The 115,110-nt window shown below is 41.4% G+C and overlaps 1 protein-coding gene across 8 annotated transcripts; it reads right to left on the bottom strand.

The window, feature by feature from the left end:
• Positions 1 to 1,366: 1,366 nt before the first annotated feature.
• Positions 1,367 to 114,831, bottom strand: CCDC60 (coiled-coil domain containing 60). Of its 8 annotated transcripts, none has more exons than XM_073312892.1 (16): positions 114,102 to 114,831; positions 65,955 to 66,047; positions 64,101 to 64,192; positions 36,196 to 36,375; positions 28,351 to 28,473; positions 26,152 to 26,256; positions 23,907 to 23,997; positions 21,438 to 21,693; positions 15,658 to 15,745; positions 13,542 to 13,628; positions 9,736 to 9,828; positions 9,240 to 9,329; positions 8,278 to 8,400; positions 6,350 to 6,481; positions 3,568 to 3,804; positions 1,367 to 2,011 (listed from the first exon to the last, which is right to left on the bottom strand). In XM_073312892.1, exons 1-16 carry the CDS (start codon positions 114,405 to 114,407, stop codon positions 1,933 to 1,935), a joined length of 2,175 nt encoding a protein of 724 aa, XP_073168993.1. In that variant the 5' UTR covers positions 114,408 to 114,831; the 3' UTR covers positions 1,367 to 1,932. The 8 variants fall into 8 exon arrangements, 7 of the variants coding, with proteins under 7 accessions (XP_073168993.1, XP_073168995.1, XP_073168996.1 ...); XM_073312894.1 differs by having other exon boundaries at positions 3,615 to 3,804; XM_073312895.1 differs by having other exon boundaries at positions 3,675 to 3,804.
• Between the last annotated feature and the right edge of the window lie 279 nt (positions 114,832 to 115,110).

Here is a 115,110-nt window from a genome sequence, read left to right as displayed (position 1 = left end):
CACGGACTTCTGTGAATTTTTCTTTATTGCCCATGACCTGTCTGTGACTTTTGCTAAAAATATCCGCGATAAAATGGGAAGGAACTGGGCAGCTGTTGGGTGGCTGGGAGCTCTGGGGCCCCATGACCATTGGGGACACAGAGCTCCAATGTCCCCCTGCCCCATGGCGGGGAGCAGCTGGGGTCCCCCTCCCCCGTGGGGGTGGCAGCCAGGGTCCCCCTGCCACCGTGGCTGGTGGGGAACTGCAGGGATCCCCCAGTCCCTCAGAGAGGCTGGGAGCTGCAGGGTACCCCCGTCTGTGGCGACTGGGAGCTGTGGGGTACCCCCACTGCCCATGGCAGCGGGGAGCTTGGGGCCCGCTGCCTGAGGTGGTGGGGGTACCTCACAGCTCCTTGGTGCTGCGGGAGGTGTCAGGAGGGACCCTGCAGCTCCCAGCCACCAGGGCTGAAGTCCTAGAGGTCTTTGGAAGTCACAGGGTTGCCTGCAACAGCAGAGGCCTAGACTTGATAACCCAGAAGTTCCCCTCCAGTCCTACATTTGGTTGAGGTTGAATGTAATATCTCCGATCACCACACGATGTCACAACAAGCCAAGTAATGACGTATGACTTGCATACAAACAGAAGTGATACCACAGTGTAACACAAGCAATAGTTACAGATTCTAAGGAGAGTAAAATAGCAAGGCCATTCTATCACATGTTCACTAACAAAGCATTACTGACATTTCAATGATCATTGTACTGACCTGGATCCTGATTTCAGTCTTGTTTTCCTTTCTTTTGTGGCTGGAAGATGAACTGAACTCCAGGGTTCTGCATAACCAGATGTTCTGCGGAAGCCTTGACAAGGCCTGGAAATCCCAAGCCCAGTGGCTTTTTCTTATTTCAGGCTTCATCACCAAAACGCCAGATTTACTATTAATGGGAAGAACTGTAGTGTCTAGGAATTACTTGTGCTGTCATTGCACTTCTGCTCCCAGGGATGGCACTGATGAGTCAAACTGGAGGTGGGGTGGGGGGTGAAATGATACATTTCCCTGGAGGGGTAATTCAGTAATATTCTCTTTAGTCCCCACTCCTGCTGAGGAGGAGTCATTCTACCCTCTTAGAGAACAGCAGACTGATGATAACTGATCGCTCAGAAGAGCAGGTGAAAAGACATCTGTTTGTTTTTGGAAACCACAACTGGAAAATGAGCAATTACAGAAAAGTACCCCAGAATACAGAACACTTGAATAGTGATTTTAATAAAGTAAAACCAATGCAACATGGATATTCCTAAAATAATTGTATAGAACAAACTCAAACATTTTAACTAAGATACAAAAAATAACACAGAGAAGATTTGGCTTAAAGCTTAAAATATTCCAGTGCTGGGGATTCTTTTTTTTTTTTTTTTTTAAAGCAAAGGGCAAGATAGCAAAACTGGAGCGCAGAACAGACTGTAACAACTAAGATCAGTTTTCTCTATCTAAAAATCTAAAGCAGAAGGTTCTATAATGGAAAAGGGTGAGCAATGAAAAGGTGTTGGTGATTCTCAGTTCTCCATTGCTATTTGAGGAGTGTTTCTGAAACACTTGTATGATATTGTGATTTACAACTTGTCTTAATTCTAAATGAAAACCTGAGAGTGAGCTCTTGCTGCAGGCCCATAAGGCCACCTGGAAAGGAACAGCAGTATTTGGTTTCTCTTTTTTGGTGGTCACTGGGTAAATATGGGCTGGTGTTAAGATGAGCATTGTGGAATTACACATTTGAATAGCTACCAAGCATACACAATCGGAGTGGTTTCCAAAGTTTATTTCCCCAGCCCTCATTCAGGCAGATCTCACCAGGAACTAGATCTCTGTTTGAAGCATCAAGACTTCCCTCTTGTGGCCAGGAAACCAGTTCCTCTGACCTTTCAGCACAAGGGTGGAGCACTATGAGCTCTTATGGGGATTCTGACTCGAGTCTGAAGCCACGCTTTGTAATCCTCTTCTGGCATCTGAACGATATTTTCACGCACAAACTGAAAAATAAAGGGGCATTTTCCTTAGCACTTTATATTATATATAAGAGATGCTGATACCATCTGACTGTGGGACAACCACCATAGAGCCTGCAAACAGTTAGCATGTTAACCTCCTTTAGATTGGTGTGATAAAAATGAAAAGGGAAGTAAGTCTTTTAATGTAAGTTTCTATAATAGTGCATGTTAATTAAAATGAATTTAAAAATGGAAGCCCCTATGATCTTCAGTATTATTTAAACCGTAAAACCTGCAGAGCTAAGCTTGTATAAAGTGTAAAGCTTTGCTTTTACCCAGCGTTGTGTTACGTTAAATTGGCTTAAAGATGAATCAAAGTGTTAGTCTGGAGCAGCGTCAGGCAGCTGACAGTGAATGGGGTTTTTCCTGTTCCTGAAATACTCCCACTGCCGTTATCAGATGTGCCAGAAGGAGTACCAGAGCCCTCCTCTGTGGATGCTCATGGAGAAGGTAGAAGAGGCTGGAAACGGAACTCAGCAGCATCAGTACCTTGTCGTTTTAGGTGCCATTCCTAACACTAGTGTGAAGGAAGAGCATGCAAAGGGCATGGAGTGGAAGCCACAGTCAAAGATAAAGAGATACAGAATAACTGGCAGGCAACAGAGAATTCTAGGCTTCATACACTGTGCATAATGGCAACGGGGAGCCTCTCTGGCTAACGAATGCTCCACTCCGGGAGTTCCTGGTGTGATTACACGAGGCAGGGCTCCGGGGACAATGGTTACCTTTTTGTAAGTCACCAAGAAGTGCAGTTAAACTATCCCCAAGCTTTCTGGGTGTTGGAAGAACTTGGCCTTTTAATCGCATGACACAACCTAATGTGTATAGTTTATCTGATGTAGCTGAGCAGCTTGTGTGTGTTATTATTTAACATGTTTCCGCTGAGGGTTTTCAGCTGACACTGTAACCAGGAGAGGAAAGGGCTGTGATAACAACTGAAACCACAAGGTGGCATCATTGCCTTGTTTACAGTAAGTTACTTATTTAGCCTCCACAATCTATATTTAACATAACCTCTCCTTTTTCCCTTCCATCTTTCCTTCTCTCCCTCTTTCTTCTTTCCCTTGTGCAAATTATTTCTAGAGCCCTTTACTTGAGGCACTTGAGTAGTTCTTTACACATAACCGGAGCAGCTTTTATTCACATGTTGCTGAAGCCTCTTCAAATAAATCTGTAGATTTCACAGTTCACTAGTGTGCTTCTTATTCTCTAGTGCTTGGCACACATCACATCTATGAAAGACAAGCCTTTTCTGGGCACAGCAACAATGGAATGTCCCTCTCTATGTATTTCAACTACTTATACTAACCTGCTGTCACTTTCACTCTGGTAGCAAATAAAATCAGTGATGAAATACCAACAAAACAATAATCATTAATAATACTTCTCAGTTACGTTGCACCTTTCACCCGAAGAGTTTAAAGGGCTTTACAGAGGTGTAAATTACAATCCCCGTTTTGCAGGGACGTGGCCCCATTGTCCCAAATCATATATCTTTGTGACCTTCCATTGGGTAAATCACACTGCAAGATGCCTACCCTGCCCACCTGCCCTGGATTAGAACCCTAACAGATGGACTCGTCACCTCCACGGCTGCACAGATGTCTGGAGAACACAACTCCCATACACGTAGCTCACTCAGCACCTTCAGAAAGGTGTTGGGACGGATTCTCACGTCTGGGTTCCTGCCAAACTTTTCCAGTTTCTTTAAGATTCTCTGTGTGTGACTGTCATTCTTCACAGCGTCCGGGATTCTGGACAGCAAACTGGAAAACCTGTAATAGCAGAGCAGAGCTGAAATAAAGGCCCTTGAAACTGATGTTTACACTGCTGGGCACCTCAGACTTACCTGATTTGTTTGCCTCTCCTTTCCCCCCTCACAGAATGTGAGAAAAAATGGCTTTGTGGGAAGCTTCACTGAATATTAAATGCCAGGGAATGATGCAAAGAAGCTTTATTTCTATTGTTAACAGGACCGTGCACCCAACTTCCTTTGTGTGGCATTAAAAAGAGACCCCCTGATTAGTCATTTACATTCTGGGTGACAAACCTTTGGTGTGAAAGCAAACAATAAAATACTGACAAATGTTTCCATTTTACTTCTGATTTGCCCTGTTCATCTCTTCTCTCTCTTCTTTAGCCTCTATAGATTTTCTGAAGCAATCACACCCTGATCTGACATATTTTCTGATTTTCTTTACTGTCCCTTTTCCCCTTGCTGTCATCATATTTTCCCCCCAGTATGTGCTGAGATAAATCTTCCTGATGTGAGAATGTGCTTGTAACATTCAATCTTTGCCATTTCACTTGGCATATGAAGACTCAAGAGGAGAATTACACATTACAATAACAATAAAGCTCTTGTGAACAGATGCATTTTTTAAAAATGTCCTGTGTACATTTTTTTAGTGCTGCTTTGACAGCCCTGGAGACTGATGTCTCCAATCGCTGGATGTGTCTGTGGAAGTGTGGTGGCTTTTCCCTTGTTCCTGGCAGGTCTTGAATTTGCCAGCACATCAACTAGTCTTTAGCAGCAAGTGCTGTCTCCCTCTGGCTGAAGATACGTATCAGTATTTCAGCAGCAAGAGGAGGTTCTTCCCAGAACCAGTAAGGGGAGACAGTTTAGGCCTTGTCTATTCAGTGGTTCTCAAACTTTAGCAACCCGAGGACCCCCATTTTAATTTAAAAATTTTCAGAATCCCCCAAATCCCTTGCTCAGCCCCAGGCCCCGCCCCCACTCCAATCCTTCCCCCAAGGTCCCACCCCGCTCCACCTCTTCCCGCCCCGCTCCACCCCTGCACCTCCTCTTCTCCACTTCCCCAGTTTGAGAAACGCTGCACTAGAAAGTTATCCCATTTTAACCATGTTGGTATAATTAAAGTAGTACAACTTCCCTAGGCCTTGTCTACACTAGGAGGGTTTTGTCAATATAGTTATAGCAGTAAAGTGAAATTGGCAAAAACCCTTGAGTGTGGACACAGTTATGTTTGTATAGAAGTGCTTATAATTGGTACAGCTTATGCTAGCAAAATTAGGGCTAATCTACCCTACCGAGCCTGGGCATGTGTAGCTAGACCAGCGGAGCCCCATAGACGAGATGCAACATAAGCCAGCAGAAGGAGTTCTGCCTGCATAGTGACACCACCTCTCTGAATGACATTGGCTAAGCTGGCAGGAGCACCCTTCTCTCAGCTTCTCTCAGCTTAGCTGGCCTGGTGTGGATGCAGTTATATTAGTAAAAAGGTGCTTTACACCAGGACGGATATTCTTGTATGGGAATAATGATACTGTTAGAAGGCTCCTTTGTACTTGTATAAGTACATCCACCCTAAGCTTGCACAGATACAATTAAAGCAATAAAATAAAATCACACCCCTACTTGACAATTATAATGGTGCAGCTTCCAAACTTAGACCAGGCCTTCGATTTGGGAGGCAGGTGGGGCAAGTATGAGCTACAATTCAAAATGCAGCTTTTCTAAATAGACCAACATTTGCTTCTACATTCTCAACATTTGCATTCTCAGTTAAGGTCAGTTGAGAAAAAGCATCTGGAACATAGACTCTCAACACAAAATATGCCGCCATTTTACTTCACTTGATTTACTAAGGGAAGACTGACACTGCAGCCCTATTTCCTGTGCTGTGCGATATAGCTAATCTAATTCCCATCATCAAAGGCTGGAGCTCTGCAGGAGTGCTTTATTGAGAGGTGCCTACTTATCTCATGGTGATGATGCCTTTTGCCCCGGGGAAGGATGAAGTCAATATCTGGCAGCAGTTTATAAACACCAGCGGTGAAACGTTCTTCAAATGTGCCTGACGGATAGACAGCTGGAGGCAACGTCTTCTCCATCATCAACATTTGCTAATAGGAACACAAGTTTTCATTTCCAACACCACATTATGTATGGATCAACATACGCTTATCGAGTGCCTGTCATTCTAAGGATCCCAAAACGTTTTGCAAACTTATGCCTCCTATAAGGCCATACGCTGGAGATGCAGAGTTGCCTGGAGGCACCAGACCTTTTTAAAATGGAAACAGGCTACTTACACCCTCTCTCCTCCCATCTTTACCAAGCAGATTTACAACACAAGTTGAAATCTGGTCCTGGATATCATTGTTGCATCTTCACTTATACAGTGTTTATAAGGGTGCTAAAATCAAGCCCTGAGCGATGGTATTTAAGAGGGTTTACTGGCTTCTAAGAAGACTTTCTTTTGGTTTTACAGAAGAAAAAAAAGATCTGAAAATAAAGAAGAGCTTTTGGTTCTAGAGGAAATGTTCTGGGGGTGTGTTCAGCTTTTCCTTCCTTACCAGTTGCATTCATCTTCATCATGTTCTCTTTCTGTTCTCAGGCCACACTGTCTCATTCTTTCTAGGTCCCTCTCAAAATACGTGATGTTTTTTAAAGATTGGTATTTCTGAGAACTCTTCTCCTCCCGCCTCCTACAAATAAACTTCCAAAAATTAAAATCGTATATTTTAAAAATGAACATTCTGATTGACCGTTAACTGGGAAGATACTTAGGATGGTGGAAGGCAATGAGATGAGAAGAATAGAGCATGTTCAGGCCACAGAGACTAGTAATATTTTGCACTTTGATAGCACTTTATAAATTAAGTCTCTCAGAATGATTTACTAACAATTAATTAAAGCCTCCATCAATTTAGTAAGCTAGGTAAAGTATATACTTAAGGATCAAATCATCTGACACTGAAATGCAGTCACCTCTGAGTTGTAAAGTATCTGTTGTTTAAGAGCATACCGCAATACTACATAACTCAGGGCAGGAAGGAAGAATACTATTTTAAATATCTGAAACCCTATGGAGAATAGGCAGAATTTAATTACCTGAGTTGGTATTTTGTCCAGGATACCACACTAATATGCCGTATCCTACAGAAAGCCCCATCCAGTTATAATGACCACAAGTAGTCAGGATCCCTACTTCTCTTCCCATCCAATAGCAGCTTCTCCAGCAGCAAAGTCCCCAACACCATCACAATGGGACATTGGTTCAGGGTGAACTCAGCCAATAGAGTGCCACCTACGAATTGCGATCACTAGTTCCTGTCACATCTAGGTGGTCCTCAGAGTCCTCTCATCCAAATACTAATCTACCCTGCTACTCTTGTGAGATTTTATGAGTTTATAGCAAAGGTGGAATGGTTTCAGGTAATTAGATAGAGTCTGATTTATTCTTTTATCCTGAAAGATCCAGGAATCAGTCAATTCTTCACACAGTCACAATGGGTGCTTATGAGAGATGACAGAGAAAACTCTTTGGGATTCTGGAGAGGACTTAACATACCAGTAGAGGCGTGAATGTAAGAGTGGGGCGGTGGAAGGAGAAACTGGGGATACTGCCCTTTAAAATAACTATGTGAAGAGAGATCTCAGGTCTCTTATTTTCTACGCTATAGAGCTCAGATGAGTCATAGGTGAAACATTTCAGTCTTTCTAGAGGAAAGGATGACCGATGCTGGCCGATCAATGGACCAGAATTGAAGCTGGCCTGGAAGAAGGCTGCTCACTTGTCCTCCGCATGAGACAGAAGGCTGCAACTGTAGCCACTAGAATTGTTCAGTAATATGAAAGGACAGTGATCTACATAGCGATGGTGGATGACCCAAAGATCATGTGTGGATTGGCTGTAATTTGGGGTGACTGAATAGCTGCTCTTTGGGAGAATAAGGATTAGCTTCAAAAGTAAGTAAATCCAACATTGTTTAACAGAGCCGCACTCCAAATGTGCTGTGCTAGAGGGAATGGGATTCTTGGACCAAGGGTTAGGGAATTTGAAACCTTAGCAGCAGTTTAAGAGGGTTGTGTGACAAACTAGGAAGGCTGCCGTCAGCCTGGAAAACGTTAATTAAAGATATACCGTTGAACGTCACTGAGTCCACTGAATCAACTGGCTAGAATGTAAAGAAGACAATGGACTCTGAAGTTTGGGGGAACTTTTTCCCAGTGCCTGTAAATTACACATGTAAAGGTATATATTCTGTGCAATGTCCTTAGGAATCATGCAGACAAATCTCTGCACAATGGCTTGAATATTTGGCTCAGAGTGTACATCCTTGCATGGGTACTCAGAAAATCAGCTGGGCCTATACTCCACATGCCATTAGTCTGGTGCCACTCCACTGTAGTCAGCAGACCCCTCTCTAAAAGGGTTGAGGGTTACAGAGGTGCGGCATGCAGTGCTTTGACAGCGTACAGCAAGCGTTCAAGTACTTACCGTTCAAGGATCTCCAGGTTGTCATGCAAACAAAAAGCTGCTTCTTCAGCTACCGCAGAGAACTTCTGCCTCATCTCAGCACACAAGTTATATTTACTTTGAATGAAATAGCTGGCATGGGAGCTGCAGGTGAGAGCACGCAAACACCACGGGTTACTCATTTCTGTGAAACAGTGCTGGGCAGCTCCGAACACAGAGCTCTGTAAAGTGATGTGAAATGAAAGCCTCAGCTCTCAGATGATTAACAGTTCAGACATTCCTGGCCATAAACATGCAAATGAAGGAGTATAGAGCTGGGTTTAGAACTGAACAAGTACTAGAAAGAATGGTCTGCAAATATTCACCGGAATTCAAAACCAAATCTTTTCATCACATCCACAACCTCCTAGTTCTGGCGGTGACAACTGGAGTGCTTGAGATTAACTAGCAGGGATATTCGCAAACCACAAATTGCTAGCTTGAATTCTGAAATATTCGTGGACAGCAAATTTCTAGTTGCAGATTCATTTGAAAAATTCATAATTTGCACTGTGCTGGTTAGTTACAGAAATCGTCCAAAACAGGGAACAGAAACAAAACTATATGAAATATAAATAAAGAACAGTCTGCAAATTGCAAATAATACCAGACACCGTGAAGAGGACAGGCAGCCTCTTTGCTAATAAGTGGTTATGATCTCACACCCTTTCATCTAATCTGCATCTTGTAAGGTTTAACTAGGCTTTTTGCCCAGTAGTTGAATTAAACACAGACAGGTAAGTAGTTAAGGCAAAATCTATAGAATTGGCTTCACAACTCACATTAATGTACGTGGGAATCATATGACAAAATCCACATGGTACTGCATGGAAACTGAGCGGTCTGTGTGTCAGATAGTACACATACTCTAGCAGAGTTTTGCTTACAGTTTTGCTTTCCACATGAATGCCCCTCATAAGCATTGCATGCAACATGCTACCTACCTTTTAGGCCTCTTTATGTGCTTTGTGCTCTCCTCCTCCTTAAAGGTTGCTGTGGTTGTTTTGTCCTCTCTCACAGTCACAGATAGTGAACTGCAAGAAAAAACAAATCCCTTGAAATAGTACAGTATGCCTTACAAACCCAGACACTGTCACTGGGGTAGACAGTTTCTGAGATGATAAACAGCTGTGATGTCAACCAGATTTATCTGGCTTGAAAATGGAAAATTCATTTTTAAGGTCAACATTGAAATTTAGGTGCACAACTCTCAGTGATGTTAGTAGGAAATCCAAGGCAAATCCCCATGCACTGTATTGAAAACAGAAGATAGAAAACAGCAAATCAGTAACTGTCAGAAAGCAGGATTTCATCAACTCACCATACTCTTAGAACAATAAGATGCTATCTGTCATGTGCATGCCATATGCTTTCCACATGTGAAGCTGTAGCATGGAGCATACTACATGCAACATGCTTAGATTCTGTAATTACGCCTACCTTTTAGGCCTCTGGTCCAGTGATATTAAGCTCTCTTGGTACTTAAAGGATGTTGGGTTTACTCTGTCATCCTTCAGAGTCACTGGTAGTGAACTACAAGACAAGACAAGGTCCTTAAAAATGTACATGAAGGAGTATGCCTTCTCCAGCATATGAAACATCCTGCTGGCACTGATGAATTACTCCCAATATGACAGACTTATTCAGAGCCATCCAGAGATAAGATTTATACTTGATGTTTCTCTCTCCTTTAACTCAGCCCAAGGGAAAAGAATATTGCAGTAAATGTCAGATTATAACATGTGTCTTGTGTTCTTTGAGTCTGTAGTGTGGAACCCACCACAGAACTGGGGGCTGGCTACAGAAACTGGGGCAAACCGAGTCATGGAATTAGATTCAGTGGAGGGCTGGGACATCACAGGCCTTCATCTTTCCTGGTTTAGTGGCAGCAGTAGATCTAGCCAGAGGCTCAGTGGTGGTATGATACCTCTTGCTTTGGCAGCGACAGTGGCTCCTGAAAGGTGAGGAGGGGAAGAACATGGCAGCTTGATCTCCTTTCTTCCCTGTTAGTCAATCCAAAGGGAGAGACTTGGGAGACTTATGGCATCTTGTTCCTCCCATCACTGACAAATTCACATTACACGTCACAGATTCTATCAGAACCTAACTCAAAAATGAGCTTGGAGACGCTGCATAGATACACACGTCCTGTCTGTAACAGAATTATGGCCTAATAAGAGTTAGTGAATTAATAGCTAATTAAGCCAATAGTTTAGCTTGGGTTTGAATAAGTCTCCAATAGAAGCCCCCATCTATTTCTTATATGAGACACAGCGTAGTGACATAAGCAGTCGAACAGGGCTGGCAGACCGCTACTGAAACACCCTCTGCAGTAGGAAATTCCTCCCCTTTTTACCATCAGACAATTTCACACCATTTCTGGTCTTAAAAGAGACCCTTAAGTGAGCACTTTGCCAGTGCAATTATAATGGATAGGCCCAAATTGCCTCTCGTTCAGGCCACCACCTTCCAGTTTCAGAGGTAAATTCAACACAATAATTATCAGGTGTTAAGTGTGAGAAATAATTCACACCACCACACACTGGCCTAGTGGTTTGGGGCAGGGGAAGCAGTAGATCTGATATATCTTGATTTCAGTAAAGCTTCTGACACAGTCCCACATGACATTCTCATAAGAAAACTGGAGCAATGTGATCTAGATTAAATTACTATCAGGTGGATGTACAACTTGTTGAAAAACCATACTCAAGGAGTAATTATTAGCAGTTCACTGTCTGACTGGGAGAGCACTTCTAGTGGGATCCCACAGGGATCAGTCCTGGTTCTGGTAATAGTCAATATTTTCATTAATAACTTGCATAATAGAGAGCAGAGTATGCTTATACAATCTTAAAATGACACCAAGCTGGGAGGGGTTGCAAGCAGTGATGAGCTGCCAAAATCTTAACAACCGGTTCCCTCCTCACCCCATGAAGGGGTTGTGGCCCACCCCCGCCCCCCGGGGACCATCCAACCCCCCGCATTCCTTGACCCCCCCCAGACCTTTGCCCCATCCACCCCCCTCCCCTGTCCCCTGACTGCCCCCAGAACTGGGCAGGAGGGTCTCGTGGGCCACCGTAGTGGGTGCCCACCCCGCCCCTAAGAGCCAGCGGGACCTGCCAGGGGGTGAGGTGGGGACTCCTGGCGGTGCTTACCTGGGGCAGCTCCCAGGAAGCATCCGGCTCTCTGGCTCCTAGGGGCGGGGGAGAGTAGCTGGGGGGGAGCACGGGGAGCGGCTGCTCCCCCCACTGATCACATCGAAAGTGGCGCCTTAGGTGCCAACTCTGTGGGTGCTCTGGGGCTGGAGCACCCACGGGGAAAATTTGGTGGGTGCAGAGCACCCACCGGCAGCTCCCCATCCTGTGCCCGGCCCCAGCTCACTTCACCTCCACTCCGCCTCCTCTCCTGAACACGCTGCCCCGCTCTGCTTCTCTGCCCCCTCCCCTGACTTCCCACGAATCAGCTGTTCACACTGGAAGCCAGGGAGGGCTGAGAAGCAGGCTGCAGCTTCGTGCTCAGGGAAGGCGGAGGCGAGCTGGGGTGGGGAGCGGTTCCCCTGCGTGCCCCCCCGGGTTACCTGCTGCGGCGTGGGCAGCCCTCTTCGTGTCCCCCCACCCCAGCTCACCTCCGCTCCGCCTCCGCCTCCCTGGGCTTGAGTGCGAAGCCGCCACTTGCTTCTCAGCCCCCCGGCTTCCTGTGCGAACAGCTGATTCATGGGAAGCCGGGGGGGCAGAGAAGCAGAGCGGGGCGGCGCGTTCAGGGGAGGAGGCGGAGGCGGAGCGGAGGTGAGCTGGGGCCAGGCGCGGTGCTGCCATTGGGTGCTCTGCACCCATCAAATTTCCCCGGGGGTGCTCCAGCCCTGGAGCACCCATGAAGTCGGCGCCTAAGGCAACCGGTTCTAAAAGGGCTTCTAAATTTAACAACCGGTTCTAGCAAACCGGTGCGAACCGGCTCTAGCTCACCACTGGTTGCAAGCACTTTGGAGGACAAGGTTAGAATTCAAAAGGACCTTGACAAGTTGGAGAATTGGACAAGATGAAATTTAATAAGAGAAAAGCACTACACTTTAGGAAGAGAAAATCAGATGCACAACTACAAAATGGGCAATAACTAGCTAGGCTGTAGTACTTCTGAAAAGGATCTGCGGGTTATCACAAATTGAATACAAGTCAACAATGTGATACAGTTGCAAAAAAGGCTAGCATCATTTTGGGTTGTATTAACTGGAGTGTCATATATAAGACACGAGAGGTAAATGTCCTGATCTACTTGGTACTGGTGAGGCCTCAGCTGGAGTACTTTCTCCAATTCTGAGTGCCGCACTTTTGGAAAGATGTGGAAAAATTGGAGATACTCCAGAGAAGAGCAACAAAAATGATTAAAGATTTAGAAAACCTGATCTATGGAGGAAAGGTTAAAAAAAACTGGGCAGGTTTAGGTTTGAGAAAAGACGAGTGAGGGGACCTGATAACAGTCTTCAAATATGTTGAGGGCTACTAGAAAGAGGATGGTGATCAATTGTTCTGCATGCCCACGGATGGTAGGAGAAAAAGTAATGGGCTTAATCTGCAGGAAGGATGATTTAGGTTAGATATTAAGAAAAAACCTCTCTAACTACAGGGGTAGTTAAGTTCTGAAATAGGATTCCAAGGGAGGTTGTGAAATACCTGTAGTTGGAGGTTTTAAAGAACAGGTTGGACAAACACCTGTCAGGATCGTCTAGTTTTACTTGATGACATCTGAAGGTCCCTACACTTCAATAATTCTATATACTAGAATAATTGAGAGCAGATCAGTGCTGTTCCATGTACCATTCTTTCTCCATAAGGTCTCAATGTCACGTTCCCAATACTGGCAAATTGTGGGAGACATCCTCTGACAATAAATGGGTCTTAGTCCACACAGGTTTAGCTGGCCTGAAAGTGGAGAGGTTAAACCATGCTTTGTCTTGTTTATCAGCGAATGTAAATGCACAAAGGTACATTTTTAGCCACAGCTGCATGACTCCTCTTAATGTTAGTGTGAGCCATAAAGCAAAATTTCAAAGCAATTCCAAAATTCCAGTTTTGAAAATGCACAACTCTAGTAATTGGGGATGCATAATACAGTTTCTCCAATCCCATCTCTTACAGCAGACCAAGCTGGGTGTAATTCATGCATGTGACTTTATGAGCTGTTTTCCACTTGTGAAGGTGATTGCATATCTCATACTACATCACACATTTATTCTTTTTTAACGTTCCTACCTTTTAGGTCTCTGTCCCAGTATGCTCTCCTGGTCCTTCAAGGCTGTTAGGCTCGTTCTCTCATTCCTTTGATATACTGCTGGGGAACTGCAAGGCAAGACAACATCAGTCAGAATATACCTTCTCCAGCGCCTGAGCATTGGTGCTGGAGATGATTGTCAACCTTGAGAGAAGAGACATGGCTTCTTGCAGAGCTTAGGGGTTTTATAACCCAAAGATGTATGGGTCAGATCCTCAGATGGTTTGATTTGATGTAGCTCTGCTGACTTCAATAGAGCTATCTCAAGTTACACCACCTGAGGATCTGGCCCATATGTATTTACAAACAGCACTAAACAGAAAAATACTTGAAAATTAATTAGGAGACATAATGCATACACCCACAACAGCCAGGAAATTCACAGATTCCAGTTCTGAGTTGCAGAAATCACAGCACCTGTAACACAGCCTTGTCAAGACTAAGTCCTTCTCATTGAGTCTCACAACTATTACGGGTAGCATTAGGACAGAGTTTAAATGTGCTTTATATTGTTGTATAAGTAACTCTCTTTACTTGTTTGTCTTTTGCAGACCAAGGATCTGCCAGTGACTTCAGTGACATTGCATGCCTATAAGTGACAGGAATATTAGGCTCTACTTTTTGGAAAATGTTCAGTTTGAGGTTCTTTGAAGTGGCCCTAAGCCTTCAGTACCATGATGACAATGTATAAAATTGATCTGCACTAACTATTTACTCTCGTGAAAATTTCTAAAACCCAGGGATAATTGCAGAGTGCATTTGATAAAAGTTCCATTGAAAATTTTATGGGCAGTGTGTGGAAAATGCAATGGTAGCAACATAAACAATTCTACAGACATCGAGAAGAAAAAGGCCTCTTTCTCTATAGAAAGAAAAGGAGTACTTGTGGCACCTTAGAGACTAACCAATTTATTTTAGCATAAGCTTTCGTGAGCTACAGCTCACTTCATCGGATGCATACTGTGGAAAATACAGAAGATGTTTGTTTTTATACACAAAAATCATGAAAAAATGGGTGTTTATCACTACAAAAGGTTTTCTCTCCCCCCATCCCACTCTCCTGCTGGTAATAGCTTATGTAAAGTGATCACTCTCCTTACAATGTGTATGATAATCAAGGTGGGCCATTTTCAGCACAAATCCAGGTTTTCTCCCCCCCCCAAACAAACCCACTCTCCTGTTGGTAATGGCTTATCTAAAGTGATCACTTTCCTTACATCTGCATCTGAGGAAGTGAGCTGTAGCTCACGAAAGATTATGCTCTAATAAATTGGTTAGTCTCTAAGGTGCCACAAGTCCTCCTTTTCTTTTTGCGAATACAGACTAACACGGCTGTTACTCTGAAACCTTTCCTTACAATGTGTATGATAATCAAGGTGGGCCATTTCCAGCGCAAATCCAGGTTTTCTCCCCTTCCCCCCCCACCACACACACACACAGCTTATCACTTTAGATAAGCTATTACCAACAGGAGAGTGGGTTTGTTTGGGGGGGAGAAAACCTGGATTTGTGCTGGAAATGGCCCACCTTGATTATCATACACATTGTAAGGAGAGTGATCACTTTAGATAAGCTATTACCAGCAGGAGAGTGGGGTGGGGGGAGAGAAAACCTTTTGTAGTGATAAACACCCATTTTTTTCATGATTTGTGTGTATAAAAACAAACATCTTCTGTATTTTCCACAGCATGCATCTGATGAAGTGAGCTGTAGCTCACGAAAGCTCACGCTCAAATAAATTGGTTAGTCTCTAAGGTGCCACAAGTACTCCTTTTCTTTTTGCGAATACAGACTAACACGGCTGTTACTCTGAAACCTTTCTCTATAGAGTTGCTGTAGATGATTTATACAGGCATTGCATGAAATGTTTTCTTGTAAGAGAAGGATTCACTGAGTGTCCACCTGGAAAATAAACATGTATTGTGCACAGTCAAATGGGCCATTCTGTCACCTATACAGAGAAATGTCAATGTCCTCTAAAATTCACTGACTATTGAATTTAATCAGTAACTAAACTGAAAAAAAAATAGCGCAGTGTAAGCGCTATTACAGTGAACTGCCCGTCTTAGGTTTGTAGAATCCAATCATGTAGCATACCTGTGCAGTCTGGTCTTCTTAACAATATCTTCTGAACTGAAATTCTTTGCCACATCTTCGTATATGGTCTGGAGTAACTTCTGTAGGTCTGATAAAAAAACAACACCTTTATAAAAATGTGCCCACTGGACCTTGCGCTGCTCCTTCTCTTTACAAGGGAATGGTGCATACACTGGCCTCATGTTTTGATTCTGATTCGTGATTTTGGTTGCCCAACTTAAGACACCTTTAGAAGGACCTGACTTTCAGAGGAAGGGGGTTCAGCACTTCCTTTCAGATGTCTCAAGTTGGGCACTCAGAAATTGAAATATACCAAACCACTATTCACGGCTGGAAATGTGGGTCCCTGTTCTTTGGCTCTGAAATAAATAACAAATGAGAAGTTAGCAAACTTCTTTAACGTTTATCCAAAATTATTGTGCAGGAATTAGAAAAGTAGGCAACTTTTCACAAACTGTACCCAAGATCAACTTCAAATTCCAATGCTCATGCTATCAGCATTCTAAGGGCATATTTGTAAACATCACAACTTAATCTATTGCGTCACTCCGTCCTTCTTTAAAATGAACTATGGAATGTAACATCTGATGAGAGATATATCCTTACCATGATGCATTTAAAGCTGATAGTTTATCCTCAACAAGCCCTTGCTTGGGCATACCTGCCTGTCCAACTATCACGCCATCTTTTTTCTTTCTTTCAGCCGATCTCTACTTTCACTGTGTTATCACCTTTATCACCTTCTCTCCATTGTGACTGTGTGCTCTCATGCTTTCCCATACCTTGAATAGCCCTTTTCCCCCTGAGTGCCAGATGAATTCACTGTTCTTCAAATTCCTCCTCAAAACTCACTTCTTTTGAGGACCTTTCCACCACTAATCCACTTCTGCTTTGGTGCCCAACTACTAAATAAAACAAAAAACCCATCACAAGAAATACAATAAAATAATCAATACAGTGTTCTGCCCAGAGCCCTATTCCCTCTCTCTAGACACCATCCACCATGGTCTGTTGTTATTAGTCGTTGTATGATCTAATTTTCAGCTGATCCTGCAAGGTACTAAACATATCCTAGGAGGTGCTAAGTGAGCTCCACTGGGAAATGAGGGGTTTAGCTCCTTGTAGGTTAAAGTCAATTAACTGTATGTTCCTCAAGGTAGGGACCTTTTCTTAAACCCCAGTAAAGCACTGTGCACAAACAAGCAGGGTGGTGATATAAACAACAACTGCTACTAAATAATAAATACCTATTCAAATATTGCAGAGGAGGTTACAGAACACACACAGACTTAATCTGTTGTTAAACAAACCCTGACTGACCAAGACTTTAAGAAACTGGTTCCTGTAGTTAGGGTGTTATGTCCATATTTAAGCATCTAAACATGGACTCTCACTATGACCTTGCACAAATCTTAAGGTACGTGTATATGGCAAAAAAACCAAAACAACCCAAAAAGCTTTGTGGCAGCAAGTCTCAGAGCCCAGGTCTACAGACTCAGGCTTGTGGTACGACTCTAAAAATAGCTGTGTAGGGATTTGGGCTCAAGATGGAGCTCAGGTTGTGAAACCCACCTCTTCTCTGGCTTCAGAGCCTGAGCTCCAGCCTGAGCCCTTGCAGTATTCCACACTGCTACCAGGGGAGGGAGGGAGGGAGATAATAGCACATCCAATGTAGCTTTAATCTAGCCTAGCCCGAGGATCAATAGCAGTGAAGCCATGACAACAAGGACTTCAGTACAAGCTGTACAAGCCTGACCAGGTCTCTGGGTACATACTCATGTTCCTGGCCTGCACCGAAGCCCCTGCGCTCTGGCCTCACTGCTATTGGTACCTGAGCCTAGCTAGATCGAAGCTAGCTCAGGTATGTGGAAACGTGCTGCAATCAGCCCTCTGACTATAGCGTAGACATACCCTTGGATCTGATCCTGGAGAGCTGAGCACCGTCACGCCTATTCAAGTCAATGGGAATGGAGGGCAAGGCACATCTGCTAGGACGTGCTCACCATTTTGTGGGATTGGACCCTCAGTTCCTCTGCCTCAGTTCCTCCATCTGAAGAATAGGGATAATAATACCTGTACGTGGCTTGTATAACTTCAAAGCGCTTTATAAATATTAATGCTCACAGCACTGCTGTGAATTAGCTAAGCATTAACTAGAAAAGAGACAGGTGCGAAGAGGGCTGGTCTTGTGATTGGGATGCTGGCTTGTGACTCAGGAGATGTGGGTCGAGACCCCCGCTCTGCCACCGACTCGGTGTCTGAGCCTGGAAAAGCTGCTGAAATGCTGTGCCTCCACTGCCCATCTGTGAAATGGAGTCAACGACACTCACGTACTTCACAGGGTCCTAATGAGGATAAATCCGTCTATGTATGTGAGAGGCTCAGCTACTACAGTGATGGACACCATAGGAAAGCCTGCCATTAAAGTGCAAGCTTTATAATGAAGATCCCTTGTGCAAATAGGTATGACTTTTCTTTGGAATTTATGTCTTTCTAAGACTGGGAACTGCACCACTAAATTGTTGGTTAAAGAAGCAAAAGCAATCCTGTTGGCATTTAATTTCTCAGATACAGTCCTACATATTTTTTTCATCCATATGAAGTAAACGTCTGTCATTCGAAATGATTTGCACAAATAATGCATTATGCAGTAACCGTGAAAAATTAGGATTACATTTAGTGCTGTGTTATTCAAAATAGGGATGATACGGTTGGTATACATTAAAAGAAGTTTTTAGATGTGGCAAAGAAAGCAAGCTTGAAATGCTAATCTACTTTGTAAAACCTTTGACAAATCAGAGGGAGACTGAATGATAAATTAGACAACCTCAGAACTGACCTGCCTGTTATACCACAGCTGTGAGGATGACAGCTTCCACATCTGACTTGTCAACATGATGTGACTTACAGAACCTTTGGACAAGTGTAGTTCCTCACCCAGTCGGTGATGCTGGAAATCAAACTTGTGGAAGCAGGTTCGATACAGTAGCAGTCACAAAACAATACAAACTAAATTATAGCCAGGTAAATGGCTCCATATTAAATTACAGACTCAATCCTGAAGCAAAATAAAAACCCTCTGTAAGAATCATGTTCAAATTTATCTGCAGATTAGTTGCCCAATGCAATATATTTCTCACATGTTTTCCAATAAACATGTGTCATCTCAATGGTACTTCTGTGTGAATTATAGGGAGCTTCATGAGCTGTTTGAGCAATAGGCTACAGGGGCAGCCGAGCTGTTCTAATCCAGTTCCTGTTCTGGCTCTGAGGCGTCCTTGTGTTTAATATGATTCTGTGGCTACAGAATTTACCTCAGAATCCATCCACTGCTGTAGTGTTGTCCTTCAGAAAGTGAGTTTTTATTTAAAAAAAAAATTCTAGCTGTTATAGATGTGAAGAATACCTTCGGTTCACACTTTGGAAGTGACCCGAAAGTTGTCATTTTGAGCTTGCAAACAGACCACCTGAAACAATAACTTGGGGCTGTCAACCATTCCCATTCTTCTCAGTGGAAAGTTAACTCGGAAGCCTAACGACGACAGTGTAAATATCAGTTTGCGTGATAATTTTAGCAGAAAAATGAAGCTACTTTCAGCAGTAGATATTGGAGCAGAGATCATTTGAGTGTCTGGGTGCTGTTGAGGGTTACTAAACTAGGAGATTAAAGTCCCCAGAATCTTCCTATCATTTCCACTGTTGGTCATAAGAGAGAGGGAAAGTGAAGATGCAGCTCTTCCTCATCGTCAAAAGCCTCAATTGCGTCCGGAGTGTGAAAAACCAACGCTCTCTCTCATACCTTCCTTGGGTAAAAAGTCTATGTCCTGCCCCCAGGAGCATAAAGTAAACTGAATGCAATGTCAGAATCATTAACACCAAGAACAGTAAGGATTGCATTATTCATCTGCAGAGCTCATTTGGTAAAAAACTAACTCATTTAAAAAATGTCTTAAAGCAGATGCAGAATTTCCTTTTTGCCTCTGAACACAATACCTGAGAGCTGCAGAGATAAGCATTATTTTGATCCAGAGTACACCAGGTGTTGCCTATAATTCACAAAACAGTGTGTTCAATTTATTTTGCTTCCTCTAAGAAGCAGTGTAGTCCAGTGGGCAGAGTTCTGGCCTTGGAGTCAGGATACCTGGGTTCTATTTTCATTTCTGCCACTGATCTGTTGGGAAAGTCACTTCATCTCTCAGTGCCCGTGTTTCCCCACCCAGCCTTTGTCTGCCTTATCCTGTGGGGTATGGATTGTCTCATATTATGGGTTTGTACAGCACCAACCATAAAGGGGCCCAGTCTTGTTTTGGGCCTCTAGATGCCACAGTAATACAAATAAATAATATTAATACACGAGTAACATGTACATTAGTAAACAGTCCCAAATTAAATAAATATCTATGTAGTTCCACTGCCCCATATGGAATTACAGTGGATCAGCTGGTTGTTACAGAAGTTGTTCTACTTTTGTGAGACATCTTCTGTTGAAAACTGCAGAGTTGTGGATTGTATGCCATCTTAATAACTTGATTGGCTGAACAATGAGAAATCCATAGCAATTTGTTCATAATGGTTTCAAATTGTTTCATCACAGTAAGGGCTACTGAAAAGAAATCGTACCACGATCTTCTGAGCCACACTCTGCTCTCCTGATCACTTTGGACAAAGTACTTTTTTCCTTATAACACAACTGGGAGGTTTCAGAGTAACAGCTGTAGCTCACGAAAGCTCATGCTCAAATAAATTGGTTAGTCTCTAAGGTGCCACAAGTACTCCTTTTCTTTTTACAACTGGGAGGATTCAACTTTTGATGCTGTGAATCAGGTTTTCTTGATGTATTAGAACTTAGTAATGGGATGTCCAAACCTACTGGTACATAATGTTGACCTCAACTGAGAACTGGGCATGGTGATCTAGCAAATCAAACCCAATTCCTCCAATAATATTAATCTTCAAAAATGAAGCGGCAGGAGGAATATGTAGATTAATAAAACAAACTGAATTACTGGTAAATAGTTTTCTCCTATAGTATATCAGCACACAAAAAAGCAACTGGATAGACAGTGCATACGGCACATCAATGGATGTAAACAGGAGTTAGGCTTACCGTATAATGCAGCTCACAGCATGCTGTGGCTGAAGGCTGAACTGATACAGACAAATACAATGTGTATTATCATATGAAACTGCAAAGTAGTTTTGATGATTTTCAAGGAAGATGCCTCAGTCCTCTCTGCCCATCAGGCAACATTGCTCGAGTGAAATGACACCTTACTGACCCACCTGCTGGAACATGAAGCTAATGCAGTCCTTTATCCATAAAGGTTTTTTAGAATAGATTACCTCTGTCTTTAAAGCAGACAGGAAAGATGAAAAGGACATTCCACTTTGTGAAGCCCTTTGCACAAGCCAAATAAAATGTGAGGATTTGCTTCATGTCCAGTGATTGTAGTTTTCACTGCAAATAAGAAACCTAGTAATGGGAAAAGCAGTATGTGCTGGTCGATATAATAATACTATGCACTTTTGTAGTGCCATCTGTCTGAGGATGCCAAAACACTTTACAAACATTGATTAAATAAGCCTCTTAATACTTGCCTGTGATTGTGCTTTATTGGCCCCATTTTGCAGATAGAGAAAAGGAAGAATGGAGAGGTTAAGTGACCTGCTCAAAGTCATACAACCTACTACAGCCAGAAGTATCTTTAAGATAAAGATCTTCTTGGCAACTCAGGGAGCAAATACATTTGTTACTATGCAGTCAAGTAAAGGCAACTTACAGTGGGAAACAGGCTCTTCATCCTCTCTGGTTTGTCTGCTCTGTACTGACTCACAGTCTTCATATTCCTTGGTAACATCAATGGGAGCTGTACTCACATTGGTATTGTCTTCCGAGCTGGGGACTAGGGAACTTATGCTGCCCAGAGGAGTTCGACTATAGGGAGATGACAGACCACTAAATCGAGAGCCGCTTATAGATGTTTTCTTGTTTGTCTTCCTGCTAAGTTGACTACGTGGTGCTTTCTGGCAGGATTTCTTACCCAGAAGGAAAATAAAGGAGGGGAATTTTTATAACAACGTTTAACAGGGATGGTGCACTGTATTTCCATATCTAATGCCAATACTGTATTCCTCTGGGCTTTTTTGTGCTCTGCAGATTTTCTGCAGCGAATTCAACAGGTTGGCCAAACTGCTAAATTGGGAGTCTTTTTCATTTTGGGTTCTTCCCTACATCTTTCTCTGGCTCTGGCGTTAGTGCCAAGTGGACCAGTATACTTTGCAAACAAGTTGCATTGCAGCTTCATAGAGGTTTGCTAATAAAGAAATCCTCAACTTTTTCACCTCCAGGGAGAAAAAGGTCAAAGCTGCAGTGATAAACGTTCAAGCCTCCACCTCTCCCACACCCTAGAAATCAATTTCCTGTGTCAGAAATATGAAACCTCAGCAGACTGAAGTCTGCACGCTTGATAATCAAAACAGAATGTATCACATTGCAAATACCCTGGAGGAATCCATATCTCAATAAAAGATTTCATATCAAATATGAAAACATACATTTAAATAATATTAACGTAAATGACAACAGAGAAACTTCTGTCTAATTTAGGCTGCAAGAAAAAAAAAGCCACAGCAACATGAGGACAGAAAGGAATGTCAACATCAGCAGTCACGTTGGATTCCTTGATTCTTGTTGATTTGGGCCCTAACCTAATCCCACATGGGAATCTGGAAAACATCCTATTTAGAAACAGTTCTGTGAATATTGTACGATTTGCTGATTCCCCTCTCTCCTCTCTTTTTTATTATTACAAAGGATATTTGCCGGAGGATGTTGTGAAGCCCAAAAATATAGCAGGGTTCATAAAAGCACTAGATCAGTTCATTGAGGACCCCACACTTTGAGTGCCCCTACTCTATGATTGCCAGAAGCTGGGAGTGGACGACAGAGGATGGATCACTTGATGATTGTCTGTTCTTTTCATTCACTGTGAAGCATCTGGCATTGGCCACCGTTGGAAGATAGGATACTGGGCTAGAAGGACCATTGGTCTGGCCCAGAATGGCTGTTTTTATGATGAAACATGATCTTTGTCTTTTTAGGAGTTCAGCAACTCTTGCTACTGATTCCTCAAGCAAAGTCATAATCCTATTATATCTCCTGGTCTAATCCCTGGGCACTATGCTGCCTTTGTTTTCCCGCAAATGACTTTAGTAGCAGTAGGTAGGGTAGTAATAGTAAAGAAATAATAAAGAGGGGGAGAGAACACCTGTCACTTCTTCAGAAACATGGACTTCAGAAACATGTCACTTCTTCAGAAACATGCAGAAGAGCATCGAAGTTCTCCACAACATTTTCTGTAGTACACCTTCAATAATGTCACTTCTCCTCAGTTAAAGATTTAAATTTTCAATAGTTTAAAAAGCCTTTCATCTGAATGGCCTTATTTTCTCCTCCCCTTTCCTTTTCTCTAGATGCCATACATGATTTCTGTTTCTTGTACTGCCCTCAGCACTTGGGCTTTGTTTTCTGATTTAAATTTTTACCTTTTAATTAAGTAAAAAAACCCCAAACTAACTGTTGGAGTTTGTCAGGATGGGGCACTTACAAGCTAGCAAGTAAACTGGAACTGGATCCTGCTAAATTGCAGGTTAGAGTAGCAGCAGTGTTAGTCTGTATTCACAAAAAGAACAGGAGGACTTGTGGCACCTTAGAGACTAACCAATTTATTTGAGCATAAGCTTTCATGAGCTACAGCTCACTCAAAAGCTTATGCTCAAATAAATTTGTTAGTCTCTAAGGTGCCACAAGTCCTCCTTTTCTTTTGCTAAATTGCGTAATTCTTACTCACATGGCTTACAGTAGCCTACTTGTGTGAGTAAGGTCTACTCATTTGAATATGGGTAAGTAGGATTGCGTCTCTAATTAACAAACAAAGGGGCAAAATGCCAATATTTTCAGGGACTCTCATATTTTTAGTAGTACATTTCCCTCCAGCAACATCACTAGTTACTATTCAGCCAAAGCCACAGCTACACTCCTATACCTGGCTAACTATTGCTCTTTCTGTAATCCATCATCAAACATTATTTTTTATCAAAATCCAGAGAATTTTGGAACGTGTGTCATGCAGTCACAGGTTTCAAGCACAAAGATCAAATCAGGGAGTTACATGAGGGAACAAAACAGAGAAAATAAATATTTGGAAAGTTGGACTAGCTCGTAAAGTAGAAATTAGCAATGAAGTTACCTTTGTATCCATGATAAAGTGCTCCCATCTATACCTTGCTGCCTTGTCCTTATTGATTTTTTTAAATGTACTTTTATTGCCACCAGGGTCCCTAAGTGAAAAACAATTTAATGAGTTTTCCATTTCAAGAATCTTGCTTTTATTACAAGTTCTTTTTAGAAATGCAATAAATAGAGAATAAATGATGGCCAATCTCTGCTATGACATTTATCTTCACTTGTAAGGAGGAGAGGGATAACTCACTAGTGTTATAGTGGCGAGTGAATTATAGTCACAGGTGAAGAGAAATGTTCAGAAAGCTTAGCTATTATGTATTACAAACATACCATACATGCATTAGGCCAAATTCTGCTCTCAGTTATTTCTATGCATTCCCATTTCCAGAGAGTGTAAGGCACTGAAGAATTTGGTCTGGGTCGTGTAGCTGCATGGATGTAACTGCAGATTTGGCCTATTACAGATGGAGCTGGGAGTGCTGATTATACTTGAAAATGCCTGATCTTTTCATGATAAGGATCTTGTTTTCAGTTGCTTATAAGTTCTATCCATTTGGCCTGAGCTTTGCCATGCCAAGTGCCTGCCTCAGACTGAATTTTGTTTTTAAAGTTTCATTTAAAATACTTCAGCCATTTCCAAGAACAAGATTAGGGAAAATGCATTGTTTTGACCATGTTAAAAAATTCTTCCAGCTGTTTAATTGAGAAGTTTTATCTCCATTCTTTGGAGCAAGGTATTGAAATTTGGCAGGGGGAGGTGCCCTGGAGCCAGGGATGTGCCTTTTGCTATCTGCATGACAATTCTCCCAAATTTGGTCAAGTTAAAAGACTTTGAAAAAGATCTCAGTTCCCATGTCATTAGTAGAGACTCATTAGAGTGGCAGCTAAATATGCTGAAAAATCTGTCTGCACTGAGACTGGGGCTGTAATGGCTGAGCAGGACTTTTCCTGTAATTGCTCTGCTAGGGGCTGCTGTGGTATGGGGAACCAGAACGGAAAGCACAGGGCCCGTTTCTCCTGTGCTCTCAATGCTCCCTGTACTGGCACCCAGGCTGCAAGGAAGAGATAGAGGAAGTCGTCTGACTTGACTGCAGAGGGGAGAGGGAAGAGGCAGAGGATGGGGATGAAGGGCTAGGGTAGGAGCAGAGGGGAACTGGGGCAGGAGCAGTTGAGGAGTGTATAGGAGCAGAAGGAGAGAGGCTTGAGGTGGGGTTGAGAGACTGGGGTCAGAAGACTGCAAAAATCACTAGAGCACATTCCCCTGATGAGCCTGGAATTGAACCCAGAAGTCCTGAGTCTAAATTTTTCTGCTATGAGAAAATATTTGTGAAACCCACTGGCACAGTGTGTGTCTCATCCCTCTCTAGTGCCTGGTGCACATATGTAGAGGGGGGCAAACATTTCACACACAATACACACTGGACTAAGTTTTCATCTCCAGTCCACCTGGTGAATTCTCTCTAAGACTATTCTGCTCTCTCTGTTGTATATAGGCAAAGCTTCTATTTGTGTCAATTGGATTTTTGGGCATATAGGGAGAGAAACCAGAACAGCCTTGAAGAGCTCTGCCCTGAGGATCAGAGAAAATAATTTCATCCATTGCTTTATGGTTCCATCTGATATCTGGATATACAATTAAGAAAACTTCCTGAATACTTTAAATATTTTATTTTCAATATTACTATATCTATTGGCTGAAAATGTTGAAAAATTTAAAACAGTATTTACTACTAATTACACAAGTGAAACAGCAAAGATACAAAATATTCTGAAGTAACTTATCTTTTAAAGCAGCCCAGAGCCATATCTAAGTGATGAAATAAAAATAGCTAGCAAATATCACTTGATACAGGCTCTGAACTGCAATCACACTGGAGAGAAAATTCCAGTTGATTTCACTGGGACAGCCATGCAAGGCAGGCTGCAGAATCAGGATCTTAGTAAATACATTTAACTTGCATAATTTTTTTTAAACCAAATTTGGATTCAAAAACTCAAGATCCTTTCTGCTAATGCTACAGCATATCCTAACAGAGGGCCATGCTATGCTGCTGATTTGTCCACAGAACTTACTGATTCCAAAGGGGAGTTCTGTGCAAAATTTGATAACACAATAAGGCCCAGAATTAGTGATCACATGTTATTCAAATAATTTTTACTTAAAAGCAAAGGGAGAGGAAAACGAATGTTTGCAAGAGAAAAAAACAAAACCTCATCCCATCAAAGAATATTATGCAGCGTGCATGTACTTTGGATTCCAGCAGGTTAACACGGGTTTTAAGGAACAGTTGGGTTCCAGAGTCAAAGCCTCCAAGAGCCAGTGTAGAGCACAAAGCTGTCGAAAGAGGGGTTCACTGTGAAAATGAAGAAAAAAAAACCAAGTGCTGTACTGCAAAGGTGACAGAAGGAACAGTTAGATCATTACATGCAGGGGATACCCTGGCAAACAGTCAGGAACTAAATGACTGACAACAATAATCTTGGGGATAAACACAGAATAGGTTAACAACATATCTTGGATCATGCCTTCCGTAAACAACTTCATGTCAGTTAGCCAGTATACCCTGGGTGATTCTTCCACATCTGTTGGTGGGAAAGGGTAAATTATACAGTTGTGTTTTGTGAAGGCAGTATCTTACACAGAGCCACATTCCTATGTTTTTGTGCCTTTCTATTCACTCACTCAGGAATCCTTACTCAGAGTTTCCAGACACCGTTTGCACTTGCTTGAGTGAGAGCAATGCGTAATTCTAGAGTGCACGTAAATATTGTGACTGACTACCACAAACTATGCGGTGTACTTGTAGCTGTGTCAGTCCCAGGATATTAGAGAGACAAGATGGGTGGAGTAATATCTTTTATTGGACCACCTTGCATTTAGCTGTGATGTTGAGAGTACCTTTCCCAGACCTGAAGAAGAGCTCAGTGTAACTCGGAAGCTTGTCTCTCTCACCATCAGAGGTTTGTCCAATAAAAGATATTACCTCACCCACCTTGTCTCTCTAACAACATCAAACTGTCAGTTCCTTATGACTGAGCCCCCAAAGGAGAAACCCAGCTAACAAAGTGGAGGAAGGTAAGTGTGAGTGTGGATCTATGATGGCCATTATTATTAGTGGTGGTCAAATCTCATAGAGTTTGAAGGTTTTCTGGGCATATACATGCACAAGTTCAGGATAGTACCCAAACTTTATTGAAATCTTCAATCTTATGTGCCTACTCCATGCTCCCACGCTATCACAATTTCCTCCATATACCCATGAAGCGGGATGCAACATCTGATATGGTTTGATTTTGTTCCAGTGTGGAACAAAAACAAACGTAAAACCTTGAAAGTTGTTGCAGACCTGTATTGTTCTCCAGCCACCTCTAGTTCTATCCCTTTCCCCAGTGCTCTGTCTTGTCTATTCAGTAAGTAAACTCTTTGGGGCAGGGACTGTCTTTTGTATGGTTGTTGTACAGCACCCAGTATAATGGGCCCTGTTCTCGGCGGGCCGCTAGGCACCATCATCGTAAACATGATTAATAATAAGTGAGTTGGTGGTATGGGAAAAGGTTTGGCAGCAGAAAGTGTCAGGGATTGGATGTTGTTCTGATGAGAGCTATATGGTGGACAGCAATTAACCTGGAGGTATTTAACAGGTATTACAAAAATCTGATTGCTAGCTAGTGAAAAAAAAAATCTCCTATGTATGCACAGCTCCCATAGAAGTCAATGGGACGTGAGTTTCAGTATCTGAAGGCAAAAGGTCCTCACGTGTGGGTACAAAACAATTGTGGCATATCAAATTTCTCAATGTCTCCTTTGCATTCTAGACTACTCTGAACTTCTGTAAAAGATTGATGTACAACCCTGATTCCTAAACGCACCATGGTTTCTGGGTATGAAACCTTTGTATGAGGCTGATCCTGTGAAGTGCTTAGTGTTTTCAGTTTCTATTGATTTTAATGGCAGTTGTGGGCATTCAACACCCAACAACATGTGAGTATGCTTTCTCAGATTGTGAATTCAAAGAAGCATAGACATACACACTTAGTACATACCCATGCTCTCTCTTACATGAAACAATTTTTAGTTAGGCAATCTAAACTTTTGAATTCGAAAAGAGTTTTTAAAAAATTAACCTAATCTTGAAATCTTCACCACACCAAACAGTAGGGGTTTGTGGGATTAGGGCCTGTGAGACAAATACTGCTTTTGATGTGTATGCAGGACTTTCATTAAAAGTCAATGGGAGTCTCATGAATTCATCTGTGGATAGAATTTGGCCCTGTTGTAGTTAAAAATTTTGTCTATTTTATGAGCCACATATTTCCAAAATTCTAGGGTTTACGGACCATCAGGCAGACAGTGGCTTGAGGCATTAGCACTTTGGGTCTCATTTTACTTTGCATCCTTCTTATATACTGGCAAGATGGGTGCATCTTAGATTTGCCTTAGAACATACGCATGTGATGCAGGTGGCTGTGGAACCAAAAGACTGTTGTAGACAGGGATGAAAGGCTGTATGATAGCCTTCTTTTTCTTCTTTGCTTTCTTCCTCAGCAGGGGACCTTCTGTTAAAAAGAAACTAAGGGAGGGGACAAGGATAAACATTAGAAGTGGAAGATACGATGTATAGGGAACAATTGTGACTGCCCAGCCTTATTTACATTACCCATGCCCATCCTTCCTCTTCCCTTTTTTTTAAAGTAGCATTGTCTGTTCTGATCTGCCAGAACTTTGATTGCTACTACTGAATTCTAAATTAGGCATTTACAGTGAATTAATATTCTGTGGGCCATCTGGGATTATAAGAATTTTCTTGACCATATTGTAGAGAAAAGAATTTGTGAAACTGATTCTACCTTCCAGTATGCTAGTTTTAGGCAGGTGTAACTCCATTGACTTCAGTGGAATTTGCACAGATATAAAAGCAGCGTAATGGAGTAGAGAATCAGACCCCTTACTAGCATGTTGGCTTCTGATAAGGTTCTCTCAGTGAAACTAAGGGCTAATGTTTCAAAAGTTGCTTATAAATTCTGCACACAATTTTTCATGTCAAATTTACTGTGTGGCTAAAACCACTAGCGATCAAACTGGCACTCATTTGAAAATTTGGCTCTTGTGTAGATGGATGTAACAAAAAAAGTGAGTGGTATCCATTTATAATTGTGCAAAGTGGGTACAAAATACTACTAAACCAGAATAATAGCATTTTACACCCATTTTGCACAAGTGTAAATAAATAGCTACACAAGGAGCTAGATGGTGGAGAAACAGCCCCAGTAAAACTGGTGGATGTTGCAGGCTCGGCTCACATGTCAACAGTATGCATATGGTACATATATCTATCTATCCCTTACAACATACAAAGTTACTGTTAGCCATCTCACCCAGTGCTTGAGCAATACCAGCTCACAGCTGAAGAGAAGTCTTTGGAATCTGAATCCTAGCAAAATGGAGGTTTTGTTGGTTAGCAGAAAAAAACACTGAGGAGTTTGCAGTTATGGTACAGTCTCCACTGACTGAAGATGCATACCCACACAAGTTAAGTTTGAAATTCCTCCTGGACTCCTCCCTGAGACTGAACTTGCACAGAGCAGCATCCACCAGAAACTCCTTTTACCATCTCTAGTTGGATAGGATTCTTTGTCATGTCTTTGTTAACCATGGCCCAGTTTGGTCTTCATTGCCTTCTGGCTAGACTATAACAATGTATACAATGTAACAACGTAATCTGGGTATGAAAGCTTGAGACCTAAAGAAACACTCTCGTTACAGTGTGTATGGTAACACCCATTGTTTCATGTTCTCTGTGTATATAAATCTCCCCACTGTATTTTCCACTGAATGCATCCGATGAAGTGAGCTGTAGCTCACGAAAGCTTATGCTCAAATACATTGGTTAGTCTCTAAGGTGCCACAAGTCCTCCTTTTCTTTTTTCTAAAGAAACTAATTAGTACAGAATGTGGCAAGCATAACTGCAGTGATATGGGTTTCTGCAAGCACATCAAAACCTTCCTCTACTCACTACATTGACTCCCCATACAACAGCATGACAAATTCAAGTTCCAAATCCTCATCTTCAGGGGTCGTAATGATCTGATCTCAGAATACTTAAAAGATTGCTTCTCATTCTGGGATCAAGACTGCTATCATCATCTCTGCTTCCATGGCAAAGTAGAATGATCTATTATAAAGTTCATTAATGCAGGAAACAGAATTTTGTCCAGGGTCAGTCCAAGATTGCAGAATTCACTCCCACAGGAACTAAGGGCATGTCTACATGAACATTTAGTTTGTGGCAAGCTGGGGTGTCAATCTCCCCATCACTAGCTTGCTGCGGACTAACTGTCCACACAGACCCTGTTGATGCACACCAACTACTTGTTAATATACTTTGATCCAGTCCCATTTCAAAGAAGACTAGATCAAAGCACATTAACAAACTGTTACGTGCATCACCAGGATCCACACAGACAGTTAGACGATGGCAAGCTAGTGCGGGGTGGGGGGTGGGGGTGTCACACAGTAGCTTGCCATGAACAGTTTGTGTAGACAAACAGTAAGAATCACCTCAAATTATGCCACTCTCCATTCCAAGTGCAGTTCTTCAGCTGTACCTTCACAAATAAAAGCACATAGCACTTCATACCAACAACAAAATCCACACACAAGTTTTTTCCCAGGAAGTGGAGAGGAATGGAGAAGGAATCCTAGGTGACAAATGTCAATCACATAGCTTAGTATGTCACTGGAAGGCCTCATACATAAGGTAATAAGCACAGTATGTGAAGCTGAGTGAAACCTTTGGTTTATGCACTGTCACTTGTTAGGAAGTTGGAGTTGCCATAAGAAATTTTATTTTCACAATTTACTCTGTAGGGCTTCTGTATCAGGGCATGACGCTGCTGGCTGGCTCTGAATTGCGAGCTGGTGGATTTGACTATATCTGCATACCTGGTGTAATTTCTAGCACAAAAATGGGGTTTCCAAAGATAGCGAGGCAATGGACTTAGCTGAAATAGGAGGTAGTTCCCCCGGATAAAAATTTCTTGGGTAGATTATCATCATCCTGGGACAAGACGACACAACGTCTTGTATAGTGTTCCATGATACACCATGAAAAATAAAACAAAAACCTCTGTATCCCACATGAATTGTCAAAGCTTGTCTGCCTTGTTAGACTGGGGGCAGGTGAAGCAAGCTTTTAAAACTGACAGTTAATAAGACTGTGTGAAGAAGCGTGTGTGCAGCAGAGGAAGAGTTATGAAGACATGAATAAATGTCGGGGGGAGGGATAGCTCAGTGGTTTGAGCATTGGCCTGCTAAACCCAGGGTTGTGAGTTCAATCCTTGAGGGGGCCATTTGGGATCTGGGGCAAAAATTGGGGATTGGTCCTGCTTTGAGCAGAGGGTTGGACTAGATGACCTCCTGAGGTCCCTTCCAACCCTGATATTCTATGAAATGAGGCAGGTTTTCCGGCATTCATCACTGCATTAAATAACTGAGTGATAGTGGAACAGGACAAAAAGTGAAGAGCAGGAGGAGGGAAAAATATCAAGTGCATAAGGCTGTGATATCAGTTTGCTTTTTCATGGATGCTACTTAGCAGAACACTCCAAGGACACGGCTATGCAAAAACTTATAGTGGGTCTACAATGAACAGACAACAGTGTATTCTGTAACCAGTAATATGATAAATTGATGTAAATCTGAAATGATACTGCCCACATCAGAATAGCTGGCAGGTAAGGTCAGAGTCAGAATTCTTAAAAGTATATGCAGAATTTGGAGAACAGAGTCCTCTTAGATGACTGAATACCCTTCTGGAAAAAGGTTCTCTTTATGAATATGGAACAGAACTTTAGAGTGAGCCCCCTGCTGCTAATTATAAGATGTGTGTAGCCGGAATCAAAAGAAAAAAGATGTGCTCCTGGCATTCCACTGCTACAATTTTTCTAAAGCAAAGCAAATGTGATAGCAGATACAACATTAGCATGGCAACATTCATCTCAACATTGAGTTAAGTGACTCATATACTGCCTAGGCACCCACTGTTACACTAAATGAACTATCAGATATCTCAGTGTTCTTTAGCTAATTCAGAAATGAAGAAATGTGTGGCTATTCAGCTCTGCCTAATATGTTTGATACTACAGAAGGGATCAAGGCTGCAGTCTAATGGGATTTACCTCGGACTGTCACAACTGAAGAGTCTTGCAGTCACATTTATAGGTACAGTCTGTCTGACATCACATCTTTGGAAGCAGACTCTTTTTCACCCAAAGCAGTCAAAGTTACATTCTACATTAGACATTTACGCTGACCCAAAGTGAACATGGTTGTGTAACTCAGAGGTTCCATTGTGCAAAACAGCACATTTTCATGCTTCCCCAAATCAGACTTTCTTTCTTCTTCTCTATGAGCCCTAAAGAAAGTCCGACTGCCAGCATTGAAACTGTTACAACCTTCCACATTTCGGAGTTACTCATAAGTCCTGCACGCCGAACCAATAAGAGGAAGGGTGTTTCTCCTCTCTCTACTGATTTCTGGGATGGCATTGGCGGCAGGTTTCTAATTATTCATGTTACCTTACCCAGGGAAAAGGGACCTATTTAACCTGGGACTAATATATCTGCCTTCTATTACTGTTCTGTAGCCATCTGGCCCGACCCTGTCACAACATATATAAACAAATAGTTTATCAGAACTAAGCTTTTATGTCAAGTACATATTTTAGGGTTCCAAAAATCTGAACTATTTCTCAAACCACACAATAATGTAACTATATTTACCATATATATGATTTCAACTAAACTACCCCCAAGTGGTAGCTTAAGCATTACACTGGAGAAATATATGAAACATTCCTGCATTGACAGGGAAATTAGGTGCTCTATTAGATCCTTGCTGATGTGACTTTATGACTGAACTTCTTGGGAGCTGAGAATTCCAGCAATTAAATATCTACTATTTCCTATTTACTAACATATCTCTGGTCATTCCTAAATTGGATAGTGACCGTTAATTTGTCTTATATGCAGATCCCCCTATATACAGGTACTGTAGGAATCAGGTTAATTTGAATCTTACTTACAGCTTTCCAGATCTTTGTTACCACAGGACACTCAGATAAATACTGCTACAAAGTGATGAGTCTGTCACCATTTAAGACACTTGAAAAGAACATCTTTATTAGCCTCTACTGGCAAAGGTGCACAATCTGTGTAAAATAAACCACTGTAGTGGATTGTATTTATTATAGTAAGAAGCCTCACAAAATTAAATGTAAAAGCATCAGTCCATTGTCAACAGTCAGAGAGATGCTGAAAGAATGGTTTTGGCTGCTCATCTATAACCCATTTAAGCCGATACAAACACGCCCAGTCCTATGAGAAGAGGGACTATACAAAAGGTGCCTTCTTAACTCAGTGGCTGTGATTCTACAGTTCTTACACTGTTTTTATACTGGTGCATCTCCATTTATACTCTGGCATAAAATTGAGGTAATGAAGTGGAGAATTAGGCCTAAAATATCTGCCCCTGTTTGTCTTCGAGTCTTACTTGAGGGAAAAAGATTTATTTACTCCTCTTTGAACTATAAAATCAAGATAACTATGCAAGAGTGCTAGATACTGCTCTTCTTTGCATACCAGTCATAAAACTGTCCAATAAATTCTGATTGCAGAACATTCATTTCTGATTAGGTCAGAGGCAGAAAGAACACAACTTAGATTTTCCTACCACTGGCAGAGTTCATCATGCCCACAGCTAGCAAAATCATCTTTTGATTTGTTAATGAAAAGAATCAAGGAGGTAAAGTAAATAAGAAAAATTTTGGAACTTCATGATGGCTTTTTATAGACCTTTTTTGTTGTTATACCTTAAAAGCTTCTGTTTTAAGGTTTGCTTGAGCAATAGTGTGTTTCTCCAAAGTGCAAGATAATCAAGTCATGAAAAAATGCAAAACATTCAATAGCTTCAGCTGAGATTTTCATTATCCTCAGTAGAAGCTATAGTAAAATGCTGTATTTTAAGTTGTATATAAAAATCCTTATGAAGAAGGCTGACGCTAGATTTTATCTGTTGAAAAGAACCTAAGAGATCCCCTCCAAAGCAGTCTTTAAACTGCTTTACACCCTTCTTATCTCCCCTGAGTTCCCAGTTTTTAAATTCAGCACTGCTACAGCCAGGAGTGAAATAACAGATAACAATCCCTATTTTCCCCACATAGACTGAAAACAGCTTTTTAACTGCCTGCCACAGCATCAAGCAAACATGAATAACATGACAAGGATGAAACTAACACCTGCTAGCAGGGATCCTGCCTCTGCATAAATTACATTGGACAGTTTGCATATATAAACAAAGGCCTGCCAACAGAGTGCATTTCTTTCATTAGTTTCAGTGTGCATTCTTATCCCATCCCACACATACTAGAAGAGGGCAGCTCAGTAACCAAATTTCCAGTTAGGAGAATCAGGGACCTCAACCCTAATTCTGCATTTGGTCCACCCAAGTCTAAAGATTTGCTTTTTTAGAGATTAGATGCCAGAATTTAAAAGATCTTTTTAAAATCAGTTGGAGGGAACGATAAGTAAAACGCTGAGCAACTAAGTAGTCATTGATACCAACCTTACTCCCTTGGCCAGATCTACATGAGGGGTGTGATTTTTGTGTGTGCAACAGTTCTATAAGGGCAAAAGCCCTCGTCTAGATGCAGTTGGTAACAGCAAAAAGGAGCTATTGCCAGTATAGCTTTTACTGGTTCAGAGATCAAAATAAGCTACACTGACAAAAATATTTTTAAAAGATGTTAACAAATCTGGCCCTAAATGACTTGCCCAAGGTCACACAGGGAGTCTGCGGTGAAGCAAGCACTTTCACCCAGGTCTCCAACGTCCTAAGCCCCACTGAGATTTGCTGCTGCTTCCAGCTAGCTCCCTTCCATTCACCCTTCCTGCATGACCCATCTCCACTAGGAGACTGCGGTCTCCAGCATCTTTTGAGGTTTTGTAATTCTTAGGCCCAAAGAGAAGCAGGAATATATACACAGTATCTGACAACACAAAACTTCAGAGTAGCCTATCTAGTTAGAGAATATTGAAGTCCAGACCAAACAGAACCTACACAGAGAGAGTGGGAGTGGGTGGAAAAGAGAGCATGGCAGAAAAGTAAAAATCAAATTGTTTGGATGCAGGCTTAAAATTCAACACTTCATCTGTTCAACTCCTGCATAGCTAGAAATGATTATTAAAAACAAATAGAGAATTACTGAATAAACAAAACAGATTCTGAGAGGAAGAATAGTCCAGTGGTTAGCAAATCTCAGTGGAGGAAGCATAATTATTACTAACGATAATCTCAGCTACCAGCAGCAATGTAATGGGAAGTTTGGGATTGCATGAAACTAAACAGAGTGGGGAGTGCGAGAAGGAGAGAAAGACAGTACCAAATGAACACAAATAGGCCACTCTGTTTTGTGTGCCATCCCAAAGTGTTCTTAATGCTTTAGGGCCAGAGTGTTATAGATATTTAGCCCCCAAAGATGGAGATAGGAACCCAGTGGGATTTTCACAAGTGCCTGGTACCTCATTCCTATGGATTTCAACCTAGGTACTACTGAAAATTCCACTAAGCACCTACATGCATCTTTAGAGGTCTAAATACCTGTACAAATCTGGCCCTAAGCCCCATGTTCCTCTTTTGTGGCATGGCAGGAACAACTCTTAGGTGGGTCAATTTAGAGAGCTAAGCACTGTAGACCTCCTGTGCACCAATGTCTTCTCCTCACACAGCCAGCTCTCCTCAGCTGGCTCTGAAGATTTCCCTCCACCCACCAGCCCTCCTCCCGTCCAGGCCTCTTCCTCTTTTTGTACTGTTTCTCAAGCATTTTTGCTCCACATTCATGAATCAAGTTTCCACTCTATTAACTGAATTTTAAAGCACGTCAAGTTTTTGTTTCATATGAGAGGGACTATTCCACCTCAGGCATCTGTGTTAAGGCTCCAAGTTCCATATCTTGGTGTTGAAGTTAGCATGTAGGTGGCTGATTACTCACTTAAGGCACAACAGTGCCAATCAGAGGGTTCAAATGCAGAATTTGTTGCCCTAATGTAAGTGTGTAAGTTGAAAATTTGGGGTCTGCATATGACTCAAGAAAGGCCTTATATGAGGAGGGATTAATCTTCCAACAGTGAATCAAATGTCCAGCTTTGACGGCAGTGACAATGAGTTTAATTCTGAAACTGCCTCTTTCAAAACCTTTGATTCTCAAGTCCCCAAAAATACCAAAAACCCACTTACTCAGTTAGCTCTTCATCTGAGTCTTCCTCATCTGATGAGTCTCTGGGTGGCTGCCATTCAGTTCGCCATTTTTCCTTTTGTTTTTGCTGTGCTAATTTCAGTGCATTCTTCCTCTCCAATGTTTCTTTCTGAAGAGTGTGGAAATACCCCCGACCCTGCTTCACTGAACTGATCAAATGCCTGCCAATAAATCACGGGATTGCAGAATTTAAAAGAAAATCAAAACCCATAAACTGTATAGATGAAGCCAGGCAAACCCAGTGATGTTTTTAGGTCTTCTCTCTGAAGGGCATTTCCCTTCCTTTAATCATTGTTAGGAGTTACATGTTGGCATTGAGGAGGGTCTAGACACTTGTGTATTTGACTGGTCAAATGGGAAGGTTCGAAAAATGATCCCATAAATTAGAAATAAATACACCAGAGAGGCGCATAGATACTCTCATATCTCAGTAGTAGCAAATTTTGTGAGAACTGTTAAAATTTTTTTTACCAAACTCTGAGATGGCCCAAAATGTCAGTTGAAATGAATGATATTTTTTTAATGCAGTGAAAGTTCAAATATGGCCTTTTCCAACTCCCTAAAATCTTGCATCTCAGTGGTAACCCGAGGGAACCAGGCAACATTTTTTCAGCAGATCACGAATGAAAGCATCGCCAAACATGCGTGCGTAAGGTGGGGAAGGAGGCCAAAGAGGAAAATCAAGCTGGTCTTACTGTATGTCAGCAGGACGAGAAGATGTAAAATCTAGGAAGTAGGTCTGTCAAGCGATTAAATAAATTAATCATGATTAATCGCACTGTTAAACCATAATAGAATACCATTTATTTAAATATTTTTGGATGTTTTCTACATTTTCAAATATATTGATTTCATTTATAACACAGCATGCAAAGTTTACAGTGCTCACTTTACATTTATTTTTGATTACAAATATTTACACTGTAAAAAACAAAAGAAATAGCATTTTTCAATTCACCTAATACAAGTCCTGTAGTGTAATCTCTTTATCATGAAAATTGAATTTACAAATGTAGAATTATGTACAAACCCCCCCCCGCATTCAAAAATAAAACAATGTAAAACTTTAGAGTCTAGAAGCCCACTCAGTCCTATTTCTTGTTCAGCCAATCGCTCAGACAAACAAGTTTGTTTACATTTGCAGGAGATAATGCAGCCCATTTCTTGTTCACTGTAATGGGGCGCAGACTCACCCAGCAGCGCCTCCTGCTGGTTGTCTGGGAATTAGCTCTTTTTACCTCCCTCCCGGACCTCGGTGCCCTTTTACCTGGGGTGCCGCCCCTCCAGGCAATACCCCACAGGTCTGGGTCTCCCCTCCCCGAGGAACCCCCATCCTCTATCCCCACCTTGCCTCAGCCTATGGGCTACTGCCAGTCATCATCCAGCCCCCTTTCACTGGGGCTGACTGCAGTCTGTATAAGCCAGTCATCATAGGCAAGGGGGGTTTGGACCTGCTGCCTCCGCCTACCCGTGGGCTGCCTTGTTGCAACCCCAGTACCCTGTCTTAGACAGTATGCCAGGCCTGCAGCCTGGGGCTTTTCCAGTCTGGAGCCTCCCAGCTCCTCTGACCTTCCCCAGCTCCGCTTCACCTCAGGTACCCTGGTACACTCCCCAGCAGCTAGAAGAGACTCTCGCTCTGGCTTCTGGCCCCAGCCCTCTTATAAGGGCCATCTGGGCCCTCATTAAGCCAGCCGTAGCCGGATTGGGGCATGGCTCCCAGCTGAGGCTGCTTCCCCCAATCAGTCCTGCTTTTCCTTCCCTGCCACAGCCCTCTTCCTGAGCTGTTTTAAGCCTTTTAAGGCAGGAGTGGGTGACCACCTGACACCTGACAGTGAGAACAGGTGTTTTCATGGCACTATTGTAGCCAGTGTTGCAAGATATTTATGTGCCAAATGCATAAAGATTTGTATGTCCCTTCATGCTTCAACCACCATTCCAGACGACATGCATCCATGCTGATGACGGGTTCTGCTTGATAACAATTCAAAGCAGTGCGGACCAATGCATGTTCATTTTCATCATCTGAGTCAGATGCCACCAGCAGAAGGTTGATTTTTTTTTTTTGGTGGTCTGGGTTCTGTAGTTTCTGCAGTGGAGTATTGTTCTTTTAAGACTTCAGAAAGCAAGCTCCACACCTCATCCCGCTCAGATTTTGGAAGGCACTTCAGATTCTTAAATCTTCGGTTGAGTGCTGTAGCTATCTTTAGAAATTTCACATTAGTACCTTCTTAATGTTTTGTCAAATCTGCAGCGAAAGTGTTCTTAAAATGAACAACATGTGCTGAGTCATCATCCGAGACTGCTATAATATGAAATATATGGCAGAATGCAGGTAAAATAGAGCCGGAGAGGTACAATTCTCCCCCTTGGAGTTCAGTCACAAATTTAATTAACACATTATTTTTTTAACGAGCGTCATCAGCATGGAAGCACATCGTCTGGAATGGTGGCCGAAGCATGAAGGGGCATACAAATGTTTAGCATATCTGGCATGTAAATACCTTGCAACGCCGGCTACAAAAGTCCCATGCAAATGCCTGTTCTCACTTTCTGGTGACATTTTAAATAAGAAGTGGGCAGCATTATCTTCTGTAAATGTAAACAAACTTGTTTGTCTTAAGGATTGGCTGAAGGAGAAGCAACCCTGAGTGGACTTGTAGGCTCTAAAGTTTTGCATTGTTTTGGTTTTGAGTGCAGTTATGTAACAAAAAACCCTACATTTGTAAGTTGAAGTTTCACAATGAAGAGATTGCACTACAGTATTTGTATGAGGCAAATTGAAAAATACTGTTTCTTTTGTTTATCATGTTTACAGTGCAAATATTTGTAATAAAAATAATATAAAGTGAGCAGTGTACACTTTGTATTCTGTGTTGTAACTGAAATCAATATATTTGGAAATGTAGAAAAACATCCACAAATATTTAATAAATTTCAATTGGTATTCTATAGTTTAACAGTGTTATTAAAAATGTGATGAATCGCAATTCATTTTTTTTAGTTAATCGTGTGAGTTAACTGCAATTAATTGACAGCCCTACTAGAAAGTAAAGGACATTTCAGAGAGACTGCAGAAACTGTAGAAAGAAAGATAATAATAATTAGCTTGACAGACCTATTGCAACAAGTTCCCTGGAAACAGCTACTCAAAACTCATAAAGTAAGCTTTAGAGACTCTATCTAACTTTATACTTCCAGGTGAGAAATGTGAGTTTATAAACCACAACCTGAAAATAGCAAATATCCTTTTGTTGTTGTTGTCAAGCCCCAGAGCTAGCCAGGATACAATGTAGAATATACCCACACTGTAGGAGAGAGTAAAGGCCATGAATCACATGGTACAACATAGACAGAGACCTCTTCAAACATCAGCACCCAGAGGCTCTAGTAATATAAACAACAGAGAGTTGAAGAATTCTCTCTCCTTCATTTCATAGGAACATAGGAATTGTCTTACTGGATCAGATACATGGTCAATCTAGTCCCGTATATGGGCTCTGACAGCGGCCAGTCCTATGTGCTTCACTGCAAGGAACCCTGTAGTACACAGTTATGGGATAACCTGCACATTGGGGAAGTCTCCTCCCCAATAGAGACTGGTTTAAGCTCTGAAGGATGAGGTTTTATATCCTTTCCAAAACTTTTTTTTTATTATTTACTATTATTATTTTGTATATTCTTGTTATCCATACACATGTCCAATCTCTGAATCTTGCTAAGTTTTTGACCTCAATGATACCTTGTGGCAATGAGTTCCACAGCTTACTAATATGTTTTTTTCAGCTCCCACCAAAAGCATAATCCATTTTCCTCAAGTACACCGGTAACATGAACTGGAGAGGGCAGCTGGTTTGGAAGTCTTCTTCTTTGATGTCCCAGCTTACACTGAACTTTCTGAGCCTGATTTTCCACTGAGTGTGATTTTCTTTGAAGTCAATAGAATTACACTGGCATAAAGAGAGTGGGCAATCAGATGCTTTAGGTGCATACAGTGGCAATCTGGTTTAAGAAATAGTGGAGGAACTAATAACTCTCAAAATAGGGATCTGTTCTAAAACAGGAGCTTCTCCGCAAAACTGGATGTGTTGGTCAGTATACTTTGAATGCAGGTGAGATGCTACAGTTTGATGCTGATGATTGGCTTAGCTATAGTTCAAGGACATAAGTGTCAACAGAAGGTTGCATATTCCATATACTCTAATTACACAGGGTAATCGAAATGTACTGAGTATCAGCAAATTTAAATATTTTCTTCTGCACCATGATGATGAAGAAATATCACTAAGCATAAAGAATGGAAAGATTCTTCAGTCCCATTAGGTCATTCCTGGTATCTCACAGTCTGTACAACATTAGTTAAATATGTTGAGCTCATCCTGGTTTTGTTCTCTCCTCTGGTTAAATAACCTCTTGGTTAACTATAGTTTATAGTATCTTTTTGGCCACCATGCCACTTTCTACCTTAGCTTGATTGTCACAAGCTGACAGGTATTGCCCTGAAGCCACCTGTTAGCTGCTAAATTCCACCTGCTGCCACTGAGCTTCATTGTCAGCTACAGGAAAGCTGTCAGTGAAGTCTGTCAGTGACTTGGAGACAACAGGGAAGGGCATTACAGTAAGGAGAAAAAAGAAGAATCCATAATGCATTCCCTGTAGGATGATAGCAGGTACCGAAAACAGAAAGCGCACCATGGCAGTGAAACGGATATGGCATAGCATAATAGGTTACTCTGCAGCCTTTAGAACGTAGCAGCTGATCCAAGTCAGACATGATGGTTCATACCCTGGCACAGAACATATCCATCTAAATTAATGTGTTTCTGAGTTTTGGACTAAGTGTTGTCAGGCGGTACCTAATCTTTTAACACAGATCTATATTGAAGCTGGGCCTGGTTCATTTTACTGAGAAGGAACCAAACCCTTTTTTTTTTTTTTATTAGAGATGCCTTAAAGTTCCCAAAGATTATATAAAGAAAAGGAGTACTTGTGGCACCTTAGAGACTAACCAATTTATTTGAGCATGAGCTTTCGTGAGCTACAGCTCACTTCATCGGATGAAGTGAGCTGTAGCTCACGAAAGCTCATGCTCAAATAAATTGGTTAGTCTCTAAAGTGCCACAAGTACTCCTTTTCTTTTTGCGAATACTGACTAACACGGCTGTTACTCTGAAAAAAGATTATATAGGTAGCAAACAGCAAGTATTTAGTTCACTAGTTCTCAAGGTGAGTAGCTCCCTCCCTCCCTGCCTGTCTGCCTGCGTTTATGACAAATTACTTGTGGAGGGTAACCATTTGCCATTCTTTGAGCCCAGCAATTGCAAACGCCAGTCACTCCACCTCTCTTGTTCTGACAGAAGGTAATCTCTCTGCTAGACCTTTCTGTACTGGCTCAGGAACAAAGTAAAAGCACTGCTTTCAGAAAGTCATGGCCTTATTGAGAGATGCCGTGTGCTTTATAAGTTCACAAGGATTCTGGAATAAAGTCAGGCTAGCTAATTGTTCTTCAAGGTTTTCACATAGGAGATCTCTCTTGACACATTTCATTTCTTTTTTAACAACATAGCAAACTCTTGCTTCATTCTCATTTGATTTTTCCTGATCATTATTAATGATTATCAAGATAAAAAAGATGTTTTTCCTTCTTTCATACTGCAGCTTCCACTTATAGAAGCATTGATTACGATGCCATAAACACTAAAGAGTAAGATTGTAAAATGAATCAAAGCTAATGAGTGAAAAAAAAAGAAAATGATAAAACAGAAAATGTCTTTTACACACAAACTGCTTCAATAATCAGCAATATTGGGGAAAGAAATATAGAAGTAGTATGGGTTAAGTACAATTTTGTAAGATTTAACTGACTTAAAGGGCTTTTTAAATTTTGTATGCTAAAATCAGTCATCTACTTGGCAAGCCTACAGGAACATGTGGCTACAACCAACAGTGAACAAACACTTAGAATCATAGAATATCAGGGTTGGAAGGGACCTCAGGAGGTCATCTAGTCCAACCCCCTGCTCAGAGCAGGACCGATCCCCAACTAAATCATCCCAGTCAGGGCTTTGTCAAGCCTGACCTTAAAAACTTCTAAGGAAGGAGATTCCACCACTTCCCTAGATAACGCATTCCAGTGCTTCACCACCCTCCTAGTGAAAAAGTTTTTCCTAATATCCAACCTAAACCTCCCCCACTGCAACTTGAGACCATTACTCCTCTGTCAAGGTTCCTCCCCCACTCTGAACTCTAGGGTACAGATGTGGGGACCTGCATGAAAAACCTCCTAAGCTTATCTTTACCAGCTTAGGTCAAAACTTCCCCAAGGTACAAAATATTCCCCCCGTTGTCCTTGGACTGGCCGCTACCACCACCAAACTAATACTGGTTACTGGGGAAGAGCTGTTTGGACGCGTCTTCCCCCCCAAAATACTTCCCAAAACCCTGCACCCCACTTCCTGGACAAGGTTTGGTAAAAAGCCTCACCAATTTGCCTAGGTGACTACAGACCCAGACCCTTGGATCTTAAGAACAATGAACAATCCTCCCAACACTTGCACCCCCCCTTTCCTGGGAAATGTTGGATAAAAAGCCTCACCAATTTGCATAGGTGACCACAGACCCAAACCCTTGGATCTGAGAACAATGAAAAAGCATTCAGTTTTTTACAAGAAGACTTTTAATAAAAAATAGAAGTAAATAGAAATAAAGAAATCCCCCCTGTAAAATCAGGATGGTAGATATCTTACAGGGTAATTAGATTCAAAAACATAGAGAACCCCTCTAGGCAAAACCTTAAGTTACAAAAAAGATACACAGACAGAAATAGTTATTCTATTCAGCACAATTCTTTTCTCAGCCATTTAAAGAATTCATAATCTAACACATACCTAGCTAGATTACTTACTAAAAGTTCTAAGACTCCATTCCTGGTCTATCCCCGGCCAAGATGACTACAGACAGACACAGACCCCCTTTGTTTCTCTCCCTCCTCCCAGCTTTTGAAAGTATCTTGTCTCCTCATTGGTCATTTTGGTCAGGTGCCAGCGAGGTTACCTTTAGCTTCTTAACCCTTTACAGGTGAGAGGAGCTTTCCCCTGGCCAGGAGGGATTTCAAAGGGGTTTACCCTTCCCTTTATATTTATGACATCCTCTTTCTGTCATCTGCTACCACTGAGAACAGTCTAGATCCATCCTCTTTGGAACTCCCTTTCAGGTAGTTGAAAGCAGCTATCAAATCCCCCCTCATTCTTCTCTTCCGCAGACTAAACATCCCCAGTTCCCTCAGCCTCTCCTCATAAGTCATGTGTTCCAGTCCCCTCATCATTTTTGCTGGACGCTTTCCAATTTTTCCACATCCTTTTTGTAGTGTGGGGCCCAAAACTGGACACAGTTCTCCAGATGAGGCCTTCCCAATGTCGAATAGAGGGGAACAATCACGTCCCTTCATCTGCTGGCAGTGCCCCTACTTATACATCCCAAAATGCCATTGGCCTTTTTGGCAACAAGGGCACACTGTTGACTCATATCCAGCTTCTTGTCCACTGTCACCCCTAGGTCCTTTTCTGCAGAACTGCTGCCAAGCCACTCGGTCCCTAGTCTGTAGCGGTACATGGGATTCTTCCGTCCTAAGTGCAGGACTCTGCACTTGTCCTTGTTGAACCTCATCAGATTTCTTTTGGCCCAATCCTCCAATTTGTCTAGGTCCCTCTGTATCCTATCCCTACCCTCCAGCGTATCCACCTCTCCTCCCAATTTAGTGTCATCTGCAAACTTGCTGAGGGTGCAATCCACACCATCCTCCAGATCATTAATGAAGATATTGAACAAAACTGGCCTGAGGACCGACCCTTGGGGCACTCCACTTGATACCAGCTGCCAATTAGACATGGAGCCATTGATCACTACCCATTGAGCCTGACAATCTACTCAGCTTTCTATCCACCTTATCGTCCATTCATCCAGCCCATACTTCTTTAACTTACTGGCAAGAATACTGTGGGAGACCGTGTCAAAAGCTTTGCTAAAGTCAAGGAACAACATGTCCACTGCTTTTCCCTCATCCACAGAGCCAGTTATCTCGTCATAGAAGGCAATTAGATTAGTCAGGCATGACTTGCCCTTGGTGAATAGTCTGACTGTTCCTGATCACTTTCCTCTCCTCTAAGTGCTTCAGAATTGTATGTGACTTTCAAAATGGAGTTCTCTACAAACAACTACTCCACTTAATTAATTTTATCCAGTTTCCAAGTAGTAACAAAGAAATAAATCAGGTTAGTGAAAAAACACAGCAAAGGTATGTATAAGCTATAATGTGCCAGATTTAAACAACAAATTCACAATTCCAGAGAAGGTCAAGAAAGACCTTAGAAGTCTATGGACTTTTGGTGTGGAGAAAAAATGAAATACATCCTAACTTGGAATATACAGGTAATTGACATATATTCATATAATGCAGATTTACAGTATATTTCAGCAATGGCACAGCAAATATCTCTGCATTTAAATGCTAGCATCAGAATGCTCTGTTTATACAACTTAATAAATTTAGCCTGGCTGCCAAATTGATAAGTAGGTGAGAATCATTCATTAAAATGCAATTGCAATTGAGATGAAATTTGGAATACATTTATTACAGTAATTGAGCTTCAGTCAACTGTAGTCATAACACAGATTTTCAACTGTCTTTCAGACAAAAGGATGTATATTATTTTTGGTAAGTTAATACCTTTGTCAGCATGAAAATTAAAAGAGTTTCTTGAGTGCTAATGATTTGCAATAGTATTCTTCACTTTTCTTGAAAGGCATAAATTATTATAGATAAAGGTCCACCACATGCACAAAAGAATGACCTAGTAGCATACTGTGTATACAGCAAATTGATTGCAAGCATATTTTCAGTACTTAGTACTACTCCACGCTTATTAAATTACTCTTTAAATCCTTTATGGTCTCTGGGTCATCAGTTAATTGTAACGCAGCACCATAAAAGCATTGCTGAGTCAAGCTTCTGCCTCCAGGATTAAAGATACCTGATGCATTTCTTTGCACAGGAATGGCTCAAACAAAACTGAAGGAATCCATTAATTTGTTTCTCTTGATCATAAATCCAGCGTTAGGATGACATTAAGAAGCTAACACAATGATGTTAAAAACTTCAGCAACATCGAACCAAACCATATTTACATTTTATTTAAATACACTGGGCCAATTTAAGTAACTTGAGTGGTGTTACGCCAGGGATGTATTTGACCCTGTATATAAAATTTTACCAAATTCACTACCATCCTCACATCTACAGTATGTAAACAGGAATCATTATAAGTAATCTAGACAAGAAACAAGGGACACCAACTGTGCAGAAGTGGTGAGACCCTCACTCAGCTGGTGTAAATGGGTGTAGCTCTCTTGACTGTCACTGAACTAGGCCTATTTACACCAGCTGAGGCTCTGTCGCCCGAGGTCAAATGTTACCTCAGAGTCCTGATGACTACAGATTATGAGCCAAGAGAAATGCATGTATTTGTTTGTATGTGTGTTATTTTGGCTACCAACAAATCTAGCCAGGTATATATAAGTTATTTATTTGGTCATGGGAGTTGTTAGCCTTCACGCCACAGGATGGCTCATTTACACAGGCTTTCTTGGTTTAGTGGTATATAGGCTCCTATGTGATTAGAGCTAATGGTAGAGTACATCCCTGTCCCTAGGCACTATAAAGAAAGAATTTAGCTCCATGCAGCAGCTTATAGCCAATTTTATAAACAAATAAAATATAGGTGGCATTGATTTGAAAGCTGTTCACAGCACAGGCTTTCTAAATGCAGTTTCATACATTCCACTAAAGCACCTCAACCCTTATCTGCAGCAACTCCCTACTAATCCAGTGAAGGGCCTTCTGCCAATTCCCAAATTGTGCAGGAGGTATTGTGATGTAAATGTTTCCTAGGGACTGTCAAACTCATTGCACTAATGGCAAAGTGACTACAAACCCAAGTCGTCTGAGGTGAAAAGCAAGTGCCATGACCTGTGTTGCCTCTTAGCTTCCTTTTGACCAGGATTCTTTGTAACAGGAAAATTCATGGAACAATGCCACATTCTTTTTTTTTTAACAGAAAACTCAGACTATGGAAGCTTTGGAATGACAGTACATGAAAACTAAACAATATATAGTACAACATTCTGAATATGGCAAACTATAAATCCAGGGATTAAAGACAAAATTGACTGAACACTTGAATCACCTGCAGCCATACAATGTTGGGCTGTGATCCCATCAGATCTCTCAAACTAAGGAGGGGCAAGGGAGATCAGTATTTGGGGTAGAGAATTTGAAGGAATACCTAAGTGCAGGAAATGGTGATGCTGAATCACCATTTCCTGCACTTAGGTATTCCTTCAAATTCTCTACCCCAAAAAATGATCTCCCTTGCCCCTCCTTAGTTTGATGGTGGCTGGCCCTCTTCATTTTGACTTAGTTTGCAGTCAGCGCTCTCGCATGGATTCAGAGGTGCTGTGCTGCTGAAAGTGCTAATGAAACTGAAATTCTGACAACCAGTAGTCATGAATGATTTCATGGCAATTTTTGTAGAAGTGATAACCCCTGTGTCATCAAATTTCAGTTCAGTTAATTAAATTTTTGTTTCCTCAATGCAGTTTCAATTGGGTACAGTGGGGTTTTTTAAATTTCCTGTCCCAAATTGTTATATTGTGTTGCTATGGATATTATACAGATGCCACATTTCACTTGAGAAGTTGCTTCATTTCTATATTTGAAATGATCTCTGGGCAAGTCTACACTACAAAATCAAGTCAACCTCGGTTACATCAAAGTACAGTAATTAAATCACTTGTGTGTGTCCACATCGTCAGTGCACATCGTCACCAGGTGTGCTTGCATTGATTTAACTGTCAATGTGGGGAATTATGGGATGGCTTCTGAAAGGCAGCAACAGTCGATGTAAGCAACACAGTGTCTACACTGACACTCCATCGCCCTAACTATATCAACCTAGCACTATGCCTCTCGCGGAGGTGGAGCTATTATGTCAGTGTAGTGGGCAAGTTACATTGGTGGGAGCTACATTTTAGCGTAAGTACTTACTGAGTTAGGTCAATGTAAGCTGCCTTATGTCGACCTAACTCTGTAGTGTAGACCAGGGCTGTGTATGTCCCTTACCTACTTGACAGGGTTTGTGAGGATTAAGTAGTTAATGTCTGTACAGCAGCTGGAGCCCCTGGGATAAAAGCTGTTACACAAGTACAGTGTATTATTCTTATTTACAGAGCACACATTATATATAGGCCAGATCCTCATTTACCGTAAATCAGCCTGGCCTTATTGAGGTCAATGAAGGTACACTGATTTATACTAGCTGAGGCTCTGTCCCATACCTGTGACTGATACTATAGTAACTGCAGACTGTTTAATTATATTCTTAACTGCCTTGCATCTTGCATAATTATTTACATCTGTCGAACCTGGGCCTAATTTTCATTTAACATCGGCTGCTTTATACCCTCTGGCACCGGAAAGCTGCCTTTTAACGTGTATTTTAAAGCCCCTTTCCACTGCCAGTCCTTCATGTGTCATTATATAATGTCTGCATCTGTAATTTTCACTCCATGCATCTGAAGAAGTGATCTTTTACCCACAAAAGCTTATGCCCAAATAAATCTGTTAGTCTTTAAGGCGCCACCGGACTCCTTATTGTTTTTGTGGATACAGACTAACTCGGCTACCCCCTGATACTTGACTGCCAGAACTGTGTACAGTGGTCTTACAGTAAATGAGAATTAGGCTTCCTGAGAGCAAAGTCCATCTAAAATGTGATCACTGATGTAAGTGAATGGAAAATTCTGATTTGGTAGCATTTTAAACCCATAATGCACAGGTGTGAATGACTACACAAAAGGGAAAGGCAGTGGAGAATCAGAAACATGGTAATTCGCATGTACTGGCTAGGTAATTACACAGCAAGTACCATGCAATTAAAGACCAAACATAAATTATTTTTATCATCTAAAGTACAGTGTAGGGTACCTGATAATTAAATTAACATTTATTAAATGTAGTTAATAAGCCACAGAAACTGTAAATACACTGTCATTACATATTACAGTATACTCCCATTTATCCAAAAAACCTCAGCATTATCCAGATCCCTTCCTTGTCCCCCAGCATGAGAGACATCCCCTACGCAGCATGTATCTCATGATGGGGGACAAGGAAGGGACTGGGATAATGAGGAGGTTCAGATAATAGAACAGAAACCTCTGGCCAGGATTGGGAAGAGGACGAGCCCCTGGCCACACCGCCCTGCTGCTGAATAGCTCCTGCGGCAGTGCAGGAAGCCCACGGCAGACCTGCTGTCACGGGTGTGAATGAGTGGGGCTGTGACAGTAGAACTGCGGAGAGCTCCCTGCGCTGTCGCAGGGCCAGTGACAGCTGATAGCTGCAGGTGTAAGGTGAGGGAGGGAGGCTGCGGTCCAAGGTGGGTAGAGCAGAGACCCCTAGCCAAGGACTACGAGGAGGAGGAGGAGCCCCCGTGCACAGGGGAGGCCACCCTGCTGCTGAATGACTCGTGCCATCTCGAGTATTGCACTTCCGACGATCCAATAAAATCTGTGTCCTGCAAGCTACCTGGATATCAGGAGTATACTGTATTCACCACACTAACTTATTAAGCAATTAAGTGGTACTGTGCCAAATCAACACATCCTGTGTAGCAAGAAGGACTTGCAATCTGAAACAAGGTCATTATTTCAGGTGCAGATTCCCATTTATACTCTCTTTTTTTTTTGTTCTCTTGCCCATCCTTCTCTGTGACTACAATATTTTGTGCTCCAAATGCGTTTGTTAAAACAAAACTAAAATCAGGATCTGCATTACAGATGTATTATCCCCTGTGTATTCTCAAGGAGAGACTCAGTCAGAAAATAAACAATTGATACACCCAGTGGTTTCTCTTATTGTATTAGGAGGTTTCCTGGCAGTAACTGGGGCAAGACTATAAGAAACCAGTAGAAAAAAAATAAAGATCCTCAACTGACTATACAACACAGCTATCATAAGACATCAGTGGGTGCAGTTACTGATTTATTATTATGCACTTAGAGAGGTTTCACAATGTTTTTCATTAAACTTCAATTACTTTAAAACACAGGAAATGCTCTTTTCTACTGCTGCATAAAGCAAAATCTCTCTCTCTCTCAGAAAAAGGCATTGCAATGTTGAGACTCACAGCTATGTGATTTGGTAAACAGATACAAACTCACAAAATAGAAATGATTGATCTTTATTTGGGGCTCTTTTCTTCCCATGCTATGAGGCATGAAGCAATTAAAAGCACAATGCAAAGGAAAGCCCCCAAATCACCATGGCTTGTTTCCCCACCATTCCTGGAAGCATATGGAGGCCGCTCTTCAACAGTGGGATGCTCTGCTTCCTATCTGATGGTATTTTTGCTAGTTTTCTTTGCAGACGTTAATGTTTTTGTGGTAGGATACAGGCATGCTGGGGCTGAAAATTCTAGCCTTAGAGAGTTGTGCTACCAGGTTAGGGGATCCCTCCAGAGCAGCATTCAGAGAAGTGTTCAGGGCATAAGGATTCCTAAATCAATGGGGCTGACACGAGTGAATCTGAGAGATTTCAAGGTCACACCTCAAACTCCTCTCCCAACCTCTTTGAGGGAACTATTAATCAAAAATTCTGCTACATAAACCTCAAGTTTTCTGGGCCCTCCAGAAGGGTACAATGTGATTTTATGTTATACATAAAGGGGCAAATTTGCTGCTTGTTTAAGCAGGGGAAATTCCATTAAGGCTGTTGGAGTTGCATCTGCATATGCCACTGGTCCAAGATTTTCAAGTGAAACTAGAAGATGAGCCTCATACCCCCTTACCTCTCTACATAAAGGAAGGTATACATGGAACAGTAGCATTCTATTACCTAAAAACAGCAAATCTATTGTAAGTGCTAAAAGCTTCTCAAATCTGTGAGGAAACATATGTCACTTATCATGTTGCATGGAATTACACTGTGACGTGTTTAGATAGACAGTAAAATCGAATAAGCAACAAACATATAAAATTGCATACACATACACACACATTCTGCCTTGGGGGTGGGGGAGTAAATTGAGAAGTGAACAACCTGGAAAGGCAGAAACATTGATGGGAACTCAAAATAGCAGTTTTTCCAGTGACTGATAATAGAGATAATGATTCATACATCCATATACTTAAATAGATGTCTTTGCCCATGACTGCTGTCTAATTAATGCGAGCCATCATTCATGTAAAAGGAAATTTTTTCTTCTGGAAAAAAAATTCTGAAAACTGCCAGCAATGACAGTGCTAGAAGCATGCCAATTAGAGTGATTTCTGCCAAGCAGCAAGAGGCCACAGAACACTGGTTTCCAAGCAACTGACATTATGAAGTATTAACTACAGCGAAAACTAATACAGACAGATAAACATTCCACCTTTACAGTTAGCATTGCCTGATAGAGTGAAGTTAAGAAGTGAGGAAAGGAAAGAAGAGAGACTATCTCCCCGCCCCCTCCCCCGACTCTATTAAATCTTGTAGTAAACATTTGCACTAATGAATGCCAACATATCAATACCCCTGAATATTGAAGCCCTTGCTGTCTATACACATTACAGTTGGTTTGGGATAGACTCACAGAGTACAAACTCAAGAAAGATTGTAACAAAAAAGTGCTCTAAACCCCCCCCCCCCAAAATTCCAGTAGATCTTCTAGTAGTTGCCCATATCACCATTTCAATCACAAAAATAACCAGTTTTCTATTAAAAAAATAGCCAACAACTGCTCCTTGTCCACAAGGACTAAAAGAAATAGGAAGTGCCGCTGTTAGCATAGCTGTCAGTTCAGACATGAAATATGCATTAGTAGTGGCAGAGCTTTTTAAGTGCAGATTGACTTCTACAGTTCTCCCTTCAGGAGTCTTTAAAGATTCTAAAGGAGAAATATCCAGCTTCTAATTTAAAGCATAAAAAACAGACAGTGGAATACCGTTAAAGATTAAACTGCCAACAATTTGACACTTAGTTTTATTGAACTAATACAGCATGGTGAAACAGATTCACAGGGGACCATTTTCTTCAAAACTAGGAAACACAATAAATCTGCATTTTTCAAATAGAGAGTTTGAATAGTTCATAAAGTGGTACAGATTCTTCCCTTTTCAGCTTGTATCTTAAAGCTGTCAATTTCTAGCTGTTGTTGATATGGGATGACATCTTGTCAGCTTTACACTGGTTCATCTGCTTGGAATCCTCTATATAGCACCCTCAATTCTCCCTTGTCTTTATTTTACTGACACCAGTGTCGTCCTTTCTCTCCCACTTAGTTCTGATACCACATGCCACAAGCCCATGCTAACCTACTCATACACCTGGATATCCCGGAAGACATGCACAATCTGTGATTATGGATATACATACTTACTTGCATTCGGTTCTTCAAAGGTATACAGAGACACAGATTTTTCACCATGTCTGAGCAGTGTCTTTTTTCATATTTAGGGAAACATCTCTCCAACTGATGGACCCACTGAGAGTTACCTCTAAAAGGGATCAACAGATGATCACTTCTAACTACAACTGGTCAGAAAATAGGGGAAAATTCATGAAAGTTCTCAAGATTTTTTTCTAGTTTTTCTTTTTAAATTTTGTTTTGATGGACATTTCTGACCAGCTCTACATATAAACAAAGAAGTAGGTGGTGCTTGAGCCACCTACAATGAGAAGGGTGGTATAAAGAAACAGGCAAACAGGCATCCAAGGGATGTAAGTGAAATGGAAGTGTAATTTTCACCTTCACCCTCATTCAATTCATTGCTGAAATAACTGGTTTAAATCCACTTTGGTGAAGGTTTTTTCTTTAACACTGTCCTGCATATGAAAAATGGTTAATGGATAACCCTATTTGGATACATGAGATTGAAAAAGCTATACAAAATCTAATCCCTGGCAAAGCACCAGGATCAGCTGGCTATCCAACAGACTTTCATAAAAGATGTGACCAGATATTTCCTATTCTACTTAAAGTCACTGATTAAACTTTCCAAAAGGGGCTAATGTTGTATGAGAGGAGGACCATCTTTATCTTCAAAATTAGAGTAATAAAGACTATGATAATTGTTGAGATTTCCATCCTAAGTATTATGCTTTTGAATATAGAATATAAAGTAAATCACCAAAAGTCTAGTAACCTGCCTAAAAATACGATTTTCTCAATTGTTCAGATATCAATTGTATTTTGTGAAAGGCAGACTTGCTACTGATAGCACAAGAAAAATTCTTCACCTATATTACCAAACCCAGTTACCAAGGACTGCTTCACAAGTCTTTTCCCTAACTCCAGATAAAGAATTTGATAGAACAGAATGGCCATTTCTTATGACAGTATTAGGAAAATTTTATTTTAGTTCCATTTTCCTTAATTGGGTTGAAGACTTTTACAATATTGTCTCTTGCATCTGTACTGACGAATGGAATTCTTTTCTCGGTCTTTCAGTTGGAAAGAGGAATGGGCAGGGTTGTCCACTCTTTCCTCTCCCCTTTTATTAATCTTTTGAATGCCTAGCGATACATAAGAAATTGTGTGCCACTGAAGGTACACAAATAAACAAAGATGAGCACAATATTAGTTTGTATGCAGGTGATACGGTTTTGTCACCATCAATCCTTCCAAAATTTCCTCCAAATCCCTGTTCCTCAGTCCCTTCAAAATTTACATTAATAGATTCATTTGGAGAATGGTTTTCTTCACAAAGCTCAGATACCTCACATTTCCATCATCTCCCATATCAAACCTACAAATGTATTACATACTTCATCATTAACATATGCATAAATCTTTTCCAATGTCATCCATACAATCTTTGCTTATGATAAAATATTCCGTGACATTCAAAACTGGCAGCTTCTTTCCTCTATCCTTAGTGGCCAGAACTGAAAATATCAAAATGAATTTATGCACTGTTGTTGTAGCCATTTCAGTTTCAGGATATTAGAGGGACAAGGTGGGTGAGGTAATATCTTTTATTGGACCAACTTCTGTTGGTGAGAGACACAAGCATTTGAGCTACACAGAGCTCTTCTTCAGATTTGTGTCCTGGGATTATTTATGCATCTGCTAATGATGAAGAGCTCAGCTTTGTTATTTGAAAGGCTGAATGAGTTAATCACACAGCATCTATGGAAAGAGAAACAACCCAGTTTATCACAAAAAACTCGTAAAAGCCTTATCAGCTGGAGACAGACCTATACCACTATCATTTGGCCTGGTAGTGCAATTCATTTAAAATGCACTAACACTGGGTATGTCCCTATCTCATTTTATATTGAAAAGCACCCAGCAGCTCCAATTGGTATGCTCCATTATCTAACAAAGTCATCAGTGCAATGTCTCTACCCAGACTGCCAAGGAGATATGAACTCTTTAGATACTCAGAGTTGTCTCACAATCTTCTCAGTAATCTTAACCAAAAACTAGCTGATTGGATACTGGACTTGTTGACCAGACTGTCAACTTAAAGGGATATTTTTTTGGCATACAGGAGCTTCCTTTAGAGAAGCCAGCCGTCTGTCCACTTTAAAGGAGGAACTGACCATCTTCACCAACCACAGACATAGGGTCCACAGGTTTTCACCACACAAATAAGGCATAGGCCCCAATTACTGGTTCTGTTCTGCTGCAAAGTAGTCCCAACAACTCTAGTAACTCAGTGAGCTTCATGGGCCTAAACCCAACCAGAGAAGACTAACCATTTGTACCCTCCAAAAATGGGTCTACTTTCATGAAAGCTGACTGTTCAGTGCAAATCCACTCCATTTTCTCCACAAATTAACATGACATTGCCTCCCAACAGGAAAGACTTGTGTGAGGCACTGAGTGAAGACAGCTAGCATTAGCAAGGCAGGCTACTGATCAGAACAACTCCATTGACAGTGGAGGCAAACAAATATTTTTTTTGCATCCTTAACAGCTATTGTATGTGTTCTCAAAATATCTTTATGATACAATCAATCAGATTCTGTTTCCAGCTTCTATCATTGCTAATCGTGCTGCCCTCCCACCCTTTCTGTTGTCCGAAGAAAATATTTTCAGTGGTGCTCATTTAAATAAAGTCACTCATTTCTAAGTATATTGTGTAAATGTGCGACAGTGTTTCTAATGAACTTGCACACTCTTTCTGGTTGAGTTGGGCAGCATGGGTGATTTATAGCCACATGTCTTTATGGGTTTACAGGGACAGTCTTGGAATACTTTTTTTTTGTATGTGTTCTTGTATCTTTCTATTATTTATGATTAGTTATAAAGACCTCAACATCCTTGGTTCTCAAACAGTACATTCTCACCCAACTGTGGATTACTGTACATTATTTTTGGATCACATTTATGGATGTCATAGGAACAAAGCAATAAGAAGGGATCTCTCTCACACAGAGATGAATGTCATTTCAAAGTCTCTGAGCTCGAGTTTGTTTAGTCTTAGTAAAAATAGTGTAGAAGATTTCCTACTGCAGAATGAAAACATAATTCTTTGCTCAAAATACTAAATGTATCTGAACACTCAAGGACAATGACTTTGTCACTACTGCCATACTGTGCTCCGTCCACTGAATCGTACACTGGGAAATATTTGGTCAAGTTGGTCAGAGCTACTTTGTGGGGACTCAGGTTCAGTTCACATTGAAAAGAAAGAAGTTGAGATTCTGAAAATAAAAAGAACAGATCATCATCTACAGACTCCTCAGCTGGTTTGTCTGTTTCTTCATTCATAAAGATAAGCAAGCTTCTTGCTGCATTTTGACATGAGGCTTTTGGAAATATGATGTTTTAGAACTGACCAAATTTCCTTTAAAACGACCTGGCATAACCAATCATTTGGAAAATCCTAATTACAGCAATCATCAGGGAGCCTTAATAGTACTTTAAGTGCATCTGTGATAGTGTGAGGGGAAGCATTAGTGACTGACACTTGTTGCTGGAGTCTAGTATGAGCAATCTCTCTTCTCTATCGTGGTCCTCTTTTGTGCCAGGATGGTGACTTACAGGAAAATTCTATATTTCTGTGCATGAGAGAGAGAGAGTGTTTTTGTAAGTGAGCATGTGTGAGGTGAAAATTACAGGGCTAGACATTATTTTGACTATGTCTTGATGCCTTAACTAGAATATTAAAGCTTTGGTGAATGTGGTTAAATCCAATCCAGTAATGGCTCTTCAAACATTTCTGAGAGAGTTTTAAAATTCATACTAATGTGCTATGTCACTATGACCACTACTAATGATAACTTACTCTTGGTTTCTTCTCTTATTCCCTTTAAAGCAAACAAGCTGTAAGACTACAGACACGATTCTCTGCAAATATGCCAAGGTATATCAATTAATGCCTAATTAAGACGACTACCAAATATTCCTCTTTTATCATGAGGAGGGAAGACAGCACACACAAATCACTGAATAGCATTTGTATTCCTCACCACATTACTTAATCATATACTACTCTGCTTGTCACACTGCTTTAATTGAAGTTGCAAGGTAGCTAGTGTAATGGCTTACACACTAGCTTTCCCCCCCACCTTTCTTGTATTTCCCTCCCTATTTATTCCTCTCTCATCTAGCTCCTTTCTGTCATGCTGCAGTTGCTATATACAAGTATTGCAACACATGACTTTGGCTCCAAATAGCAATGCAGTTATCTAAAGTGGGCATTAAACTCATTCTGCAGGTTCCTATCTCAAATATTTATTTAATTAGGGCTATTAGTTTTCTTTCTTTACTTCTTTTGCCATCGTTGTTTCTTTACACAGTGGATTTATATTAAATAACACCATGCAAATTATCAAGACAAATGGGAAGGACCTTACAGTGGTTGGCACATTTTTGTATTAAAAATGCAAATAACAGGGATCAAGTTATTTCATCACTTACAACATATACAGTAGAAAGCATAGCATAAAATCATTCAGTTAACAGACACAACATCATTGCTTGATTATCAGAGGTTATGTTTGTTATATAAATTCTCAATAACAGCTGAAAATGGTTGTAGTTATTGGTTGTTTGTCTACTGTAGATTTTAGAAAGCATTAGATAAAGTATATCCATTTTTAAAATTCCATTTGTCAGTTGTTTCTCAAACAGGCAAATTTCTCCGTGGCCATTATATCTCATGTATCACAATTCATTTGCTAAACTATGAAATAGGAGGGCTCCCAAATTTTTGTTGCCTTTGGAACCTGCTGGGTGTGAGGATGTTTTTCCAGGATCTCCACTGGAAGCACCTAGTAAAGGTTGTGCTGTGCTGAATGACACTGATTGAAAAAAACCCACTGATTGTGCATGCATTGAGACTATTGTGGGTCCCAGAAAATTTGGATTTTAAGTGAAGTTCCCCATATATGACAGTGACTATGCAGGCTTCTCACAGTGTGTTGAATAGTTTTCACTAGACTGGGGTAAAACTGAATTTCTCTTTAAAAAGAAAAAAGGTTAGTGTGTGAAATTATTCACTTATTTATTTTGCCTGATTTAACCTTATCTATCCCCATTGTCCTGCCCTAATTTAAATTTTCATGAAATTTTCTTGGACTGAATTATGCAATTCCAAATACTTCAGTATAAAATAAAGCCACTTTTGCATGGAACTGTGAATTAAACTTAAGAAACAAGACTAGATCAAAGCATATTAGCAGACTAATAACGTGCATAAGCAGGTGCACACAAACAGTTAGACCATGGCATGCTAGTGCAGGCTAGGTTTGCACCAGAGCTTGCTGCAAACCAAATGTTTGTAGACAAGCCCACAATTAAACATTTGATGTAATCAGAATTTTGTTTATTATAATATAGTGCAGGAAACTGAGAAATGTCTTCAGTTAAAAGAAGACTACAAAAACACAATCTTCTGTTGAAAACAATCCTGCACTGTGTTCCAGAGATGAATTTGAAAACTTCAAATCCAGACTCCAGCGAGAAACTGCTGAATTGGAATTCATTTGCAAATTGGATACTATTAATTTAGGCTTAAATAGAGACTGGGAGTGGCTAAGTCATTATGCAAGGTAGCCTGTGTCCTCTTGTTTTTTCCTACCCCCCACCCCCCAGATGTTCTGGTTTAACTTGGATTTAAACTTGGAGAGTGGTCACTTTGGATGAGCTATTACCAGCAGGAGAGTGAGTTTGTGTGTGTATGGGGGTGGGGGGGATGTGAGAAAACCTGGATTTGTGCAGGAAATAGCCCAACTTGATTGTCATGCACATTGTGCAAAGAGTTGTCACTTTGGATGGGCTATCACCAGCAGGAGAGTGAATTTGTGTGGGGGGGTGGAGGGTGAGAAAACCTGGATTTGTGCTGGAAATGGCCCACCTGATGATCACTTTAGATAAGCTATTACCAGCAGGACAGTGGGGTGGGAGGAGGTATTGTTTCATATTCTCTGTGTATATATAAAGTCTGCTGCAGTTTCCACGGTATGCATCCGATGAAGTGAGCTGTAGCTCACGAAAGCTCATGCTCAAATAAATTGGTTAGTCTCTAAGGTGCCACAAGTACTCCTTTTCTTTTTGAGAGATGAATTAGATGATCTAAAAAGTCTTTTCCAGGAGCTTGATTTAGTAGACAATTAAAAAAACCCCTAATCAGACAGAGACACTAGTGTGGTCTAGAAGAACAAGCAAAGGTTTTAGAATCCCACGCACATGAGTTCCAATCTTGGCTCCAACAATGACTCTTTGTATGGCCTTAGCAATTCACTTCACCTCCCTGATTAAGGTTTCCCAATTCACCAATGGGATAAAAATACTTGCCTGCTTAGCTACCTCAAAGGGGTGTTGTGAGGATTAACTAGTTAATGTTTGTGTACATACAAATATTACAAAAATGCTAAGTATTAATTAAATACATCCACAGAGGGTTTTAAAAGATTGTTCCTATTATAAAACATTAATGGTAAAAGATTTAAAGTGAAATAACCCTAAGAATTTAAATGAAAGTGGTAGGAGAAACTCCATTCTAGTAGAAAAATCTTCTAGGCCTTCAGTCACAACAGACATATCTTATACGTGGTGCATCCATGCCAATTAAAAAAATATATATTTATACAGGAGAGCTGAGTTCAGACGCATCATCTTATTTCCAGTCCCAAGCTGTTTACAACTTTCTTGACAGATGCAAAAAGGTCAAGTGATTTGCACAATGTCGTACAAAGAGTGAGAGGCTCAGCCAATACTTAGAATCAGCATCCTCTTGATTCACATCGCTTTGCCCTCACCATTCGATCATATAACATTATTAATGTGTGAATGTTGTCATAATACTTGTAGCATGCAATGCAGCAGAAGCAAAATGTCTGGAAAGACAAATGTTTTTGATTTCTCTGTATAGTCTGGGCTAAGTACATCCATCTGCACATCATGTACTTTGCATTTTTATCTGGAGATGCTTGGTGGATGTAAAAAGCAAGCATTTAAGTTTGGCGTTTGGGTTTTTTACTGTTCCTGAAATACCTCAGAGTTAGTTTCTCCAGGTCAGGTTTGTAGCACAATAACAGGGCTGTTGATGGAAATCTGCCAGCCACTACTTGTGCTATACCAGATCTATATAATACGGTAAAGAGAGTCCTCTCCAGACTGACATTCTAGTACTTTTCACAAGTACAAAGTTCACTTGAAACCTCTCAAAAATTATGGATGCTCAAGATTGCTATTACAAAACCCATTAAATGTGAGAGAACCTTCTGAACTTTGTTAACAGTACGTCTACAAGAAAAACTTCTCTGAACTTAAATATTTCTAGGCATGTGCAGTGCAGTTTCTAAAACTCCTGTTGGAAGTATCAGCTGATAGACAAAGTCAGGCTCTCTTCAGTCTACTTAAATCTAGTAAAAAAATGACACTTGTAATAAATGATTTAGGACAGCCCAATTTTAATAAACAAAGTGAGTAAGTAATTTATTTTATTGGACCAACTTCTGTTTGTGAGAGACAAGTTTTCAAGCTTACACAGCAGTCTTCTTCTCAGAAAGCTTCTCTCTCTTACCAACAAAAGTTGGTCCAAAAAAAGAGATATTCCTTTACTCACCTTGTCTCTCTAATATCCTAGGACCAACATGGCTACAACAAAACTGCATACAATCTTAAATAACAATACAATCACTGGGCCAGCTTGCTTCAAGCTTGCGGTGGGTCATCCGGTTACTCGGGTCACAGACTCCCTCTCCAAGTCTTCCCCAAGAGAACATTTTCCCCTCAGCCATCCCTCTCTGTTAAGAAAACAGCTATTATAACTGCTGTAATCAGATCCAGCTCAGGGAGTTCGTTCTGCTTTGTATGTGCATTAGCCCCTGGTCCTTACTTCTCGGGTGTGTGGGTGTATAAACCCCATAATACTTCTTAATGTAATTGGTTCAGATTTTCTCTGAATGGTTCAGAGAACTGTTCCTTCAGCCCTAACATACACAGATTCATTTTAGTGAGTTTAGGATTTGAGAAAAGTGTAAAATTGCCAGCCCTCGTAAATGAAACTCCAATCCTATCCATAAAATAGATAACAATATAGGAAAGGGATTATGCACTTCCAGCACTGTCCGTACAATATGTCTCATCCCAATTCTAAAGGTATCACCTCTAAGGAAATGAGGGGACTTCACTCTCCATGCCAAATCAGTCATAGGCCTCTCTGCAGAGATTAATAATGATTTCTTTTGTGCAAATTGTTATGGTGGATTTTGTGCCGCAGACATGTCCAAAGGTAAGCAATACAGGACAACATGAAGTGAATTCCATGTAGCTACATCACAAACTTCAAGAAGCAATACTGAACGGAGGTGGGTTATCATCAAAAGAACTTTAATTTGACCTCAAAGTGACAATCCTACTGAAGATTAGCAATGAACAATGCATACAGACAACTAATCTACTGCGGTTCTCTTGAATAGTAGCTAACAATGCATTTTTGGCAAAAGTAAGTTATGCCTTATTCTGAAGTGGTGTATTCAGCCTAGATAACATAGTATTTATTTTGTTTTGTTTTATGAAGTATTTATTATGTATTTTACCTAGTTTAGGAGATAAAATTTCACTAGGATTTGCATAAGCAAAATAATCAGGGAAGGAGTTCAGAGAAGGGAGGGAGAATGTAAGAAGTTTGATATTATCTTCCATAACTAGTAAGGAATTCTGGGATAAAATTTAGGATAATGTAAAACCATCATGCTTTTGTGAAATGTAGCATTCTAATTATATTGCAGTATGTATGTGCAAACAGGAGAATAAAGCTTTCTGTGGGAAACTTAGCTCTGAATTCCTTGACATTTGTGCAATTACAATTTCAGCATAATGTTTCAAGAATGTAATTTTTTGCTTTTAACATATTTTATGCTGATAAAATGTTTCAGCCATTCAGAGAACACACATTTGCCTAGGTTTAACCAAAGAAATTATCTGCTTCTTGTACCAGTGTCCATCTTCTTTATTGCTGCTTGCTTTAATTCAGCTATTGTGTCTAGAGAATGCTTTTCAAAGTCTACAGCCCTTGTTGTAAACACTTGTGTAATCTGTATCCTACTGGGGTTGACAGTGGTAATTTGTCAGCATTTATTTGCAGCAGGCTGTAGCTAAACCTTGCCAGGACTAAAAAACATTTTTGTGTACAAATGCTTGCCGTTTTAATTGTAAAAAATGTTTACTTTTTCTTAGTTTGACATTCAAATTAAAGAATGCTAGAAGGTTCCAAGGAAATATTTCAGAAGACTGTAGAGCTACATGAGTGCAATTTAATATCTAGTTAAGCTATTACTGAGCAAATTTAGTGAATGGTCTCTAAGCAGTTCAGTGCAAAGGAACATCTGGCAGAACAGCAGATGAAAGATTTAGTTAGATGTTATTCTTTTTAACATTTCACTAAATTGATCATGAAAACAGGGATAAGGCCACTCAGTTACAAGGAATTAAAAGAAACTTTGGGCCTGACTCTCTCATTTACATTGCACTCGTATTGTGCCAGTTTAATGCCATTGTAGTCAATAGAGCGGCACAAGTGTAAAACGAGTGAAGCAGAGTGGAGAGTCAGCGGGCTGGATATTCATTTACAAGAAGGCTCTTTCACACTAAGGCTCCAATACCTTGGTCTAATTTGGTTGCTGGGTTTAGTGGGCGGGTGCAGGGTGGCGTTGGTGATCTGTGACACAGACAAGGTCAGATGATCTAGTGGTCCATTTGAGTCCCTCTGCTGGAGGCCTTGTGGTCCTACCACACCTTGCTCCAGAAAAGGAGCAGTTAAGGTGAGTCATTGAAGGCCTACCTAAAAAGGCTGCAGGGAAGCAGCCAATCAGAACATAGCAAGCTCAGATAAAAGGAGCTGCATGGGATAAGCTGCTCAGCTCCCGACTGGGAACAGAGGAGTAAGGAAGGGTGCGCCTTCTGGAGCTTAAGGAAGAACCAGAAGATGGGTTATTCAAATAGCACATGATTGGGTTGGGACCCAGAGTAGTGGGTGAGCCAGGATCCCACCCACCGGCTGCTGGGGAAGTGACCAAAGCTCTGAGAAGGCACATGTTTTTTTTAGAAGCCCAAGAAATGGGCTAGGCCATTAAACAGGCCCAGGGATGGGGCTGAAGACCCTGAAGAGGGTCAACCATTTGTTGAACTTTGTTACTCTCCCCTGGTGCCCCTGGAAGGGGACTGAAGTTAAGAAGTGACCTGGCTGGAGAGCTGGGACACCACAGAACGGCTAAAAGCGAAGAGTCTCCATGGAGAAAGACCTGTGGTGCTACTCTATAATAGGGCAGGGACAGACTTAAAGCAAGCCCAGAAGATGCTGAGGACTGAGCCCAGAGACAGAGCTACAGATTTTAACATGGGCGGAGGGACAGGCCTTGTTGACCTTTTACCCTGCAAGGGGTTTGTTCGTTCACACATTGGCTGTGTGTGACTTGGCCAGAGGGCTGAGCCACTGAAAACCCATTTGACAACGTTAACAGTCACCAAGGGTAACCAATTTATTTGAGCATAAGCTTTTGTGAGCTTCATCGGATGAAGTGAGCTGTAGCTCACGAAAGCTTATGCTCAAATAAATTGGTTAGTCTCTAAGGTGCCACAAGTACTCCTTTTCTTTTTGCGAATACAAACTAATACGGCTGTTACTCTGAAACCAAGGGTGGTGAGAGTGTGTTCAGGTTCGCACCCAACCAACAGGAGAGGTACTCATGAGAGGTGAATGTTCCCCGTCACACTAACCTAGAGTAGGGCTGCCAACTTTCTACTCGTACAAAATTGAACACCCTTGCCCTGACCTCTCTGGAGTGGGGCCAGAAAAGAGGAGTTCAGGGTGTGGGAGGGGGCTCTGGGCTGAAGCAGTGGGTTGGGATGTGGGAGGGGGTGAGGGCTCCAGCTGGGGGTGCAGGCTCTGGGGATGAGGGATTTGGGGTGTAGGAGGGGGCTCCAAGCTGGGATGGAGGGGTTTGATGGGTGGGAGGGGGATCAGGGCTGGGGCAGGGGGTTGGAGTGTGGGATGGGGTGCAGGCTCTAGGTGGCGCTTACCCAAGCAGCTCCTGGAAGCAGTGGCATGTCCCCCCCACCCCCAGCTCCTACACGGAGGCGCTGCTAGGCGGCTCTGGACGCTGTCCTATCTGCAGGCGCCACCCCCACAGCTCCTATTGGCTGCAGTTCCTGGCCAATGGGAGCAGCGGAGCTGGTGCTTGGGGCGGGGGCAGTGCATGGAGACCCCTGGCTGCTCCTATGCCTAGGAATCAGAGGGAGGACATGCCGCTTCTTCCGGGAGCCGCACAGAGCTATGGCAGGTAAGTAACCTGCCTTAGGCCCACTGTGCTGCTGACTGGGCTTTTAATGGCCCAGTCAGTAGTGCTGATCGGAGCCGCCAGGGTTCCTTTTCGACCAAGCATTCTGGATGAAAACCAGAGACCTGGCAACCGTAACCCAGAACCTTTGCTGCTCAATAGTTAAGGTTATGTTGAATTTTATACTTAAAGCAATTTTTAAATCTCTTATAATGCATGTTAAAACTAAGGGGAGGGGGGAGGAGGAGGAGATTTTCAAAAGCATCTAGAGTATTTCAGAGCATAAAGCTCACTGAAAGTCCCACTCCTATCTAATGTGTGATGTGTTCATTACAAAACATTAAAGGAGTCGATCTTCAGCCCTGACTCTGATTGCAGTGTCTCACATCTCACGGAAGGAGCCAGAGAGGGAGTTCGCATCCTGCAGGCCCAGAGGTAGAACCAGTGACTGGTTGCTGTCCAGACCCAGCTGGCTTGAAAGTACATGGGATCCAGAAGTTGGGGCCAGTTATAACAGCCTGGTGACTGTCCCCTCGGGAGGACTCAGTCAGGGCTGTAAACACACTTCTCTTTCTTCCATGTCTGTTTTGAGACCAGAATTAAGCACAGTATTCCAAGTGAGTGCATACATCCCTTTCTACAGTAGCATTACAATATTTACACTATTATTTTTGATCCCATTCTTTATATACCCTAACATTTTGTTCACTTTTTTGACTGCTTTGATTATTGATCTGACCACATTATTGATTTATAGAAAGACTGAAGAGAGGGTGCCAAGCATCTTAATAAACGATATTATAATAATGCTGTAATGGTGCTTTGTGAGAGCTCTGTGACATAGACCCACCCAAACTATCACCATTTCTTCATGCAGAGATGACATCATTTTGAATAAGCATAAATGATAGTGATAGAGTAAAACTCCATTTCTGAACTGTTGGTAGGTACCATTGCCTAGTTTGCCCATAACCAGAGTGTGGCTATTGCAGCCCAAGGAATCTCTCTTTTCCACCCATGGCCTTAAAAAGTCAATTTCTGTGTATTCTAGATTCTTACCTTGTGTGGGTAAGATCTTTATTCAGAGACTTCAGATCCTTTTCTATTTGTTTAAATGGTGGAGGCTTCTTCAAACGTTCTTGTGTAGTAGACTGAAAATAATTGTAAGGAAAAGAAACTGGATGTTAATGAAAATAGTTCATTAAAGTGGAGAAAGCGGATGCAGCTAAACTGAAGGTTGCACAGTAGTTCCTAGGTTCTTTTAAAAATGTTACTAGCTGTCAGTAGTCACAGCTTTCGGATACTTTCAGATGCAGGACTCTACCTTTTGTTTACTCTCCAACGTGCTTACACATCTATTTAAAAAATCAGGAGCAACCAACCTTCCAACCTTCAGGTTTGTGCTAAACAGAAGGGAGATCTGGCAGGTTTACAGTAAACAGAAGGTGAGAGCACACGGCAATCCATCAATCCATCCATCCATCAAAATCTTGCTGCTAGACTTTCAAAGGCAACCCAGGCAAACGGTTAAATACAAACGTGAGAGGGAAATGTACTTTAGAATAGAAAATGTGGTAACCAGCTTTCTAGTTTTTTCTTTAAATTTATGCTGTAGGAATTGCTTCAGTGTAGATAGCCACAGTCTGTAATGTAGTTCTGCATTGTTGTATTACACATCAACTGGAACATACGCCTGGGTGATCTTGGATGAATTACAGCAGCAGACTTGCCACAGTAATTGTTCTGTGCTTAGCAGAAAGAGGTATTGGAGTAAAATATCTCCAAGCCATTCAATATTTAAAAATGATGCTGTTAGGTCACTCCAAGTGCAGGCTGGGACCGCTCTACTGACCTCAGTGGAATAACACCAATCTATACCAGCTGGTCCTATAGATCTAAGTGTGTGCTATGCTGGCAGATGCCCTAAAAATCAATAAAATATAAGTAACTTTTTGAAATGAAAACTATAATAATCTGCTAACCATTTCTACATTAAGTGTAAATATAGGTTAAAATCCAGGCCTTTTAAAACATGTAAATTCAAATGAACAGAGTGGAAGAGATTAGCATTATTAAGCATAGACATTAACAGCAACAGTGTTACTAAATTAAACTCGATAAGTTTATGGAGGAGATGGTATGATGGGATAACATGATTTTGGTAATTAAATATTCATGGTAAATAGACCCAATGGCCTGTGATGGGATGTTAGATGGGGTGGGATCCGAGTTACCCAGGACAGAATTTTCTGTAGTATCTCACAGGTGAATCTTGCCCATATGCTCAGGGTTTAGCTGATCACCATATTTGGGGTCGGGAAGGAATTTTCCTCCAGGGCAGATTGGAAGAGGCCCTGAAGGTTTTTCGCCTTCCTCTGTAGCATGGGGCTTGGGTCACTTGCTGGAGGATTCTCTGCTCCTTGAAGTCTTTAAACCACGATTTGAGGACTTCAATAGCTCAGACATAGGTGAGAGGTTTTTCACAGTAGTGGGTGGGTGAGATTCTGTGGCCTGCGTTGTGCAGGAGGTCAGACTAGATGATCATAATGGTCCCTTCTGACCTTAGTATCTATCTATCTAAATTAGGACCTGATCCTGCAGTCCTTCCCCCAGGCAAACTTTATGCTGACTTCAATGGTAGATTCACCTGGGTAAGGAGAATTGGCCCATAAAGTTTAGAATGTTTATCAGCGAGAGAAAAAGCAGGATTTCTTATTGCTTTTTGAGAAAAGGATTCAATAAACTTGAAAGTAATGATGTAGTATCATGACGTGCAGTAAAGATTTAGGTCTCGATTCAGCAAGGTACTTACGTAGGTAACTTTCAGCATGCGGGTAAGTCTTATTGTCTATAATTATGCATGTGCTTAAGTACTTTGCTTAATGAGGACCTTAGTGAGCAATTTAAAGTCACCTTTGGTCTTAGGGAAATCTTTGCAATAGTCACTGCATCCGCTTTCTTTAGTACTTCTTCCTGAACAGCAGATACCTCCTCTTTTATTGGTTCCTAAAAAATAAGTCAAACGTAATTATTTTGTACTGCTACTGCTACGTATTGGTGTAATATAAGAACAAGATCTTCAAAATTAGTTGCACAAATCAATTTTCTTGTGCTAATCTACCTGTGCATATTTAGTCATAAATGACAGCTAATTTTCATATGAAGAAAGGCATACAAACCTGTGTAATTTTGGCGCACAAAAATGCATTCACATTTGAGGCATATACAAACACACCATTGTGCAAAATGCATGCATAGATTTTAAATTAAGTTGCTTGAGTGCTTAAAGTGCTTTAAACAACAACATTTCTCTTGGAAAACTGTTTAGATGGGTCACTGCGTCTAACCTAAAAGGTAAATCCAACTTCCAAAACTTGGAATAAATAGGAAATTAATTAGCTGTATTTGCTGTTTTCTGAAGTTAGACATTGTCACAGATCACCACTCAGCACACAACCAAGGCTCAGATACATGCAAGCCCCTGAAGTGGAACACAGGCACTTCCTCAGTCCTCCAAGCACCAGTTTCTTTCAAATAGGAGGAAAATATATTCCCACAGGTACAAAAAACAAAACTATTTTAAATGTTAATAAAAGACAAAAGATTACACAACTCTGAACTATGCATGGTGATCAGGTTGAGAGGACAGTAAAATGATTAATTTTTCCTGCAGTATTCTTCAACTAAAGAGCTGGTTTATTGACTAATTTAATCAAAGCAGGCTAGCCAGAAGCTTTGGTTAGCTGCATCCAGAAGGTCAGGGCAGAGCTGACTGTATACTGAAGGTGAAGAGGTCTGCTTGATGCATACCAGACTCAGTGCTTTGGGTGACGTGCTCAATGAGCAGTAAGTGTTGAGCACCACCAGGATAGCGTGTTAAGGAATGGAGGGTGTAAAAAAAAAACAAAACCCAACCAACACACAACTTTAGCTAGAACAAAGTCCTCAGACACTGGAAAGTTGTCAGGATCGATGTTCCACTGTGTTGACTGATCCATCCCACCATCAACCTCAGCCTGGACCAGTCCATGCAAGAGATCCACTTCCTGGACACTACAGTGCTAATAAGCAATGGTCACATAAACACCACCCTATACCGGAAACCTACTGACCGCTGTGCCTACCTTTATGCCTCCAGCTTTCATCCAGACCACACCACACGATCCATTGTCTACAGCCAAGTTCTACAATACAACTGCATTTGCTCCAACCCCTCAGACAGAGACAAACACCTACAAGATCTCTATCAAGCGTTCTTACAACTACAGTACCCACCTGCTGAAGTGAAGAAACAGATTGACAGAGCCAGAAGAATAACCACAAGTTACCTACTACAGGACAGGCCCAACAAAGAAAATAACAGAAAGCCACAAGCCATCACCTTCAGCCCCCAACTAAAACCTCTCCAACGCATCATCAAGGATCTACAACCTATCCTGAAGGACGACCCATCACTCTCACAGATCTTGGGAGACAGGCCAGTCCTTGCTTACAGACAGCCCCCCAACCTGAAGCAAATACTCACCAGCAACCACACACCACACAACAGAACCACTAACCCAGGAACCTATCCTTGCAACAAAGCTCGTTGCCAACTGTGTCCACATATCTATTCAGGGGACACCATCATAGGGCCTAATCACATCAGCCACACTATCAGAGGCTCGTTCACCTGTGCATCTACCTATGTGATATATGCCATCATGTGCCAGCAATGCCCCTCTGCCATGTACATTGGCCAAACTGGACAGTCTCTACGTAAAAGAATGTAAATGGACACAAATCAGACGTCAAGAATTATAACATTCAAAAACCAGTCAGAGAACACTTCAATCTCTTTGGTCACTTGATTACAGACCTAAAAGTGGCAATTCTTCAACAAAAAAACTTCAAAAACAGACTCCAAGAAGAGACTGCTGAATTGGAATTAATTTGCAAACTGGATACAATTAATTTAGGCTTGAATAAAGACTGGGAGTGAATGGGTCATTACACAAAGTAAAACTATTTCCCCATGTTTATTTCCCCCCCCCCCCCCCGCTGTTCCTCACATGTTCTTGTCAACTGCTGGAAATGGCCCACCTTGTCACTACAAAAGGTTTCTACCCACCCCCCGACTCTCCTGCTGGTAATAGCTCACCTTACCTGATCACTCTCATTATAGTGTGTATGGTAACACCCATTGTTTCATGTTCTCTGTGTATATAAATCTCCCCACGGTATTTTCCACTGAATGCATCTGATGAAGTGAGCTGTAGCTCATGAAAGCTTATGCTCAAATAAATTTGTTAGTCTCTAAGGTGCCACAAGTCCTCCTTTTCTTTTTGACTGACGACTGACTGCCAGTGGGGCCAAATGAAAACAATTTTATAAAAATGGAAGTAAGGCACTAGGGTCAAAGCACCAGCAGTTGAGATAGGATATTCTGAGGAAAAGATATAAGATAGCAGATGAAATGTTGAGGTAGTGAAAGGTAGCTCTATACCTAGAAGCCGGACTCAGTGGACCCGGAAAGCCCCTTCACTGCACAAGCTGTCCCACTGTCAGAAAAGAGCACTAGTAGGCACTGACATTCAAAGAAAATTCAAGCAGTTTTAGGCATCCTTCAGTCCGCTTTCCCTCCACTCCTGATTTTTCTTTCTGGTTTTTCTTCACCCTTGCTCCTTCGTTGAGGTGCTCTTCTCTTCCCAGCATCTCCAGCAGCAGTGGAGTTATTTGCCTGCCCTGCTCCTGCCAGTATGTCTTTCCCAGCCAGTGACACCAAGAGCCAGATTCTGCCTCATTTATTATGCTGAGTAGTATCCTTACTCTGTAAGTAATACAACTAAAATCAGTGGGATAGCTTGTGGAATAACATAAAGCTAAATGTGAGTAAGGGTGACAGAATCTAGCCCGAAGATTGCATCAGTTGTTTATATTCATCAGCAGCAGTACAGGACACTTCACCATGTAGTAAGGGTCAGTGCAAAGCTACACTACCCCAGCAAGTGCATCAGGCGGCAATGTTCTCAGTCAGACTCAACTCCTCCCTTGAATTCCCATTTGCACTAGTTGAGAAGAAATTTGTGACCATTCTTTCTGGGGTACAATATACCTCTGCTCCTGTGTACGGCAGCTCTATTGGCTACTGAGAGGCAAAGGAAGGGCAGAGACATGCCTCCAGCTACTCTCTGCCAGTGGCGGATTTACAGTTAGTGGGGCCCTGTGCGCAGCTGCACTTTCGGGGCCTCACCCTTGGGACCCAGCCAAAAAAAAGAACATTCTCTCTGATCTTCTCCCCGTTTTTCATTCTTTTTTTCATCACTCTCCTCCTATAAGTAATGGGAAGTATATTAAAATAAAGTCAGGTACCTTGATTGGGGCAGGGGATTGGAGTGCAGGAGGGGGTGCGGGAGGCGTGCTCTGGGAAGAATTTTGGGTGCTGGGTGTGGGCTCTGGGCTAGGGCAGGGGGTTGGCGCTTACCTTGGGTGGCGCGGCTCCCAAAGCGACCATCACCGCCCCCCACCGGCAGCAGCTCTTAGGTGGCAGCGGGGGAGGGGGTCTCTGCAGGCTGCTGCCCACAGGCAACACCCTCGCAGCTCCCGTCGGCCGCAGTTTCTGGCCAGTGGGAGCTGCGGAGTTGGTGATTGGGGTAGGGGCAGCACACACAAACACACACACACACACCCCATCCAGGGGCCACAGGGACATGCCGGCCACTTCTGGGAGTGAAGCAGCGCAGAGGGAGGGAGGCAGAGCGGGCAGGGAACCACCTTAGCGCTTCTGCTAGCATGTGTCTATGCACCTCTTGTGGGGAGAGGGGCAGTGGGTCTCCATGCGCTGCCTGGGGCAGGAGCAGTGCGCGGAGCGCCTCTCCCTTCACCCATCAGGGATGCGCACAGACGTGCCAGCAGCCAGCCGCTTCCAGGAGTGGCACGGGGCCATTGGCCACGGCACGCAGGTAGCCTGCCTGCCTGAGCCCAGCTGGCCGGGACTTGGGGGCAGGTTGTCAGATATTTGTCCTTCATTTTGGGGGGCCCCCCCATCGGTGGGGGCCCCGTGCCGCCACACAGTTTGTTTCATGGTAAATCCGCTCCTGCTCTCTGCCCGGTCGCTCTTTGTGGGACACAGCCCTTGCGCTCCCCTAAGCACTGGAGATATGATTCAGGCAGCCCTAAAACAGAATGAATGAGGGGGTTGTCTATACACCCTTCTCCCCTGTAAGATAATGTTAGCCCAGGGCAGAATCCAGCCTTGAAGTAGTACCTGTGTAGTTACAACAGCATCATATAATAACAGAGTTCTGTCTTTTTTATTTGCAGTGTCTGAAATAGGAAAAAGTGAAGAAAACTATATGGAAATGTCTCATCTGTTAAACTCCCAACATAATATTATTGAAATGAGCCACATAGACAAATATGATATGGTATGTGCAGGATTCAAAAAAGGATTATTTTTTTGATTGTATTTCTCTGAATAAATACGCTATGAGGAAAAATCCCATCTCCTTTTTAAATATTTAAAGGACAGTTCCAGAGATCATTTCCCATTTTCAATATTACTGGATTGCCATGACATAATATCACACAAATTCCATATGTATGAAGCACTGGTATTTTTATAAATATCAAAATCCATAAATTATCTATGGAAACATGACCCAAAGTAAGGCTGCATGGGAAATCATCCAAAACCATTTCTGAGGATGATGATTAAGGTCAGTAATTTTTGTTGAGATCAGGATGTACGTTGTGGAGATAAATGAACTGCAGAGAAGCTACAGCAGATGGAGCCAGATGCCACCTGATTGGACCCAGCTCTGTTCTTGCAAAATTGAATCTGAATCCTTCCCATGCCTATCAAACGTTGCTTAGGGCACAAATGAAGATCTACCTTCCCCGTCTATCCTTGGCCATCCTTCACCCATCCTCTATGTTGTTAAGTTCCATCAGTTTCCCATCTCTAAGTACTGTTTGACAGAGGGATTCTATCAGTCGCCTCCTTTTGTGTGTTCCTGCAGCTAACCGGTGCATGCATCCCTGCCATAGGGCTTCATTTTTAAAACACATCCCAAATATTTTCATTTTCTTTTCTGGATAATTCTGCAGATAAAAAGTTGTTGAACACTCTGACAAATCTCAGCATTTGTTATAAATTCTTTCCATTGAACACCTAGTATTTTCCTGAGGTATTTGCTGTTGAAGGCATTTAGTCACCTGTCTATATCTTTGGTGGATTTCCAGCTTTCACATCTATATGTTAAGGTGGAAATAACATTTGAGTTGATGATTCATAGTTTGGTTTTGAGTGGTAGCTTTTCAATGATCATCTTGTTTTAGCTGGTGAATGCAGCTGTTGCCTTGCCAATTTGTGATATTATTGCCTTCTGGCTATCCCCATTGGCTTGCATGTTACTGCCAAGATATGTGAATTGGCTCACCACTTGCATTCCTTTGCCTTCTAAAGTAATGCAGGAGTTGGGAGTTTTATTACTGCTTTACAGTTATAGTTGCAAAATGTTAATGTGTTTGAAATGAATCTGAGCTGCCTCCATCACAGAGTGCCTATTAGCCATATGACTGACTTACTGCATTTGTTGCCGGCCTACCATCAACCTAGTAAAGATAACTCTTAATCATATCAATAAATCTAATCAGCTCTCATGAAACCCTTGATGCTGAGGTGCCAAAGCTTCATGTTTTGGCTGCCTACTGGACTGAATTCTGAATGTTGTTTTTTATAGGCAGTAGTCAAGCTGAGTTCCAGTGCGGTACTCAGAGCTTTTATTTTATTTTACTTTTTAACAGCAACTACTTTGTACTGGCCCTTTCCCCCTTTCTCCTCCATTAGAACAAGGAAATGTGAAACAGAGGAATAAGGACTGAAGGAGAATTCGTAATTTAACACAGATTCCAAGGCAAAAAGCTTCATTAAGAATGAGTAATGTAGAATTAAGATTGTGCTCAAAATAATATTAAAAAAGCGCTTTAGTCTTTTTAAAAAAAAACAAACACAAAACCAAAACAGAAACAACAGAAATTCTTAGATACAGGGCCAGATCCTCTGATCCATTACGGGTATACTACACCAGTCTGATGATGCAAAGCACCCTAAATTGGCCAGTTGTGAATTCTCCTTGCTAAGGGGAATAGTTGGCTAATGTTGCAGTAGTTACCATGCCATGATCTTCGTGTTGTGAGTGCAGAAGGAGTAGGGAAATAGTACACGAAGGATGTAAAAAGAGAGGAAAGTTATGTTTTTTGCTCAAGGCACAAGACAAACTCAGGATACATGGGATCAATTCCCAGGTCTGACACAGACTTCCTGTGTGACCCCAGGCAGATCCCTGATCCAAAGCCCACTGAAGTTAATGGGAGCTTTTCCAGGGGTTCTGGATCAAATATCGACTCTCTCTGTGCCTCTCCTCCCCATATGTAAAACTGGAATAAACTACACGTCCCGTTACACTTAAACTGCACAGGGATTTTCCAAAATAAATTCATTATCATTTCTGAAGAATTCAGATGCTGGGGATCATAAAGGTACGTAGAAAGGAGCCACAACCCTGCTGTTTCTGTACTTGAAAAAAAGCTTAAATAGCCTTGTTTTGTTTATCCAGTCTGTTTCCCTCAGCTTATTATTATACCTCATGGAAATCCTTGTCTCCAAGGAACACTGACCTCATTTTGTTACTTTTTTAATAATTAAAATCCTTGGGACAAATTAATCCCTGGTATAACTCTGCTAGGAGTTCATGTTGGCTCCCTGAGTGACTATTATTCTGGTAGCCCTCTTCCTTATCAAATCTTTTCATGATAAGATGACCTGAAAGACACACAGTATTTCAAATGGGTCATCACAAGTTGTTAGAAAATTTTTCTCACACTTTTAAATGACATCTCTATTTTTGCATCTCAGATTCCTGTTTGCTCTTGACAGGTTTCAGAGTAACAGCCGTGTTAGTCTGTATTCGCAAAAAGAAAAGGAGTACTTGTGGCACCTTAGAGACTAACCAATTTATTTGAGCATAAGCTTTCGTGAGCTACAGCTCACTTCATCGGATGCATACTGTGGAAACTGCAGAAGACATTATATACACAGAGACCATGAAACAATACCACCTCCCACCCCACTCTCCTGCTGGTAATAGCTTATCTAAAATGATCACTCTCCTTACAATGTGTATGATAATCAAGTTGGGCCATTTCCAGCACAAATCCAGGTTTTCTCACCCTCCGCCCCCCACAAACTCACTCTCCAGCAGGTTTACTGATTATCATACACATTGTAAGGAGAGTGATCACTTTAGATAAGCTATTACCAGCAGGAGAGTGGGGTGGGAGGAGGTATTGTTTCATGGTCTCTGTGTATATAATGTCTTCTGCAGTTTCCACAGTATGCATCCGATATGCATCCGATGAAGTGAGCTGTAGCTCACGAAAGGTTATGCTCAAATAAATTGGTTAGTCTCTAAGGTGCCACAAGTACTCCTTTTCTGTTTGCTCTTGTGTTTTGTTTGTTTCATTGATGTGGTTGTTAGGCAACATGCCAAAGGGTTTAGTTTTATGCAACACTACCCAGCCCATCTATTCACTGTGTTTTGTAGTGTCTGACCAATGAAAGTATTTCCACTCTTGGTTAATGTTTTCTAGACATCACCGCATTGCTGATGTCAAAATTATAAATGCTTCCACCACATCTTCCCTCATTTTATATTTAAAAATAAGATGTTTTGGATATGCATTAATCCATCCCATTAGAAATGGATGTAATCTGTGCTGAACTGAAATTTTTTTGGAAAAAAATATCTGCCTTTCAGAGTGAGAATGCTACAGACTGTCATTCTGGTATTTAGTCAACTTTAAACAGAGTTTCAAGTGAACTAGGAAACAGCTGAGTTCCAGTCAGAAATGAAGGGGCTAGAGACATATAAACAGCTTTGAAAATTGACAATTTTTAGTCAGATGCAGGACTTCCTCTTATTGGAATGCTATATTAAAATATGAGAGTTTGTGAACCAAGACAGGAGTTGCTAATAAAATTACCAGATCAGTATCTTCTACAGCAGAGTCTCCATTCAAGAGAAAAACAACAGAAAAAGAACAGGCTACTCTGTCTTCTTTCATAGTGAGACCAAAGTTAATTTGAGAAGGGGTTGGGAAAGGCACAGCTGGATAGCCTCAGGAGATTCAAGGAAATGTAACTGAGAAAGAATTATCTCTTTAATTACTTCTGACCAAATCAATAAAACCTGCAGAATACAGAAGCATGACTGCCTCATGGCAGAGGATGAAGAACAGCAAAGTTGAAGATGACCATGAAACTAAAGAAAAGGCCAGACATGCTGGGAACTTCAAAGCACTCCTCTCTCAATGGAAAGATACCAGTAAAATAAACAAACACATGCAAAGGGGAATGGTAATTTCTGACCACTGCTCAGCACTAAAGATTGTTGAATGTACACTTTATTGTTTTAATATGTTAGAGAAATCATATGTTTGTCCATTTCACCAGCGACAGGAGGAGGGAGGGAAGCAAAAAAATCTGATTTATCGTTTACCGCTAAGCTTTGATGTTTCTTCCATACCAGTACTGTGGGGGAATGATTTGCTGAGGAGGGAATGATTTGCTGACTGGATACATTTAATACGCTATAGCACTTATTCTTGTAAATGTATTTTAGTAAGGTAGGCCAAAATGTCATCTCTCTCACGGCTTCATCCCCAGATGAGTAACAACAGTGAAGCTTGGAGGTCAAAAATGTATACATCAATGTGGCCAGCTGTGTGCATATGATGGGGAATAATCTTCTGGCTAGTCACAGATGGAAAAGGATGTGTTTGATGCATTGGCTATTTGAGAATCTGATAGCAATGAAGATTTCTACTAGGACCTAAGGCTATCTAGCTTAGGTACTTATATGGCCCCCATTACCACAGTAATTTAGCAGCTCACAATCTTTAATGTATTTATCCTCAAAACATCCCTGCAAAGCAGAGGACTATTATCACCATTTTACAGGAAAAAAAACCCGAGGCAGAGAGACTTGCCAAACGTCTCACAAAAAGTCCATGTTAGAACAGGGCACTGACCCCCCAGGTCTCCCAAGTCACAGGCTAGCAACCTAACCACTGGAATATCAATCCTCTCCTATAAGTTGATTTGGTTAGTCCTGTCCATGGACAGTTGAGAGGATGCACCAAAAGGCATTTGATTCTTGAATGACCTTTTCTTACATTTGAGGTGGGAAGGGAACAGAATGGCTAGTCCACCTCCAGATTTGTTCTCCGTGGTTCTGGATATGTGGTGAATGTTCTGAGGTGAACCAACACTGATCATGTGGTGCAAATTAGCCAGGTTGCTGTGATGCAGAGCAGATCTGGCAGATTACCAGCAATGAGATCATGGATGGTGAAGGGTTTATTCACCACAGAATGTGCATTGACCAGCAATATGAAGTTCAGGTGTTTGTCTGATTTGGGGCTATGTTAAGTAGCTGTGTGGGTTGCTCCAGATTGGATGCAGTTGTATTGCTGTCTTCTTTCTAGGCACTGGCTCGTGTTTCCTCTGTTTTTCGTTCTTGATTTTATGACTTGTCTTGGAGAGGAATGCAGATTACCTTAACTGGCAGCAGCAGTAATCTACAGAGCGGCAAGACTGCTCAACCCCCTGGGTTCTGAGATAAGATGAGCTACATCGAGGGGTGCACCAGTTCCTATGGTCTGGCAAGTGTGCTCAACAACCTGGCACTATCTTGTGCTGTGTGAAGGGGCAAAAATGGTGGAAAGCAGAGTTGCAAATAGGAGGTATTTTTAAAGGCCCAGGCATTAGGCAATTTCTGGGCAGGTAGGGGAGGAGGTGTCACTTATGTACTGATTGATGTAGGGTGTCACTTGGCAGGGAAAGGAGGAGAGAAAAAGTACATGCTCCCAAGGAGAGACAACAAACCAAAATAAAAAAGTGTGCAATAGTGTGCTAAATTCTTCCAGCATGCAACTCCAGCCCCACACATATAACTAAGAATTTTCCCATTACATGTAAGCTCTATACAACAGGGATAGAACACAAAACAATGGTGTGGGAACAGCGTAGCAGATAAAACACACAGACTTGACCCTCTCCCTTTGTAAATAGCACTTGACGTTTCAGCTGATCACAAATTTTAGAATTTCCAAAATTGGTCAACCTTTTTCCAAAATTCAACAATTTTTATAATGAACATTTGTATTTTTTACCATCTCCATTTAAAGTGCAGTCATGCCAAAAAGATAATGTATTGTCTGGACAGAATGGCATTGACATTTACCAAAAGTACCAACAAAAATCTCAGAAAGACTGGCTATGTTGTCTGTCACTGTCATGCTAGTAATGGAAAAGAGCTTCAATGACAACCTGCCCAGAAGATAGCAATGAAAAATGCAGAGGACTTTATGGCTATGGTGGTAGAAAATGGCTATAGAACTTTTCACCAATTGTGAAGTTGTCTTGGTCTCGTTACTAGTGAATAAATACATTCATGATCAAAGCCATCATCATAATTGGCATCCCTTCCTGTCATCCAAATTGAGATATGCTTTCAGGGAGATAGTAGGGGCAAGCTTGCACTACTGCTGCTTGTTATGTGGATAAACAGAGTATTTTGGTCTGAACGGCTGTCAAGCTGGCATCTCTTCTAAGAACTAAAATTCATTTTAAGCCATACAAAAAACAAAACAAAAAGTGAAAAATGCAACATGACACAGACTTCTTGGCACAATTTCCTCACACAACAGCTGGTCCAATATGTCAGTCACAAAAGAAAGGAAGTTGGCTGCTCTTTCTAAAGAACTTTATATAAAATAAGCCAAATCCTAAAAGTCCCTTGATCTTAAGAAAGAATAAAGTCTCTTTAGAAGGCATAATGGCAGGGGGAAATATTGGAAGAGTGAACAACCAATTATGGCGGAACTCAGGCACTACCATTGGAAGAAATTGTGGCTGTGGAAGCAAGTATATATATATTTTTTTCCCTTATAAACACAGCATAGGATGGATCAGTCACTAGAACTTGTAACAAGCTCTGAGATTACAGTTACTTCATAGTTTTTTTAAACAGCCCTTTTCTGGAAGAGAGCACAAAAGAGTCATGTGACTCACAAGGGGGTTTCATCAGTTTTGTCTGGCTTATTTTGCATTTACTGACATCTCAGGTGTAATATCTGAAACAAGTTTAGTTTTAATTATTTTTATTTTGTTCTCTATTTTTCTGTACTTTGCCAATAATAATACTAAGACAACCTGCCTGGGGTCTTGGAGATTGTTACTGGGGACAATCATTGGCTAGGTGCCACACAGAGACACTGAACTCTGACCTCAGGGAAGGCAGAATCAGAAGTGGTTCACAGCTTGCATACAAGGACAAAGTGATTCTGCAAACAATGCTGAAAGGGGGTTGGCAGGGACCAATCAATGCATGAGGAGAGCTGAGTGTTCTGAAGGATACTGGGTTTTAGGTTAGAGTTATGTGAATTCCTAAAAGCTAAATTCTGCTCTCTGTTTCTGAGTAGCTTCCACTGAAGTCAATAAGTTTCAATGAACACCACACATGTACATCTTGGTCCAAAATTTGGCTATTAATGTTGTAGAAAGCAGATCATCCTCAGATTACTGTAGAAAATATCAAGCAGCTTGTGCGGGGCAAATGAAAGGCTAAAATTGCTTATAGACACAGCATTTTAGGTCCATATTATCTTCTGCCAATGAACTCTGAATGCCCTTCTAACATATGTCTTGTATACCGACAAGCTAGCTTACCATATTTCTTTGAAAATATCAAATCCTTCTCACTAAAGGAAAGCCATGAGAAACAGAAATACCAGGGCAAGACTTGCTAATTTCTTTAGACTAATAGGGTAATTTGATCAGAATCTTTATCCTAAGCTTGGTTGTGCATCAAGATTTTTAATACTGTGGACATTAGTGAACCATTTTTGCAATAAAACTGAGGAAGGTCTACTAATAATGACACCTTTTCTTATGCAGAAAACTGAAATCTTCCTATTTAGGATTATGCAAAATAGATCCATCTTGGATTCATTCATTTGCAGAATATTTGATTTATACAGTCCTAAACTATAACTTGCTATTCACAAGTGACTTATCTGATTGTGATTACATTCTCAGTCCTTGCAAATTGCAATAAGGAAATTTAAGGTCTCATTGGACAATGAATAAAGCAATCTTGCTCTGTCCTCTGCTTGCTCACATTCAGAAGCATTCATTTAGATATATTTTTCCCTATATCCATTGTAATTTAGCATAACTCATGGTGAACAATTTGTTAGGTGTTTCAAAAAATGATGGTCACTCACCTACTCTCTGATTTAGGATCTGGATCACCAAATTGATGTAAATCAGTGGCCTTCAAGAAACAAATGGTTAGTGCTTGGTCCCCTACAGATTTGCACGTGGACTATGTGTTCCAGTATTAAACCTTGAATCAGGTTTCTATGTTGAACCCTTGCAATTTGTTACTCTGAAGGAGTTGGCTTTCCTGAAGACGAAGTAAATGTATTGATGACGCATTAGAATGTAGAACCCCTATTCCAAATGGAAACATCTGAATGAAAAAGAAGATTTTCCCTCAGTGCCCTGAACTCTGCAATGCTGTATTTCATTCTCCTTTCGTCCTCCAAATACATTTCTCCAGTACAACTGGACAGTTCCATTTTTCTCTATCCATGTGACTGAATGCTTCCCGGGAAAGTACTCCCAGAACATTTGTACAGTACATTAGTAGCAAAAGAATAAAATGCAGAAGTAGCTATTTTCTTTTGCTGGCCCATTGCATTCACATCAACCTTGCTTTGTTGAAGGTCTCTTCAGGATGACCAATGGCTCCACTATACTTGTTGCTCCTACTGTGGAAAAGGCTGTGGGAACCATTATAGTGCAAACTACCCTGGGTTTCTTTCAAGGCATCACCATTTGGTGCAAAAAATATAGGATGATCTCTGTAAATTTGGATCTTGACAAAAAATAATTACCCCGGAGCTATACAGTGAGAATAATATTAGTTTCATTGTGGAATTGCTCTATGCTTAATATAAACAATTTTTTCTTTCAAATTAAAACTTTAATATATTTTGTGCAGTCTAATCTTTTAGAACATTCCAAATAATATTTTAACAAATTCACATGATTGAGTTGGTGTAACTAGAGCTTTAATGACCTGTAAAATGAATAGTGTACATCTGGCAATCCAAAAAGAGTCAGATTTTCACCACCTGCACCTCACAAAATTGGATCCAACTTTCAATTTCTATTTTTTCAGACAACTATCACTGTTTATTCCACAAAAAGAACATACACTTGTGGATGTAGTTGCATACCTAGATTAATAAAAAATATGTCCAGCTTTTTCTAATAGTCTTGCAAAAATATTTTAAATACAATGAAGAAAGAGTATTAGGCAACAGTATTCAGTGGCTGCTATATAAATAGATGTACAATAACTGAGATGCCCCAGGTATTGGAAATATAATGTTTATGAACAAAAAATAAATATAAAGCCAAATTCTGGACCACTTTTCAATTGCACTCAAATAGGCTTAGGCATAGGGCCAAATTCATCCTTGGAGTAAAAGTCCTGACTTCAGTGAGTCAAACCAAAGATGAGTTTGGTCCATATTGCAAAAGTAGCATTGTGTGCCCATATTCTGGTTGACAGCTATCCCTTACACAGTAAACTTCTCACAGATTAATCCTGTCAAGAGTATGAAGAGAGGGGTGTGTGTGTGTGTATTTTATGTAAGCCATTGCTAGGTTGGGGTGCCCTTTGACCCTTAGGCTCTACCTTAAATACACCTCTCTGACTCTGATTCTGAAGATCCTATGGAACAGCCTCTCCATGGGTTTTAGAACCAGAATTGGGTCAGCAATCTTCTTGACTATGGTCCCCCTCTTAGGCCTTTTTTTTTTAAAGCAGGAGCCTGAGGTGCAAGCTGAATTGCTTAATCACAAGTGATTTCATTGCTTAATGCAGTAGATGTAAAAGTATAATTAGGCAGGCCAAAAAAGAATTTGAAGAGCAACTAACAAAAGGCACAAAAACTAACCGCAAATTTTTTAAAAGTACCTTGGAAGTAGGAAGCCTGCCATAAAAATCAGTGGGAGCCACTGGACAATCAAGGTACTAAAGGAGACCTCAAGGAAGATAAGGCCATTGCGGCGAAGCTAAATGAATTATTTGCATCGGACTTCACTGTACAGGATGTGAGGGAGATTCCCACACTTGACCCATTCTTTTTAGGCAACAGATCTGAGGAACTGTCCCAGATTGAGGTGTCAATAGAGGAGGTTTTGGAACAAATTGATTAATTAATCAGTAATAAGACACCAGGACCAAGATTTCCAAAGGAACTCAAATATTTAATTGTAGAACTACTAACTGTGGTGTGTAACCCATGACTTAAAATTAACCTCTGTACCAGATGACTGGATAGCAGCTAATGTAACGCTGATTTTTTAAAAAGACTCCAAAGGTGATCCTGGCAATTACAGGCCAGTAAGCCTAACTTCAGTACCTGGCAAACTGGTTGAAACTATAATAAAGAACAGAGCTGCCAGATGCACAGATGATCACAATACGTTGGGGAAGAGTCAGCATGGCTTTTGTAAAGGGAAATCATGACTCACCAATTTATTAGAATTCTATGAGGGGGGTGGGGGAAAATCAACAAACATGTGGACCAGAGATATCCAGTGGATATAATGTTGTTAGACTTTTAGAATGTCTTTGATAAGGTCCTTCACCAAAGGCTCTTAAGCAAACTAAGCAGTTATGGGATAAGAGGGAAGGTCCTCCCATGAATCAGTCACTAGTTAAAAGAAACAAAGGGTAACAATAAATAGTCAGTTTTCACAGTGGAGAGAGGTAAAGAGCAGGATCCCCCAAGGATGTGTACTGGGACCAGTGCTGTTGAACATATTCATAAATCAGGTGGAAAAAGAGGCAAACAGAGATATGGCAAAGTTTGCGGACTATACAAAATTACTCAAGATAGTTAAGTCCAAAGCTGACACTGAAGAGTTACAAAGGGATCTTACAAAACTGGGTGACTGGGCAACAAAATAACAATGAAATTTAATGTTGATAAATGCAAAGTAATGCACATTGGAAAACATAATCCCAACTATACATACAAAATGATGGGGTTTAAATTAGCTATTATGGCTCATGAAAGAGATCTTGGAATCATCGTAGATTTTTCTCTGAAAACATCTGCTCAGTATACAGCAGCAGTCAAAAATGCTAACAGTATGTTAGAAACTATTATGAAAGGGATAATTAAGACAGAAAACATCATAATGCTACTGTATACATCCATGGTACACACAGACCTTGAATACTGCATACAGTTCTGGTCATCCCATCTCAAAAATGATATATTAGAATTGGAAAAACTATAGAGAAATGCAACAAATGACGAGGGGCATGGAACAGTTTCCGTACAGAGAGAAATTAAAAAGACAGGGACTGTTCATCTTAGAAAAGAGATGACTAAGTGGAGATGTGATAGAAGTCCATAAAGTCATGAATTGTGTGGAGAAAGTGAATGGAGAAGTGTTATTTACCCCTTCACAAAAGACCGGAACCAGAGATTACCCAGTGAAATTAAAAGGCAGCAGGTTTAAAAACCATACATAAGTACTTCTTCACACAATGTACAGTCAACCTGTGGAACTCGTTGCCAGGGGATATTGTGCATGCCAAAAGCATAATTGCGTTAAAAAAATAATTAGGTAAGTTCATGGAGGATAGGTCCTTCAGTGGCTATTAGCCAAGATGGCCAGGGATGCAAACCCATGCTCTCGGTATCCCTAAACCTCTGACTGCCGGAAACTGGGACTGGATGACAAGGGATGAATCACTCAGTAATTGCCCTGTTCTATTCATTCCCTCTGAACCATCTGGCTCCAGCTGCTGTTGGAAGACAGGAGATCAGGCTAGATGGACCATTGGTCTAACCTAGTACAGCCACTCTGATGTTTTTGAATGTAATATTAATAGAAAAACACAAACCTGCTTTTGTGAACTCTTGAAAACACAGGGTCTGTGCATAATCAACATACTTTTGGAGATTCAAATGAATTTTTGATGAGTTTTTCTCTTCCTCATTTGCTCATTGGACTGTCTTAGTATGGCCATCTTAGAGGCCATGATCCTGCACCACAGGAGTCAATGGGAGTTTTGCCATTAACTTCAATGGGGCTGTGATCGAGCTTATAAACACCTAGTAGCTGAAAATCTGTACTGTTCCATAGGTGTGGTGTAGCAGTTGGGCCAAGTAATCCACCACCTGTGCCATCTCCCTCGTACAACCAATGAAAATGTTGAATGCAAATTACCTGTAGAATAAAGGTGGTGGCTGGCAGAGTTACTTATAATAGCACAGTGGTCTAGCACTCTTGGTACAACATAGATACAAGCCTTATTTAGCTGTACACAGGCTGTACACAGGTGTAATTTGTAAAGCCAAAATGGCTGAGAACTTGGATGGTAACAGACCACTAATCCCAGTGATAACTGAACATAGTGATATTCTGAACAAAAAGAGCTCTTAAATATGTTTGTAGTGGTTTCCATTGTTTCTCACCAACTCAACAGACATTCTAGGCTTCAATGTGACACATGGCATGACAATACTGGAATCTTATTAATTATATAATATGTGAGGCATGTGGTCAGCAGGTACCTGGACTCCTTCAGTATATTATGGGACACAGGGCTGAAAGCAGAGGGTGAAATCCTGACCCAACTTAAATCAATGAAAAAACTCCCATAAATTTCAATGTGGACAGGATTTCTGATACTTGAGAAGTGAGGATATTCAGTATAACATCATTACATTATTATTTTGCTTTAACTAACACTATAAAATTAAAGAAAAAAAGCTCTTCCAAATGTATTTTTATACTATCATATCATTCGGAATGGTATAAAATTGTTTGTATTTTTTAAAAAGTCATAGTCTAAGTGACAATATCAAGATATTATGAATGAATTAGATTTACTTTTTAAAATGCCTCTAAGCTACTCTATAAGCAAAGATACTAACTTGTAGATTCAACCAAAACATTAAAGAAATTCCACAAGTGTTGTAGAATGCAAAGTGCAAAGTTTACATTGACTGGTTTTTATTAGTTATTGAGATATAGAAAATATATATTTTAACTGTGCATATTAGGGGCAATGATGGCTCACCAGTAATCTACACCAGCTGAGGGACTGGCCCTCTAACATTTTACCTGTGAGTTACGTTGACATATTTAAACCATTTAAAATTTACACTTACAAGTTACATTACCAGCTAAAACCCTCAATAAAAACTCAGCCCTAAACAGTATGATTTGGTGAGCTTTATTGTCTTTATATACACCTACACCTTTGATATTTGACCTTCCAAAGGATAACTATCACCGGTGACATTTTGCAATCGTAATGACAACTGTAGGCATAGACTATCATAATTGCAGCCTGGTTGCCTCTGTTTTGATTTCTAGGGTTATATTCCGTTAGTCCTAAGGCTTCATTATGCCATACATCCATTAAATCATTGTTTTCAATTGACAGTGTCCTTTTTAGCTAACACCACAGGAAAACATTACAAAGTTACTAAGACTTGTTTTTGTGCAATTTTCTATTATACCCAATAATGCTTGAAAAAAACATGTATCTTTGTTACAGCAGAACAATGTCTCCAATGGCTAAATCACTCTGACTTGTAAGTTACTGCTTTGCACTATTTCAGATCTAAAATGTCTTGTGCAGGTAATACAAACTAACATTAATTTAGGAGAATAGGCATACTGAGCCAGCTGAAAGAAAAGAACTGCAGACAAAAATACTTTACTGGAAACTCCTTTTTATAAAAGGGCATAACTGAAGCTTCTCTGATGAGATATAATTGAATATAACGGCTGCTCGAAGAAGGATGGGTTTTATCTGCTGTTCGCTAAAAGATGAAGTGGGTGCACTGTCAATAACAGTGATTTCCGACTGTCAGGCAGCAGAGCTGGATGAATCCAACATTGATGAGCTTTCTGAAAAGGCAAGAACCCCCCCCCCCCCCCCCAAAAAAACAAAAAAACAAAAAAAAGCTCCCAAACAATCCCAGACTCTCATTTGATGAACCTGGATAAGAATTGTCAGGGTCTTGCCAAGATTTAATTTCTCATTTTTCATGGATTGTCATCATTGCTTACAACCTTGGCTGCTGCCTGGTGACACAGGCATGATACAAGATGACAAAAAGAAAGCAGAAATGTCTCTGATGGGAGTTTAAAATGAGCTTATTTTCCAGAAATCGGCATATAAGCTTCACCAGCAGACAATGGCAACATTTGCCCACTCAGAACTAGTGGTTGAAAGTGCCTGAGAAAGCTTTAACAATGACACAGCTGTCTGTGCAGTTCCCTGAACTGTAATGAGCAATTTGTTTCACAGCCTTGATCCACTGTCAGTTTAGCTGCCACTGACTCCAAACATTAATTTCTTACATTTCAGGAGACAGAAGGGGAAAAAATGAAGAAGTAGGAGATAGATATTGAAACCTATCAAACTGCTGCTTCTGTTAGCTGAAAAGTTAAATGAACCTCTGTTAGATGGCAGGGAGTCTCAGTTCCTTAAAAGTAGAAATGTGTAACCCTACATCATAAAACACAATTTTTAATCCCCCTTTTTAAATCATTTGTTTTTCTTTCTCCACTAGTATTTACTATTTCCTTTCCTATTTGCAATTTAAAATGTGTACAGTTTTGAGGGAGAATTTAAAAAATAAGTTCTTAAAAAAACCCCACCACCACAGAAGTAGGGTAAACAACATAAAAGCATTCTATCTATGGGAGGACGCATACACCAGTCTTTAGATTCCAATGTCCTTACTTATTAGTACACTTGTGCAGAGATTTTCTTACTCCACCTTAAGACAGGGAGCCTTTATCTGAAGTATTTTTAGACCTAGTCTCAGTTTCATATTTTTTTTCCAGAAGAACTTGAAAACTATTGGGCTAGGAATGTAATCGCAATGATTTTAAATTAAATTATAAGAGAACTGTTATGGATTTTCAATTATTCTGTCAATGCAATGCAGTAAAGGGCACAGTATAAGAATTAGTAGTATTTCCAACCATGCCATAACTGCTCAAGAGTTAAACAGAGCAAAGGGTATCACATCTATTATCTATTTATGAATTTGATGTAAATATTTAATTTCTATTCCACTATTAAACTGTCGCTTCTGCAGGTAGGTCACGAACAGTATGCATCCATTTCAGCTGCTTTCAGCCCACTGCCAGGCAAAGTCTTAACTATTTCTCTGCCATTAACTGGATTTGGCTTTGCTCTAACCTTCAAGGAGGGTAGGGACCACCACAAAACTTTAGTGCTGCCTGTCAACAAAACATGAACAGCAGGTCTGCAATATGAAAAAAAGGGTATGGCCTGAGAAGTTAGATACAATCCTATATTGTACATTGCAGGTCATCTACTCCACACCCCAGTGCTGAGGCAGGACCAAGTATACCTAGACCATCCCTGTCTTATCTGTTCTTAAAACCTCCAATTATAAGGATTCCACAACCTCCCTTATAGTTAGAAAGTTTTTCCTAATATCTAACCTAAATCTTTCTTGCTGTAGATTAAGCTGATTACTTCTTGTCCAACCCTCACTGGACATGGAGAACAACTGATCATTGTCCTCTTTATAACAGCCCATAAGATATTTGAAGACTATTATGTGGTCCCTCCTCTGTCGTCTTCTTTTTTCAAGACTAAACATGCTCAGTTTTTTTTAAACTTTCCTTATGGATCAGGTTTTCTAAACCTTTTATCTAGGGCTGTCAAGCAATTAAAAAAATTAATCACGATTAATCACACTGTTAAACAATAATAGAATACAAGATAATTTAAATATTTTGGATTTTTTTATATTTTCAAATATATTGATTTCAGTTACAACACAGAATACAAAGTTTACAGTCCTCACTTTATATTTATTTTTGATTAAAAATATTTTCACTGTAAAAAACACAAGAAATAGTATTTTTCAATTCACCTAATACAAGTACTGTAGTGCAATCTCTTTATCATGAAAGTTGAACTTATAAATGTAGAATTATGTACAAAAAAACCTGCATTCAAAAATAAAACAATGTAAAACTTTAGAGCCTACAAGTCCACTCAGTCCTATTTCTTGTTCAGCCAATAGCTTAGACAAACAAGTTTGTTTACATTTGCAGGAGATAATGCTGCAGGCTTCTTGTTTACAGTGTCACCTGAGAGTGAGAACAATTGGCACTGTTGTAGCTGGTGTTGCAAGCTATTTACGTGCCAGATGTGCTAAAGATTCATATGTCCCTTCATACTTCAACCACCATTCCAGAGGACATGTGTCCATGCTGATTCTGGGTTCAGCTTGATAACAACCCAAAGCAGTGCGGACCAACGCATGTTTATTTTCATCATCTGAGTCAGATGCCAGCAGCAGAAGGTTGATTTTCTTTTTTGGTGGTTTGGGTTCTGTAGTTTCTGCATTGGAGTGTTGCTCTTTTAAGACTTCTGAAAGCATGTTCCACACCTCATCCCTCTCAGATTTTGGAAGGCACTTCAGATTCTTAAACCTTGGGTAAAGTGCAGTAACTTTCTTTAGAAATCTCACATTGGTACCTTGTGTTTTGTCAAATCTGTTCTTAAAATGAACAATATGTGCTGAATCATCATCCGAGACTGCTGTAACATGAAATATATGGCAGAATGCAGGTAAAACAGAGCCGGAGACGTGCAATTCTCCCCCAAAGAGTTCAGTCACAAATTTAATTAATGCATTTTTTTTAAATGAGCATCATCAGCATGGAAGCATGTCCTCTGGAATGGTGGTCGAAGCATGAAGGGGCATACAAATGTTTACCATATCTGGCACGTAAATACCTTGCAATGCCAGCTACAAAAGTCCTTTTCTCACTTTCTGGTGACGTAAATAAGAAGAGGACAGCATTATCCCCTGTATACGTAAATAAATGTGTTTGTCTTAATGATTGGCTGAACAAGTAGGAGGACTGAGTTGAATTGTAGGCTCTAAAGTTTTGCATTGTTTTGTTTTTGAGTGCACTTATGTAACAAAAAAAATCTTATTGATTTCACACCAATTCTCCAGTTTATCACGGTCATTTAGAATTCCAGTTCTGTTCTCCAAAGTGCTAGCAACCCCATCCAAGTTGGTGTCATCTTCACATTTTATAAGCATACTCTCCACTGCATTATGCATGTCATTAATGAAAATGTTGACTAGTACTTGACCCAGGACAGACCCCTGTGGGAGACATCCTCCCAGTTTGATAGCAAGCCATTGATAACTACTCTGAGTACGGTCTGTAAATCAGTTGTTGCACCCACCTTATAATAATTTCATTTAAACCCAATTTTCCCCAATTTGCTTATGGGAATGTCATGTGGGACTGTGTCAAAAGTGAAATTTAAGATATATCATGTCTACTGCTCCCCCCCATCCACTAGGCCAGAAACCCTCTCAAAGAAGGACATTAGGTTGGTTTGACATGATTTGTTCTTGACAGATCCATGCTGGCTATTACTTATTACCCTATTATCCTCTGAGTGCTTACAACCTGATTGTTTAATAATTAGTACCAGTATCTTTCCAGGTATTGAAGATAGGCTGAGTGGTCTATAATTCCCCAGGTCCTCTTTTTTCCCCATTTTACTATGTTGGCCATTTTCCAGTCCTCTTGGACCTCTCCCATCTCCCACTTGTTTTTGAAGATAATGATTAACAGTTCCAAGATTGCTTCAGCTAGTTTCTTAAGTATCCTCAGATGAGTTGTGTCAGGCCCTGCTGACATGATTACATCTAATTTATCTAAATATTCTTTAACCTGTTCTTTCCATGTTCTGGCTTGCGTTCCTTCCCCCTTGGTGTTAATCTTAATTGTGTTAAGGATCTGCTCACAATTAGCCTGTTTAGTAATAACTGAAGGAAAATAAGGATTCTTGATGTCATCCATATTAGCTCTCCTTCCCTGAAAAGCAGTCATAGGCGCCGACTCTGTGGATCAGCCTCCACCTATTAGGAGTCAGACTCCACCTATCAGCACTCCCCCTCCCCACTGGGAGGCTCCACAGATCAGCACCTCCTCCTCCCTCCTCATGATTCCTGCCCATTGTGATTAGCCGTTTCAGGGCATTCAGGAGACTCTGGGGGGAGGGGAGAGGAACAAGGACGCAGCATGCTCAGGGGACGGGGTGGAACTGGGTGGGAAGAGGCAGGGCAGGGGTCGAACGGGGGGAGGGAGTCGAGCACCCCCCAGCACTTTAGAAAGTTGGTGCTGTGTAAGCAGTGGATCTATACTTTCCACACCTTCCTTTGTCTTTCTTCTTTTATGTGGAAAGGGAGGATATGAGCCAAGGCAAGCAGCTGGTCCCATGGCAGAGTTCACTCAGCTACTAGGTATGATTGCCCCAAGTGATTATTCAGGAATTCATTTCAACATTATATGATCTAGCAGCAAAAGCAGAATTCCTTCTGGCTAGATAAACTCATCCATCTGCAACATTTTCTGCAATTCAGATGCTTCTCCAATACTCCACACCATTAGAGCTTCTGGTACCACAGTCAGAGGTTCAGTCGCAATATGGATGCATGTGAGGAGAATTTAACCTTTGTTCTTACAGACATAGATTTTTGCAGTTAAGCTGCTTGCTCAAATGTTCTGCATTCTGACAATTCAAAAGAGTTTGAGCTAACTCAGGCAGACATGGAGCTGCTATGCAATACTTCTGTGAATACTGTATATGATCTTATTAATTGAGATACACTGCATACTCATATTTGGTTAGTGGAATGTTTAGTATATGCCTATATTGCTTTAGTTCAAAAGATTGTTGCCAGGAAGAAAACAACGAGTCCCAGATAAGAACAACCCAGGACACACTTGAAACGGAGAAAGCTATTCGCTTCAAGGATCCTCCATTCTGTCTCCAACAAAATTGCAAGCTTTGTTTTACCAGTGCTAAGAGCTAACAGATCAAAGCTGTATAAACAGTTAAAAAGTGACTTAGGCCCTGTGAAGTAGAGTGATCAAAAGACTGAGCAGGATTTAAGGACACATGCTCCCTGAAGCGAGAACGTGAACTGTCTTGTGAATTAAGGCAACAGATTTGCCACTCAGACCTTATATAGGAATTTTATAGGATCCTCTCCTAGTAAACGAGATAAGTGTATAGTCTGTTATAAAATCTTTTTTCTCAGAAATGCTTTGGTTCAAAATAATACTTTGTGTTAAGAAAGCTGTCCAGTCATTGGCTACCACTGGCCATAACTCTTGCAGGTGCTGAACATAAGTTGGATCTGTTTTGATAATCATGGTTAGTACCAGAAGACTGTAACCCACGGCCTGGTCTGAGAGTGGGAAAATTGCATGATCCCATGCCAAGAGAAGTGAAGGCACAGGGACTGAGACCTGGAAAGATGTGCACCAGAAGAGACAAGAAGGGGGTTAGAGGTGCAGTTAGCCCAGTAACTACTTTAGTTGCAATAGTTTTTAAAAGATTGTAGTTTTAGAGTCTATTTCAGGTGTATTATTGTGCTGTAACTCAACGTAACATTAGAAAGACACCTATCATTTGTGTGTAGTGAAACTTGTTCTGGAAAGGAAAAAAAGTTAAGACTTACATGGATATAGTATATGAAAGAATGATCGCCCCGAGACAGATCATGAACAACTTGTTTAGCATGTTTGGATCCGCACCAAAATTGTGTGTGCGCGCACGCGCGTGTGCACACACACATGAATGAACTCTAATAATTAGATGTTCGCACCCCATCTCATGGCGAATAGCACCTTACTCCTTGGAATCAATGAGGAACTAGGTGAAAATACTGGTTTAATAGATTGGAAAGCATTAACTAGCCAGGTAAAAATACCATTAAAAATGTCATGTACCAGTAATCATTTATAACAAAAAGTTAAAGCTTAGGAAACTACTTCTCCAAATGAATAGAAATCACATTATAATATTATAGCTACTACCTCTATTCTGCATATCTTGCTTTTGAGGTCTTAATGTAAAGTGTGACAGATATATAGCTGCCTAATTAACTTGACTATTGTCTGCTAAAAATACCTTCTATCTTAGCTCTCCTTCTGTGCGACTAGCATAACGTTAATTTAATGGAAAGGTCACATTATACAACAAGGAATGTACTGACATTCTATTATGTTCCTTTTCCCCTGCTTCCAACCCCCTTCTTTATATTTGTGCATTCAACATGTTTTCTATATATATTTCATGAATAATGAGAAACTACACCAGCCATGAAAAACACTGCCTTCCACTGCTTGAAATTTAACACACATCATTCTGTCGTTTCAAAAAAATGTGAAATAGCACGAGTCTGATTTTACAGAAATATTTTCTGTATGTCAAAACTCAGGCTTCAAATATTATTTCTTTCACTATTAAAACACCTTCATCCAGTAAGTCTGCATCAGGAAATGTTCTAATTTAAAGGACACTTTCGAGCTTTCAGGATTCAAATCAACTTATCTTAAAACTGTTATTCTTTGTAAATATGAGGATGATGATACCCCCAACAGTTTTTCTCCACTATGAAGTGTTTAGGGATGTTACTGTGGCGTCCTGGCTAAATTTCAACTTAGATAATTAAATTTTTCCCACTTAAATACCCTCTGCTGTTTCAACTGGATCCATTATTTCTCATCAGTTTCTAACCTAACTTCTGACGGATGTTGCAGCCTACTGTTAATGAGAGGTGGCTGTCATGATCTCTATATGCAGTTTGTAAACTACTTGGGCCTCTTTTAGGGTGAAAGGTGACATATAAACATGTTCTTATTCCAAAGAATCAAACACAACCCATGTCATATACAAACAGACCTCTGCAAGAATACTGTAGTTTTGAATTTGTACCACTTCTGTTTTGCTTGTCTCAGTCATATAAAAAAGCAGAATTTATGTTCTTCCAGAGCATTTAAATATCTCCCCTCTTTCAGCAACTGGGCAAATGCTGACTAATGTTGGGAGAACCTCATTTTTACATCTGCAAAAGATCTCAACTTATTATTCTCTTACATTATTAGTATATGTACACTGTGACAAAGCTCTGTCCTTGTCTCCGTGCATCCCGCGTTTCCTGGCAGATTTCGCTAACCTCAGAGGCTCACTGTGACCCTCCACATAGCCCTTCTCTCTCTAGAGTCAAGGGTCACAGCTTACTGAGCCATTTTCATCATAAGCCAGCAAGGGAGGTGAGGAGAAGCAACCCTCCCTTGCACAGTCTCTGTTGTTTCCCAGTCTCAGTGATTAATTGGGGAAGGGAAGGGGGAGCCCGGGCTTGCCCTCTACTCCGGGCTCCAGCCCAGAGACCAGAATAGTAGCAGCTATGGTAGCTGACTTTTTGGAAATAGGGCATGTACAATTCCCTGGGCCACTTCCCCACAGCATCCCCCAACTCAATATCTCCTTCACCATTACCTCAGGGCCTCCTTCCTTTCACCTGATATGGATTTGTACTGCTTAGTTCCTCCAACAGCACAGCTTCCTCCTACAGCTCCTGACTGACTGGGAGGCTATTAACTAGTTCCAGCCAGCCCTTGATTGGCTTCAGGTGTCCCAATCAACCTAGTTATCACCACTGTTTTCTAGAAGGATCTGAATTGGCCCCAGGTGTCTTGATTAACCTGGAGCAACTGCCATTTGATTACCATGGTACCAGGGATTTGTTTAGCCTGGGGCTAACATATCTGTTCCTCACTACTTTACTATAGCCATCTGGCCTTGCCCCATCACAACACTCATCTCTGATGTAACTCCATCAAATGCTACACCAATGGAAACCTCAACTGATCAGTTAGGTCAGCTTTACAGTCTCTTTTAGCAAAGGGACAAAGTGGTGCAAAGGTGCCATGTCATCGGCCCAAAAGCAGTGTTAATAAGTCCAGGTATCCTGCTCAGTTCCAGTCCTGCATATTATAATATAAATAATAATATCACTTAGTTCTTATAGTGCTTTTAATCTCTGTATCTCAAAGTGACTTTGGGGGGTTGGAATTTCCAAAGTGTTATGGTGAGAAATACTAAATGACAGCATTTAACATGTCTTTAACAAATGATCTAGAATTCCAGCATTAAAATATTGCCTATCCTACTCATATCATCTGGATAGCGCCACTATTATTAGACCTAATAAACACAAAAAGAAAAGGAGTACTTGTGGCACCTTAGAGACTAACAAATTTATTTGAGCATAAGCTTTCATGAGCTACAGCTCACTTCATCGGATGCATACTGTGGAAAGTGTAGAAGATCTTTTTATATACACACAAAGCATGGAAAAATACCTCCTCCCACCCCACTCTCCTGCTGGTAATAGCTTATCTAAAGTGATCACTCTCCTTACAATGTGTATGATAATCAAGTTGGGCCATTTCCAGCACAAATCCAGGTTTTCTCACCCCCCCACCCCCCCCACAAACCCACTCTCCTGCTGGTAATAGCTTATCTAAAGTGACCACTCTCCTTACAATGTGTATGATAATCAAGGTGGGCCATTTCCAGCACAAATCCAGGGTTTAACAAGAACGTCTGAGGAGGGGGAGGGGGGTAGGAAAAAACAAGGGGAAATAGGTTACCTTGCATAATGACTTAGCCACTCCCAGTCTCTATTCAAGCCTAAGTTAATTGTATCCAATTTGCAAATGAATTCCAATTCAACAGTTTCTCGCTGGAGTCTGGATTTGAAGTTTTTTTGTTGAAGAATTGCAACTTTCATGTCTGTAATCGCGTGACCAGAGAGATTGAAGTGTTCTCCGACTGGTTTATGAATGTTATAATTCTTGACATCTGATTTGTGTCCATTTATTCTTTTATGTAGAGACTGTCCAGTTTGACCAATGTACTATTAACAGCAGGAGAGTGGGGTGGGAGGAGGTATTTTTTCATGCTTTGTGTGTATATAAAAAGATCTTCTACACTTTCCATAGTATGCATCCGATGAAGTGAGCTGTAGCTCACGAAAGCTTATGGTCAAATAAATTGGTTAGTCTCTAAGGTGCCACAAGTACTCCTTTTCTTTTTGCGAATACAGACTAACACGGCTGTTACTCTGAAACCTGTCATTATGCAAGGCACTGCATTTAGCCGTATGGAGTGGAAATCTATCAACTGCATGAAAAAACTTGTACAGATACAGACAGACATCATCTTCCTTTCCAAATGCAAACTAATGGACATTGTACCAAAAGGACTGAAGGTAAAAAATCCATTACAATCTACATAGCACACAGACTATGCTGACAGCCTGTGCCACACGCTCTCAAAGAAACTGCGGAACCACCTGATCAACATCCTCTACAGCAAACAGGGAAAGATTAAGAATGAGCTCTCAAAAATGGATACTCTCATAAAAAACCAACCTTCCACATAAGCTTCCTCGTGGCTGGATTTTACTAAAACTAGACAAGCCATTTACAACGCACACTTTGCTTCTCTACAAAAGAAAAAGGACACTGAACTTTCTAAACTACTACATGCTACAAGGGGCCACAGCAATGGTTCCCTCAACCCACCTAGCAATATTGTTAACCTATCCAACTATACTCTCAGCCCAGCAGAAGCAGCTGTTCTATCTCGGGGCCTCTCCTTCTGCCCCTCCACCCCCACGAACATGATACAGTTCTGTGGTGACCTAGAATCCTATTTTCGACGTCTCCGACTCAAGGAATATTTCCAAAATACCTCTGAACAGCATACTAATCCACAGAGGTCTCCCTACCAACACTACAGAAAGAGGGATTCTAGGTGGACTCCTCCTGAAGGTCGAAACAGCAGACTGGACTTCTACATAGAGTGCTTCCGCCGACGTGCACGGGCTGAAATTGTGGAAAAGCAGCATCACTTGCCCCATAACCTCAGCCGTGCGGAACGCAATGCCATCCACAGCCTCAGAAACAACTCTGACATCATAATCAAAAAGGCTGACAAAGGAGGTGCTGTTGTCATCATGAATAGGTCGGAATATGAACAAGAGGCTGCTCGGCAGCTCTCCAACACCACTTTCTACAAGCCATTACCCTCTGATCCCACTGAGAGTTACCAAAAGCAACTACAGCATTTGCTCAAGAAACTCCCTGAAAAAGCACAAGATCAAATCCGCACGGACACACCCCTGGAACCCCGACCTGGGATATTCTATCTACTACCCAAGATCCATAAACCTGGAAATCCTGGGCACCCCATCATCTCAGGCATTGGCACCCTGACAGCAGGATTGTCTGGCTATGTAGACTCCCTCCTCAGGCCCTACGCTACCAGCACTCCCAGCTACCTTCGAGACACCACTGACTTCCTGAGGAAACTTCAATCCATCGGTGATCTTCCTGATAACACCATCCTGGCCACTATGGATGTAGAAGCCCTCTACACCAACATTCCACACAAAGATGGACTACAAGCCGTCAAGAACACTATCCCCGATAATGTCACGGCTAACCCGGTGGCTGAACTTTGTGACTTTGTCCTTACCCATAACTATTTTACATTTGGGGACAATGTATACCTTCAGATCAGCAGCACTGCTATGGGTACCCGCATGGCCCCACAGTATGCCAACATTTTTATGGCTGACTTAGAACAACGCTTCCTCAGCTCTCGTCCCCTAATGCCCCTACTCTACTTGCGCTATATTGATGATATCTTCATCATCTGGACCCATGGAAAAGAAGCCCTTGAGGAATTCCACCATGATTTCAACAATTTCCATCCCACCACCAACCTCAGCCTGGTCCAGTCCACACAAGAGATCCACTTCCTGGACACTACAGTGCTAATAAACAATGGTCACATAAACACCACCCTATACCGGAAACCTACTGACCGCTATTCCTACCTGCATGCCTCCAGCTTTCACCCTGACCACACCACACGATCCATCGTCTACAGCCAAGCTCTGCGATACAACCGCATTTGCTCCAACCCCTCAGACAGAGACAAACACCTACAAGATCTCTATCAAGCATTCTTACAACTACAATACCCACCAGTGGAAGTGAAGAAACAGATTGATAGAGCCAGAAGAGTTCCCAGAAGTCACCTACTACAGGACAGGCCTAACAAAAAAAATAACAGAACGCCCCTAGCCGTCACCTTCAGCCCCCAACTAAAACCCTTCCAACGCATTATTAAGGATCTATCCTGAAGGATGACCCAACACTCTCACAAATCTTGAGAGACAGGCCAGTCCTTGCCTACAGACAGCCCCCCAACCTGAAGCAAATACTCACCAACAACCACATACCACACAACAGAACCACTAATCCAGGATCCTATCCTTGCAACAAAGCCCGTTGCCAACTGTGCCCACATATCTATTCAGGGGATACCATCACAGGGCCTAATAACATCAGCCACACTATCAGAGGCTCGTTCACCTGCACATCCACCAATGTGATATCTGCCATCATGTGCCAGCAATGCCCCTCTGCCATGTACCTTGGTCAAACTGGACAGTCTCTACGTAAAAGAATAAATGGACACAAATCAGATGTCAAGAATTATAACATTCATAAACCAGTTGGAGAACACTTCAATCTCTCTGGTCACGCGATTACAGACATGAAAGTTTTCAGAGTAACAGCCGTGTTAGTCTGTATTCGCAAAAAGAAAAGGAGTACTTGTGGCACCTTAGAGACTAACCAATTTATTAGAGCATAAGCTTTCGTGAGCTACAGCTCACTTCCTCAGATGCATATCGTGGAAACTGCAGCAGACTTCATATATACACAGAGAATATGTGAGAAATATAGGGTGAGAAAACCTGGATTTGTGCTGGAAATGGCCCACCTGATGATCACTTTAGATAAGCTATTACCAGCAGGACAGTGGGGTGGGAGGAGGTATTGTTTCATATTCTCTGTGTATATATAAAGTCTGCTGCAGTTTCCACGATATGCATCTGATGAAGTGAGCTGTAGCTCACGAAAGCTTATGCTCTAATAAATTGGTTAGTCTCTAAGGTGCCACAAGTACTCCTTTTCTTTTTGCGAATACAGACTAACACGGCTGTTACTCTAAACCCATTAAAAATCTAATGTTTTGAAAATTCATCGCAAAGCGTCACCTTTGTAATGTGCTTCTTTCCTGCCTCAGGCGTGATATTCCAGATCAATTCCCAAACCTAAGTGAGCAATGCAATTCGCAATATTGACAATTCAAACTGTAATCACAGAAGTATAATGCACCATAACAGTTCCAGCAGTTTGACATTTGGCAAGTTTACTAAGACCTTAATAACAATGTATTATTACATTTGATATACTTCCCTTAATTCATTATGGAAGCAGCCTTTAGGAATAGAAATTGAACTTCTGAAATGGATTAGATTGTTTTGAAATTAATAGCATGGAGATTGTGTGGACTCAACTGGATAGCTGTTGTTCCAGAGAGATGTCAAACTAATTTACTGATCATAAACTTTTTATTGTATGGAGCATCTCCTATTCTCAAGTAGTTAGGCTCAAGTCAGGAGTACCAGCTAAAGTCTAATATTTGTGTTCAAAAGGAAAGTAACCATTTTTAACCAAATGAGAACAATGGCCTATTCTAAGAATATTATTTTTAGCAAGACTTATTTCTATTCTATATCTCTACAATTGTGGTTTACATTTTGTAAATGTTATTGCCACCTCTAAGCTTTACATTCTAAAGCAGAAAGCAACATGGTCTGGACAAATAAGCAAGAGCTGGGAATCAGGAAATCCTGAATTCTAATTCCAGGCTTGGCTTTGGGAAAGACACTTCAGCTCTCTGATCAGTTTCCTCATGGGTAAAATGGGGATAATATTTGCTTATCCATCTTAAGGTTGTGAGGATTAGTTAATGCTTATACAAAGCTATGAATATGAAAAGTGCCGAGTATTGTGACTAATAATCATAATAGCTATGTAACCATTCGGGGTTGACACTCCTCTTCTACAGTTGCTACAAACTGCTGAGAATATGTAATGTATACATAACCAGAAACAATGCACACCACAGCTGCCAGTTAAATCACACATATGGAGCATGAGAAATAGAACTCAGAAATTCTGCTTCAAAAAACGTAGGCCTCTATCACTTGAACTGAGCTAGTTCAATCTTAGCTCTGAGCTAGTTATCAGTATTATCATCATCATCTTTGTAGGGGGTTGTTATAGTTGTACACAATAGAAATTTTTATCTTTTTCCTTTAAAAACCCCCCACCAACGTAGGAAGTTACATATGAATAAACTACATTTAAATAAAGTTATTTAGGTTCCTCAAATGGTAGGAAATGCCAAATTTATGGCTGTGACCTTAATCCTCCTGTCGTGTGTGTGTGTGTGTGTGTGTGTGTGTGTGTGTGTGTGTGTGTGTGTGTGTGTGAGAGAGAGAGAGAGAGAGAGAGAGAGATGATACAGTCTTTAATTACATGATCTATAACAGGGCTCAAAAAAGAACTAGATAAATTCATGGAGGATAGGTCCATCAATGGCTATTTGCCAGGATGGGCAGGGATGGTGTCCCTAGCCTCTGCCAGAAGCTGAGAATGGGTGACAGGGGATGAATCACTTGATGATTACTGGTTCTGTTCATTCCCTCTGGGGCACCTGGCATTGGCCACTGTCAGAGGACAGGATACTGGGCTAGATGGACCTTTGGTCTGACCCAGTATAGCCGTTCTTATCTGTAGTAACGGATACCCCCAAATTATGATTTATTACTATTTAAGAATTGCCCAGGCATCAAGGCCTTGCAGAAAGACAGAAGAGAGAGCTAAGAAAATAAAAGCCCAAAGTTTCATGGCTAGTTTTCTTCAATAATCTGAGCAAACTCAGAGTTGCTGCAGCCTTTTGCAAGAATATACTGCTGGTGCAGCTAAAGAGACTTCCCCTTCTCCCCTGTCTGTGAATAAGTGAATGAATTAAAAATTAGATTAATATCAAACATTCAGGTATTATATGATGTGCCAAATATAGTAGTAAAATAGGGAATTTGATGGAATATAATATATTAAAGTCAACTATAAATGATACAGCTTTGGGCAAAATATTATGACAGGGGTTGCATTCATATTGATTTCTTTTAATTTAAGTAATAAAATGAAGAAGTAAGGTTATATTTGCAATCAAGCATGTTTACGCGATCAAGTTAGTGAAACACACCTGTGCTGATAGAGGCAGTAAATAAAAGGAACTAAAATAGTGTGTTTATAAGGACACTTGACCACAAAATGGAATAAGCATAGATGTAACTGTTTGGTTAAAATTGCATAGGCTCAGCTTAGCCATATATACCACCAAGGTCCCTTGTTAAAACAAGAAAAACAGAAATGGATGATTTATACAGTTGTTCCAGTCTGCTGGTGAATAACAGTTCTTGAAGTGATTTTTCTTTGTATAATGGACTGTTAAAATAAGTTTAAAGAGCATCCAGAAAATACATAGGGACTTTGTATAAATTATATGAACTTTAAACTGAACATTTCAGAAGCCAGCAGAGTGCTGATGGAGAAGCTACAACTTGAGCAAGCATAACCACAAACTTGATTAAGGAACGCACTGCAAAGGACCCAATGGAAAGTGACTTGTGGAGGTAAATTGCTGACTAGAGCAAACCAGCCACTGTTTAAGGTACATCCCGAGATGGCTGTACCAACAGTTATGACCTAACTTGTCTTATACAAGCTGGTGAGTGTGAGAAAATGTGTTGCATAAAAAGAGACTGGAAAATGTCAGTCCAGTTATAAGAACTCAAAAGTTGACATCACATTCCCTGATTGGATAGTGAGAGGGACAAGTCTCATTTTAGTTGGATATTTTGAATCTTCAGGAGAAGTATGGGTCACCCACCAGCTCCTCCAAGAAGAGGAACCAAGTTGAACCACCCAGGAGAAATAGGATAAAGTGACCTGTGTCCTTCAGCACTTTTGCTTTTCGAAAGCGAAGACACCTGGAAGAGAGAAGACTGAGGTCCTGGGCTGGCCACCTGAGAGTCCTTTTGGTGACATTAAGTATCTACCTCCGATAAGCATCTTTAACTGTCTATTTTCCAGCAATTTGGGCTGCCTGCTTGTGCAGCGGTAAAAGACAATAGGTATGTCCGTCCTTCACACCACCTGTGTTTGCAGCATCAACTCTAGCTGTGAATGATAACTGAGATGAAAACTGACACCTGAACAAGGATCCGGTGATAAGTAACACAGACTTTCTCTTAGATGACCTCCCAAATCAGTCAACTGACCACTTCCTGAAACTGTACCAAATTAGTAAGGATGTGTACATGCCTGTGTATGTGTTTTAAAGATTGTCAGTGTTACAGCGTATGTGCTTGTTTTGTAACATGTTCCTATTAAGTTTGTTGTAATGTAGCTTTAAAACTGAACAAATTACTGTTGTTAACTAAGGCTATGTCTACACTATGAAACTAAAGTTTGTTATACATTCTCCAGATCCTCCAGATCACATACTATTTTTCATAGGACCTCAGGCTCATTCAGTGCTCAAAATGGATGCATAAGGGGCAGAATTAAGGTTGCATAGGAAACTGGAAATCTGGCAGTTCTTAACGTTTAAGTGCTTGACTTTCAGACCTAAATAATTTTTCTTTAACTCAACGTTTTTATGTAATAAGTTAAACATTGTTAAGGGGCAAGGAGTCTACATTAGGCCAGGTCTACATTTAAAATTTAGGTTGACATTACAATGTCACTCTGGGGTGTGAGTTTTTTTACACCCCTGAGTGTCATAGGCTATGTCTACACTATGCAGCTTTTAGCGACAGGGCCGTGTTGCTACAGCCGTGTCGCTAAAAGGCATGCAGCGTAGCCGCTGTTTGTTGGCTCTCCTGCTGACAAAAAACTTCTACCCCCAACAAGCGGTGTTAGAGTTGTTGGCAGAAGAGCGCTCCTGCTGAAAATGAGCTGTTCCCATCGGCGCTTGTTTCTGGCAAAAATTGTGTCTTTCGAGGGAGTGTTTTTTTAACACCACTGAAAGATAAAAGTTTTGTCATTCAGTCCAGCGTAGACATAGCCTTAGTTAAGCTGACCTAACTCCCAGCATAGACACCAGTATGTTGATGGAGAAATTCTTCCAGTGTGTCTCAGAGAGGTGGATTAAGTACAGCAATGGAAAAACTCCTTCCATCACTGTAGGAAATGTTTGCATGACAGTGGCACGGCTGCAGCGCTGTAGCTATGATGCTGTAGCACCTATATTGTAGACAGAGCCTTAAAAAATCCAGGTCGTAATTAGTAGTCTAAAAAGTCTGGAGAGCCCAATTTGATGGAATACATACAGTACATTGAGGGGGCCAGGGAATAAAAGATGTTACTCTAACTTAGAGGCAGCTCTCAATTTGGCAAACTTGTCTAAAACTGAATTTATCTTTCCTCTCAAACCATCTTCTGTCACTTTTGACAATATCATTATCTTTTCAATCACCTAAGCTCCCAGACCTTACCTTAGACTCCACTCTTTCCTTTGATGTCAAATCCACATAATTGCTAAATCCTGTCACATCTTTCACTACATTTCCAAAATGTGTTCTCCCCAAACCATACAGCCAAATTATCCATCTTCCTATTTACCACTTTGACTATGTACCCTAAGACAATATTGCACTTTTAATAAACAATATATAAAACCAGCACCATGCATCCAACAAGAGATCACCAATACAATGCAAACAAGGGAGCAAATTTATGGTTGGGCAGGCAGTGTAAGTTGGGTGGGTGATAGTGAATGATAAAGAATTGTCAATGGCTTTGGGCAAATGGTTAGATCACATTACTGTTTAGTTCCAGACATTCTAACATTTGGGGTATTTTAGAAAATGTCAAATTTTTGTTAAGAAAATGTAACTAGTTTAGGGTGCTACTTGAAGCCCTTTAAACACATTTTCAATTGCAACTTTTTTTAAAAATGAAGTTATTTTGTTTACAAATATAATTTATGGTAATAGAAGACAAAATAATCGGAAACACTGAGCAAGTCAGATTCCACTTACTGGAGATCAATGCCATACATAACCACTAGTTAGTACATTACAAGTTCTCAGTTGTTTGTGGCTGTGTGACACCTTGGGGAATGTAGGAAGTGCGAATGAGTCACACCAGCTTTCTTGAAGAAAAGTAAGGGTAAGATGCCACCTCACATGAATAACGTGAATGGATGTTAACTTACTTGATGATTAACATGTCAAGCATTTATACACACGTCACCAGTGGAGGTTATGAAGCTTGTGAGGAAGGTCAGTGGCCTAACTTCCACAAGTTATTTTTCTGTCACTAAGTAGAACAACTATTTTTTTGCATGATCTTAAAAGGAGAGAAAAAAAATTTCTCTGCTTAACATCAAAGAAAAATTTAGAACAGTTTAAAATTTTACATACTGAAATTAAAAGAAAATGAGCAGAGGCAAGATATCAGTAAAACCCCGCTATGTTAACCACAGGAATTCTCCATGAAAACCTAAATTGGGCATACTCATATACCCATTTTAATTATACAAAAAGATCTGCAATGGAAGCAGTGTGCACTAAGGTTATTAAAGTCTTTCAACATTTCTTGATGTATAGCCACACATGTCTCTCAGGGGCACAAGATGCTGTACCCTTTCATTTACATGGTAAGCAGTGAAATATCTCTTTATGATGCGACACTATGAACTCTGAAATTGTAATCACAATGTAATCATGCTTGCAACTGCTCTTTTGTTTTACATTATCTGTAACTAATATCTCTCATATGTTTTGGTGATACCCAGGTGATACACTGCAAAGCCATTTGATAAATTGCATGTATCAAATTGCTGACAGTCTCACCTGCACTTTGTCTACCTCTTTCTCCTGCTTTGGACTACTTCTAACGTTCCAAACTTCTGAGCACGTACACACAAACTGCCATTTTAAAAAGTGAAACAAAGCACCACAACAGGAACCCACCAGAGAAATGCTTACTACTTTCCTTAAAATGGGGAATTTGCCTTAAAAATTATGTTGTTCTCAGATAATTTAATTTAGTTCTGGCCCAGTGACAGTTTTAAGGCGCAATATTTTGCAGCCAATTAGGGTTAGCAATGATAGCTCTACACACGAAATACCCGTTTTTCTAGAATATAAGACCTTGTGGCTTGACTCCAGTTTGCGTGCCTAATGTGAACATTGCAGCTGCAACTCTGCAGACAATTCTTGTGTAACTGAATATATTACACCATCTTGATTCCCAAGTAATTTTTACATTTGAAATGCACAACAGCCGATGGCAGCAACTTTGGGTAACGGGAGTAGCTAAAAGTGTGGACTTCACAGTCACATCCCCCCATTCCCTCTCTGTGCATTCCCTCTCTGTGCATTGAGTTTGCATCGAAGCAGCTACTCACAGTACTTGAGGAATTCCACCATGATTTCAACAATTTCCATCCCACCATCAACCTCAGTCTGGACCAGTCCACACAAGAGATCCACTTCCTGGACACTACGGTGTTAATAAGCGATGGTCACATAAACACCACCCTATACTGGAAACCTACTGACTGCTATACTTACCTACATGCCTCCAGATTTCATCCAGACCACATCACACAATCCACTGTCTACAGCCAAGCTCTACGATACAACCGCATTTGCTCCAACCGCTCAGACAGAGACAAACACCTACAAGATCTCTATCAAGCGTTCTTACAACTACAATACCCACCTGCTGAAGCGAAGAAACAGATTGACAGAGCCAGAAGAGTTCCCAGAAGTCACCTACTACAGGACAGGCCCAACAAAGAAAATAACAGAACGCCACTAGCCATCACCTTCAGCCCCCAACTAAAACCTCTCCAATGCATCATGAAGGATCTACAACCTATCCTTAAGAACCAATCCCTCACTCTCACAGATCTTGGGAGACAAGCCAGTCCTCACTTACAGACAGCCCCCAGCCTGAAGCAAATACTCACCAGCAACCACACGCCAAAAACACTAACCCAGGAACCTATCCTTGCAACGAAGCCCATTGCCAACTCTGTCCATATATCTATTCAAGGGACACCATCATAGGACCTAATCACATCAGCCACGCTATCAGAGGCTCATTTACCTGCACATTTATCAATGTGATATATGACATCATGTGCCAGCAATGCCCCTCTGCCATGTACATTGGCCAAACCGGACAGTCTCTATGCAAAAGAATAAATGGACACAAATCAACCTCCCTGGTCACTCAATTACAGACCTAAAAGTCACAATTCTTCAACAAAAAGACTTCAAAAACAGACTCCAATGAGAAACTGCAGAACTGGACAACATTAAATTAAGCTTGAATAAAGACTGGGAGTGGATGGGTAATTACACAAAGTAAAAGCTATTTCCCCATGCTAATTTTTCCCCTACTGTTACTCACACCTTCTTGTCAACTGTTTGAAATGGGCCATCCTGATTACCACTACAAGCATTTTTTTTCTCCTGCTGGTAATAGCCCACCTTAATTGATTAGTCTCGTTAGAGTTGGTGATGGCAACACCCATTTTTTCATGTTCTCTGTGTATATCTATCTTCCGACTGTATTTTCCATTGCATGCATCTGATGAAGTGCGTTTTAGCCCACAAAAGCTTATGCCAAAATAAATGAGTTAGTCTCTAAGGTGCCACAAGTACACCTCGTTCTTCTTGCTGATACAGACTAACACAGCTTCCACTCTGAAACCTGTCACAGGACTATTGTAATTCCTGAATTGGTGGTTCTCTCACTACAGTGTGAGGAATGTGGAAAAGGATTACATGTGGAAGAGATAGGGAAAAGTCGATTCTAAGAAAAATATTGAATGAAAAAATGTTTCTCTTTTAAAGCTCTCACTTTAATGCCATGACACTGTAAAGGTCCTTTAATTCTAAGTAATACTTAAGTACTAACCCGCAAAGACTCTTACCCACTGCTGACAAACACTGGCTCGACATTGAAGAGACCCAGTTTTACCAGCCAAATAATCTGCTCACATGCTCTGCCAGATATTTGGAATGATCTAAATAACTCTTTTCAGTGCTTTGCCACTTATGGCTTCCCAAATCCATGCCAATGTCAACTTTTTCTCTTTCTGATATAGATATTATTACTTCTCTTTAAGAGAAAAAAATTAGAAAATATTTGTAAAGATGTAGCCTTTCATAAGTAAAGCCCACTACCTTATTAGCAGAGCTGGCTGGATGAGAAGAAAAATTATTTCATATTGACTGAATTTTTCCAGAAACTTCTACCTAATTCTACAAATGCCATCAATTCCCACAGATTTCAATGGGTTGTGAGCACTCATCACCAAACAGGAGGCCTCAGCAAACTGCAAGAAGGGGGCTTATATTATAAAATGTCACATGGGATATAACGATACTTGAGTGTAAAGTAGAACTTCTCTGTACTTTGTAGATTCATTCCCTTTAATGACTGCCATGTTCTGCATTTGTGAATATACACCCAAATCACTTACTTTCCCTTAATGCATTAAACTATTAACAAATCCAATTTACTCTTTTAAATCTACCTTTTAAAGTACAGATTTTTTAAAACTAAACACGTATTTGCTGATATTATGGTTGCAACCATACTGCCTCGAACTGATCAGCACATACACTGGACTTTCTCAGCCTTCCTGTGTGCCTCTAAAAACTATGTCCTAAATATTTACTTGCATTTGGAACTTTTAAGTCTGCTTAAGGCAAAATAATACCTTGTAGGTGCTGGGGAGAGGTGTAGGGAGGCACAAACACCATCCTACTTGTTTCAGAAGTCATTGGTGGCGCTCCCTGCCAGTGCAGTCTGTCTGCCCAACCTGCCCCCTCTGGAGCTGCTAGTGCTCCTGGCAATATAACGGCCACCTTCCTTTTCCTGCTCTCCTCAGAGTGCCGGTTAAATTATGACTGCCCCTTGAGAGGGTGAACGGAGAGGGAAAAGCCTCCTTGCATTATTTCCCTGCTCTAGCACACCCAGGAAGGAGTGGCCATAATTTGTCCCTAAGCTTCAGCCTGGAGTAGAAAATTTTTGCAGTGAAGTGCAAGTCCTCTGAAAAATAAGGATTTGTAATGGAAACCCTGACAAATCTTTAACTATAGCAATGTGAATAACACCAGTGTAATTTCTATCCAAAGAAATTGCTCAGTTTTCTTCTCCAGTGCTAGCTGAAAACGTTTCTTTGCTAACGCTGTTATCAATCTTATCTAGTGACCTATTTACCTAATGCACACAATTACAGAACATACTTTTATCACAAGTACAGAGTAGGCTGGGACATTAATGATACTGCAAATTCTGTGGAATTGGATTGTTTTAGGCTTGGTCAAAAAGGCCACCTTTCTTTCATGTAAAAAGTCAACAAGCCACCCCAGAGGTTTTGCAAACGGATTTGTTACAGCAATTAATGAAAAAGAAACTATATGAAGATGATAAAAGGTGACTACTATCACCACGCACTGTTACATCAAGGAATCACAAAAAGACCTTTAACACACTGCTCTGGACACTTAGGAAATCAAAAATGCTGTCTGGAAAGTGACATTCCTTGACTTTCAATGAATCAGTCCTGTCTGCTTAGTGTGTGCCCGACATTTAGAGAGAGAGAGAGAGAGAGAGACACACACCACCTAAAACCAAATCAAGTTACTTCAATTTATATGTAATGGATGCTTAAAAAAGGGTTCAATTGTGCCATTTAGATACGAATTTAAATTGGGTGAATGCTGAAAGGTACTCCCTCTGGGGGAGTCCCACAAACAATTGTATAAAGGCAGAATGCTAGGAACCAGGAGAGAAGCTCTGGAGGGGATGAGTGGCCCATTTGGTTGCATAATTACACTGATAGAGTGGATTGGGACAAAAACTAGGGACAGAGGTATGAAATAGGCATGTTTAGGCCACACCTAAAAAACACTGACATTGTGGGGGTAATTGGAATGCCAGGGCATTTTAACTCCTGCAGACATCAGAGGCTCTAATGTGGGATTGGGCCACCCAACTGCCCTCAGATAACGAAACCTTAGTAGATTAGGGGAAAGCAGGCCCCCCAAGTCTTCTAAAGTAGGGTTGCCAGGTGTCTGGTTTTCGACCAGAACACCCCGTTGAAAAGGGATCCTGGCGGCTCCAGTCAGCACTGCCGAACGGGTCGTTAAAAGTCCGGTTGGCGGTGCTGCAGGGCTAAGGCAGGCTAGTCCCTACCTGTCCTGGCACCACACTACGTCCCGGAAGCGGCCAGCAGGTCTGGCTCCTAGGGGGAGACCACAGGGCTCTGCATGCTGCCCCCGCCCTGAGCACCAGCTCTGCACTCCCATTGGCTGGGAACCATGGCCAATGGGAGCTGGGGGAGGGGAGGGGTGGGGAGGCGGTGCCTGCGGGCTAGAGAGCAGCATGCGGAGCCTCCTGGCCCCCCTGCCGAGGAGCTAGACCTGCTCCAGGTCAGGGAGCCTGCCTTAGCCCCACTGTGCCGCTGACCAGGAGCTGACGGAGGTAAGCATGTGTCCCAATCCTGAGCCCCCCCAAACCCGGAGCTCTCTCCTGCACCCCAAACTCCTAATCCCCACCCCAGAGCCCGCATCTCTAGCCCAGAGGCCACACCACCTCCCACACCCCTGCCTCAACCCCTCCTGCACTCTGAATCCCTCACCCCCCCCCAGCCTGGAGCACCCTCCTGCACCCCAAACCCCTCATCCCCAGCCCAGAGCCCGTACCCCCTCCCACACCTCCTGTAACAATGCTGGTTCTGGTGGGACCCAACTGAGAGTGCCAATTCAGGACAAATTGCTTAAAGCAGAGCAGTTAGGGCCCAAGGCTGGGGTTTCTATGCACACCAAGGCAAATCAAACCAGCCAGACAGAGAAGACTTTGGCTTTACCCCACTGGCTAACCACAAGTCACACAAGCAATTCTCTTAGACACCCCAGTTTCCCAGTATCCCCACCAGTGCCACTCGTTATGGGGACAGATGGTTATGAAAACCAATACCCTAGTAAAAGAAAAAAGGTTCTCCCGATCACAAGGACCAAGCCCCAGACCCAGGTCAATATACAAATCAGATCTTATCCACAAATCACACTGTTGCCAATCCTTTAGAATCTAAAATCTAAAGGTTTATTCATAAAAGGAAAAAAAGATATAAGAGCAGAGCTAGAATTGGTTAAGTGAAATCAATTACATACAGTAATGGCAAAGTTCTTGGTTTTGGCTTGTAGCAGTGATGGAATAAACTGCAGGTTCAAATCAAGTCTCTGGAGTGCATCCACAGCTGGGATGGGTCATCAGTCCTTTATTCAAAGCTTCCGTGTAGCAAATTTCTTCCAGAGGTATGAAGCAGGATTGAAGGCAAGATGGAGGAGCTCCAGCAGCCTTTTTTGTCACTTGCCATGTGGTCTCTGCTTTCTTTGTCCCAAAGACAAGCTGTCCATTACATGGCATGAAAAAACCTCAGAGTTCTGTCCACAGGCAGGTCCCCACATGCCTTGCTGAGTCACAAGGTGTGTCTGCCTTCTCTCAATGGGTTAGTTGTATAGCTGATGGTCCTTAATGGGGGCTAGGCAGAATTGACACCAACTTGTCTGGGGTGTCACCCAGAAGCACAGCATAAGTTTGAAATACAGACAGTATAGAGCTAATACTTATAACTTTAAATACAAAAATGATACATGCACATAGATAGCATAATCATAACCAGCCAACCATAACCTTGTCTTAGACACCTTATTTGACCCCCTTTATACAAGATTTGGTGCCACTACAGGACCTTGGTTGCAACAATGATCTATACGGTCCCAGATTATGTCAATAACGTCACACCCCTACACCCTGCCTCAACCTGCAGCCCCCTCCCACATTCCAAATCCATCAGCCCCACCCCCCAGCCTGGAGCTCCCGCCTGCACCCAAACCCCTCATCCCCAGCCCCGCGCTAGAGCCCGCAGCCCCAGCTGGAGCCCTCACCCCATCCCATACCCCAATTCCCTGCCCCAGCATGAAGCCCCCTCCTGCACAATGAACCCCTCATTTCTGGCCCCATCCCAGAGCCCGCAGTTAGAGCCCTTACCCCGTCCCACACCTTAACCCCCTGCCCCAGCCCAGTGAAAATGAGTGAGGGTGGGGGAGAGCGAGCCACCAAGGGAGGGGGAATGTAGTGAGTGGGGGCAGGGCCTCAGGGAAAGGGTGGGGCTATGGTGTTCAGTTTTGTGCAATTAGAAAGTTGGCAACCCTATTCTAAACCCAAATACTAAACCTTTTTAAGATCCATCTATAACTAACTAATATTGGCTGTAGCTTGGAAGTTTCATTTTGTTCCAGCTGATTACAGACAAATGAAATTCTTTAGTCTTATGCCTGGTCTACACTACACAGTTAAGTCAACATAAGGCAGTGTACGTCGCCTAACTGTGGAGGTGTACACACTACAATGCTCCTCCTACCAATTTAACTCTCCTGATACACCAACATAATAAAACCACCTCAATGAGAGGCGTATCCCTTATGGCAGCGTAATTAGAGCAACTCAGTGTCAGTGTAGACACTAGGTTGCTTATGTCACTCTAAGTGGCCTCCAGGAGGTGTCCCACAAAATCAGGTTGGAAGATAGATTCAAATAACCAACACAGGCAGAGTTTGTATCTGCTTCTCACTCCCCCATGCAGCTAGGCAGGGGGGGCCCTGCAGGAAAGTTTGCTGATGCACACCGGGATGTCCCAGGAATCCTCCCTAGAGATCTCTTGGAAACTTTTCTGGAGGTATTCCGCAATCCTCTGCTGAAGGGAGGGTTGCCTTGTTTCTTCCCCCACTGTAGGAAAGTTTGCTGTGCCAATCAGCAATTACTTCTGCAGGCAACAAAGCAGCAGATAGGCGAGCAGCATACAGACCCGATCTGTAGCCATATACAAGCTGGAGCTTCAAATTGCATCGTCAGTTACCCTCATGAGCAAGATATCAGCTGCTATCACCTCTGTCTATGGAAAATGGTGCCAGTACTCAGAATAGTGGCCCAAGGTGCTTGTAGTGATACCCCTGTGGAAACCCTGCCCCTGCTCCCAACCTGTCCCTTCCCCTCCCCGGGCCAAACTGACTATGTCTGCGGCTCCCACTATGCTGTGTGCCTGCCAAGGGGAAAGTGAGAAAGTGATGTTTCTAGCTTGTTTTAATCAAGGCTGTGAGTGCACTAACAATACTGCCTCTGTCTATTTCTTCTTTAGCATTTACAGATATGCCCTTGATGGTCTCCTCCTGCACACCAGGTGAGCAGCTCCATCACATAAGGAGATGAAAAAGGAGGAGTAAGAAAGACATGTTCCAGGAGGTGCCGCAATCCTCTGATGCTTCTGGTTGCAAACAGAGAGCATGGAGAGAGGCTGTCAATGAGAAACTGCATATGGATATAGCCAGGAGAGGAAGCAGGGGCAGGAGTAGATGATACAGCTGCTACAGGACCAAACAGACATGCTAAGGTCCCTTACTGAACTGCAGACAGAACACATCCATGCTCACCTCTCCCTGCAGCCCATACAGAACTGCCTTCCATACCCTCCCCCACATTCCTCGCATGTTCCTGGGCCCATCTCAGTACCTCATGCGCTCCATCCCAAGCGACATGTATCACAATGACAGCTGGACATACACCCAACTGCGAGAGCCTCATTTGAAAATGTGCTTTTCATTTTCATGTCCCTTGCAGAACCTATCACTGTTGAATAAAAATGAACTTATTGAGAGATAAGAAATCTTTGTGTCCTACAAATGGTGATTGCTGCTGAATTCATAAACAGTGGCAATTGGCGCATCAGCATTGTAAAATTAACACACATCCCACAGTCATGACAAGGTTCATACTACGGTGCAAGAAAACAACCCCTGGCTAAATGCATCACAGACATATTACTGGGGCTTATTGTCAAAATGCTCCTTTAAAGCCTCCCTGATTCAAACAGGGCCCCCAGAGAACCCCTCTAACAGCCCTGGTATCTGGCTGCTCAAAATCAGCAGCCAGCCGATCTGCCTCAACACTCTACCCCTGTGGAAACTTCTCTCCCTTAGTTTCATAAGTGTTATGCAGAGCACAGCAGGTTCCTATGGCCATGGGAATATTTTCCTCATTGAGGTTGACCGTCTAATCAGCCAAAGGCTCATTCAACAGTCATTCTGCACCTACTGAGCCTATTGTTGAAGTACTCCTTGCTACAGTCAAGGTTTCCAGTCTAAGGCTTCATAAGCCATGGGAGAAAAGGGTTGGCTGGGTCTCCAAGGATCACTATTGGCATCTCCAGATCCTCAACTGGAATCTTCTGTTCTGAAAAGAAAGTCCCTGCTTGCAGTTTTCTGTGCAGGCCAGTGTTCCTGAAGATGTGTGTATTATGCACCTTCCCTGACCACCCCACATTGAGGTCAGTGAAACAACCCCTGTGATTCACCAAAACTTACAAGACCATAGAAAAGTAGCCCTTTCTGTTGACAATCTGTCACAAGGTGGTCTGGGGCCAAAATGGGGATATGCATGTCATCTATTGCCCCCCCGCAGTTCAGGAATCCCATTGCTCCAAAGCCATTCACTATATCCCCATACATTGCCCAGAGTCACAGTCCTTTGTAGCAGAAGGTGACTAATTGCCCTGCACACTTGTATCACTACAACCCTCACGGTGGACTTCCGAACTTCAAACTGATTCGCAACTGATTGGTAGCAGTCTGGAGTTGCCAGCTTTCACATAGGGATACCCACTCGCTTCTCCACTGTTAGGGCAACTGTCATTCTGGTGTCCTTGCGCTGGAGGGCAGGGGCAAGCTCCACACACAAGAAAGTAGCTTTGCACACCTGGAAGTTCTGAAGCCACTTCTCATCATCCTATCCCATAACGATGCAATCCCACCACTCAGTGCTTGTTTCCTGTGCCCAGAACTGACAGTCCACTGTGTGCAGCTGCTCCGTGAATGCCAGTAGCAATCTTGAATTGTTTCTTTCTATGGCACACAGCAGGGCAGACACCATGCAGTCATTTTCAGACTTGGAGCTCATGAAATTCTGCAGGATCAGCCGCATTGTGTTCATAATGCTCATCACAATATTGGACAGTAGAGTAGGATCCATGCTGCGAGACAGAAATGGTGGGCATGCAGTTTATGGGAGCTGTTGAAAAGCGGCGTGAGACATAGAAGCTCATGGAATGATGGGACAGAGAAAACTGCATGATGGGATGGCGAGCCTGCTCCCATGAGTCACTGAGAACCCTTTCCAGAATACCCAGCAGCAGATGGTGGTGAGTTGCACAGTGGAATAGGTATCCTCTGCCCTCTCTGTCAATGCAAGAGCACCAACTGTGGACACATTCTTCCATCATATGGAGTGTTGTGTGGACATGCAAAAGTGGTTTAATTACAGCAGTGGGTGATCGTTGACATAACATACATCAACTTTAGAGTGTAGACATGGCCTTACTGTTTTCATTATAAGTTAGACAACACATTCCAAATAGTTATTTAAGCACGAAAAAGTAGATTTTTCAGATGGGCTAAAGATAAAATAGTCAAAAACCAGCTGTAAGATTCCAGGGATAATAGATTTACTTAAAATAATAATAAATAATAATAATAACAACAACAACAACAACAACAATGCAGAAACAAGCAGAAAAAATACAGCTTTTTTGGACATATTTGTTGGCTAGAATCATACTGCTCACCACCAATCACTTAAATAATACCCTAGATGTGCAATTAGCTAACGATCATTGCACCTTATGCCAATATCTTCCTATGTAATTACTTCATAATAAGTCCTAAATCACTTTTAGCCCATTTTAGGAGCTTTTCAATTTAGGAAGTATTGGTTGTCAATGGAAAATAGCTCACAGGAGAGCACCAACTCAAGTCCTATTAAATCCAGAGGGTTACAGAGTTTTTTAGTTTTGCTGTTTACAGACTTGACTGTTATTCACCATCATTATTCTCTGGCCATGTTGGTGATCAAAGCACATGCTAATTTTTTGGAGCAAATATATTCATAGAAGAGATTAAGCATTTCATTTCTAGGAAGACGACTGCTCTCACTCACCCAGTGGTTAAAAAGTATAGTTCTCATGTCTGCAGTCATCAGGTACATACTAAATTACAAAATAATCAAGTATATGGCCATTCATCAGTATTTGCAGTCTTTTGGGAGTAAAATCATGTTTTATTATATAATTAGGTTGAGATTTTCAAAGCTGAGCAGGGGATTTAGGCATACAATGCCTATATAAATGAAGGGGACTTGAATGGTGGCTCTGAAAACCTCTAACTTAAGCTGCTACCATCATACACAGTATTTTCAGTGCACCTGCCTGGTTTAGGTCAAATTACTCTTCATAGAAATTATATATTGTAACCTGCTCATTTAGTTCAAATTGTAATCAGCAGAGTTCAAATTTCTTTCCAGAACCTTCATCTTCTGTGCAGAATTACCACTGAGTTTCAAGATTAGTGTAAAAGAAAAGGAGTACTTGATTCATGTAGGAGTCTAAACAGTTGCTGCTGAATATCTAAATGTAAAAAGTACTTTTAGGGTCTGAGGGAAGGACATTTCAGTGGTTACATGCTATAAAGGCAAAAATACTGTCATGGGCAAAAATACTGGCAAAACTTGCTGTACACCTACATATCCATAGAACCAAAAGCCTTTTCCCTTTCAATATGATAGGATGTTAGATGATCAGTCAAATATAGTGCATGAGAGTCAGTCTCTGTTTAGAGCTTTATAAACATTCCATCCAAAACTTTAAGCTGTATATGTATTCCAACACACAATCAGTGCAGAAAATTAAGCAACACCTAAATCCCTTTGTGGATCTGGGCCAAAGTCACTATGGCTTGCTTTAGAATTGCAAAATCAGAGAGAGAGAGAGAGGACTGCATTCTGGGTATATTCAGACAGTAAATGTTGTTGCTTCACTTGAAGAAGCATGAACGACAACTCAGTGAATTATAGATTTCCTTGTATGAACCAACAACAGTGAAGAAAACAAATGCAAACGGTGGAACTTTGCAATTGAATCTCAAGTGCTGGCAACCAAGCAAATGATATTTTTGGCCTCGTAACTCAATCATTAAATCAGACAGTAAAAGGGACCTATGGAAGAGTAAGACCCCCTTACTGAATGCCTGTGTAACAGCAAAGGAGACCAGTAGGAGGTGATAATTACACTGGCAGTCAAAGTAGCATATAAATAATGATAGTTAACCATACTAGACTTTCTATGAACTCAAATAGATATACATTTTAGAACATAAAATATGCTGCTATAACATCTAAAACTGTTCATCTGTATCTCTACTTGATACAAGAGCTTTCACATCACCTCTCTAACAACTCTCCTCAATCCTAACCCCCATCCCCCAGACTTTTTCTTTGCTCCATCACCCGTCTTCAATTCTGAGGTGTCCCTCTTATGCTCAACTTCTAACCTGTTGTCCCATCCCCTAGACCCCATCATTTCCTGACTCCTAGCTCATCCTTCCCTCATCCTCAGTCATTTTCTCTTTATTTGCTCCTTCCCTTCCGTTTTCAAGATCTGGTTACCTCTCCTTAAAAATGCTGTATATTCCCATTACCCTGATTTTCTCTTGGATCCCGCCCCCTGAATTGTCTTTCTAATTTCTCCACTCTACTGAAACTGCTCTTACTACAGCCTCCAAAGACCAAGTTTAAAAGGCTCTTCTGTTCTCAAACTGCAAAATATAAGGTCAAAGCACTTTCCTCTGGTTTAATTTTTTTACTGATGTTCTGTGGTATCATTGCTAATTTGATCATATTGGAATGATTGATTAATAGGCTGGCACAGCACAATGTTTCACACTGCCTTTTTGCTCTTTAAGCAAAAATTTACTATTCTTTTCCAGTGGAATGTGCCTCTACAATTTATTTACAAGATGATCCTCTCTGCTTTGCTATGAAAACCAAAGGAATGAAAACAATTAAAAAATTAATAATTCAGATGAGGAAAGCCTATCTTATGTTCTTACCTGGGGCATCTGTCCCAAATAGTGGAGGGTGAGTTTCTTTGGCTCCAGGTAGAGAATTTCTCCAAGCTCCTGGTAAGGTTTCCAGCTGGGTGTCCAATATCCGTGCTGAGTGAGTTGCTGGTGCCTCCTGTGGTAGTTCTCCCAAAATACTTGCTCCCTTGTGGATTCCCAGCAGTTATAAATAGTGCTACTTCTAACTTGGACCTTTGCACCTTTCTGTGTGGGGATGGGCAATGGTCTTATGAGCACAAAATAACGAGGGTCCAAAGTCTTAGCGCTCCCAGGCATCCTGACTTTGCTGTTCATCAACTTCTGCTGGCTAATTATACTGGTCCTTGGGTGGGACCCTGGTGCTTCTATTGCTGCTGCTGGTGATCTTGATCCCTCTCCTTTCACCTCCAAGCAACCCCTGCCACAGAACACAGCCCTTAAGACCAACAGTCATCTGCTGCATGGACCTCAGAGCGGATCTTCCTTTTAATTTACAAAGTAACTTATCAAAAGTATCTGCCACAAAATAACCTGAGATATAAAGCCAATCCACTCTGCAGTATCCTTGGCCAGTGGAGCTAAATCGTTCATGAACAAACCCACAACCTACCCCACTAAACCAACAGGCCAGGGACCCCACAACAAACAGGGCTGAACAGAGAGCTCTCTGGGATCCCTCTGAACAGTGTTATTTATTCATTTCAAAAGACACAATAAAAACTATCTCCTTGTGATTTGAATTCTGACAAGAAGACAATAGGTAGGCCCCAGACCAGGCGATGCGCCCCCAGCACGGAGACCCCCACCCCGAGCTCAGCAGCAGAGAGCCACCCTCCAGGGTTAAGGAGCTGATGCCCCCCTTTCACTGAGCCCCCCCATTCTCCCTTTGAGTCCAGGTGCTGAGCCCCGCCCCTCACTGAGCACCCCCCTCGGAGTCCAGGTGCTGAGCCCCGCCCCCCCCGAACCCCCCCTCGGAGTCCAGGTGCTGAGCCCCGCCCCCCACTGAACCCCCCCCTCG

Source organism: Lepidochelys kempii, chromosome 15, assembly GCF_965140265.1.
Source record: "Lepidochelys kempii isolate rLepKem1 chromosome 15, rLepKem1.hap2, whole genome shotgun sequence".
Classification (NCBI taxonomy): domain Eukaryota; kingdom Metazoa; phylum Chordata; order Testudines; family Cheloniidae; genus Lepidochelys; species Lepidochelys kempii.
Note: the sequence above shows the minus strand (reverse complement) of the source record. Positions and strands in the feature narration are given on the sequence as shown.

What these genes read in the sequence shown, in the direction of transcription:
- CCDC60 (XM_073312892.1), bottom strand. Translation starts at nt 114,407, where the DNA reads ATGAACAGCAAAGTCAGGATGCCTGGGAGCGCTAAGACTTTGGACCCT. An exon ending in TGAAGAGCCTGTTTCCCACT is followed by an intron (nt 15,746 to 21,437) that starts GTAAGTTGCCTT and finishes TTTTTTTATCAG; the next exon opens with ACCTACAGAAGTTACTCCAG. An exon ending in GATGAAGATGAATGCAACTG is followed by an intron (nt 3,805 to 6,349) that starts GTAAGGAAGGAA and finishes CTGCTATTACAG; the next exon opens with GTTTTCCAGTTTGCTGTCCA.